The 144179-nt window shown below is 37.2% G+C and overlaps 1 protein-coding gene across 2 annotated transcripts; it reads right to left on the reverse strand.

Annotated features, from left to right (window-relative positions):
* Positions 1–31316: 31316 nt before the first annotated feature.
* LOC131038655 (ankyrin repeat domain-containing protein 2B) lies at positions 31317–97483 on the reverse strand. Of its 2 annotated transcripts, none has more exons than XM_057971150.2 (8): positions 97297–97483; positions 88545–88684; positions 71985–72200; positions 71766–71893; positions 71427–71610; positions 69588–69680; positions 31825–31964; positions 31317–31697 (listed from the first exon to the last, which is right to left on the reverse strand). In XM_057971150.2, the coding sequence occupies exons 1-8, from the start codon at positions 97310–97312 to the stop codon at positions 31598–31600; spliced, it is 1017 nt and encodes a 338-aa protein (XP_057827133.1). In that variant the 5' UTR covers positions 97313–97483; the 3' UTR covers positions 31317–31597. The 2 variants fall into 2 exon arrangements, with proteins under 2 accessions (XP_057827133.1, XP_057827134.1); XM_057971151.2 differs by lacking the exon at positions 97297–97483 and adding an exon at positions 96011–96029.
* Positions 97484–144179: the final 46696 nt, after the last annotated feature.

Genomic DNA, 144179 nt, shown 5'->3' on the forward strand with positions numbered 1-144179 from the left:
AACACTCCAATCATCCCATAGCTCTAGACCCCTGTAAGGTCTCCATGTCATGGCTATCAAATCATCTAGCTATTGTCTCCAAAAATTTGTTTTGCCTAGATGGGACTGAGTAACATATCCTGAATATCTATATACAATAGGTTGACCAGGATCTGTATCATCATTTACAATCGGCCTGCATACTCGGAGGTGCTCCCAAGCCCATACCTGTAAAATCAATACTTCGGCAGCCATGCTCTTCCCCTCCCTATATTCATGCATCTCGCGATACATGCGGGCCAATATACATGAACCCCAGCCTAATCTCTGAGGGGTCTCAATAAGCCTCTCCAGCATCCTACCCCATCCACACAAAAATCCCTACTATCCCCTATTCGGCATAAGAAAACAGCCGATAAACCCTACCAAGACGCAAGTAAGTGGAAAATCCTCACTGTACCTGCTCATCATCACGTACGTCCCAACTAATACAACGTGTCAAAATATCTGGATCCCTAAAAACATATCTGATAGCCTATAATCCAAGAAGATGTGTTGCATCATAATCTACCTTACCTCTAGCAAAAGGGATACGGAGAATCCTGTAAACATCCTCGAGAGTGATGGTCATCTCCCCAACTAGAAAATGGAACGTGTTAAGCTCAGAATGAAATCTCTCAACTAATGCTATGAGCATATCGTGATTCACATGGATATCAGGTAAATCAAGAAGGTGGGTGAATCCACACAAATCAATATGTGCCTGGTCAACATCTGACAACTGCCGCACTAAAGTCATCGTCGGTGGATAGACGCATCTGAAAAGAACATGAGATAATCAAACCTGCAAAAATCAAATAACGAATCATCAGGAAATATTTCAAATAAGCTTATAAGAGAAGTAAAACATCATGCAAATTCAACTACGCCAATTGCAAAATCAAAATTTCAAGTTTGCACCTTAAAAAATGCTCAATATTTTCCAAACAATAAAACACAGAAGGGCAGAAACTTGTACAAGTCAGGAATGGGCCTTGTACGACAAAAGACTCCCATACGATACAGGACTACACTTAGGATGACAAAAGCGGCTCTTTTGAATGTTGTTGTACGATACAAGGGTAGGCATAGAATGACAATACTAGTAGGCTTAAATGACAAAACAAACTTCATCAGTTTTTCATACAAGATAGGATCCTATCTCTCACAATAAAGTGAGAATGGCCAACTTTTAACGTGCTAAAAATTGAAAAATTCAACAAAAAAATTCAAAAATAAAATAAATAAAAGGCTTAAGATCGATCACTTACTGCTGGCTCATAGTCCCGAGGTCGATTATGTCATCTTTGTCGCTCGAATCAATGCTCACGAGTGGGAACCACCATTTTTCTTCACATAAGGCTTTTCAAATTTTCAAACTTGGAGGGTTACAATGATTTGAAAATGACACTTTTACCCCCATATATAGCCAAAACCCTAATTTTTCAACTTGCTCCGATGGACATGAAAATTGTACCCTTAGCTAATTTGCTCGTTCTAATTCCATTTTTGGGATCGAAATCAAAATATGACATTATTTTCCTAGTCAATTTTACAATTTGGACCACTTAGCTCTTTTTCATAAGATGCTCATTCTCACTTTAATTTGCGCCCAATTTCTCATCAATCAACGATGAATCTACAAAAATTCCTCTGAATCAATTTGTGCTCAAATAATTATCATCGCCAAAAATTTCCTAAAATCATGTACCCTTGCTATCTTTTGATTTCGCTCCCGAGGGGGCATACTCATGACCTCATGACCTCACATCTTCAAAGTCGAGAAAATTTTCAAATCTTCATCAAAAGTCGAGCAAAAAATCTTTTTCAACTAAAGAAAATCAAATTAGTATTGCTAAGGGGCATCTCAGCTTCGTCGCTTCACGTCAAGTTGAGATCTCTTGATCATCTAAGTCGAATCAATCGCTAGGGGCATATCAGTTTCATCACTTCAAATCAAGTTGGTATTTGTCTTCATCAAAATTAGTCTCTTAAAGTTAATCAATTTCATCGCTTTTCATCAAGCTGATTATTCATTTAAACTCAATCAAGGGTTTAAAGAGTATCTTCGATCACACGCTCAATCTAACTAGGTGTTCAGTTTCATCGCATTGAATCAAGCTAGACAGTTTATCTTTGCTCATCGTGTCTTGCTCAATCAAGTTCAAGATCTATTTTATCTTCACTCACTGTGTCTAGTTCAATCAAGTTCTAAATCAGTAAGATCCGCTTCTTGATCAATCAAGTTCAAGTTCGATATCTTTTCTCTCTATCGTTCCTATTTCAATCAAGTTCAGGATCGGTATCGCTTTAATCAAACTCTGTTCAGCTTCATCACTTCAAATCAAGCTAAACACCTCACTCTTCATCTAGTTCGTGATCAATCAAGTTTAGAATTGGTATCTCCTAGACATCAACTATTCTTTGAACCAACGCACTGCTCAAACATTAATTCAAAGAGGGGCAAATGTAATACCCTAAAAATGGTCACCTAAACCATGGGCCCCTAATCTCGACAAACATCACCAAGGTCCTAACCAAAGGAAATTAAATCAATCTTGAGCACATTAATTAATTCTTCAATCATCAAATATTGCATGGCAAATCAATCACTCAATATTAATTAAATATTTATTTAATTAATTGAATCATTCCAAGAATATCATTTTCATCAAATATCCTATTTAATTTATTAAATATCCTAGCATATTTAATTAATTAATAAATTTATCATTTAATCATGCAAAAAAGGAATTAGTCACAAAGCAAGAGTTGAATTGAAAATAAAATAAAAGAATTGAATTGAGAGAGAAATCAAACTTGAGATATTATTTCTTCTTCTAAATTTAGAACTTGAAATTAGAAAAGCAATTAATTGAATTATTAATCATTCTTTAAAATTGGAACTCAAAGCTTTTCAGAAAAAGAAGTTCAGTTGTATTAAAAGGCCCTTTTCTTGAATAAATCAAATAATTGCATGAAATTACCTATTTTTATCACAAATGCATGGAATTAATTAATTCTTATTTCTAATGCAACTTGAACTTCCTATCTAAATGCATTTCAATTAAACTATAATTGGAATCTATCTCAAGGTTAACTGAACCTGATTTCTCAATTATTTTCAATTAATCCTAAATTGAGCTTTTTCATTATCTCTCTTGTGAATTCTCTATAAATTCAGCCTTCAACTCTCATTCAAATCACCCCAGAGATATTTGAGAAACACCTTGGTTATTATTATTATTTTGCTTTGGAGTCATTGAATACATTGTGCTTTTTTTATTATTTGCATCCATATTTAGTTTATTCCATTATTGCTTGAATCCATATTGCTTGAATTATTCATCCATCTTCCATCCATATAGTTTAATATCATGCTCATATAGATTAAATCCTTCGTCTTGGTGTAGTCTAGTCACTGGTATTGCTTATAAAAATCTGAGAGCAATCTTATACTCGCATCTTTTAGAAGGCAATTAGTCGCTTTGTTATGGTTTATTATTTATTGATTATTGATTTACTAACCATACATGTAATGACTTAATTGAAGTGTTGTGCCTACAGCTATCAAACTTCTTTTCACTTTTTCACACACACAATAGCTAGTTAACTAGTAATTCAGGGTTATTTCTATAGAGTTTTGGTCTGGAAGCTTTCCGGTGATTGCAGTGCATTGAAGCGTGTCTGGGGTAATTGGGGTGACATAGACACATCATCTTGATATTGTTTTGGTGATCTGCACTTACGTTTTTGCCAGTCAAGTCAACATGTGATTGCACATTACACTTTCAGGCCGACATGATGTATGACCTATTTTGTGGTTACCAGTATATAAGTTTTGTGTGGATGATATTTTTGGTGAAGGATGTGATTGTATGTAAGCGAGAGGTGATCGAGAATCCATTTTGGCACAGTTTCACGTGCGCATTCTTGATCCAGTAGCTAACTGAGACTAAAAGCAAGGCAGAATAGAGTATAATAACAGAGGTGATCCATTCAGTGTATTCAGTACTTAACTGGAACTCATCCAAGCATAGTAGATGTTATTTCAAAGTTTGTTACTTGTAATTCATCACTGTAACAACTTTGTAAGTCAATGAGACTTCCCTGAGGGTTACAGTCTTCTGGGTTATTGTATTTGAGCAGTGAGCTCGAGGTAGTGAGCCTAAATGCAAGTGCATTCCCCATCTATGTAATATTTATGTACTCCTAGCCATGATATATGATTATTGTGGGTTTCATCCCAACCATGGTTTTTCCATTTTTGAGTTTCCACATAAAAATTCTTGTGTTGTGGATTTGTGGTTTATTTATTGCTTGCTTATGTTCTTTACTATTATACATTGCTAACCAATGGATAAAGAATAAGTTTGTGAATTTGATTTTTTGGCTGAACACTGATTCACCCCCCCCCCCTCTCTTAGTGTTCATCGATTCTAACAATTAGTATCAGAGCCTAGTTCCTCCGAGGAAGCTTAACCACTTGAGGAAGATCTAGGAGATTGATTCAATGGATTTTGGTTTTCAAAGACAACTCAGTTTGGCACTTGAGGATCTTGATGCAGCTAGAAATGAGATCTATACCTTGAAGAAAAACCTGAATGTTGTTGATGATTAAATTAATCACTTGAAGGATCAAGAAAACATCTCTAGAGACAAGAGGAAATAACTGATAGACAATCTGAAGGAGAAATAAGATCAGATCATGGAATACCATGATAAAGATGATAAAGTTAACAAGCTTGAAAGAGAGAATGTTGCTTTGAAGAATGAGATGTAATCCATTGTGATGAGGCTGACTAAGGATATTGAGGACCGAAAGAAGAATGAAGAGAATCTGGCACAATCATTGAAGGAAAGAGTTGATGAATGCTTCAAGCTTACCTATGAGAATGATCAGTTGAAGCTTGAGTTGACGCAGTCAATAAATAATGGTCAAGAACTTCAAAGATAGATTGCTACCTTAAGGGATGAACTTGCTACTTCTAATGAGTACAAAGACAAATTCAAGGTGTTGGTGCCCAAAACCACAGATTGGAAAACCAAATACTTGCCTAATCCTTAGTTGATCCAATCAGCCTTGGCCAACGGATAGGGATGGTCGAAGACCAAATCCCTCTGCACTTTAGGCTCCACTAAACCCAGGTGGGTGTACCTTACACTCTCAAGCACAAAAAAGGTTTATTTTAAGTGAATTTAAACTATGGGAGTTAGCAATTATAGGGATGGCAAAAGGTTTTCCTGCAATCATGCTAACAAAAGTGTTTTTTATTGAATATCCTTAAAACTGATAAAGTAAGTGTGAATATAATTGTGTTATGTAAAAGATTACTATTAGGACTTTAAGCCATTATGAAAAAGAGCAATACTGATAGAAATTAGAAGATTTATTTCTTTAAAAAGACCTAATGCATATAAACTTATTTAGCAAGGATTAATAACAGACTAGTGCCTTATCTGACCATTAAAGAATAACTTTGTGGACAAGAATCACTATCAACTCAAGAGACAATTATAAGACCATCACTGTGAAAGTTTCATTATATGTTGCATGAACAATAAAAACCCAATCTTATATTCAATACAACATCATGTGATGGCACATCACAGCAAATCTAAAAGATTTATCCAAGAGGACATATGATTCCATCAAACACAAAATTACACATAACAGTCTGAAGATAAAAGCATGAAATCTTGAATATTAACTTCTGGAATAAGAATGTACACAAAGATACACTTACAAATACTCCAACATATTCAGTTTGCACAAAATAAATTCCTCATTCCTATTAGACTTTTCTAAAACATAATACTTGTATCCCCATCCAGTGGCATAATATTATCCCTCTCCTTGTTCCTAAATAAATCCTCAGCCTCCATGGGTATGTGCAAATATTCTCCTAGGTTCTGGCTCTTCCTACAATGGTGAATATATCCTTTTGGATCATAATTCTTCCGAGCCTGGTGTCCATACAGATTGTACTCATCTACCAGCTTCTTTTCAATCATTTCATATGCCTTGGTAGATACAATGGTGAAATATTCAAAATGTAAAGTGCCAAGCATGAATGTCTGTTTATGTGCACCACCCAAATGCTTTGCATTTAACATACTAAGTTGTCTAACAATCTCTAGATATGCAATTATGTTGGGCACTAATGTAGGCAGCATAAATGGAACACCTTCAAAACCATAAACCCTGAAAAAAGTAAAATTCTAGCACACAAACCAGTCGCCCCAGCTGTGGTTGACCCTAGTGTCTCCAAAAGCATGGGGTCTCAAGAATATCTTAATCTCCTATGAAATAGACCCATCACATTCTATCCCAACCAATTTGTACAAGGGCTTGATGAAGTATTCTTCAAACAACACATAGTGTGATTTGTCGAACCTTGAGTCCCACAGGGATACCCATAATTGAATTGGTTGGTAATGTCCCTCTTTGTTCCTGGAAGTCACTTTTAATTCTCCTGGCCACAAACCTTGCATCTGACCATAAAAAAAAACTATATGCATTAGCAATGATTAAAACTTGAAAGTAGGGTTAGGCTTTGTTTGCAAACTCAAGAATCCTTCATGCAGCTTCTCTGCCAAGTAGGTTGCATAATCAAATGGCATCGGCTCATGCATTTGAATGTCTGCAGCCAACACAATGGGCCTATTCTTGTAACATTAGGAACTTCTTCCCCGCAGACCTGGCCGCATGCCCAATATGTGTACTGCAAGTATTGTCTGAACAGGGTAATCTCAAAAGGAGGACCATCTTTCTCTGTGAGTCATCCCTTCTCCTTTTTGTGAATTGCCAACTTCCACACTGTGTGGGCGGTGTCCATTTGGGTATATTATCCTTCTAAGTCTGTGAAAGATAGAGGCATGTAAGGTTCATATGTCATGCCGAAAACCTCCTGAATAGACCCCACAGATATTCGGATGAATGGATCCCCATTGGGCAATTGGATGTATCTTTTTTCTTTTTTGTATTTCCTAGTGAGCGATTCCAATAATCTGAGATTCGGAAAAACATTTGGGACCACCAGACTGCCCAAATTTGTCGTCCAAGGGTTTGACAATGGCATCTCCTTGTTCCGCCTGAGGTAGTGATATAAAAACAATTCATGGCCCCTTATGGTTGTCCAAATATCTCCAACCCCTTTGTACTTATCTTCCAATTGATCCTTGGGCGGAAAATTGGATTTAGATCTCCTCGACTTAGCACTAGATGACTCCATCTGGTCAATCATATCCTGGTTCAACTTTCACTTCTGCATACCCTCCACAGACTTCACCTTTTTTGATTTAGTTGACTGTGTATCTAAAATCTCTATGACCTTTCTCTTTCCTTGTGAGCCAGAAACCTCCATGATTAAGTGCTTGAATTCTTAATTACCCGCGCTTCTTGTCTGCAACTTCAATGTTAATGGCTGAAGAGACTGTGAAAAATTCCTGGCACAAGAACTCCTTCTTTATGCTAGATATGCAATGGCTAGGGTCTGTAACGATCAAAAAACTCATCAATTTTTCTTCGTGCGGATCAAATCCTCCTGATCGTGAGCATTAAATAATGGTTGTCATATCAGACATTCTAACGGCTAATCGGCGAAACCCCATCCGATAATTCAATTATTTGGCACCATGCGTTCCTTCAATTACCTTTTTGTCTTTTTGATCGGCATAGGTCATTCCAATCAATCCATCTGATTTTGCCCTGGCCACTTCACCTTTTTCCTTAAGGCTTGACTTACCCCAATGAGTCCACCCTTCCTTTTTATTAGTCATCTTTCCTTTATGTCTCATCTGGGTATGTCTCTCCGATGAAACTTTCCTCTATTTATTTATCCACTTACTCCATCAGCCTTCGGGATGAAGTCACTTAATACTTCATCCACTGGTCCTATGACATCTACCTTTCCTGTTGATCGGCATAACTTTTATCGATTGCTTTATCAAGTGACGAAGTAGCATATATCTTTTGCTCCCAATAGTTATAGTCTCCCTGATAGGTCCGCCCTCTATTGGCATTCTACCCATCGGGCATCGGCACAACTTTAAAGATGTTTCTTCGGTAGCGTAAGCTATCCCAATTAGTCTTTTGCACCTTACTCTCCTTATCGGGCTACTTTGGTCTATCGGTGTAGGCTTTCCCAATGTAGTCAACTTTGCTTGTGTCGAGCTCATCTTCCTCATCGGGCATCGGGATAACCCAAAACGCATCTCCACAACAATGTATGTTATCCCAATGAGTCTTACTTCCTTTCTTACTTGGTATCACTTTATCAGAGAGAGTCTCTCCAATAGACTCGCCTTCTCCATTTAGTGAATCGGGTATCTGGGTAACATAAATTGGGACCTCCCGATAACCCGATGTCACTGCTATGAAGACATCACTCCACCGATAACCTCATCGGGCATCAGGATGACATTTTTTCCTCGTTGTCGATAGTGTATGTTACTTTGATGGCTCAGACTTCATCGTTGTAACTTGCCCCGATGGATCTCCACTTAGTCGCACCTTTTCCTGCCGCTCACTCTTTAGGAAACACCATCGGCATGAGTTACTCCGATTAACATACTCCTTCCTCTTTAGGCAATCTCATCGGGATGACTTATGTCGATAAGGAAAATTTTGCAGTTTTTACAAAAGAAGGCCCTCTTTATGGATGCAAATTTTAATAATCATACTGAAGGGTTTCTCCCACACCATTTACCTCTCTAAACATGCTCACAACCCTTCTCTATTTTGATTTTCCAAAAAGGGCTCTTGCAATGAGAATAATTGTGAAGATAAGGATTACCAGAATGCCATCATACTCAACAATTCCCTTGAATATGCCCAAGTGACGCCTTTTTATGAAGACACTGCAACACATCACCTGCACATACAATCCAACAATAAGTGCTCCTATGATGAAACTATATGCAAAAGAATCCATACATAGCACAAAAATATTTTGTAAAAATATGTGCTAACACAAGGATATCTCAGAAACGCTTGATGAGATGCTGAAGAGTCAAAGGCATGGAAAGGACATGCGAGGACTTGGATTTGAGAAAGGTGAATCCTACAGATCTGGACAAGGCAATGAAAAACCTGATCAGAAGAAGAACAAGAATCCTCTAGTAAGACAACCTAATGCTCATAAATTCAATGGTAAAAGCTTCACCTGCAATAAGTTTGGTCATATGGCGATTCAATGCAAAAGTAGGATGAATAATGGAATGAACATCATGAATAATGTTTCGAACTTTACTGATCAGTCTTTCATATGCACTAATTTTGGATACAAGTCAAATATGTGTAGAGCAGTAATGAATAACTTCCAAAACAATATATGTTATGCTTGTGAGATGTTTGGACATATCTCTAATCAGTGCAGGACAAGACCAAATCAGATGAACTTCAGACATATGCAGAATAATGTTGTTTGTCGTGCATGCAACAAAATCGGCCACATTGCAAAGTACTGTAGAAGTAAGAACAGTGCTCTGGTAGACAAGAACAAATTAGATGAAAAGGGAAAAGCGAAAGTAGAAGAGATCAGAGACAAATATGAGAAGATGTGGGTGAGAAAAGATGAATCTAAAGCAAATGGTGGATTTGTGTCTGAATCTGGTGCAGAACCCTCATCTGGTAACTAAGGCTTTTGGCCTTAGGGGGAGGAAAATTAATGCAAATCTTGCAGTACCCCCTGGAAAGATTTGTAGTTGATGGATTACAGATGGCAAGAATTGAATTTCGGTTGATACCTGTGTTAAAATATGTTCGTTCGTGTTTACGAAAATGACGTAAAACTATATATATATATATATATATATAATGAGTTATAGTATATATATACTAATATAATATATCAATCATTAATTATGTTATACATATATATATATATATATCATAATATATATAAAACACTAAATATTAATCGAATGGTATAATCTACAATTCATAAGTTAACTATGTATCACGATACTATCGTGATTGTTATACATAAACAGTCACGGTATTATCGTGACTGTTCATGTATAACAGTCACGATAACTATCGTGACAGTCCTATTACAATTAGTTAATGCCGACAGGTTATAAAACAGCGACTATATTATTATTATGTCGTTTGTTAGGAAATAGTCGGTATTCAAAAGATGTGACTATTGACATTTACATTGATTCAACTTATATATATAGTTGATCTTCGTTGGTCAATCAATCAATCACAATGGCAATTGCATTGATCAGCGAATATCAACTATACATAATATATTTATATATTAGTATCTTCTGATCCAATTTTCTTAACATGGTATCAGAGCTGTAAGGAATATAAAGAAGAAAATATATATATAAAACCTAACATATAGCTGAGAATATTTTAAATTATAAATTAAATTATGGCTCACTGTATGAGAATGGAAGATAGATTAGAAGGTCCTTCAAACTTTGTATCTTGGAGGACAAGACTTACTTCTCTTCTAATGGAACTTGAACTAGAGGAATATATTGAGAAGGATATGAAAATGCCGGAAGAAGAAACTGAGAAAACTACATGGAAAAGGAGAAACAACAAAGCCAGGAAATTGATTATAGATTCAGTGAAAGATTCTATCCTCCCGAGCATATCGAGAATTACCAATGCCTTTGAAATGTTTAAAATCATTCAAGACACATTCGAGATAAACAATGCCAGTAGAATCTTAACATTGAAGAGTCAACTTCTCAACATGAAAATGAACAAAGGGGAAACAATCACCTCCTATTTCCTAAGGATATCTGAAATAAGAGATCAACTTCTCTGTATTGGAAATACTATAGAAGATACTGAACTTACACTTATCGCCCTAAAGGGTTTACCCATCTCTTGGGAAACCTTCATTCAGTGCATAAGTACAAGACCACCTTTACCTAGGTTCGAACAATTAAAGAATGATTGTACTCAAGAAGAATCGAGATTAGCATCCAGAGGAATAGGGTCGAAAAATGAAAATGAAGTACAAGCCCTTCATACTAAAACTTCTCAGAAAAAGAAGAGAAAATTCAACAATTCAAGTAATGGAAAACATCACTTCAAAAGGGATCTCTCCAAAATAAAATGTCATAAATGTGACAAATTTGGACATATTCACAAATACTGTCCAGAAAAACAGAAAATTCAAGCAGCCTTAGCAGAAACTAAAGGAACAGAAAATTCTCTTTTTTATCTAGCCTTAGCAAGTGAATTAAATTCCAATAAAAATACTTGGATAATAGATAGCGGTGCATCAAGACATATCACTGGATTCAGAGATCAGTTCGAAACCCTTTCTGGAAACTCTACAGAAGAAGTAACCATTGGTGACAACTCCACTTATCCGGTAAAAGGAATTGGGACCTGTTTGATACAGATAAGAGATGGAGTCACTCTACAGTTAAAAGAAGTATTATATGTGCCCGGAATAAAGAGAAACCTAATCTCAATATCAGGGTTAGCTGATCAAGGATATAGGGTAACATTTAATGAAGAAAAAGTTCTTCTCTGGACCAAAAACACAAACATCAAAAATGCAATGTACATAGGGTCCAGAGATGGAAGCTTATACAAACTATGTAATGAACAAAAAGTAGCCCTAAATCACAATGTTCAACAGAATAATGAAATTTGGCACAAAAGACTAGGACACATTGGATATAGTGCTCTTCCTACTTTGCATAAAATCACCTCTAGGGTACCCTCTCTAAAATCTAAACACTTGAGCATTTGTAAGGGATGTGCATTAGGAAAGAACATTAAAGGATCTTTTCCAACAAGTGAACACAAGACGAATAGTGTTTTAGAACTCATTCACACTGATATGTGTGGCCCCATGTCCACTCCTTCTTTTTCAGGTGCCCTATATTATCTAATCTTTGTGGATGACTATTCAAGGAAAACATGGATATATTTTTTAAAACTTAAAGAGTCAAGTGAAGTATTAGCCAAATTTCAAGAATTCAAAACATTGGTAGAAAATCAAACCAATAAGAAAATCAAAACTCTTAGGTCAGACAATGGTGGGGAATTCACATCTGACAACTTCAAAAACTATTGTAAATCTGTTGGGATTAAGAGGGAGTATACTGTACCTTATAACCCTCAACAGAATGGAGTAGCAGAAAGGAAGAACAGAACCATCATTGAAGCAGCAAAAGCTATGATGCATGATCATAATATTCATATATCATACTGGGCAGAAGCTGCCAACACTGCAGTTTATATTCAAAACAGATGTCCACATGCAATACTTGAAAATACCACACCAGAAGAAGTATTTACAGGAGTTAAACCTGATCTCAGTCATTTAAGAGTATTTGGATGTCTAGTATATATACATGTACCAAAAGAGAAAAGAACCAAATTAGAACCTTCTGGTAAGAAAGGTATTTTTCTAGGCTACAGTGAAGACTCTAAAGGATATCGAATCTATATCCCTAATCAAAAATCAATAGAAATAAGCAAAGATGTCAAATTTGAAGAAAACTTCTCATCCACTAATAATGAAGACAACAGTTTGTTTGATCTTGAGAAAGATTTATCACTTGAGGAAGAAAGCGAGAATAACAATTCAAATATGAATTCAACACTATCAAATAACGAAAACACAATCCTTGATCCTGAACCTTCTTGTGTAGAAAATGTAAACAACAAAAAGAGACCATTATGGGCTAGGAAAATGCTTGAAGAAAACAATATGGAACCAGCACAAATCTCCAGAGAAAACAAAAGAACTAGAACGCAAAAATGTTACATTGCACTTCTAACTGAACTATCAGAATCAGAACCGGTCAGTGTTGAGAAAGCATTATCAAAACAAGCCTGGAGAGAAGCAATGGTTGAAGAATATCAGTCCATCATGAAAAATGATGTATGGGATATTGTCCCTAGACCTAAACATAAGTCAGTTGTATCATCAAAATGGCTATTCAAAATCAAGTATGCTCCAGATGGCAGTATTGATAAACATAAAGCCCGATTTGTTGCTAGAGGATTTTCACAGAAAGAAGGCATTGACTATGAGGAAACATTCGCTCCAGTAGCTCGTTACACATCTGTCAGAACCATACTTGCAATTGCAGCCTCTAAAGGATGGAAAGTACATCAAATGGATGTCAAAACTGCATTCCTAAATGGTAAGATTGAGGAAGAAGTCTACATTGAACAACCAGAAGGATTTCTCACTCATGACAAAAATAAATTCGTATGCAAGTTAAAGAAAGCACTCTATGGACTCAAACAAGCTCCCAGAGCATGGTATGAAAGAATAGATCAATATTTGAGCAAATTGGGGTACTCCAAAAATATTGCAGATCCTAATATATACTTCAAAATTGAAAAAGGAGACATGATAATCCTTGTTCTTTATGTTGATGACTTACTCATTACAGGAGAAGACAATCTAATAGATAAATGTAAAAAGGACCTAGTAGCTGAATTTGATATGAAGGATATGGGCCTACTACACTACTTTCTAGGTCTTGAAATTATTCAAAACAAAGATCATATTCTCCTCAGTCAAAAGAAATATATTTCTGATATTTTGAACAGATTTGGTATGGTAGATTGTAAACCTCTTGCTACTCCTATGGAGACAAATCTTGAGAAATTAAAGGATGAAGCAGAAAACTCAGAACCTGCAGATGTGACACTCTTCAGACAGATAACTGGATCCCTCATGTATCTGGTGAATACACGTCCTGACATTTGCTATGCCACAAATGTACTAAGTCACTTCATGTGTGAACCAAAACATATTCATCTAGTGGCAGCTAAACACATCTTGAGATATTTAAAAGGAACAAGTGATCTTGGACTAAAATATGACAAGACTGAAATTCAACTTCAAGGTTATTCAGACTCAGATTGGGCAGGAAGTACCACTGATCGGAAGAGTACCACAGGAGTTTGTTTCAGTTTGGGTTCCGTAGTAATATCTTGGTTTAGTCGGAAGCAATCAGCTATAGCTCAGAGTTCGACAGAGGCAGAATACATGGCTGCATCTATGGGAGCTAGAGAAGCAGTATGGTTAAGAAAATTACTTTTTGACTTATTTGGTAAACCTCTATTACCTACCATTATTCATTGTGATAATCAGAGTTGCATCAAGCTCTCTGTAAATCCTGTTTTTCACAATCGGTCAAAGCACATAGAGATTCCATATCACTATGTGAGAGATATGGTAGACAGGAAAATTATTAAACTAGTCTACATCAGCACTGAGGAACAAAATGCTGATATCTTCACTAAATCCCTTGCAAGGGTGAAGATAGAATTCTTCAGGAACAAAATTGGTTTGATCAAAATATGAACTACTAATGTACATTTCATTCATAAATATATATATATATATATAATCTTTGAAATATTTCAAACTTGTGCGAAGATGACGATCTTCTGTTTATCATTTCTATTTCAGGGTGACGATCCTGACAATAGAAACCAGGTCTCAAGATAGACTCCCGAAAGGGGTTGAGCCGGATTGGTCCAGACATCTTGTTACCAAAATCATCACTTGTTTAACAATTATTTAAGATAGACTCCCGAAAGGGGTTGAGCCGGATTGGTCCGGACATCTCAAATATGTATATTGTTATAAGTGATAAATTATCATGATATGACATTTTGAATTGAGTCATATATTTTGATGTGAAAATTCTACAAACTTGGTAAACTCTCTCTCAAGAGGGAGTGTTAAAATATGTTCGTTCGTGTTTACGAAAATGACGTAAAACTATATATATATATATATATTGAGTTATAGTATATATATACTAATATAATATATCAATCATTAATTATGTTATATATATATATATATATATATATATCATAATATATATAAAACACTAAATATTAATCGAATGGTATAATCTACAATTCATAAGTTAACTATGTATCACGATACTATCGTGATTGTTATACATAAACAGTCATGGTATTATCGTGACTGTTCATGTATAACAGTCACGATAACTATCGTGACAGTCCTATTACAATTAGTTAATGCCGACAGGTTATAAAACAGCGACTATATTATTATTATGTCGTTTGTTAGGAAATAGTCGGTATTCAAAAGACGTGACTGTTGACATTTACATCGATTCAACTTATATATATAGTTGATCTTCGTTGGTCAATCAATCAATCACAACGGCAATTGCATTGATCAGCGAATATCAACTATACATAATATATTTATATATTAGTATCTTCTGATCCAATTTTCTTAACAACCTGAAACTCTGGTGGCTGATTTCGGCATTTGGTAGCTAAACAGGGCATCCGGATGGATATCTGATGTGCATTTACGTCAAAGTGAAATTAGGGTTTTGCAAGGATAAAAGGGCAAATACAAGAATCATTTATCACTTTGCGATCAGTGTTTTTGAGTTGTGGAATGAGGCAAACAAAATCTTCGGGTGATCAGAGAGCAAAAAGTGACTCTACAGAAGGGTTAGGGCATCCGACAAGAAGTAAAGGTATTTTTTGAAGTGCATATCTGAGTTTGAATTTTTGAAAATTTGAAATGGAATCCTCTTCTTCTATTGCTACACTTTTATTTGTTGAAGTTAAGGACATGACTCATCCCATATTCAAAAAGAATCCATATAAATCTATGGTGGATGACCCTATCAGTGATTTTTTTAGTAGCTAATATTCGCCAATTGGCTATTTTTTAAAATTTGAAAATCAAAATTTGGCTAATAGTTCAAGTTTTAAGGTGACATAAATCGCCACATTTTTACAAAATTTTAGTTTAGTCTTATTTAAATCGCCAAAGAGTTTATTTTATTAAAGTTTTGAGCTCAAAGATTCGCCAAAATTTTCGATACATTCATTGTTAAAAATTAAATTAATTCGCCAATAATACATTATAATTATTAGTTACTTTAGATTTTTATTAGCAATTTTTAGTTGCCATCATTGATTCAAAATATAATCCAATGACCATCATTGCATTACATGAGGTAAATTGTACCTACAAGTTGTAATGCTCATGGGGGCCGAGTTGCTTTTCAATTGTTGACCTCAATGGAAATCAATGGTATAGAAACAGTTTTGGGCCCCATGAGTATTACAAATTTTAAATACATTTTATCTGTCAAAATACAAAGAGGGATATTAGATTAATTAAAATTAATGGCAGTGTGTGGTGGAAAAAGCGAGACTAGGTTAACATGCCCTAATCCTACCTCTTGACACACATTACGAAATACGAAAGAGCCTAGAGATATCGCACAATTGGCTACTTCTTTTGGTGAAAGAGAGAGCCACGGGATATCTATTAGGATTTCTATTCCCTTGTTGAAATTGTAAGATTAAGTAATGCAAGTTCAAACCCTAATCCCAAAATGCAAGTATGAACCAATAACAAGATTGCAGAATTGAGATTAAACAATGAACAGCTGTAAATACAAGGATGAAATAAGAATGCAGATGTGTACCCGGAGTCAAAATCGGACTGAAAATGTTCGGGACGGGGGCGCGGGCGCCACTATCCTGAAAACTGCACCGGAAACCACTGTTCTGCACTCTGAAACACTGTCTGAAAACTGTCTACAAACTGTCTGTCCAGAGGACCAGGGTGCCCAGCGCCTCTGTCCCAGGGACCAGGGCGCCCAGCGCCCCTGTCCTGGCAGGACCAGGGTGCCCAGCGCCCCTGTCCTAGTCTCCTGCTCTGCAATTTCACACAGAGTGTTGTTCCAACCTTCTCTCTCCGGATCTGTATCCCGCGGCGTCGTTCGAATCCTGAAACCTGCAATAATATCTGAAAAGGGGGAGGGGCGGCTATATAGGGTTTTGCCTTAGTCAAACCCCCACTTCGGTGATTTCCACCTCCACGAATAGCCAAGTTGTTTTGTAAAATGTATTGTGTGTGCAGACCTAGTGTGTGTGCAAGGTCCAAAATGCAAGAAAGCAAACTAGAGCAACCTAGAAAGTAAACCCTAATTGCTTGCAAATGATAATGTAAATGCTCTAAATCAAGATGCAATGTGATCTAAAGCGTGAATAAATGATGTATCAAAGCTTATGCAAAGACATGAAAACAATACGAAATCATACCCAACCCTCAAGGGAGGAGTACAAGCCAATCTTCAGTCGATAATCTCCTATTGTTCTTCAATGTCTTCCAAGCCCTAAGTGGATGAATGAATTTGATAGATGCTTGATAGAATGATGTTGAATGTTGTTGAAGTCCTCAAAGATCTGCTCTTTCGCTGCATATGAAGTTCCTGGAAACCAAAAATCCGATCCCTTCCAATGAGGAAAGAGAGCTTTTATGTATGAAACCCTAGGTCGTAAATTCGTATTTTGGCCGACCTAGAGATTGAATATCCCGCCAATTTCTTGGGGTTAAGCTTTATTTTATGATTGGATCGCGCTCCTAAAATTTCGGGAAAAATGTCCGGGACCATGTGCACCGGGCGCCACGGTCCCGACAACTTTTCACCAAATTTTCAAGGCCATCGGATATGATGATTTTAGAGAGAATCCCAAAGTTACAGGTGATTTCGAGATGTTTTGACCCCGAAACGAAGCCCCCAAGTTCGGAATAGGACTTAATTAGGGTTTTTGATGTATTGAAGGAATAAAATGCGAAGGGCGCGCTTTAGTGAAAGGGCCCAACTTTGTGATGTAGAGAATGATGAAATGGGACCTTAGACCTAATTAATTTGATTAATTAAGTGCTTAAGGAGAAATGCAATGCAGAATGCAAAATGCACTAAGGCGGGTGCTAAACTAGGTGTGAAATTGTACCACCCTAGCGAGTGCGTACAATTTACGACGCTACAGGCAGTAACTAAATAAAGTAGTGTCTACCCTTTAAAATCATTAATGATTTCCACCTTAGGCCTCTAGTTTTCTATAATAATTTATTTTTTTAAATTAAATTATTTGCAATATTAAATAATTCATACTCATATTATTTTTTTATATTTGCCAAGATTTTCTACTAAAAAAAATTATGTAAAAAAATTCGCCAATAAAATTAATATTTTTCTTCTAAAAAATGAAAGATTCACCAATAAAAATTATTATTTTTATCCAAAATAAATAAAAATTCGCCAAGATTTTATATCTTTTTTTTAGGGTGGGTTTCTTAAAGTTATCATTGGACCCCATTGGTGCAATTTCTTTCATTCCACACGGAGTTTTGCACATAGATGATGTAAGGGCATACATTCATTGTGAAATCGAGGAAACTGGCACAAAAGACATTCTGGATCTATACATTGACATCTTTATGGTTGGAAGAGTGGAGGAAATAAGAAAAGAAACCATTCATATATGGAATAAATTTCTCTCTGAGAACCGGCTACCAACGACTTCCCTTTCGGAAGTAGAATCTACCCAGACCACTCAGACACAGGACTTTCTGGCACCTGATGAAGAAAAGTTGGAGGATACACAGGATATTGTAGAGCAACAAGTATTGGATATTGTTAATAGGATGAGAGGGGGGGGATGAATCATAAAAACTCAATACTTAATGTATTCATCATATTCAACCTCTGTAGCCTTTACTGTTATGCAACTATGACTGTAAATCATTCAAACTCATAAATAGATACACTTAAAACATCATAACACATTTAACACCAGATTTAACGTGGAAACCCAAATAGGGAAAAACCACTGTGGGATTTTGGACCCACTAAGAAATATACCCTTCTAGAGTATGCTCGGTTAAAAGCCAATCTTGTTACAGATTACATAAACACGTTGCTAGATGTGACCCAGTTAAGGGATTTCCCTTGGACTTGTTAGAGTCTTGCACTTTGTTAGAAGTGACCTTGTCAAAGGGTTTCAAACACTCATTCAAAATTTTACCTTGCTAGAGGATTTACAAATAAGACTGTTAGGTCCACTCGGTTAAGAGATTTCCTGTCACTTACAACATAAATAACAGTATAAGATATATCTACAACTTCACATCTGAAATGCTAAAGCAGACTCTGTGCTCAAAATAATCTTGTCATAAGACTTATCTTGCTCCTTGCTGGGCTTCCCAATCTGTTCTTCAATTAGATATTCAATCTTCTATGCTCGGTGATCACTACTGTAGTATCACGGTTCTTCTATTTGCCCGCATCTATTGTTCATCAACAATTTTTTATTTATAAACAATTCCTAACCGCTTAATCTCCTTGATCACATTTCCCATGATCAATCTTAGCCATTAGATCTTTAAACTTGACTAGGTTCATTGTATCCTTCGATCTGAAAACGTTTTATCTCACCTTGGAACTTGTATCCCTTCCTTGGAACTTGTGCTAGGTTATGACCGTTCAATCTGCGTTGTAGATCTAACTCCTGTATTTTCATTGTCGTAGATCTCCAACAAACTTCTTGCATGACATACCAATCATTATACATCTCTAACTCATTGGCATCTTTCATTTAATAATGCTTTTATCCATCCAATGCATTTTTTTATTACTCGGTTGTTACTCGATAAATACTGAACCTTACACGGTAGATATTTTGCCTTCTTTAACCAATAGCGATAACCTTAGGGTTTACCGACTAGCATCTTGCTCGGTAACATAGAACAATATCAAACCTTAACTCATCTAATGAATGAAATCTTTTCTCATTCTTAAAATACTCATATATAGGATATCAAAACAATCAAAACAACAAAATCTCATCATTGTCTAACTTGGTAATAGTTGCCCATTGAATAACTTATTACTCCCCTTCATTTTAATTATTTCTGTGTCACTTATCGACATCTTTATACTTATCAAGTCATACTCATTAAGATATGGCAACATCATATTGAATCAGAAAATCAATTGCTTGACATCAATGACAAAATAATATTATTAAGACAGTAATCATCATTTCTCAATTATATCCATAATCTTCAACAAGCTTCTCAATATCCTCATACCAACAAACTTACAGGAATGCCAACAATCTCCCTTTGTGAAATGCTAATAGTTGCAGAGGTTGAATCAGATAAGGCAAAAGTTAAATAAGTTGGAATAGAGGTTGGTGCACCAAGTGGTGATACTGGTGCACATATGGCACCCATAGGAGAAAAAGACAATACCAGACAAGATGAGGAGAAAAGGAAGAGGAGAAGAAAGAGAAATGGGTCAAAGGGAAAGGAAAAGTGATGGAAACACCTATCCTTATGGAAATTGACACCTCCAAAATTCAAAGCCAAGGGACTTTTCCTAAACTCAATATCAGTTTTGATAAGCCATTCAACAAAATGTCTTCGGCTGAGGGAATGATTGCAGTTGTTTCTCTTCAAGATCAAGCTAGTCAGGAGTTGGCTCAGTCTAAGTCAGAAAAAAAGAAGCTTATTGAGAAAACAATTAAAGTCTTAGAGCAGGTAGTTCTAGAATCGCAACTTGATGCTAATATCAGTTCATTTGGTAAACTCTAGCACTTGGTAGATCATATATCAATGACGTTTGATTATTTAACCAAGGCATCAGCCCGACAGGCTATGGATAAATTCAAAGATGCCAGAATACAAACATTTTTGCAAATGATTGAAAGTGATAAGACCTAGCTAGACAAAGAACTAAAATTAATTGATGAGGTCTTACAGGAAGGTGGTAAAATCTATAAGTCTTGTCTAACCTTAACAAATTTTACTCTTGAATTAGACAAGCAGATAGATACTTGCAGAAGTCAATTAGTTCACATCTCGTAGGCATATGATCTCACATTACACTTGACTAGAAATGTTGAAGATCAAATTTTGACTCTTATGGGACAGATTGGTAATCTGGAGAAGGAGAAGCACAAGATGCAGACAAGGGCAGGTGAACTCTGGAACCTAGTTGGTTCCCGGTTAGACACCTTGGTGTGCCATAAGATGGAATGTATTCAGAATATGACTCAGGAGACACCAACTGAGTTGTATGCAATAGAATTCCATGCTTATGTTCTGAACGATTTTGTCTCAATTTTGGAAAAATTGCGGGAAGGTTGGAATACCTATTTTGGATATCTTAAGTCTACACATGCAGATGTACTCAAGTATGTATAGATCTAGTCATCTGGTGTGTATACATGTATAGGGTAATTTTATGATCCACACCCCATCTTTGGCATTGTTATCAAAGGGGGAGAGATAAGATGAAAAATGTAATGTACAGTGTGAATGGAGTGTATAGATTTCAACAAATTTTTGGATTTTTTATCTAAGGGGGAGCCATTCTTGATCCGGTATACAGGTTTCACAAGTTTCAACACTTAGCCATTTTTCACATGTGTTGCCATCAATGCCAAAGGGGGGGATTGTTGGCAATTGCCACTCATCTGGTTATTTCCGATACTTTATCTATGGTTTAGGGTTGTCATTGATGGCAACTCTTCTTGGATATTTGATCTGGTGGTCATAATTCTTATTATCCAGAAGCAAGTGTTAACCAGTAGCCAGTTAACTTGTAATTCAGGGTTATTTTTGTAGAGTTTTGGTCTAGAAGCTTTCTGGTGATTATGGTGCATTGAAGTATGTTTGGGATGATTGAGCCGACATAGACACGTCATCTTTCTATTGTTCTGGTGATCCGCACTTACCTTTTTGGATCTGGTCAAGCCGACATGTGATTACACGTTACATGTTACACTTTCAGGCTGACATGATGTATGACCTATTTTGTGGTTGTCGATATATAAATTTGGTGTGGATGATCTTTTTGCTGAAGGATGCGATTGTATGCGAGCGAGAGGTGATCGAGAATCCATTTTGGCGTAGTTTCATGTGCGCATTCTTGATCTGGTAGTTGACTGAGACCGAGAGCAGGATAGAATAGAGTAGAATAGTAGAGGTAATCCAGTCAGTGCATTCAATACTTAACCAGAACTCATCCAAGCATAGTAGATGCTATTTCAAAGTTCATTACTTGTAATTCATCACTATAACAACTTTGTAAGTAGGTGATACTTCCCTGAGGGTTGTAGCCTTCCGGGTTATTGTATTTGAGCAGTGAGCTCTAGGCAGTGAGCCTGAATGCAAGTGCATTCCCCATATATGTAATATTTATGTACTCATGGCCATAGGATATGAATATTGTGGGTTTTAGCCCCACCGTGGTTTTTCCCTTTCCAGGTTTCCATTTAAAAATTCCAATGTTGTGGATCTGTGGTTTATTTATTGCTTGCTTTTGTTCTTTATTGTTATACAATGTTAACAAGTGGATAAAGAATAAGTTTGTGAATTTGATTTCTGGCAGAACATTGATCCCCCCCCCTCTCAGTGTTCCTTGATTCTAACACTTCTCAGAGTCTCAAATTTCATCAAAATGGAGGAAAGTTGGAGATGCCAACTTGGAACATGTTATCCCTCAGTTTGAGCATTGAAAATTTTTAAGCTTACCCCTGCCAAGGCACTTGATGGACCTGTGGTCTTAAACAAAAATGTTTCCTTGTTGGCCATGGGCTACACTGATCACAATAAATACCATCGATCATTCCATCATATTGTAAAAGAAGATGTCATTTTTCCCTCTTTATTTTCCAAACATCTGAATCATGAAGTGTGTGACACTACTATCAAATCCAGAGACATTAATGCTTCATTTCAATATATCCTCAAGGCTATCGGTGGTTATGGAAAAGTTGGGAAATCGAGAGTTTTCGAAACTCCTGAACTCTCTGACTAAAGATTCTGAAGTTCTTAAAATGCCCGACTACTCAACATCATGCATAGTCGGGTGGTATACATAATTTTTGAGTCTCTACAAGAACCCAATAAGGCAAAGGAATGCTCTATCTGCAAAGACACCTGATCAAATGCTTGAAACTTATGTAGGCCACTGAGTATCTTTAAGAGATACTTAACAAATGTTCAAAGCCCGACAATTATTCAAGTTAAATATTGTTAGCCTCCATGTTGTTTTTCAAAGATACCAGCCCTATTAAAAAAAAACATTTTTGATTTGTCTTATCATTTTCTTTTTCTTTTCTTTTATCGGCCAAACCTTATCGATAAATACTTGATATACTGAAACCTTGTGTTGGGATTTTCATGTTCCAATTTTACCTGATGTCGTGATACTTGAATAAGAGTCAATGTTCATCCAGCTATAACCATTTTATCTCGATGCCCGACATTCCCTTGCAACCCGATGTCGAATTATCGAAGGATTTAAATATTTGTTTGTCACGGTTCCATCTCATCTTATCGCCATGCGACACTCAAATTCAAAGAAACAAATCAAGGAAAGATTTGCAAGTACCATTATTAATGACAGATTAAACAACTGGAAGCACATAAAGGTGGCAGCAAAGGCCATAAAATTTGATATTATCATCTTTTTACAATAAATTTAATGTACCACCCTCAAGAGTTGATCAGAGTAACGCATGCCATTATGCGTTTCTTTTCCCCATATGGTTCTCCCTCATGATGGTCAGCTTCCATTTGATAATTGAAACCTAAATTGGCCAGCAACTGAGAAAGGGAATATTATCCTAGGATTGCGGTCTCTTGCATGAAAACAGCAAACTGAATTTGCCGAATATAGAAAGACTATTGCTTTACTAGAAAAGATTACGGAGCAAGCCAAAAATCACGTCCAGCACCTAGAGGAAGAAATTGTTGCAAGAAGGGGACCTAGTAATTAGTTTTCAAACATGGTGCTTAAAGGAAAAGAGCCTATGATAAAGCCAGATGTTGAACACATGCAGGATGAATTTTCAACAGTTCTCTCAGTGCTTATCGAGGAGGAGACAAAGGCCGAGATGATTGATAATCAAATTGCAGGTCAAAACCCGGCACCTGATGAAGAAGAAGTGTGAAGTTGGTAGCTATTTATAATGCAAGGATTAGTGTTAATAATAGTGTTTTCTGATAATGTTGTTTTTTTAAAACATGTTTAAAAACGGTCATTTTCAAAGACCGTTGCTATGGAAAGAATCGTTTCTTGGAAACAAAAAAGGGGGATTTTAGGTATAAATAGATGATAGAACATATTTGAACAAAAGGGGGGAAAGGAGAGTATAGATTTCTTTTCTGCACAGTTTTATTGTACAAGGATGTTGAGTCTGTGAACTCACATTTTGACATTGAAGGAATAAAGAGGATATTTTTGAGTCTTTGAATTTATTAATATTTTCTTTTAATTGCAATGAACGGTGCTTCTTTGTAATTACTTTCAATGTCATTTTGTTATATCAATTTGTGTATGTATTTAATTCTTAAAAGCTTTGAATTTAGATTAAATCATCTGTTGAAAAGCGTCTAATGTTATTTCTTTCCCTGGATATCATTTGTGAGTGTGGGATAAGTAAACCTTGTGTTGTTTGTCTACATTCACTTCATTCTAAAATCAATCTTTTGCATCTACTTTCATGGTTATGGGTAGGTATTAGTTTTCCTTTTCTTCTTTCTAGTGAAAAGCATACCATGTGTTTTCATTCATTACATACCATTTGAAGATAGCTACACCTTGTAAAATAAGCAGATAGCACTTACAAATACAATTGCAAGTGACTCAGTTGTTGGTTAGATTGTCATTGATATGGACAAGAGTATAAAATTGAAGTGAAAAAATTTATTGACCAATCAAACAATTGGATCTAGTCAATCTCAAGAGGAGAATGTTCAACACTCGAGATCAAATGACATTCATATTAGCAAGCAACATGGTTAAGAATAGAATCTACCAATTTATCGGTTTCCTGCGAGCAATTAAATGCAATGAGTTGATGGTTGAAAGTGTAAGGCATTATGGACCTCAAACTAGGACAATAGTAGCACCTAACAAGGTGGTTCTTGCATTCCTTTTGGAAGAAGCAATTAGAGAGACATTTGGTATTCCTCATTATGATGGGATGTTGAATACAAGGAGGCAAGAATCAATGACATTGTTTGAAAAGGTACTTGGAAGATATATGGGACTGGTTACTTTGGATTGGATGAGTGGACCGACGAGACCACAATCCAAGCTACCAAAGAAGCTCATGAGCACATATTTCAAGGATGAGTATAGTGATACGATGTTCATGCTAAATAGAATCATGGGTAGTCCACAAGAAGAAGTGTTTGAAATATGGATGTTCTACCATGTAGAAGAGATTTCTTTAGGTTTGAAGATGATAAATTGGGCTAAGATGATCAGCGACAACCTAGATGTGCAATTGAAGAACTTAGAAAGGACAAGAATATTCTACATCAGTTCTTATTTGATATACATGTTGGCCAAAAACATAAGATATAATGGGTTTGTATGTAAAGGTGAAGTAAGAAATAAGAGGGATCAACTCAAGGTGTATGATTGTTATCCCCACTTGCAACTACATGAGAAGGAGCATTATAGAAGAGTAAACAGTGCATTATCTATGTATCTCACCTGTCTACTACAAGGAGGAACACACAAGAGATTCTCAAAGGAGGCAACGGTACTAGTAGAGAAGTATGGTTTGTGGTTCATCCCATTTTTTTATTTTACATAATTGAGAATCCAAGGGTGCACATACCATCCATAAAAGCTTCCAAGATACCCAACGGATAAAATTTTGTTACTTGAGGTGGTGAAGCAATTATTCGAGTTCGATTTAATTTAGAAGGAGAAGCATGGACCTGGGGTATCCTTCCCTATCTTAGTTGGCAAGATGTCAAAAATATGTCATACAACCCAAGCAGCAGAGACATCTAATACAGAGTTGCAATTTTACCAACTTGGCATATACAAGCTTAGATCGAACTTTGATCCTCATCATAAGATGCACACAATGGAAGGGAGAAGATACAAGCATAGAGTTGATCTAGAAGATTATTGGGCTAATATCGCAAATGAATTTGCAGTTACAAGAAATTTGTGGTCCAATATGTCAGTTGATTTCATTAGAAGGTTCAATATTTTCCTAGTTCCTGATCAAGTGAAAAATAATGGAGAGTATGTATTGCCTCAATACGAGCAAGAAAAGGATAAGCCTATCTTAGCACCAAGATGGTCATAATCGGAGCTTACAGATATAAACACATTGATGAAAGAAGTGATAGACAATTCAAGATGGTGGATAGATCAACAGATCGACAAGTTGAGAAATCAAGTTATATCCTTACATATGGCAAGATAGATGATGAGGAGACTTCTTTCAACCATGATGAAACAATGGAAAGTAATGAAGTAAGAAATAGTGAAGGAGAAGTTCAAGTTTCCTAAAAAAGAAAGGATACTACTGAGTCCTCAAACAGAGAGAATTTTGGGAAAGGAGATTGCTAGTGCGGAATCCTGACGTAAGAAGTCAAAACAAGTGCTACACAGTCAATGATGAGCACCTCATCATTTAGAGAGCTTGAAATGAATCAAGAGAATGGTTCAAGATTAGAATGAGAAATAGAATTCTAAGATCAAGAGCAACAAATGCCCTCTCAAGATCAAGCATCACCAATTATGGATCATCCTGAAGTAGAAGAAATGGTCGTAGTGGAAGATTTGGGGAATCCTAACCCAAATACAAATGAAGAGCTTGATGAGGTCATCATTTCAACCTTGAGACGAATCAAAGAGGCTAGTCAACTAGAAGACATAATGGAATTATCTACAACACCCGATATAAGAAGATAGTGGAAGAAGTTCAACCCATTGAGGACATAGATGATTTATATACAAGAATTAGCAAAGCTAAGGAGGAAAATAAGCAAACAAGTTTTCTCATATCACAAGAGATAGTTCAGGATCGTGCATTCTACAAGTGGTAGTTCTGATGGTGGATAAGCCGAGAGAGATCACTCCAATGAATTATAAGGTTAGAACACTTGATCTCAAACTGACAACAAAGGAGAAAGAATTCCAAGAGTTATGATTCTTCCAAGGCAATCCAAGATAGACTCAATAGAATGGAAGAGAAGAAAGATCATTTGGAATCAAAAAATATGAGACTAAAGGAGTTTCATACAATGGTTGATGAAACCAGTAAGGCGGGAAGATGATGTGTTTGTCCCACCTATCTCCATTCTGCAGGAATCATTTGATAGTTTTGAAGCCATGAGAAGCACAAATTAAGAAGTAAGGAAGTGGATTGAAAATATTTCAAGGGAAGGGGAGGAGTTTCTACAAGGATTTGTTCAAGTATATGATGAGGTAGTATTGTTTAAGGGAAGAATCCAAAGTGTGGAAAACTAGTGGGAAGATTTTTTGATGGCACAAGATAAGACAATTCCTCACATCAAGGTATTGAAGGGGATTCCTATGCAAACGTTGATACAAGAAAATGTAATTGAAGAAGGAAATATCTATGATTTCAACCGTTGGTATTGTTCGTTGATGATGACTAAAGCAACACTTAGATAAAATGAAAGGAGATTGTTAGAAGATATGAGGATCCATCAAAGGAATACAATCAAAGATCCTTACATCCTTAGAAGAATTGTTAGGCCAGGAAATGAGTGAGGTTGATTGTTTGAATTTAGAGAAATTGAAGGAGAAGGTGAAGGTTGCCTATTTTCAGGGGTTAGAGTCTATCAAAGAAAAACAATTGAATGAAATCCTTTCCTCAATGATTTTCATGAATCATCTCCAAAGATAGCAAGTGAAGTGGGAGAGGATCTTCGAAGCATACATCGAGGAATTGGATGTGATAGAACTACAACGTGATGCCTTGCCAAGTGTCGTCATGGAAGAGCTTGAATTGACCATGACCAACTTCATTGCATAGGGAACCAAGGAAAGAGATAAAGGAAATCCAATTCTAGAAGATAGTTTGTTAGATGATTAGGTGTCATCTAATTTTCTCATTGGCTCTTGCTCCTTGTGGTTTGTGATAGGGAGAATATTCCATTTCATTGCATAGTATTTAATGATTTTTTGTAAACCCTAATTTGGGCTTAAGTGGTTTATTTTTAACCCTTCATTTGTAATAAGAGCTCTATATAATCTAGTTCATTTCATTTGTACCTCATAAGAGACTCTGGAGAATTGTTGCTATAGTGTTGCCAAATTGATATAAGACATTGAAGCTTGGTGATTTTATATGCCATCTTGGAGTATTTTGCATGGTTTTCTATCTTTTCAAGTCAATTTAGGTTTTCTTAAGTTACTTTAGTTGAGTGAAAGTTATTGTGGAGGATTCATTGTGAAACTCGTATGTTCATACCATTTACAATTTGTTGATTATAAATTGTAGTGCGTGCTTAGTCTAAACCTTTAAAAAAAGCTTAAAATCGATAGCTTGTCATTCATTGATATGCATACCTCTTATGGTGTTGATGATTGATAGTAGTAATTTGAATATCATTTGCTTTTCTTGGAAGATCACACAAACTTTATGTAGTTGTTCATTGCATGGGAAACAAAGCATGGTTGAGTTTCAGTAAGTCATTAGTCGTGTCTTCCATTCTAGGATTAGATTAGGATTTTTCAAGTCCCTATTCCTTCTTTCACTCTTTTTATACAAGTCATTAGTAGAAGTAAGCAAAAAAACTTCATTGAAAATCATTTGAAAGTATAATCAAACTCATAAGGCATTTCCCTTGTTTTGAAGTAATCATCGCCTAGAATAATTACATAAGTCCCCTTGAATTCCCAGCAATCACATCAACCATTGAGTCTATCCACACATCAAGACCTAACAGTATGATCCTTGGAATCATCTCAATTGATCACTTAACTCAACATTTGGGAGGATTTTGTTCAAGAAAGGATAGAGTATTCAATACTTTATCTTGTGTTCGAGGTGTCACAAAACACACATCAACAATAACAAAGAGAGAAATGCATGCTTTCGTATATACAAAAGTATGATAGAGGTGGAGACTACAAAATTTCTTGGATATATTCACTTTAGCCATTATTAACATTGAACCTATATGTATTAACACTAGAAATAGTATTATGGTGATACCTATATGCCAATTATGTGCTTGTTTATATGTTCAATTTCTTTCTATTATTTGAATATTTCATGCTACTATAGTTGATAAAACAATATATTAGTGTATGCTAATTTAAGAATCCATTATGATGCTATTCAAAAAGTTATTCACCAATTGTTTATAAATAAAGAATCTACACCCATCCTATTTAAATGATAAATATACAAAAGTAAACACCTTAAAATATGATGGAATCCCAACAATTGCTCAATTTTCTCGTGCAAATAATCAGCGTGCATGCTACATTTATTATTTAGAACTTGTATTTTAGAAGAAAGCCGCATTTAAATAATCGTCGACATTTCTTTTCTACTTTGATGCATATGAATTATATTACCAACAAATCACATTTAGATGATTCTTTCATAATTATCTCCTAATTGCATAAAAACTATAGGTTGGAGACCCAAACATTTAGGTTACAAGGTTGCACTTTTATCAAAGCGAAAAAAATAAAAAATAAAAACTTCTGCAATGCAATGATTATTTAAAATTATATTAATAAAAATGAGTTAAGACTTAAATCGAACAAAAGCTATTGTTAAGGGGATTGTGCAATGGTTAAAACTTGGCATTATTGTTGTTAAACCCAAGGTTCAAATCCCCACAAAGCAATTGAGCTTACAAGCTGTGTCTCTACTAGGCAATTGAGCTCATAAGTTTGGATGATTACGATTAATGCAAGTGATAATGTCTCTTTTTTTTGTAGACTCAATTAAAAATTACCAAGGTAATAATCAACCAAAAAAATATAAAGAACAGATGCTACAACTAAAAAAAATGAGGTAATTATCATATTAACATTTTTGTGAAGTATGATAAGAATTAAACTATAAAATATTAGTGTATTTGTTCATTTTAGAGACAGATTTTACAGCAAACAAAACCCAAAAAAAATAAATGGCATTTAAAAATAAAAGAATATCAAGAATTCCTTTTACAAATTGATGCACTCATAACAATAGACTATCTATAGCAGAAGCTTTGCCTATCCCAAATGTAATCAAATGATCTACATACGATAATACCACAAAACATATAATACCTCACTAAAAACCAACAACGTATCTGTTTTCCCGAGAATTATGATCCAAGCAGCAGGTTATTTGACACTTCGATACCACTCGACGGGCAAAATTCAGAATCTAGCTCAAGTGCCAAAGCTATCTAATACTTTAATGGCGTTAGATGGGCAACCTTTAGAATCTACTTCAAGTGCAAGGTTATCTATTACTTTGCTGGCGTGAGACTAGCATTAGAATCTGATTCGAATGCAAAGTTGGCCAACACTTTACTTGATTTAGAAGAAGCATAAATTTAGAATCTAGTCCATTGTTTCAATGGCAAACCTATAAAACGACAAGGATATAATATGCTTGGTTCAGGAAAAGTTTACGAACGAAAATCACATTTCAAAATGTCATCAAAGAATGACCAATAGGCCTAAAGAGAGAGTGTGTACCAAAAATTCATATAGATAATAGAACCATCAACCAATTAGCTCACAGTTAAAGTTTGAATTTTGAGTTGAAAGTAAAAAAGAAAACTTTACTCAATCTCAAATTGGAATGCATGTACTAACCAGTATATTCAATTCTACATCTTTGTTGATTTTTTACATTTTACATTTATTTTGTCCCCTAAACCTTTTTCATGTTTTTGAACAGTATAAAAATCATGAATGTGAACTGGACAAATCTTGTGTTTTCTCCTAAATAGTAGAAAACTATACAAAGCAAGCCAACTTTTACATCTAAATGTTCCTACAATATATTTTACATCATTTCCTATTCCCAAATAATGGCAAAAGCTAAGGCCACTGAAGTTCAATCCTTGCCATGAATATAATAGCCCAATATATCCATTGACTTGTAATGAATGTTCGAAAGTGTATACCAAAGGACGTCAAACTAAAGTAGTACTTCTTTTCTCTTAACAAATAAGTATTGTGGATTCTGAAATGTGTATTTTAATGTTTTGTATGTGGCCTTAAAATTCTCACATTATTTACAAGAATGGTGAGATAGAAAACAAGTAATACCATACAATATTTGAGATCTTACCTACCATGAAATTCCAACCATTAAACTTGCTTTCATTGAACAAATTTCCAATCAAGAATGGAAACACTTCATACATACCAAACTCTAGCAATCAAAGAACCATAAAAGCACGCACTAACGATTCAACTCAGAAAAGAATGTTCCATTTAAAGACGTTCATAGAGAAGAAACTCGTCATCAGTAAATTGAGTTTCACAGTAGGAACATCTGTGCATGCCTTTGAGCTAGAAAGATTGTTCCTTACCTAAAGAAAGGTTAACTATCACATTCCACCATCCTATTGTACTATAATAAATAGCTCTTCATAAAAGAAATTAAGAATAGAATAAGATTCATAACCACATTCCACTATCTTACACTACAAGAATAAATAGCGTTTAACAAAAGGATAGAGAAAAATATGCATACCAAAGACGTACAATAAATATATATGCCCATGCTCCCCCATATATAGCAACATGACAAATGATATAATATCTAGATGATGACTAAATTCAGTCAACGACAAAGAAATATCTACAAAAAAAATACTTGATTATTTTAAACAAATTATTTTTGTCTTCATGCATGATGATGCAGCTTGCTTCCCATGACCAGAAATTTCCCAAATAATTTTAATAAATCTGGCGTATAGATAATCTTAAGTGGCTCATTGGCTTACAAGAATGCATCCTTCTCCAGCAACTTCAGTACGTCCTTATTATCATTCAATCTGGCAACGTCAATGGATGTCTTTCCATCCAAATTTTGCAGGGTTCTGTAACAAATACCACATGAAAATGTGAATAGATGAATGGAAAAATATGAAATTGACTGCCACGCAGCAAAACTAGTAACATAAACCAAACATCAGAGGCAATTGATCTCAAAGGATCTATACATACACAGAAGCTCCATTTTTCAATAGAAGTTCTACACACTCCTGGCGTCCATAGCCTGCTGCATAATGAAGGGCCGTGTTATGGTTTTTATCAAGTGCATCAACCACCACCCCAGCTTCTAGAAGTACTTCAGCACATTTCACCTGAATAAATGCAAAGTTATAAAGATTAGGTATATGAATCAGACACAACCCCAAAAAACAGAGAAATAAGCAATAACTATAGTCCTCACTATCTGTCATGGCAATTGCACGCAATGGCAAAAATGCTCTAGTAAGCTTGAAATCATGGTATTACAAACCATACCCTTTTGAATATTTAAAATTTCTGCAAAACTGTACACATTCAATCCTTCCATTTTAAGTTAACAGACAAAACAGGTTACCTTCAAGGCAAATGAAATGAGATTTGATGTTTATTGACTAGCTAGCCTTATCCATGGCTAATACTTCATGTAGTACCATATGGATGCACTGAACTAAAAAGTTAAATATATATGCCAAAATACTATTTAAGATTTAACAGTATCGCACCCACAAAGCCAAATGATATTTAATCATTATTTCACTCAAATAGTATGCCATGTGTAGGATGCGCAGAAGCCTATAGAACATTAACAACAAAGTACAACAACATGCATGCTGCTGATACATGCATCACGCTAATGTTGGCCTGCATGCTATGTAATGTAGTTGGATGTCCCAAATGTGTCAGTCCATCTAGCCTTAGTAATCCATTTTCTAGTCTTTCATCATTTGCAAACACATATCATAGACACAATACATATCCCAAAACTCATTCTGCCATCAATCATAATTACATCTTGGAATAAGTTTGGCTAGTTGCTGAACTTGGGAAAGTGTCAACTTGTCTCCTATAACACTTAGCCCCAAGCCAGTAACTATAGACACCTAGCTTGCACAGAGGGCAGAATAGCTACTCTCCTTCATCATGGCTCCAGTAGAGATATAAGTAGACAAGTACAAGTTAAGAGCACATATCCAGCATTTTACTGGACTCAAGCACACTTCTGCATTCCAACAATTGGTGCAGAATATAACTAATCATAATCCCGTGGATCAAGCTGACTCCCTCCTGACACAATTGAAAATCTGTGAGTCATCTGGTTTGTCAAATCAATTCTTCAATGCGTCAGACATCTTCTTGTGATGTTTTATTCCATTCGAGATAAATTGAAGCTCAGAGACAATGTGAACCTTGATGATCACCATCCCATGATTTTCCCTATTGTGGTATTCATGTCTCTTCTCTACAGATGTTAGAAATGCTTTTGTCCCCTAAACAGTCCATTACAAATATTTTCTCATCAAAACTGAATCGGCAGCAGCTGATTCCTCGACTCAAAGTTCATGCCATGCCACCAAAGAGAACCTGGAATTTGCCGCGTCTTCAGTGGAATCAAGAATAGGCTAGATTTCATTGAATCCAGCAACAAATTACTCCACTACAAAGAGTTCTGAAATACCTTTCAAACACTTCCAAAGCAAAGTCATATGGAGGCCATATGACAAATTATGACCTCTTGAAAATTTAATTATCAAAACTGCAATATGACATTTCAGATAGACACTAACTTTGACCTGGCTACTTCAAGCCCTAAATGGCAAAATCTGATCAAATGCAACAGTAGAGACCCTTGATAAGTTTGTAAGGGATCCAAATATCTGATTTAATTTGAAAATCAAGTGTTCCCTATCTAGAGATTTGGAAAGAACCTGTGATCTATCATCAGAAAATGTCCTTGCAGTTTGTGCTACAAACCTCAATTTGCTACTCTTTAGAATGATGACCCATTCAGAATGCATATTGCAGCCACTCCACACACTGGGTACATGCAAAACACAGAAGCCTGAGGATTTTAAAACCTGGGCTCTGGTAATGTGAGTGTAAAGGTCAGGATCTCCTGATTGGCAGAAAAATAACCACACTAATTATATCTTTCACACAAAAGAACACCAAAAGTTTGGTGGGTGCCTCTAAGGCACACTAGAAAACAACATGCTTAATACAATACTCTACAACCTACCACACCATCATCAATCCTAAGGTATATCATGACATTTGGTAACTCAATGGGATTGAGAAGAGTTTTGCAACTACTAACACTTCTAGATCCCACTATGCAGTTAAAAAAATATCTATTCACTGTACAACTACATTGTGATTCCTTTCCTACAAAAATTGTTACACTAAGCTCTTCAACTTCTAAACAACACTCTTCTCCCCTTTCAATGTTTTATAGGTACCCATTGGAATGGGTAACTCTTGGCCCCTCAGGGATGAGTTGACAGGGACAAAGCAGCCCCTGCCATCACTACTGCCCCTGCCCCAATAGAGCAGGGATGTCCTTGAGAACATCTCGCTTTTGGGGGATGTTCAGGGACACCTTGTTGTCCTAGGGACTGCTGGGGGATGTTTAGACATCCCTCAATCATCTTAGACGCATCATGGCATCCCATATGTTGGAAAAACAAAGTGCTTTAAATTTATTCCTACTCTAAACCAAAACCTAAAAGTGTTATGCGTTGACAAACTACAAGATTGCAAAGTTCCAATTTTCAATCCTCAAATATGTCAGTAAAGACATTGGCACTAACGATGTGATGCAGGTTGTGATAGATGCAAGATGTGTGCAAAGCAGTTGGGAAGTTTGCTGAAGCTTCTACAAACATCTCTATTAGACCCTTTGTTTTGTATGTGCACTAAACAATGCACTCAAGGACATCCACAAAATTGGCTGGATCAAACAGGTTGTAGTTGATGCGAGAGGTGTACGTGTTAATCTACAATCACCACAGATCACATGCATAATTTCAATACTTCTCCAAGAAGCAATTTATCAAACCCATTGAGGCCAAATATGCATCCTACACCATCCTATTAGGTAGGATGATTGAGTTGCAAGAGCCCTTACAACTAATGATCATGACATAGTCATTGAATTTGTGGATTAAGTCAAAGACAAATCTGTAGGAACTGAAGATTAGCTCAACACCCAAGAGCACCTGTAAAAACACAAGAAACCTTCCACAAAAGAGTATGCAAGAAATGAGCTTGCTTGATATTAAGATCTATGAAATGAGTGATGAATGGACGACTCATCAATACCCCCCAAGAACTGCATCCATCACAAAGATACAATTGATAGCATAAGTGGGAAAGAGAGAGACTAAGTAGACTTCCCACAATGAATAATCTTCTGCAAAAATGGTAAGTTCCCGAAGACAAAAATGATCCAATGTCTACCAACAACTTGTCTCCCTTTTGAAATAAACAAAACCAAGTACAAATGCAAGAATGTTTTCCATTCCAAATAGGAATTGACATGAAGAAGCATGAAGATGTATGATGATGTCTCTAAGAACTGCTCATTGGTCTCCTTGTCCATGAAGGATGATGATGTCACAATCCAATCAAATACATGCCCAATGAAAGAAGAGGGTAACAAACCAGAGATCTGCGGAAACTGACGTAGAACAAACTCCAAAGACAAATGATTTGGCAACAACAGTGCAATGACTATCATCAAAGAGGAGAGATAACCCTTCAAATGCGTCCTCCAAATCTGAAAGACAATGCTGGTCCTATTGAACAAGAATAAAGTCGCAATCAATGACTCTGCACCAGAAATCATTGAAGATGAAGGAACAACAACCGTCTCTAAAGGAGAAGCAAAAACCTCTGAGGCAACCTCATCCTCATCTTCTGAAGATTCAAAGTACCCCAAAGAATCAAACTCCCAAATAGTATCAGTCATAGGGTATCCTTTTTGAAAAATGAAGAGGCACTAGATAGTTTGAAACAGGATCATCTAGGAATGGCTGAGTATCAAGATCTCCATAAATCTCCCAAATTTTAGTCCAAAGAGTATATGGACATTCAAAATAAAAAATAGACTTCAATATATCCTCATCAACATGCATTGCAATAACTCCTAAGACATGATCTCTCTTGCAATTCCAAGCAAATTTCTTACTAGTTGTACCTAGAAGAGTAACAAGCCATACAAATGTGACAACAAATAAAGCCATTGGAGATGTTTTATCATCCCATCTCTCCATTGTTTATAACTTTATAATTTCCCCTTTTAAGATAATCAAAGAAGGATGAAAAAGATTCTCCAAAATTATAAAGACCGAAACCCAAAACAACATATATAAACTCCCAAATATAATCAATACTGTATATGAAGCTTTCCCAAAACGGGAAAACCTCTCCAAAAGTCTAGATGTGCAAGTAATCAGTCACTATGCCAAATGTGCAAAAAAAATTGAATAAAATATACATGGGGCTGAATTTGGAAAAAGTGCATGTGCACAATAATAGAGCTCCTCAATACCTATCCAACACCACAAAAATCACGAAAATTGGAGATCGTGGCAAAAAATTACGAGCTTAGAGGTCCAAAATGGAAAAATCACTTCAATCTTGTCACGAATCATTTTATTTAATATTGTGCAATTTAAAGATGTAATGTGGTTTTGAAATTCAAAATAGATTACATCTTTCATAATCTAGTATGAGGAACTATAATATGCTTTTTACTTCTGCAAATCACATGAAATTTAATATTCTTTTGGGTTTGTCAATGCTGATAAAATTTTGAGTGCAAGTAATGCAGGATGAGGTGAAGGAGGTCGAAGGCGAGAACACGAATCAGGTAGAATTGCTTTTAACTGAACGACTTCGATAGAAAAGGGAATCTTTCACACACCACATTAGGATTTATAATTTGCATCTTGAAAATGTGGATGATTTAAATGATCTTATTTGAGTATTTGTTCAAATTGAAATGATGAATTTGGAATAAGAGGTAGATTGATTTAAATGTTTATACATGTGTATTGATTGCATGATGTGAGTGGCAATTGAATTGAATTTTAGTTGCATGAGTAATGGTGAAATATTGAGCTTTATGGTTAAAAGAGATAAATGTATAGATGATTCGAAAACGAATATCGACCCTAGGTTTTTATGTCCTCCTTGTTCAAATATGTAAATGTATGAAAAGAGTACTCACGAGTTTAAATTTTGTAAATTGAATAATAGTCCAATATATACATATGAGAAATTTATTCAATTATATACATATATCAATAACCAATTATCGTGAAATTTGACTTCATCAAATTGTTTTGTCTATTCATACGAAATTTGTCTAATAATAATAATTTCATCTATTTGTAAATATTGAATAATGTATTGTATTTATGAAATTAAACTAAGTAATGAAAATTCGATATATATATATATCAAAGAAAGGGTTTATTAAAAAAAAAAAAAAAAAGTTTAATGTTAATATTAAAAGAAGTGTCATTTAATATTATCACTTTATTAAACAAACCATATTACACAATATATTCCTTTATTAAACATGTTAAAAAACATACCATATTGTTATATATATTAAACATATTAATAAAAGGTGGCGGGGTGGTCGACCGTTTGAAACAAATGGAAGAGCCGCCTTAGTCGGTGTGTAAACGGACTCCTCCACCACGGTAGCCGCTTTGGTAGGTTAGTTAATAGTCTTCCTCCACCCACGGTAGTCTTCCTCCACCCACGGTAGCCTTCCTCCACCAAGGTAGCTGCTGTTAAAAGCTTTAAACGCAGATCAAACGGTGGAAGGCAGAGTTAGTTAAGGTAGGTGCAGCTTAAGGAGATACTACCGACCACCACTACCACTATTAAACATAATCAACGTGTAAAACACTCCCTCCATCCACGGTGGTTGCTGTCAAAGCCATTACGCAGCACGATGAAAACTTTAACACTCCCACGACCCCTTGGGATGACTTAGCATGCAACATCACTTCATGGTGGATAAGAAGTCGACAGATTTCATGCGTGGAGATTGAAGTTAGAACCAACTACTGCGTGGAGAATATAGTTGCAACAACATAGTGGAACAATAAATAAAACCCAGAGGATAGCAGCAAACATAGCCACAGATTTGAATAAATAGACGTATGCACACACTCATTTGGTCATTCTTTTCTCACACGAGATTAGAAGAACGAATTTCTTGAAGGGAGAGTTAGAATAGTTTGAGATAGAGGAAGATTAGTTTGATAGAGAAGAAGAATAGTGTGATAGAGAGGAAGAATAATTCGATAGAGAGGAAGGGATAGTTGGATATTATCGTGGGTGGATAAGAAGTCGACAGATTTCATGCGTGGAGATTGAAGTTAGAACCAACTACTGCGTGGAGAATATAGTTGCAACAACATAGTGGAACAATAAATAAAACCCAGAGGATAGCAGCAAACATAGCCACAGATTTGAATAAATAGACGTATGCACACACTCATTTGGTCATTCTTTTCTCACACGAGATTAGAAGAACGAATTTCTTGAAGGGAGAGTTAGAATAGTTTGAGATAGAGGAAGATTAGTTTGATAGAGAAGAAGAATAGTGTGATAGAGAGGAAGAATAATTCGATAGAGAGGAAGGGATAGTTGGATATTATCGTGGAGATTGAGCGATAGAGAGATAGTTGGATAGAGATAAGAATAGTTGGAGAGAAAGAGAGACTTGCGATCAAGGAGTCGAATCATTTGACGAAGAACGACAAGGTCAAAAGCTCACAATCCACTCTAAGTTTCCAAGAGGTTAGAATCTTTTGTTTATGTTTTATTTTATTGGTTAAATTTGGTATCAAATGTGTAGAAAAGGAAGTTTAGATAATAGATATGTACGTCCAAATGGGTATCGATTATTAATATCATATTTGAAATGCTTTATAAACCATTGTGGAATAAAAGAAAAGAATTTAGAGAAAAGAGGTTGTTAATATCGTACTTTGCACAAAAATATTTAGTTTTAATTCTATTTTTAGAATGTGTTTACGTACTTTTGTTTACATATGAGATTAATCTCATACATGTTTAACACCTTCTATTGTATGTACTTTATTTTAGACGAAAGATTGATTTTAAGATTTTTGCTTATAAAGGTTTATCGTTTTTATGAAAGATTGTCTTTGAAAGATATATTAGACAAGAATGATTAGTAAGCAACAAAAATGATATCTCTATTTTTGTTTTAAAAGAAAGATTGTATTCTCAAAAGAATTTGTGTTTGAGGGAATCAAGCTAGGGTTAAGCTTGAGTTGGAAAAATTTACCTTTCAGGACGGGTGCCGAATGTGGATGCTTTAGGGAGAATAGTTGCTTTTTCCAACTATTATTTTGTTGTGCATGGCATATACTCGGCCGAGTTATTGTTTGAATTATCCGTAGAAAAAGATGGAAATTCCTTATTTATACTCTCTACCACATCCTAGTATGATAGCGAATGCTTGTTTCTTAGAATGAACTAGGAAAAATGAAAATGCATATATTATCTAGGCATGCACCAGATTCCCTCTTGCTTTCGAATTCTTTGGTTAAACCAATTCGTGCAAGGTCAGGTATTCTTGATTGACCAAGAGTTCCGGGGAAGCATAAGCTTCAAGGTTGGGCGGAAAAAGCGCCTGATTCTTGTTCTCCTCTGCGTTCGAAAGACAGAAGGAAGCAACTCAGACTTAAGATCGACAGATGCATCTCCTTGTATATTCTTAAGGCTATTTGGAAGCCTAAGCAGAAAATAAGAACTTCTTTATATTGGATATTGTATTATTCATGTGCATTATTATGATATATTCGATGTTTGCTTATATCTTGTATAAAATATGCTTAGAGATTGAAATTTTAAGTTTATTTAAGAATAAAGCATAGTTTAGGGTTAGATCCTAGATTGACATCTTTAAATTGCACAATATTAAATAAAACGATTTGTGATACCAAAATGTAAAGACGTCAATCCAGGATCTAACCCTAAACTAAGCTTTATTCTTAAATAAACTTAAAATTTAAATCTCTAAGCATATTTTATACAAGATATAAGCAAACATCGAATATATCATAATAATGCACATGAATAATACAATATCCAATATAAAGAAGTTCTTATTTTCTACTTAGGCTTCCAAATAGCCTTAAGAATATACAAGGAGATGCATTCATCGATCTTTAGTCTGAGTTGCTTCCTTCTGTCTTTCGAACGCAGACGAGAACAAGAATCAGGCGCTTTTTCTGCCCAACCTTGAAGCTTACACTTCCCCAGAATTCTTGGTCAATCAAGAATACCCGACCTGCACGAATTGGTTCAACCAAAGAATTCGAAAGCAAGAGGGAATCTGGTGCATGCCTAGATAATATATGCATTTTCATTTTTCCTAGTTCATTCTAAGAAACAAGAATTCACTATCATACTAGGATGTGGTAGAGAGTATAAATAAGGAATTTCCATCTTTTCTACGGATAATTCAAACAATAACTTGGCCGAGTATATGCCATGCACAACAAAATAATAGTTGGAAAAAGCAACTATTCTCCCTAAAGCATCCACATTCGGCACCCGTCCCGAAAGGTAAATTTTTCCAACTCAAGCTTAACCCTAGCTTGATTCCCTCAAACACAAATTCTTTTGAGAATACAATCTTTCTTTTAAAACAAAAATAGAGATATCATTTTTGTTGCTTACTAATCATTCTTGTCTAATATATCTTTCGAAGACAATCTTTCATAAAAACGATAAACCTTTATAAGCAAAAATCTTAAAATCAATCTTTCGTCTAAAATAAAGTACATACAATAGAAGGTGTTAAACATGTATGAGATTAATCTCATATGTAAACAAAAGTACGTAAACACATTCTAAAAATAGAATTAAAACTAAATATTTTTGTGCAAAGTACAATATCAACAACCTCTTTTCTCTAAATTCTTTTCTTTTATTCTACAATGGTTTATAAAGCATTTCAATTATGATATTAATAATCGATACCCATTTGGACGTACATATCTATTATCTAAACTTCCTTTTCTACACATTTTATACCAAATTTAACCAATAAAATAAAACATAAACAAAAGATTCTAACCTCTTGGAAACTTAGAGTGGATTGTGAGCTTTTGACCTTGTCGTTCTTCGTCAAATGATTCGACTCCTTGATCGCAAGTCTCTCTTTCTCTCCAACTATTCTTATCTCTATCCAACTATCTCTCTATCGCTCAATCTCCACGATAATATCCAACTATTCTTCCTCTACATCCAACTATCCTTCCTCTCTATCGAATTATTCTTCCTCTCTATCACACTATTCTTCTTCTCTATCAAACTAATCTTCCTCTATCTCAAACTATTCTAACTCTCCCTTCAAGAAATTCGTTCTTCTAATCTCGTGTGAGAAAAGAATGACCAAATGAGTGTGTGCATACGTCTATTTATTCAAATCTATGGCTATGTTTGCTGCTATCCTCTGGGTTTTATTTATTGTTCCACTATGTTGTTGCAACTATATTCTCCACGCAGTAGTTGGTTCTAACTTCAATCTCCACGCATGAAATCTGTCGACTTCTTATCCACCATGAAGTGATGTTGCATGCTAAGTCATCCCAAGGGGTTGTGGGAGTGTTAAAGTTTCCATCGTGCTGCGTAATGGCTTTGACAGCAACCACCGTGGATGGAGGGAGTGTTTTACACGTTGATTATGTTTAATAGTGGTAGTGGTGGTCGGTAGTATCTCCTTAAGCTGCGCCTACCTTAACTAACTCTGCCTCCCACCGTTTGATCTGCCTTTAAAGCTTTTAACAGCAGCTACCTTGGTGGAGGAAGGCTACCGTGGGTGGAGGAAGACTACCGTGGGTGGAGGAAGACTATTAATTAACCTACCAAAGCGGCTACCGTGGTGGAGGAGTCCATTTACACACCGACTAAGGCGGCTCTTCCATTTGTTTCAAACGGTCAACCACCCCACCACCTTTTATTAATATGTTTAATATATATTACAATATGGTATGTTTTTTTAATATGTTTAATAAAGGAATATATTGTGTAATATGGTTTGTTTAATAAAGTGATAATATTAAATGACTCTTCTTTTAATATTAACATTAAACTTTGTTTTTTTTTTAATAAACCCTTTCTTTGATATATATATATCGAATTTTCATTACTTAGTTTAATTTCATAAATACAATACATTATTCAATACCAAAGTCATACTCACTTAGAAATTCAAGCCACCTTCTTTGTCTTGCATTTAGGTTAGGTTGTGTAAAAATATACTTTAATCCTAAATGATCCGTTTTAAGCTCAAAAGGCTTCCCTAAGAGGTAATGCCTCCACATTTGCAATGCATGCACAATAGCGAGTAGTTCTAAATCATGCGAAGCATAATTCATCTCATATTGCTTTAGCTTTCGTGATTCATATGCAACCACCTTTCCTTCTTGCATCAATACTACTCCCACACCTTCACCCGAGGCATCTGTAATTACTACAAAATGTCCGTTGGGATCTGGTATTGTTAATACTGGTGCTATTGTCAATTTCTACTTCAGGAGTTGAAATGATTCCTCGCATTTCTCAGTCCATTCAAATCTTTTCTCCTTTTTCTGAAGTGAGGTAATTGGTGCCGCTATCGTGGCAAAAAATTACGAGCTTAGAGGTCCAAAATGGAAAAATCACTTCAATCTGCAATAAAATGCACCTACAGCAACATCTGGCAAAATGACCTACACCATTGCAAAGTACGTAGAACAAGCTTATTGTTGATATCTTATTTGCTAAACACTGGCACTCTAGCAAAACATTATGCTGCATAGAAAGAAAATTTAAAATGCTCAATTAGAGCTTTCTAGAGAGGCCAAATCTTAGACCCATATGTGCTGGCCACTAGTTTCCAATGTGATCACAGCCACTACAATTTAATAAAAGGTTTTGTTGGTCAGCAAGAGCACTACCCTAGCTACAATGGCAAAGAGGGGTAGCAGGGTGGCGGCTAGCCCCGAGTTCTTAATAAGATCGCTCGAGATGTCAAGGGCGCTAAAGACAAAATTAAACCTAGAAAAATATTTAGATTTTTAATTAAAAATTAGAAAAGTCAACATCACCTTCGTATTGCACAGATGAAAAACCAACGCGATGCTCAAAACATGTACTTTCCTGCACAAACATAGTACTCTACTTATGCCAACTAAGGAGGAATATTTTGCCAAGATGCTCGAAGATTTTGTCGACTGTACCAATGATGCCATCATTATACGGCCATGTATATAGATCTGTACTACCGTTTAGAAAAGGACGACTCGTTGTGACCTAATCACACATCACCTCATTCCAAATGGGGACCCCCTACTTTTTAGGTCCTCCCGGTCTTGGTGTGACCTAATCTTCTGCTTTTCCTTGAATTTTCCTCCACAAGCCAAATTCCCTAACTGCATAGAATCAGTGCCCAAGGCCAGTGGAGAGCGCTAGGTGAGGGGTGTCAAGGAAAAGCAAAAGATTTGAAAATTCCTCCATCATACCAAATTAGCACCCAAGTCAAGTTTGGCACGCCAAATAGAGGGTGTCAAGGAAAGTCAATGCAAGTCAATTTTTCCTGCATGAGGCCAATCCAGCGCCCAAAGCCAGTTCAAAGAGTTGAACAGAGGGAGTAATGGAATTTTGTCTAAGGCATAGAAATCCTCCACATCATTGAATTAGTGCCCAAGAGTGCATAGAAATTCCTTCATGGAGGTGAATCAACGCCCAAGTGTAAGGGGGGGTGCTAAACCAAGGTGAGGAAGAAAATTCCCTAAGGCATGAAATTCCTCCACTACAAGAAATTAGCGCCCAGGATGGATAAGGAGTGCCAAACCAAGGGAGGGAAGGAGTTTCCTTCCAAAAGAAAATTCCTCCACAAGGTCATTCTTGTTGAGACATGGACCAGCTAGGACTCGAACCTAGGACCTTCCATACGCTGTTGGAGTGCTCTACCACTGAGCTACTGGCCCCTCTTGGACCAGTCCATCATCAGTCCGGGTGTGGCTTGTTTCCAACACCAACACCCCCCCTTAAGCCACACCTCTCGTGTGCTTGGGGCTCCTAGCCTGGACCTGACTCTGATACCATGTTAATTTCAGTGATCAAATTTAGATATAACTCAGAAATAACACAAAGCAATCACACAAAAGAGACAAGACACCAAGAATACCCTGGGAAAACCTCCCTCTTGGAGGAAAAACCCAGCATCGAGTCCAGATCAAAACCTTTTTCATTAATTAGCAGATTACACTTATCTGATCAATGACAGATGCACAATCATCTAGCTTGTCCCAATGCCGATGTGCAGATCGAAATCAATCAGCAACTGAATCTAATTCAATGCTATGTTTGTATGAGGATATCGCTTAGATCATAACTCCATTTCGCACAAGGTGGTGAGCCCAGTTTGTGGTAGAGATTCACAATATATGTTGCCCAGCTAAGTTCGCACAGGTTTGTCAACAATGAAGAATACCATTTGCAGTTCGAATGCATGCAAGTTCGCTCAGCAGAATAGAGTGATGAATTCGCTGTGTAGACTCCGAAATAGTAATCTTAATGTATTCGCAATAGTTGAACTACTCGCGACTCAGCTCGACTCGCCAAGCCCCTGAGAAAAAAACTCGACGAAAACTCGGGAAAAACTCGGGAACATAAAAACACGCTTAATTTTTATAAAAAATGTATTTTTTTTGCAAAATTTAATGAGAAGATGCATCCAATGAGTCAATAAATGATAACACAAAAGAAACAACCTAATTCTAGATATATTTAAATGAAAAGTGTCTACAAAATCGCATCCTCGTGAGAAACGCTGATGGCTGGAAGCAAAATAGTAAATAGTTTTTGTAAAACCAAAAGTAAATACAACTTCCTCTTCCCAGCTCTAGCTAAAACTAGTTTCAAACTTTCATCATATTTAAAATTTCATCATACTATTGACGTGTATTTTGTACACAATCAAACACAGAATAAAATACCCAAGGGTACCTTATCCTCTCTTGAATAAAGCCTCTGATTGCTGAAGATGTCACGAAAAAGGATCAATCAGGATGACTCCAAGGTTCTTCGATGTAGGAGCTCTACGTGTGGATAAGCACTAGTGGTCGTTGTAAATGCTATTTCTTCAAGGGGCCTTACGTTTTCGAATTGTAGGAACAGAAACTTCCTAAAACTAACAAGTTCTCAAAAGATCAAAAGATAGGGTTTGCAAGAGATGAATTCTAATCTAATCCTAAGAATGACTCAATGTAGGCTAGACTTGGTAAGATTCTACCAATTTCAGTATTGCCAAGGAATTACAACTCTACTGGAATTGATGCGATCTTCTAAGGTAATTAGTGATTTTCAAATCATCAAGAATTATAGACACTACCATGAAGGTACATATCAATAGTTCAATAATGATTGAAGGTTCAAGCAATCCAAATATCTCCAGTTGACCACACAAGGCGTTCTTACAATCAGTAAGAAGCTAGTGGTTTGGAACGTGAATCTCACCAAAGATCAAGCCCAACACTTAGTCCTTCAAACTAAATACTTTGACCGAGAATGATTCAAGAAAGTAAACAACCATGAAAATAGCCACAAGAATTGCAATAAAACACCATAACTTCAATATTTTATTGATCTCAAAGCCAAAATAGACAACAATTGCTTGAAATTCTTTCTTCAATGCTCAATCTTGCTACAAAATAACTTTCTTCTCTCTAATATCTAATTGCTAATTATCTGACTATCTAATGACAAAATGAAAATGAGTGAGGGTATATATAGCATCCTCAATTACAATGAACGGCCCAGATCAAAAGAAGATCAACGGCTGAGATTCTGACACCTAAACCCTAATTAGGGTTTGTTACAAAAAGTTCCTTTTTTAGTTGAACATTATTAAATGCATAGCCAAATATTTAATTGGCACAAAAATCTAGGAAACATAGACCAATGATAATTAAGGTGCCACATCATCTACAACAACCTCTCTTCTAGAACCTTATTCCCTTTCCAATGCTCTTTCTTAGCATATGCAATGAATCTGGACACAATTCCTTCAATCTCAGCAATAGGAATCTCGGGAAGATTCCTCATTCGTTCCTCCAAGTGGATAACCTGATCAAAGGCCTTGAGAAGAGCCGTATCCCATCCAGGTTCGAGTTCTTTGATCTTCTCAATCAGGAGCATAGTAGTGAACATTAGATCTCGTTGCTCATTTGTGATGACATTCTCATCTTTGCAAAAGATGACCTTGACTCTTTCTTCCAACTCTTGAAGGTCCACATCTGTCTCAACTTCGATCCTCCTGCCAAGAATGGTACATAATACCTCAAACACCTTATCCTGAATTGGATGGATGACGCCCTCAACTTGATTGCATTTGGTGCTGATGTCCTCGAAAAGAACCTCTTTCATCTGGAGTAGAGTGGACCACTGAAGTAAATTATGAGCTCCTCCATCCATTATCTTTTCTTGTGCTAGGATATTCCTTTGTGTTTGTCTGATCACTTGCAGAACAGGAATGATAACATCTCTAGTGTGAGCGAAAGCGGCTATTGTTATCATTAGGTTGTGGACGATCTCAAGGACCTGGATAGCTCAGTGGATTGTCTGCATCATTCTTGTTGCAAATTCAACGGCAACTGTGTGGGATTTGTCAATCCAAGAGCTCATAAGCTGAACCAAGCTCCTGACTCTCTCTGCCTCGCCAACTGATTCAAGGGGAAGTGCTTGCACAGGAGACACTGTCGGATCCTGACGTCCCAAGGGCTGATTGAGATGGCTAAAGTAGCCTCTCCAAGCACCGACCTCTCTCTCAAGCTTTCTATTCTTTTCCCTTTCTTCCTTAAGCTTGTCTTTAAGTACTTCAAATGAATCGGTTGCCTCATCCAGTGCCTACTCAGCCGTGAGTGGACCAAGCTCAAATGTTTCTACATCATACTCTTCTGCAAGGATTTCACCTTCATACTTGTCCACTGTTGGTGTAGCTATCTGCAACTTCCTGGACCATGTCTCATCTCTGATCATCTTGGACATCTTGGTGGCCTTCTTCTTCTCCGTTACTTCCTGAGAATTTCCTACAAGGCTCTCTAAGTCAATTACATTATCTTCATCCTCAATCACAATCACCCTTGTCAGTCTCTCTTTCAACCAATCTGGAATGGCGGATCTCGTCTCTCTAACTTGTATTTCTTTGGGCAATGGTTCGTCTTCTCGGAGAGGAGATGTCACTTCATCATCATTCCTGTCTTCATGTAGCTCATTGACTTGGGGGAATTGACTTGATGAATGCTGAGGTGCCTTCCATTTTTCAGGTTTATCATTCTGTACTATTGACTCCATAGATTCATCCACCTCAGGCATCGTCATCTCTTGTCCTTCAACTTGACTTGTCCTTTTCTCATGTCGAGATGATGTACCTGATGAGCGATCTCGATTGGCCTCTTGCTTCTTCTTGGAGGGTTCCCTTTTCTCAGGTCTTTCTTTCCTCTTCGCGCCTCTAGGATGAGAATTGTCTTCACTTGCGCTTGCTCCTCCTTCTTCTGGTCTTTCCTCCAAAGTAAAAGTCATTGGTACGTTCTGCTCTCTTAACTTTTGATGTTGTACATCCACCCATCTGCGAGTACATGACAAAACTGGAGCCATCAAAGCTCTCAAGTCTGTAATCTCAAGCTCGTTCCAATCTATCTTCACTGCTTTGTCTTCTCTGTCATAGGATGACTGGAGATGTCTGCCACTGTCCTGAGCTTGATCGGCCACTCGGTAGACTTTGCATTTCCTAATGAAATCTAAAGGTAATCTGGAATGCATCTTTCTTTTCACTTCTAAATCACTTGAGAGATTCATCCAAAAGTCTTCTACCTGAAATTCGTGCTTGTACTTCCTACCATATTTCTCTTCTATATACCCATAAGGATCAAAATTCTCCCTTAAGGCAAAGAACGTGAATGAATATGAGGCCAACTCCCTCTCTACATCATCCAAGGCTAGAGCATTAGGACATACCTCAACTGAATTCCCCAATATGATGGGCACGGGAATTCCATTTCTATGCCTGTGTCTGAATGCCTTCGCATAGTCTGCCAACTGCCTAGTCACCTCAAGTAGCACTATCTTGTCCTCGGCAACATGTAGGGAGGTGAAGGACACCCATGAACTCTAATATAAGTAAACTTTTGAAATTGGATGAACCAAGCACCATACATCTTTACAAGCTCTTGTGCATCCAGAGATAGTCGGTTGTGAATCCCGCCTTGCAATATCCTGGTGATGTTCATCGTGAAGGTATCATTGACTAACTTGTAGTCACTTCCAGTTGGATGATGCAAATGAACATAAGAGTCACAAACTCTCACCTCTCTGGGTCCTCTTCCGATCACTCCTCTATGAGGTAGTCCTGCATATTCGAAACTCCTGATCAAGGCATATATGACGTATGAGCTCATGTGAAATGACTTGGTAGGCTTTAGTCTTCTCAACTGCACGTGCAAGCAATGGCTAATAATTCTAGCCCAATGAATCATTCCTTTTCCTTGAACTATCACTTGGATGAAGTAGAACATCCACTTCTCAAAATAGAAGGCTTGAGGGGCCCAAGTAACTCGATTGAGTAAAGTTATCAAATCTTTGTATTCCTCCTGGAAGTCGATCCTATGTGGTGTGTTGGGAATCTTGCTCAGGCGAGGACGACTTTTGAGTAACCAATTCTTATTGATGATGCTCAAGCAAGTGTCTAGATCATCTTCATACATTGACCTGGCTCCTTCTAAGCTTTTGTAAATCATATCTTTATGCTCTGGAAGATAGAGAGCTTCACTCATAGCCTCCTCCGAAAGGTATGCCAAAGTGTTCCCTTCCTTGGATACGATTGATCTTGATTGTGGGTCATAATGGCGGGCACACTCGATCATCAGCTCATGGCACTGGACTGCTGGAGGGAAACCGGCCGCCTTGACGATGCCACTTTCAATTATTCTCTTTGCGATAGGTGATGGCTTGCCAATGTAAGGGACCTCTCGAAACTTCTTCATACAGAAGTTTCCCAAGTTGGTATCTCCAATGTTGCTCCACTTGGACACATTCTTGGTCTCCAATTCTTCATTCCTCTGATCTTCCTTCATGAGAGCTGGACGACTAGTGGATGCTCCTGCCTTTGGGGTCGCCATCTTGACACCTACACAACATTTCATAATGAGTAACATATTTTGAAGCGAGTAACAATGAAGATTAAAAAGGAAGACAAAAGATATTAATTAGGAAACTTCATGATAAATCTTGAGTTATCATTTCCTAATTAACTACATCAAACTTAGGAAATTCAAAACAAAACGCAAAATTCAAAATTTCAACATTGGGACTAGGGTGATCTCGCCATACCTCCACTTGAGAATTAATTCTAAAAAATGATGCAAAAATAAGGAGAATTCGCTAGGCAAAATGTAGATCAAAGTCCTTCCTTTAGCAAAATGCGCCTCCTTTAGTCTTCACAAGCATCAATTCCACCACCTTAAACCTCCAACACTTCGGATAATTCGCTCCAAATAGACTAGCTTTCGCACCTTCTTCTTGATCTCCAAATCGCACTTGAAGTAATGGATGAATGATTGATTAACATTGCTCAAAATACCCCTATTATATAGGGCGCTCATCACTTCACCTCCCCATAGGCCGACTTGGCAAAATAGGCCAAAAAAAAAAATTAAATTAAAAAAAGGAAGAGGCTGACTTGATAAAATGGATTAAAATAATACATCAAGCGCTCCATTTTCAATTTTAATTTCACAAAAATTAATTTTAAATGCCTTAATAATAAAAAATCGATTTTTTGAGGCTCAAAATTAATTTATTAAATGCCCATGCGCCTTTATTAAATGCCAATTTAATTAATTTTTTTCAAATATTTTGAAGTTGGCAATTTTGGCATATAATGCGATTTGGAGGATATTAATGTTGGGATATGGCAAAAAATAATGAATGCCAATGACTTCGCTCTGGTCCCTTGGAGAGGGACAGGAGCACTTTTCTCAATCTAGGCCTTGCATTCCTCATTTTCACGTTCAAAACTTCATCTAGGCATTTTAAAATGGCATTTTTGATTGGAGTCTTGAGTTTAATTCTCTTGATCTTTAGAAGGAACGTGACTTTAAGACCTTTTCGCCCTGGACCCTGGGTGAGGGACAGGAGTACTTTTCACTTTTGTCCTCAATCCTTCATCTTTCATTTGTTGATTCTCGTTGTGGAGTAAGCAATGATCTCTTTCACTTGTTCCATGCATGCTCAACTCGTTTTTTGAAAGGCAAAATGAGTGTTCCAAGGATTTTCACCCTGGTCCCTTGGAGAGGGACAGGAGCGCTTTTTGTATTTTAGGCTAGGATTCTCAAGTTTTGAAGTCAAATCTTTGTTCACCATGCTTTAGAAGATCCTTCCCATCTCGCACAACCTTGCCTTAGCATAATCTCGGAGGGAAATTGTTGATTTTATAAAAATCGCCCTGGTCCTTTAGTGAGGGACAGGAACACTTTGAGTCCATTGCATAAATTCATGATCACATTAATCTTCAAATTACCCTCAAGGCATAGAATATCACATTTCACTCCTTCTTGAGTCCTGGAAACAAAAATAGCATTTCAAAATGTAAGGTAAATGGGCATATTTGGAGATTTCGCTCTGGTCCTCCAGTGAGGGACAGGAGCACTTTTGCCATTTATCATCAAAATTTGCAACTCTTGCATCTCAATTCCACCTCGAAGCATTTTAAACGTCCTTTCAAACTTGCGCCTTGGGCTAGACTTGTCCAAATTTGGAGAGAAAAGCTAGATAACATGTTTTTCGCCCTGGTCCCTTGGTGAGGGACAGGAGCACATTTTGCAAATTCAAGTTTGTCTGTCCTTTGCTAGCCTTCCAAATTATCTTCAATGGGTTAATCATGCCTTATTCCATTCATTTCAATCACAACACTTGCCTTGTCTTTGCAAGAAATTTGCACTTTTTAGAAAATCGCTCTGGACCCTTGGAGAGGGACAGGAGCACCTTTTTTGCCTTCATGGTATATTTCCTTGTCTTTTAAACCTTCAATCGCATCTAAGGCATAAAACATCATTCGTCATTCCCATCCAAGTCAAGTTTTGCCATAAAATATCAAACAAAGAGGAGAAACTTAAAAAAACGCCATGGTCCTTCAATGAGGGACAAGAGCGCCTATTGTCACTTGGGTTGATTTACTCCTTTGTAGACCACTTAAATTATATTCAATGGACAAAACATGCTTCCCTTGACCTCTTCAAATCTTAAAATCACTTTAATCTTGCAAAAATAGTGCAAATTTGAAATTCATGCTCCAGTCCTTTAGTGAGGGACAGGAGCACTTTTTGTCACCATGATCAAATTGCCCCATCTTTCACCTCGAAATTCCTTTTGCTAGGGAAGATTTCATCTTGTTACACGCCATGAATAAGAATTCAAGTCCAAAGAGGGTCTAAAAATGTGTATATAAAGAAAATCGCTCTGGTCCCTTGGTGAGGGACAGGAGCACTTTTGACCTTCTAGGCAAAAACTCCATCATTTCATTGCTTTCAATCAAGTCTGGATGATTTATCATGTTCATTTCGCCATCCACCATGTCTTTGATGTTTCATTTTGACCAAACAAGGCCAGGAATGACTCCAATTAGCTTTTTCGCCCTGGACCCTTGGTGAGGGACAGGAGCGCTTTTTGCCCTTTCTGACCAAAATATACCATTTTTGTGCCTTCAAAATCTTCAAAAGTATCAAGTCACGTTCGATCATCACTCCGGGAGACCCTGCACAAAACAAAATAGAAAAGTCAATGACAAATATACATTAAGTAACATTTTCGCCTTGGTCCCTTGGTGAGGGATAGGAGTGCTTTTTGCCCTTCCTGACCAAAATATTCAAAATTCAAGTCTTCAATCACTTCACAAGGCAGAGTTAGGTCATCTTCAAGGCCAAGAATCAGTTAGCAAGCCCTCGCAAAATAAGAAATTGCACCTAGAATGAAATTCGCCCTGGGCCTCCAGTGAAGGACAGGGGCGATTTCTCTGTGTTTCAAGCATCATCTTACCTCCAAAATTTAATCAAAATTTTACCTAGGCAAGAACACATTCAAAATGCTAACACTTAGACAAAATTTGAATTTTCCCTCAAAAACCCTGACTAGACCTAACCTGAGACCTATCTAACCTTCCTGACAGACTTACCTTATTTTGACAATCTCAATCTTCGGGAGGATGCCTAATAACTTTTAAAATTTGATTGGACTTAGCTTGAATAATGTCCAAAAGAAACCCCTAAGGTTTAGTCCTTTCACCCAGACAGACTACTCACTCACTCAAAAACCCTAAAAGCAGAGAGAAGAACAGGCAAAACAAAAAGTGAAAAGAGGGGGTCCCCATTTTAATGGGGCGATGTGTGAAATGGTCAAAACACATACTCATAGTTTCAAACTTTCAACTCTAAAATGTATAATACCAGGATTTCTTCAATGCTAATTATGTTGTTATATGGACTCTGGAGCCTAATTAGACTCGGAGGTTAAATTTTCCCTACTTCCATCAGCACAGTTTCCCCCTATATTTTTCAACGGGGGTTTGGGGGCAGCGCCCCCAAGTTGGGGTCAAGGGGCATCGCCGAAGGATCCTAAAATTTGACTAAGTCTGGAAAATTGAAGAATCCTCCAAAAACTAGATTTTGCATTATAACTCCTGGAGGTCTGAAACCACTCTCAAACATCCTGACAGTATATATGGAATATAACTTAAAGTATACTTAAATGTTATATTCCATATATGAATCCTGACGGACAGACCAAAAAACTCAGCGATTACTTGAGGGCATAGTGGGCTCTCGGCGTGGCCCTTCCAAGTGAATTTCCCCCTTCTCAGCCCAAAACCATATCGAAAAACAAAAAATGCATGTATTTTTTGCTGTTTTCGGCTGTTATGCTAACGCGGGCGAGTTTTTGGCAAAAACTCGCCAAAAACTCGGCGAGTTTTCCTAGAGAGTAGAAATCATTACTACTCGCCAGGTCCAAAAACTCGGCGAGTTTTTGTCACTCGCCGAGTTTTCAGCGAGTGTGCCATCTACTATTCGCTGTGTAGACTCCAAAGTAGCAATTCGTTGTGTAGACTGAAGCTGAATTTGCATGATAATGGAATGCTTATTCTTTGAATGTGTAGATTGAGTCTTGTTATATACAAGACTCAATCTCTCTTTCATGAGTTGGTTGGGCCTATAAGGCCGACTTATGAATATTATCTTTTATTTTATTTCCTTGCTTTTGGCGCCACCTTTTGATTTACAAATTGGTTATGGGCCCACCACGCTTCCCGAACCGATGATAAGTCACACCCGGACCGACGATGGACTAGTCCAAGAGGGGCCAGTAGCTCAATGGTAGAGCACTCCAGAAGCGTATGGAAGGTCCTAGGTTCGAGTCCTAGCTAGTCCATCTCTCAACATGGTATCAGAGCTTGGTTCGTAAATAGTTGTGATCAGATTTAACAATCTTTCAGTCTAACCTATTGTTCAAAGTTCAGTTTTCATGGCTTCTTATCTTAGTACTAAAGATAGGTTGGAAGGTTCTGTCAACTACTCTTCTTGGAAGGTCAGAATAATGATGGCCTTGAATGACCTTGCTGAATATGTCAATAAGGATGCTGCTGAACCTAGTGGCGAAGAAGAAAAGGAAGCTTGGAAGAAGGACTACCAAGCGTGAAGGATAATAATAGACTCCGTCAAAGATCATATTGTGACAAGCATCTCCAAAATGAAGACTGCAAAAGAAATGTTTAGCACTTTGGAAAAGATGTATGAGATCAACAACACCAGTCATATACTATCATTAAGGCAGCAGCTTAATCACGTCAAATTAGAGAAGGAAGAACTTGTAGCTGCTTACATCATGAGGATCTCTGAGCTAAAGGATCAGCTCTCTACTGTTGGGAAGACTGTTGAAGATAGTGACCTAACTATGATGGCTATAAATGGTCTTCCTCCATCATGGGAACCTTTTGTTCAAGGAATCAGTGCAAGAGTTGAGCTTCCTCAATTTGATCGATTGAGGGGAGATTGCATTCAAGAAGAATCACGCTTGGCTGCTAAAGGAAAAATCAGAAGCCCTCATGACAATGTTCATCATGTCCTCACAGCTAAGGAGGATGGTGGCCATTGGAAGAAGAATAACTTCAAGAGAAACAGAGATTTCAAACCCTCTACTCCTGATTCAAGGAAGAAGCCAAGGGACTTGTCTCACATCTGATGTTTCTGATGTAACAAGTTTGGTCACTTTGCAAAGAACTGTCAATCTCAGCTCGAGCAAGGAGAAGCAAACCTAAATGAAGTCTCAGAACAACGGAATAATGAAGATTTCCTCTGTCTCAGCCTTGTCAAGCAATGTTCAGTCAGATAGTAACACGTGGCTGATTGACAGTGGTGCATCTAGACACATCACAGGCTATCGGGAACATCTCTTAGATTTGGTGGAGAAGGAGTCCAACCTTCATGTGACTATTGGTGACAATGCTCATTATGCAGTAAAAGGTTTTGGCTCTACTTCATTAAAATTAGATTTTGGTATTTCCCTTCATCTTAGTAATGTTTTGTTTGTACCTGGAATAAAAAGGAATCTAATCTCTATATCTGCTCTAGAAGATAAAGGTTATCAGGTTGTATTTTCTGAAGGAAGAGTTCTTGCATGGCCTAAGGAGTCCAACCTCAAATCAGCTCGTGCCATCGGGATTAGATATGAAAGCCTATACAAGCTTTCAACTCTCACCTTCAATTAAGGATATAGTTGATAGATGTTTTATTTTTTTTAAACTATGCTATGGGTCCATTTCGTAAGTAAGAGTAAATCAACAAGTTTTTGTGAATTTATCACTTAGATAGGGATTAAGAGGGAGTTACATATTCCCCATAATCCTTAGTGAATGCATTATATTTAGTAAAGCTTAAACATGTTGTTGTTTTCTAACCATTGATGTTGAAATCTGATTTACATCTAGTGTTGGATTTGAGAGAGTATGGCTAAACATTTGAATTCAAATCAGTTCTAGATTTCTAATTGTTATATGATTATTACAAGGATGTTCTTGATCATGATTCTATGTTTTATGATAGAATAACATGTGTTCCTTGTTTCTTTGGAATATACTTTGGCTAAGAGGGAGTTTTCAGCTCCTATGATGCATTGTGTGCATCTTCCACCCTCTGCAGAGCGCAAGGTGGTAGTTTCTTTGAGGTATAATACATCTCCCACCCTTTGCGGAGTGCAAGGTGGGTCCACCCTCTGCGGAGTGCAAGGTGGGTCCACCCTCTGCAAAGTGCAAGTTGGCAGTTTATTCTTCTTTGTAGAGAAGTTTTGAGGTGTAAGACCTCTTCCACCCTCTGCGGGCAATGCAAGGTGGATCCATCCTCTGCGGGTGTGCATGATGGATATCATGGAAGGAATCCATGACCGTATTCTTTGAATCCATCCTCTACAGATGTGTATGATGGATATCTATGGTTGTATCTCAGATCCATCCTCTGCGGATGTGCATGATGGATATCATGAAAGAAGTTCATGATGTGTATTTATATATATATTTGTGTATTCATTTCTTGCAGGTATGCATAATGAAAGTTTTTGGATCCATCCTCTGTAGAAATGCATGATGGAGCATGGTCATGATGTGACTCAATTATTCATAGAATCCTCTCTAGCTAAGAGGGGGTGTTGAAATATCTAGCTAGTATCGGATTCTACTATGCTAAATTTTAATGTTTCCTTTGGCAATTAAAATTTAAGTAATATGTGAGCGATTAGCTATTGTAATTTTAAATTGGGCCCTAAGTCAATGTTATGTAAAGTGTGGCCCCAATTTGTAAACTAAAAGGTGGCACCAAAAGCAAGGAAATAAAATAAAAGATAATATTTATAAGTTGGCCTTATAGGCCCAGCCAACTCATGAAAGAGAGATTGAGTCTTGTATATAACAAGACTCAATCTACACATTCAAAGAATAAGCATTCCATTATCATGCGAATTCAGCTTCAGTCTACACAGCGAATTGCTACTTTGGAGTCTACACAGCAAATACATTAAGATTACTATTTCGGAGTCTACACAACGAATTCATCACTCTATTCTACTGAGCGAACTTGCATGCATTTGAACTGCAAAAGGTATTCTTCATTGTTGACAAACCTGTGCGAACTTAGCTGGGCAACATATATTGTGAATCTCTACCACAAACCCGGCTCACCACCTTGTGCAAAATGGAGTTATGATCTAAGCAATATCCTCATACAAACATAGCATTAAATTAGATTCAGTTGTTGATTGATTTCGATCTGTACATCGGCATTGGGACAAGCTAGATGACTGTGCATCTGTCATTGATCAGATAAGTGTAATCTGCTAATTAAAGAAAAAGGTTTTGATCTGGACTTGATGTTGGATTTTTCCTCCAAGAGGGAGGTTTTCCTAGGGTATTCTTGGTGTCTTGTCTCTTTTGTGTGATTGCTTTGTGTTGTTTTTAAGTTATATCTAAATTTGATTACTAAAATTAACAATTCCAGTGTCCAAGGTTGAAGATGGAATTCCAAGGCGTGGAAATTTGGAGTCAAGGATAGATTGAAAAATAAAATTCCCCCCGGCAAAAAATTTGAAAAATCCTTCTCAGGCATGAAAATTTGCCCAAATAATGAAGAAATTCCGAGGCGATGACAAAAATGGATAGGGAAGAGAATTTTCTCTCTTGGACCCCAGAACTCAAATTTGAAAAAATTCCTAAAAAATAAGAAATGTGACATATTGATGAAAAAGCTTCCTTGGGACAAGATGAACTCAAAAGCACAAAAAAATTCCTTCCTCAAGAAACAAAATTCTAAAATTTCTTCTCCAATTCTGACATGTGCCCAAGGTTGGAAGTAGGGCGTGAAAAACAAGATTCAAAAAGAAAACTTCAAGAATTCAAAACAGAGAAATTCTGCCCAAGTTGGAATCATGGCACCAAAGCAAGACAAGGAATGAACGAACTTCCAAGAGAATGGAATTCCAAACGAGGAAGAAAGTTCGCCAAGGTGGATAAATTTCAAGGCAAAGGTTAAAATTGGCCAAATGAGAGAATTTTCTCTCCTGAAATTCCAGATGAGCAGGATTCCTACCGGCAAAAAAATCTTCCAAAATGTCTTTTGTGGGCCCAAAATGGAAAGATTCTTGTAAAGGATGAGTTGGCAACATGCAAAGAGAATATTCCATATTAATGAAGCACAACCAAGAAAATTATAAATGACGGTCTGGTCCATTTGCATGGCGAGAATCTATTGAGTACATGAAGGCATAGTGGCGCATTCATTGCTAGAATATTTGACCAAGGTGGCGGCTAATTCATTGCATGGCAGCCATCGTACTTAATGCAGTGGTGGAGCATCTTTTGCATGTAACCGATTTTGGAGGTGATGGTGCATTTATTACACATAGGGGGAATTTGAAAGAAGGCATTTAATGCATAGTGGACGCCATTTTTGGCATAATGTAATTAATGGATAATGGGCATGACAGGTCATTAATGATTATTCCCACCTTGTTGCATCATGTGTGTGGAATTTTTTGGGTCAAACCCTCATTAGGGTTTGCATGTAATCAAGGCTAGAGGCCTATATAAGGGGGTGACCCCTTCATTTGTAAAGCGTAGGAGAGATTGCTTTTGAGATTGTTGTGATAAGTTGTTGAAGTTGTAACTTAATACATTGTTCAGTTTGATGGTGTATGCTTGTTCTGTTTTGCAACTTGCATGGTCTTGCTCTCTTCACTTAGTGTAGATTTGCTTTCAGTACTTAGATGAACGAGATTTGATGAGATTGTTTGCAGTGAAACCCTTGCTCATACCTTTTGTTAGTAACTGATTGTTATTAACTTTGCAAGGTTAGTCTGAGCCTTTATATGTGGAAACTTGTAATGTCCCCATTTTGCGAGCATCAGAGTTTGTAAGAATTAGCCTATCATTTGACCCTCATAGGCTAACAATTACTGATAGAGGGCCTTGTGTGGCAGTTACTTGGTGATTAGAGACATTACTCTTCAGTTGGATTCAGGTTTTGGCCTTTGCACAGGTTTTTTGACTCAAATTGGCACACTTACTATTTATAGTAAGTTACTATTTTGGGAGAGTCAAGGTTCCTATTAATAGAAAGACACCTGAGCAGAGCTTATTGGCAGTGTCGACCTTGATTGGGCCTTTGCAGCTATTTCTAGACTCAGTTCCACATACTTACTATTTATAGTAAGTCACTATTCAGGGTTTCTATTTTTAGACAGGTATCCAATCACATGGAGAATAGGGAGAGTTGACTCCTGGCTCAGACGGCTTAGCAATTAGACAAGTACATCAAGAGATATTAAAGTTTAAGTGACTTAAGTGATTTATTTAATATTTTAATATTATTATAAAGTTCTAAAGTAACTTTATAATAATAAAGTCACTTTAATATAATAAAGTGCATTAAGTGAATAATTTAATGTGGGAATAAATCTTTTATCCCACATTGGCCAGGAAGGTGTTTGAGCTCTCTTAAGGAAAGAATAAAAGGAAAGGCAGGAGTTCATTCTCGGCATCCAGTTGATGAATAGTATTTTGATTGATTTTTATTGTGGAGCCTAGGGCTTTCGCAATTTTCTTCTTTGATCATAGGAAACGAAAACTTCCTATTGATAGCAATTTTGAAGGTGTGAAATAACACCTGAATTATTGTAGTTGTGGGAAAGAATACTTCAGTTCTTTCATTTGTGCAAATTGGTGAAGTTTTCTACAAGGGTTTGAAGTTTATTGTTGAAGAACATTTATAGTTGGTTGTGAATCATCCTTCTTTGGCACATGGAGTTATATCATTCTTGTTGGGAGAGATTATCAACAAATTATTCAAGGTTTTAAGAACAGATTGCAAGTTTGTTCTTGCTGCTACAGTGCGCATGAACAGTGCGCGTGAACAGTGCGCTACAGTGCCATGAACAGTGCCATGAATAGTGCGCTACAGTGCCGTGAACAGTGCACATGAACAGTGCGCTACAGTAGTTGGAGTTCTATAGAAGGGGATTTAGAGAGGTTGAACAGCTATATATATGTGACAAGGGATTTGCATATGAGGAGAATCAAATCAATATATCAAGGCAGCCATTGAAATACCAAGTTTTCTATCTATGGTCACTGTATTAGAAAATCATTACTTCATTGCATCATTTTCTATTATGATTATATCATGAAATATTTGGAGGTTGCATATGTTTAATGGAGATATAATTAGCATATTCCACATTCAACATTGATCAGCCATTTAGCTTTCATGCCAATTGTTTGATTAAATGCCTAATGGCTGTAGGTGTACTTTGGGATGCATGACAAGTGTTTGTCTTAATGTCAACTAGCTGTACTAGTTAATTTCAGTCATTACATATGTGTGGAAAGGTCTAAAACAGCTAGTATATCATTTCTATAACAACTTTGCATTGTTAGAAGCTTTCCATAACTTCATTTGCAGCCTACAAACCCAAAGAAGATAAAGAAAGAATTCACTACAGCGGCTTCAAACATTGTATGCCAAATGTTTGACAATATTCCTTGGTGTTCAAATAAGCAAAAACAGGGTCAGATTAGCCAAGGGATATTACAAAACTTACTTCAAGCATCGAATGGACATTGTTCTATGATGGTATGAAAATCTCCTACACAACATTTGAAGATTGCACCGTCTTTGTGTAGTTCTACGAAGTTGGCGAAGCAAAGTGCGGTTTGGTTTCACCCAAACAATCATTGTCTCCTTTTTCTTAGAATTAGTATAGCTTTTCTAAACCCTTCCCTTTTATTTTCTGCATATTTCAACCCCAAAAATCCTAAAAAAGAGCTTGTCATTGATAAATCATTCATGATCGAATTCCTTGAAAGATATGAATTGTTAAAACTTCTTCATATGTGCGTAAGTCCCCTTGGATTACCAGCAATCACATCAGCTGACTGAGTCACATCCATTGCATATAGGAACCTTGGAGTCGATTGTTTGAACATACTGCAATCTTAGCATACAATCGTATTTTGATCAAGAGAGACTGAAGTAACCGTTAGGCAACTTTATTCTGTGTTAGGCGATGTCATAAAAACCACGTTAACATGATTGTGTTGTGACCTTTTCACACATCACCCCATTGCAAATGGGGACCCCTCTTTCCTACTTTCTGGTCTTGTTAGTTTAGGGTTTTGGCAGTTAGGTGGCAATTTTGAGCTTCAAATGTCCGAGTCTCGTCTTTGGATATGGTCGTGTTTCCAAGTCCCCATGGTGCGAACAATGATAAATCTTTAAGTTTGAAGTCAATAGGATCAAAATGCTAAAAAGGATGTTAGAATGATCCTAGGTGCCAAGTTGTCATGGCATGTTAATTTATCTTTCTAAGTGTTGAATTTCAATTTGCCCTAAAATTTGAGCGAAAAATGACGAAAATGTTGCTAACTAATGTGAATTTTGTGTGAAAATGTTAAAAGTCCCTATAGGAGTCATTTTTCCATTCCTAAGAGGTGAAGCGAGCTCAAAAATGCACAAAGTCTTGATGGACTTCGATTTTCCACCCTTGAAAACTTGGGAAATTTCACAAAGTCCGGATGAAAATAGAATTTCCATTGCATGAATTGATAAAATTGGGTAAGTTTGGACTTACAAAGTATGAAAATTAGCTAATTCCTAATGAGGAACGTTTTTCCATTGAGCAGCTAAGTAAAAATTGGCGAAGTCCCAATGGAGGACGTTTTTCCACCTCATTTTGAGCATCAAATTACCAATTCAATGTTAAGGACAAGTAAAGTCCTAATGGAGGTCGATTTTCCACTACAAGACTTACTTTACAAGCAAATGAAGGTGTTATTGTGGAAAGTCCCGATGACTGAAGAATCTCCACTCGAGACAAAACAATGGAAATTAAGTGTCCCGATGGAGGTCGCTTTTTCCACTGGGCTTAAAAGGTGAAAATGTACAAGGAAAGTGAAAGTCCTTATGACCCACGATTTTCCACTTGGGGGAAAAGTGACCAAAACAAGGAAGGTGAATCAAGCAAAAATCACGAGTCCTAATGAGGATCGATTTTCCACATTGAGGAGTAAAGGATCAAATGATGCAAAAACAACATAGATAAGGTGTCCTGATGGAGGTCAATTTTCCACTTGAGGCTGAATTACAAAGATTTGACCAAGATTTAGTGTCCCAATGGACATTGATTTTCCACCAAGGGGCATGAGATCAAAGTTAAGTGAGGATTTTAATGACGAAGAAGTCCTGATGGAGATCGATTCTCCACCATTTCATTTGGTGGACAAAACAAAGGAAGTTGTGGCTGAATCTCAATGCCCCTATACATATCGTTTATCCTCAACTTGCTGATTTAATATTCTATTTGTCCCACATTAGCTGTGTGGTGAAAACAAGAGGTGAAACATTGGATAAACACATACCAGAAAGCAATACAATAATCATCAAGTTGCTGATTCGATGTCAAGTGAGCTGATAGAGAAGGAGATCAAAATCGTCTAAGTCAGCAAGAAGAGAGGAAAGAGTGCGACATTTGCCTAAGGCATCAATGGTGCCACCATTGAAGACGTTTTGCAACACATAGCTGAAGACACCATTGCCAGCTGAAGACGCCATCATCTCAAGGGGAAAATCGCATCATTCCCAGCCAATACAAATGCAGATTGCATCAGCTATATAAATCGCACAAGAAAAGGAATGACATTCAACTGATAAGACATGATTTTCAGACTTTCACACTCAAAAATCAGACTTAGATAGCGAATTTGGTTGCAACATCACTCCTAATTCTGAGTTGAAGGATATTTTCAGACTTACAAATTGTAATCAGACCTTTTATAAGTCTGAAAATCAGGTTTCCTTAAGGAAAAATTTCCAGATTTGGATTGAATCCTTTGTATTTTCTAGAATCAGCATTGCATAGTTTCAATTCTCTAATTTTAGAAAGCTAATGAGTATGAAAATCAATTGAAATCAGAACCAAAGTTAGTTCTGGATAATTTCTTGTTCAAATTTGTTGACTTCTAGCTTCATACAGGTGCCATTTCGAAAGCAGGGATAGCTGCAAGGAAGATCCAGTTGAAGAAAGTACTTGAGGGATACTACCCGGAGTCACAGATATCTTCCAAATAGAAGAAGGTTGGAGACACCAACATGGAGTGCTTGGATAGGAAGAAGATGAAACGAAGGATGTACGGAACGAAGAACCAACTACCCTCTCCCTTGGCAGTCAACATAATGAAGAGTGGAATCTACCATGCAGCTGGATTCCCATCAACAATACAATGCAATGAGCTCATAGTTGAGTATGCCAGGCACTGCGACCCACAGTCAAGAACAATCCGAACACCTAAGGGGTTGGTGGTTGCATATCTCACCGAAGATGCAGTAAGAGAAGCGTTTGGGTTTCCCAATCACCAAGGGATGCAAACAAGAACTAAAGAGGACACCCAAGCTATGTTCGAAAAAGGACCAAATGCATGTATGACTCTTCGTTAATAATGAATGGGTCCTTGAAACAAGGCATCACCATTCCAAGCTGCCGAAGAAACTCCTAAGTTCAGATTTCAAACAAGAGTTTAGTGATATGATCTTCCTACTCAATAGGATCATGGGAGAACCGCAAGGAGCTTTGTTTGAGACATGGATGTTTTATTTCATTGAGGAAATATAAGCTGGAATAGTACTGATAAATTGGGCAAAGATCATAAGTGATAAATTGAATATCCAGTTGAGGAACTTGGAGAGGACGAAATCGTTCAACATGACTTCCTACTTGGTATGCATGCTAGCAAGACACATCAAATACAAAGGACTAATATGCAAGGGTGAAGTTGGGAACATACAGGGACAACATAAGGTGTATGAATGCTATCCACAACTTCACCTACATGAGAAAGAACAGTATAGAAGGGTGAATGACATGTTCACCATGTACCTCACACGGTTGCTACAAGGTGGAGTACATAAGAGGTTGTCCAAGGAGGCAATGTCATTAGTAGAAAAATATGGATCGTGGTTTATTCAATTCCCCACCTTCACATACATAAGGATCCAAGGGTTTACCTCCAAACCTTACAAGCTTCCCAAGTATCCAACTGACAAGATGGTGTTGCTTGAAGTAGTGAGGCAGCTATAGGAATTTGATTGCATACAGAAAGAGAAGAATAGGCAGGGTATAACTTTTCCTATCACACTTGGGAAAATGATGGAGATATGCCCCACCATGACAGCAGCATATACAGTTAATGAAGAATTGGAATTTTTCCATTTTGGAATTTACAAGGCAAGGAACCATTTTGATCCATTCCAAAGGATTTTAACAGCCAAAGGAGAGAAATTTACACACAAGGTTGACATCGAGGACTATTGAGCAAATCTTACAAATGAGTTCGGAGTTAGGAGAAAGATGTGATCTCGAATGTCAGTGGACTTCACGAGGAAGTGTAACTTCCTCTCAATTCCTGATCAAGTAAATGATGATAGGAATCATATTCATTCTCAATATGTGAAGGAGAAAGACAAGCCAGTTCCATCACCTGATTGGTCACAGCCCGAAGTAGTAGACTTGATGAGGGAAGTGAATGATTGCTCTAGAGAATGGGTAGACAAACAAATCAACAAGCTAAGAAGGCAGAGTACTACTTTGACCTATGAGAAAATGAAAAGCGAGGAGTCTTCTCTTAACGATGATGAAAGAACTATAAGTGATGTAAGAACAAACAATGATGAAGAGGGTCAAGATCCTAAGAGAAGAAAGGATATAGTCAGAGGAACACAAGAAAAGGGTAAGAAGATTGCCAGTCAAGAATCCAAACACAAGAAGCACAAGTCCAGTACTCCTCAGTCTACCATGAGTTCCTCATCTGTTAAGGGGAATGACGTACCAGAAGAAGACAATGAATCCGAACAAGGTTCTAACACGGAGATCCTACCAGATAATGATCAGGATGAGCATGCATCAGCTCAATCAACGCCACATGAAGACGAAGAACAACAACCAGGATCTCCAACCATTCAAATTGAGGTCCATTTAGGAGATGATGTGGAAGACCTCAGTAAGAGGAAAGCAAATGAAGAGGTAATTTTCGCCTTGAGAGGAATTGATGACGATCATCAGCTCGAGGATGGAATGGAATTTTCTACAATCCCTAATTGGTTGATGAACAGTATGGAAAAGAAGAAAGTTGGAAAAATGCGGCCCATTGAAGATGTAGATGACTTCTTAGCCTAGATTGGTAAGGATAAAGAAAAGAAGAAAGCAAAGAAGTTCTCTAAAATTACTATAGACGATTCAGGATACCGCATTTTGCAAGTGGTTGTCCCAGCAGTTGACAAGCCTAGAGATGAGATCACTCCCATGGACTATCAGGTGACAACAATTGATCTTGGACCATCCACAAAGCAACAAGAGTTTCAGAAGCTAAATGATTCCGCCAAGGCCATTGAGGCACAGTTAAACAAAGTTGAAGAGAAGAAGGAAATGATAGCAATAGCGAACAAGAAACTCAAGGAATACATTGAGGGGTTGTTGAATCCCCTAAGGCGTGAGGATCCTACATTTGTTTCGCCCATCGTTGTTGCCCAAGGGTCACTTAATGGTCACAACACAATGAGGAGTACATATTAGGAGGTTGGAAAATGGATAGAGGACATTTCAAAGCAAACAGAGGACTTCCTAGTCCAATTTGTCTATGCCTACGATAAGACAACGTTACTCATGAGCAAAAAACAATGCTTGGAGGGAGTATGGGAAGAGTTTCAATAGGTCCAAGACAAGACTATCCCTCGCCTCAAGGTGTTGAAGCAGATTCCTACACCGACATTGATCCAAGAGGGAGTAATTCAGGAGGGAAATGTGTATGATTTCCATGGATGATATTGTTCTTTGGCAATGAGGAAATCAGTGTTTGCATGGAAATGGAAGGATCAATCTTAAAGATACAATCAAAGATCCTCACTTCAATTGAGAAATTATTGGGACAAGATGTCAACACTTCTAGCAGCTTGAATTTGAAAGGATTGAAAGAGAAAATGAAGTTTGTTTATTTTCAAGAGCTAGAGTCTATCATGCAGAATCAGCTAGACAATTTGGTCTCCCTTATGATCTTCATCAGTAACTTGCAAAAGCATACACCAAATTGGGAGAACATCTTCAATACTTGCTTAGATGCCTAGGATGTGATGGAATTGCAAAAAGATGGTTTGCCAAGTGTCACAATGGAAGAGCTCAATTCAATCATGTCCAGATTTCTTGAATATGCAGCCAAAGAAAGGGATAGAGGAAGGAATCTTCTAGAGGATAGCTCGCTTGATGACTAGGCGACATCTCATTGGACTTCATACCTCGAGCTTTGTGATATGGATACGATTTCATTTTTTGCTAGAAATTCTAATTAGGGTTGTGTTGGCATGATCTTGGCCCTTGATTCTAAATGAATCCTGGCCATTCATTTCATTTGAGACTATATAAACCCCTTCTCTCATTTGTAAAGAGAGATTTTGAGAAATGTCACTTAGATGCTGCCCAAATTGAATTGAATCATTGAACTTGGGTGATTTTTATGAAATCTTGGAGTATTGTGTGGTTCTTTAATCCTCAATTTAGTTTAGAATCTTGCTTTAAGTATTTTAGTTCAATGAAGAAACTGTTGAATGGATCTATATGAAATTCGTTTGTCCATACCACTAGCTATTTGCTGATTGTAAATTTGCCTTGTGTGGTCAACTGGAATTTAATCTAAGCTTAACTTCGATTTTTACGTGCTCATTGATATGCATCAAATGAATGGTGTTAGTATTGTGGGTATAAATTTGAATATCTATTGATTACCTTAGAAGATTGCACTAAGCTTTGTAGAGTTGTTCCTTGCATGACATAACTAAGCCTAGTAGAATTTCATAGAGTCATTCACTATCTCTCACATTCTAGGATTAGAATAGAATTCCTAACCCCTTTCCTTTTGCATTTTATTTCAAAATCTTTGTTAGAGATAGGAACAAGTGCTCATCTTGCTAAATCATAAGTCATTTCAAAAACATGCCAAATATACTTCCACTCATGAAGATTTGAGGTCTCATTAGAACAGTTGTGTAAGTCCCTTTGCGCATACAACAATCACATCAACCATTGAGTTACCCACACATCAAGACCTGACAATAGGAACCTTGGAGTCGTCTTGGTTGATCATACATTTAGCAGCTGAGGTGATTTTGATCAAGAGAGGGTAAAATACTTTGGTATTTTATTCTATGTTAGAGGTGTCTAAAAAATACATCAACAAACTGGAACACAGAAATCTTTGTAGGCTTGAGGCATAAGTCTTAAATTTTGATGATTTGACAATCAATATGAGGGTTTTGGGGCCTCTCGGACACAATGGCAAGGTTTGTTTTGGCCCAAAGTGCTTCGAAAATTCAGCTACCTCCTGGATCTAGCAACCTCCTTCCCACTTCAAACCCCTATAGATCTAGCCTCACAAGCCCAACGTGGGTTTAAAAAAAAAAGACAAAACCGACTTTCAACTCTTTGAACTCAAGTGGTGAGCTTAGATTTGCTCCAACATGCTCCAATATGAACTTGAAATCAAAACCCACAAAGAGAAAACCCCTACATTTGGTGTTTCTTTTCAAGCTTTTATGATTCTCCAAGTCACCATATGATGCAAGAGAAGAGCATATCAACTTTACTAAAAACCACCAAGATCTATCATCTAGCAATAGCTCTACCCTCAAATCTGAAAAGGCTTTTGCAAGGCCATTGCTTTGATACCATGTAGGAGTTGAAGATTAGCTCAACACCCAAGACCACTTGCAAATACACAAGAAACCTTCAACAAAAGAGTGTGCAAGATATGAGCTTGCTTGATACTAAGATCTATGAGATATGTTACAAAGTGTACAATAGCCTTGCTTATATAGGCAAGGTGAGTGATAGGACTAAACAAGATATTGACATTTGTCTTACTCTTAATCCTATGTTATGAGACAACTAGCTTAAAACAAATATTAAATGACCTAAGACACAAGAAGTAAATGAGATATGTGACCCCATTTAATAACTACTAGAAATAGCACCTAGGACCTAAGTTAACTTGTGAATAGGTCCACACTAAGGAATTAGCTAGGAGATAACCTTATTCATGCAAACAAGATCAAGGGTTAAAAGTGAAGGAAGTGGTAAAGAGTGAAACCTTTTGGCTAGATAAGAAATACATTCCTAGTCTAAGGAAAATATATGAGCGCATCAATAACATGCTTGGCCAAGTGAACATCATCCTTTGACAAAGAGATCCACTTGCAGTTCTACTATGAGCACATTCAACCCATCTTTAAGCATAAATGGGAGAAGCTCAACCCTTCTTTGCACACAACTACCTATGCACTTAAACCAAAGTGGTATCTGCAAATACCTAGTAGACTTCTCCCATAGATGATGTGAAAGTGAAGAGAGGCTTTGTTAAAGCCACTAAGATGCACAATACGCATGTTTATTTTACACTAGTGTACTAGATTTTATTAACTTATAGGATATATGAGTTAGGCAAAGATAGATGGAGAGACTTTGCTGTGGGAGAATCCAAAGAGTTGGTGGCAATTATATGGGTCTCTATCATTGATACACACACTAGCCATTCAACTCTTATTACAAATTTGTAGGTTCTTTGCTACTAAGAGAAATTGGTCTACATACAATTTCATTTGCTCTAAGAGAAAGGTGGAGGTTATGGTTGTACATTGTGCTTTGCATCTCATGTATTGCAAGACGATTGAGTACAAAGAAAGTCCAACATGGTGGGATGTACAGCCTAAGAAGATAATGCAAATTGATGAAAATTAGGTTGCACATACAATGGTGGTTTGGGTCTAGTTGCAAGAGGTAACCAAGTCTAGTAGTTTCACCAATGAGGGGTATGTCATGACATTTGCATTGGATAATCAGTTAGAAGTAGAACTTAGAATAGACATTATATTTTGACTGTCAATGTTACTTTGTAGTATTGTACTTTGTATTTTTTATTTGATAAATAATATAAATATTATACTATAAGTGCTTGTCATTGATCATTGGATGAATTGATTGCCAAATTGTCAAATTTTGTATAAATTTCAGCTTCTTTTGTTCATGTTGTTTGCCTAAATGAAGTATTGTAACTTATTTAATTAATTTTTACATACTAATTTAAGTAGCCATCCCAGAATTTGGAAAAAAGAATTGTCAATCCCACAATCAAAATTAAAAAAATTGCTGACACCAAAATCTGTCCCCCTATCCCCAAAACTTGGATAAAGACTGCTCTAAACCTATCAGTTATATTAAGACATTTCAACTTCCTCCATTATTTTATTACTATAAAATTAACACCCTTCATTTCTACCATGATGTCAACACCTTCCATTATGCCATGATATCAACTCCATCCTTTTCTGCTGAACTTGTCTGCCTCTTCTATTTCTACCGGGAACATACACTTCAGCCCATTTAAGGCCTATTTAAGGGACCATTTTTAGCCTTAGCTGGATTATTTATGCTTGACTCTTCCAAATTGTTCCAAACAGACTTTTTTGACAATCATCCAGCCCTGCCAATATCTATTTCCTATTTTTGCCACTAGATTTATTTTACATCTCTAACTATATCATCCAGTCACTTCATTTCTAAGTATAGTTTGCTTCTTTTATGTACTTTCAGTTTTCTCAAATGTCCTGCAACTTCACCTACAAATTTTCTCACATGTTAGATTCAACTTTATATATGGCATTTCCTCAAAGTTTGTATTCAACTTTATAATATATATGCAATAGATATGTATTCAAGCAGGTCGATTATGACAAATCTATTGATTGAAAATATTTAAAACATAACAACACTAATGTTTTGATATCATATAACAAATAAGGCTTTAGATTTATAATTTTATAAAAGAAATCTCACTATATATGTATGATGTGAACCATCTTTATACAGGGGAATAAACACACAAGGTATTTTATGTCTTTGCAAATTTGAACTTCAATTTGTAAATTGTAAATGCCCTCAAGAACTATTGCAAAGCCTTCCCAGAGATGAGGACTTGCCTTCACGTGTAGGTTTTCTCAGCCTCTAAAGATTTGATCCAAAATATTATAAACATGGATTTGTGTCTATCAAAATATTGAAAAGATTAAAGACGTGAAGCATTTTCTTTTTAGTTTGAAAAATATAAGGTCCTAACCTGATCAGTGGAAAACAAATCCCAAACAAATTAGCTAAGTGACAGAAGAATGGGTAAGTGAACCAAAAAATAAAACTGTGGGCTCTGGAATTATAAGTATTAGAAAAAGCTGCTGAGATGAGACTGTGGATCATGTGAATCTGCAAAGACAACCAAGCAAGTTATAAATCTATAGATTTGATAATGAGGGAAACCTTTGACATGATATGCTTAAAAGCCCTTCTCATGCCGGTATTAATTAGCAAACCTTTTATACCATATAAAGTCATAAAACAGAAACTCTGCATCAAGAGATATATTTTCATCACAGTCTGTTCATTAAATAAAACAGCATGAATGACGGGGATTCACAATGTAATTCAAGCCGTAACTTGAATAATGCAAGACAATAACATCCCTGGTATATTAGTATATAAACTACATACTAGAAATTGTATCTTAGCTATTGTAATGATTTCATAATTCATTTACTATACACACCTCTTTGATTTTCAATGAAGGGGAACTATAAATGAACAGTGTCATTGATGTAAGAAGTTATCAACTATGTGAAGCATTTTTAAGCACAAATAGCTTTGTTGCTTAAGTGATCGTTTGTTTCTTTTAGAGTCCTTACCTCTCCATAACCACAAGCAAAGTGCAAAGGAGTCCGACCTTCAGAATCTTTCTCATTTTTATCTGCACCATTTTCAAGGAGGTTCTTCAGTCCCTGCATTCACACAAAAAATTATTTCAAAATACTAGATTGGCAGTATGCATGACATCTTTTCTTTAAGCACTCTTTAGTCTATGCACGGTAAGTGGAAGTACAAACAATAGTTTAAAATGTCAAGAAACTGAAGAAAAAATCTTCTTATGGAATACAGAATTAACCCTCAAAAACTGAATGTTAGAGTAAGAAAATGATAGATTAATCACGTGCACCAACTAGAAATAAATATGAGCACACCCAAAAGAATGTGACTGAGGGAAGATTTGTAGAGGTGGAAAGATTTGCACAGTGGCACAAACTAATGCAAAGATAACACAAGCTAAAAAGAGGGTGGGTGAGCAAATGAATTCTCAAATGATGCATCGCATGGCCATTCCTAGGGATGTGGTAAAGTTGATGCATGCAGGATGCTTGAGGCACATGCTTCACTACATGGGACACACATCAGAATCAACACAAACATCTTGGCACATGTCTGCGAGTATTGCTTGGCTATAAACAAAAAGGCCCAATACCAAGGAAATATGCCACCATTTAGAGTTAACATTGCCTTAGATATCTCATAAATGCAGTGCAAGAAGACAGTTGTAAGAAGGGGCTTTGAGGGGCTTTGACGGGCTTTGAGAGGTGCAACGCAACCTTCCCCCCAGTCTGTTCATCGTAACCTTGATGGGTGCTCTCTGATTGGTGCATTAGGGTAAGCATATTTGTGGCAGGGTCATACTTGATCATCTGAGGCACAGGTGGAGATGCTGACGAGGATTTGAGTCCATTCACCATGCACAATGTGTGTGATGTGACTAATGGAAACCCAGCACTAGAATAGCAAAAAGCATTACAAAATGAGGACATGTGCAATCATTTAAATGAGCAAACAGTTTGAAAGGCCATTATATAAATTGCAATATTTTCAATGAGAAGGATTCAAGGAAGAAATTCAAAAATTAGTGATTAAAGTTACATAAAAATCAGAATGTAGACATCCCAGATCTAGAGGTGAACCAAGAACTTGGCCTTTTAAATTGAAATAAAATTACCATTGAATTACATTATTACAAAAAATCAGAATTTAGATGCCCCAAGATATAGAGATTAAGCACGAACCCAGCCTTTTGGATTGCAAAAAAGTTATATTGAATTACAAAACTCAGATCAAGAGAACACCTTGAGCAGACATATTAAGCATAGAAAAAACGCAAAAACATCAAATATTGTGAAAAGAAGAGAGAGCACTTTGAGAAATATAATGCAAATCCAAGAAACAATAAGTTCCTGTCATGTTTAGGGAGTGATCTCAGATGCTATGACTTTTCTCAGGCATGGTAATTCACAGAAGTTTGGTTGTCATACATCAGATCGACTTATGTATTGAATGAACTGAAAAGAATAAGAAGCTCCATAACAAAATAAAATTTAGGCTTTCCCCTGTATACTCAAAATCATATGGATCCATGTTAGATGATTGTTGGACATTGTTACAGATAAAATCAAGGAATAACAAATTATGCTATTTCAGTTTTTATTGATCTGAAAACACCTATTTTGTAGTATATTTCAGAAAATCACAAAGATAACCAAATGTTTCGATGACATTTTCTGCTTCAAGAATCTATCTGGTAGCTTTTGTAAGCTTATTATTCACAATTAACCATAAAATATGGACCAAAAAATAAGGCATTCCAGGTAAACTTTAAGAAAAAAATTAATTGTTCCACATGCACATGAAAGCTTTTACCACAATACCTCCACATCACCAACACTTGCAGTTCGATGAACAGTAAGCTCATCCTCATCCTCATTCTCATAGTCATTATCCTCTTCACCCTGATCTGCACCTGGTGATTCATTTGATGCACCAGCATCAAAAGAAGATCCAACTCCCATGGCTTCACCTAATTTGGCCAGAATAGCTGGATCATTCCAGTACCTGTAAAGTAGAAAAATTGTGATCAAGCTATAACAGAAAACTAAAATTCTTCAACAAAAAGACATCAAACCTTAAAATTTTGCATTTTTCAGCCTCATCAATACTTTGCAACAATCAAACAATGCAAACTATAGCTCAATAGAAATGTTTCCTACTTCATCATTGCAGCTGGACCCCCAGACTCAATCTCATCAAGAATAGGCTTCAAAGTTGGATCTTGTTTAACTTGTGCCATATGTGCCTCTATCTGATCCTTTCGTAACATGCCAGACATGACTGGGTCCTGCAATTAGTTTGCCAAATAGCACTTAAGATCAAATTGAAGGAATTGCAAATTTGTCAACCATTTTGACAATAGCGCTTTACAAAATTACCTGCATCAGAGTATTACCAAGTTTCTCGGCCATGGACATAAACTGAGGATTTTGCATAACCTGTTGCATTGCTGAAAAATACTGCTCAGCAGCCAGCTGTGGGATTCCTTCTTGCCCTGAACTCGAACCCTGCACACTGTGTTGCAATTGCTCTGACATTTGATTGAACGATGGGTCCTTGGCTATCTGTTCTGCCAATTCCTTTATACTTGGATCCTAGAAGTGACAAAAATGCAGAGGTGTGTATAAAAATAAACATTAAGAAAGAACAAGACAAATCAAAGGGGCAAGAGATAGGCACATCATAATGGCAAGTACAATACAGAAAATGCACTGATTAAAATTTTCTGAAACAATGGTACAACTCTCAAATGAATAACAGAAATAACTGATGAAATTGAAGTATATGCAATACAGGAAAACTAATTGTTTCTGGCGTGTGTGTATAATAGTGCTGTGTGTAGATATAAAATTAAGGAGGGCAATAAGGACTAAAATCAGAAGGGAAAGAATGGTCATGAAATAACAGGTCAGAGAAACAACAGTACCATCAGACCAAGGGTGGTAATAGGAGCCAACTCAATTGGTAACAGAAAACAGGTCCCATCTATATTTAACCACCTTTTGGTGAGGCCCTAAAAATTGACCTACCAGCAACAAGCATTGACTCCAAAATTTCTGAGCATCAATCCAAAGCCCTAATTGGAAATTTCTGGAAATTCTGGACAGCATGAGGGAACTTGGAGCAGTGGGTAGCAGGAAACCGGGGTGATCTACAAGTTTGTTCTTTTTACCTAAAGGTTTCTTCATGGCGACACAGAAACAAAGGAATAGATTTTCTCCAGAGGCCCATGGCTCTTGAATGGTTCCAGGTTTTTGCCTCCAGCATTGTCTGCCAACTTCAATCCGCTGACAGCTAATTTGAAGCTTACTCCAGTATGACTGAGATTACACAACCTGCCAGCGAAATATTGGGATATTTTGATCCTCACAAGGATTGAAATCTCTCTAGGAGAATTTTGAATGGCAGATGAGAATGCTCTGAATGGGAATTTGGGAATTTTCACCCTAATTTGTGTCAAAGTGGATGTTCCTATCCCTATCCTATCTTTCATCCTTCTAAATTCAAATCATGGAGTTTGATGGCAAATATTCAAATTGAAGGTCCAAATGCTTCCATTGTCAAAAGCCTGGTCATATCAAAAAATTCTGCCCAGATCAGAGATAAACAATATGGAAAGATAAATGGCAGGAGGGCAGGGATCATCCAGTCCCTATCAAGGAATCTATTCTGGAACAAAATGTTGAAGCCCCTTCCCACTCAAATCTCATTTTGGATCAGCCAACAACCAAAAAAATTGGGTTAAATTAGGCCTCAAAGACTTAATTCTAGCGAAGGGCCTCCTTAGGAATGAAAATGAGATGAATTTGGAGAAAGACTTTTTGAACATAATTGCGAAAGGTATACTAAAAAGGTTGGTGAGGAGCTGATGGATGAAGTTGAGGAGGTATGAGAGGAGGACAGAGATTTGGCCAATTCAGAGCCTCTCACCATTTCACGGTCTGACTCCCATGTTCTCAATGCAAACTATGGAACAAAGAGAAGAGGAAAGTAGTCAAGCCAAGTTAAAGTTAGGGAGGAAATTAACTCAGGATGTCAACCCACACTTTACAATGTACACTATGAGAATGAGGAAGGCAAAATCCCCTCCTTGGGGCTACCAAAGATTGTCTCATGGAATATTATAATCATCAATGCCCCTAAATGCTCCTAATCCCCCTCTTGGCACTGTTGTTTTTGCTTTAGCAGATTAAAGTCTCTTTTAATGTTTGTGGTATTTTAGTGTTGTGGGATATTGATACCGAGGATGTTTTTCCTATGCCCTTAACCAAATAGCTGTATTGAGACATCTGTAGCTGACTTATGTAATCATTTAATTAGTCTTAATTATGTAGTCAAGTTGACCTATGTGATATAATTTATTAATTAGGTATCCAAGTTGGCCTACATGATATCAAGGCATAAGTAAGGTAAATACAGGAGGTAGTGAGTGCTATTCGATCATCATATTGCGAATTGTGCTATTTGATCATCATATTACTGAAGCAGAGCAGCAGAGAAGTCGTGGATGCTTTGAAGTCAGAGTTTACAGCTTCAGGGTTCACATGGGAATCATACTTGGAGGATTCAACCCAATTTTCAGCTTCGGTTGAAGTGCTCAGAAGTCAGGAGTATAAATATATGACTGAATCCTTATCAATCATTCGTCCAGGATGTGGCTGAAAGCTTGCTTGATCAATGTAGTCATCATCCTCTCACAATTGCTGCAATTGGAAAAGCACTGAGGAAAGAGCATCGATCAGAGAAATGGGAAAAGGCTGTAAGTTTGAAACAATCTTTGCACTTTCTGTATTAATATCTGAAACAGTTTACTGAATATTCCCTGTTATAATTCTCCTTAAAAGAATGAGATTATCTGTTGAAAAGGGTTGTGTTAAACTCTTAAGTTTTAAGAGATGAAGACTGCTCCAAATAGCACAATAAGTTTAACGATTTATTAGCACAGTGAACAGCAGCAACCATGAATAAAGAGATATCTGTTTCAGTTAGAATGATGCAACTATCTATTTCATAAGTGTTCAGTTGAATTGTCAACAGCTTTCGAATCGGCACATATTGTTCACTTTAAATCTGCAATAAACATTCCATATATGCAAGCAACTATTTGAAAAAAATACCTACTCTTTGATTTGGGAAAGGGTGCAAAACTTTGGTTAAAATTAGAAGGGTATCTTACATAGGGGATGTCCCCCCTGATCCCCCATACACTTCAAGGGACGGGTATGGCAGTCTGAGGGGTGGGGATGTGTCCCCGTGTAACATAAGAAATGTCAAAAGGACCGTGTCCTAAAAAGAGATCATGATCATACCAGTCAACTACTATTAAGGAGCCAACTACCCAAAATTCGGCCCTATAAGCACCCCTACATACAAAAATGTGAGATCAACAAGATGTTTCAAATATGTTAGAGGCAAGTGTAGTCAGGCATAGCCAAAGTGCCTACACCTCTACTATGGTGATTGTTGGATTATTGTCATTGATGTCAAAGGCAAGTCATGTCAAATTTGATGGAGGTTAGCTTGTGCCAAATATTAATATTATCGAGAGGTTATCGAGCAAGGAGATAAATTGCATATTTAATGTTGAGTTCAAAAGTGCAAAATAAATATAAGAAAAATGGGATGACCCCCCTCATGGAGCCGCCCTAAATTTATGGGGGTTTAAATGTTAAAAAAAAATAATATAATTTACTTGAGCCATCCCCCCTTATTCTTGGCACCCACCTTGGAAGACTTTTTAAATAAATAAAAAATTCCTGGGCCATCCTCATTGGGATGCGCGCCTATTTTGGGCAAGGAATTTAAATTAAATAAAAAATCTTTTTAGCTGCATAAGGCCGACCTCTTTTGGAGGGTTATATCTTTTGATGAAGAGGTGCATTGCTAGATATAAATAGAAGATGCTGAGAGGTTTTTTCAAACAGGCATTCATTGAATATCATTCCTACAAAAGAGCAGAAATAAAAATGTATTCAAGCAGATCTGTGAGAGATATTATTGCAGATTTTTGAGCAGAAGTTGTTAAAGATAACAAGCAGACTTAGAGAAGCATTTTTAAAGAAGATTTATAAAGTTTATGGGGCAGATCTAAGAGATATATTAAGCATATGTTAAGGCAGACTATGATGAAATATTGAGCCGATTTGTAAATAAGGTCAAATAATTATCATATTACTCTTTTGGAGATTGGTGCCTCATATTCAAGGAGATTGGTGTCTCTTGCTAAGTCGGTGCTCAGTTGTGGGGATTGGTGTCTCCTATGGGTTGGTGCCTACGAAGATTGTAAGAAGTTTCCAATATAAACAATATTTGTCATGGTTTTCTCCTGCAAGGGTTTCCATGCAAATCGTGTGTTCATCTTGTGTTCCTAATTGCTAGATCTTGCATATGTTTACTGAAGTAGATGATTAAGTTTTGAAGCATTGCTATTGTGATTAATTAAGTTTTTGAAAAGTAAAAGCTTGTTGCTATATTGATTCACCCCCCCTCTCAATAGAACCGAGTGCTCTTCAGTGATGGTATGTAAGAAGGATGACACTCAGCGCATATGTCCATACTATAGAGAGCTCAACAAGTACACCACCAAAGATAAATTTTCTATTCCAATCACTGATGATTTACTAAATGAATTAAATGGACCAGTATTTTTAAAAACTTGATCATAGATCAATTTATCACCAAATTCAAATTAAGTAAGAAGATATTCCCTAGATAGCATTTGGGACTCATGAGGGTCATTATGAGTTTCTAGTGATGCCATTTGGTCGTACTAATGGTCCTTCAACATTTCAAAGTTTGATGAATCCATCTTTAAGCCATTTTGAGATAAGCTTGTATTAATGTTCTTTAATAATATATCAATTTATAGCAAGACATGGGAAGAGCATTTGCATTATTTAGATCAAGCATTACAAGTTCTCAAACAACACTAGCTTTTATACTAAACCTTCCAAGTGTACTTTTGGTCTAAATGAGGTGGAATACTTAAGTCGCATAGTGTCTCATGAAGAATTAAAATTTGATCCTAACAAAATCAAGGGTTGAGTGGTTTCCTAGGAATAACTTGATACTATAGAAGATTTGTGAAGAACTATTTCTACACAATAGAACCCCTAATAGATTTTTCAAAGTAGGATCTTTTCAATTTAATGAATTAGGTAATACAACATTTAAGAGACTGGAGGAAGCTACATGTACAATTCTAGTTCTAGCAACTCCAAACTTCACCAAGGGTTTTATAGAAGCACTTCTCATGCAAGAAGGTAGGCCTATTGCTTTTGAAAGTTGTCAATTAATGGGTAAGAATCAACTTAGACCAATTTATGAGAAGGAAATGCTAGTTATTCTTCATGCAATGAAATAGTGGAGGCCATATTTGTTAGGTAGACACTTCAAAGTTAATATAGATCATGATAACCTAAAATATTTTCTAGAACGGTGACTATCCTCTAAAGAGCAACAAAAATGGGTCACTAAGATGTTGGGTTATGACTTTGAGATCGTAAATAAGAAAGGGAAGGAGAATATAGAGGTTGACGCATTATCCAAGAATTTAATACGAGGGGTGAGGCATTACAAAGCAAATTGAGTTGAAGAAGCCAAAGCAAAGTGGTAGAATGATGTTGCTACAAATAACTCGTTCAACAATAGCAAAATGAACCCAATAGTTTAGATAAATTTTGTTGGAAGAGAGACTCTTTATGGTATAAAAAGAGGTTGTAGAATCTTAATATCCCCTTTTGGGATATACCTGATTTTTGTCCCAAAAAAACAATTTCAACAAATGCAATATATCTACAAATAGAATTTCTATAATTAAATTACATAATTGTAATGCCAATTGGATTTTACACACGACATATTTTATTTACCACGCGATGGTAGCTGCGACTTGGGCCCGTGTTTCTCTATGTCGAGAGTTAGTTTTTGCAGGTGGGGATTTTGTTCTGGGTCTAGTGTTTTTACCTACAAAGGGAGTTTCTTCTCTCCTGTGTTGTGTGAAGCCCATGCGAAGGAAGTGAGTTTTCACGATGATATTCTCTGCTTGCGAAATTTCTTTTAGCACCCAAGTTTTGTTCTTACCCACGGCTAGGGTTTGGGAAAACTTTTTCCTGCTCTTGGGTCCTTCGTTTCATCTACATGTTCGTGGATATTTTTGTTGTTGAAATTATACCTAGCTCGGATTATGTTTCAAATTTAAATGTTGCATAAATGCAATTCAAATTCGGTGTATAACTTGTGCGATTAAATTACTATTGGGTTGGGCCCAAAATCACACAATGTAACTTGTGATTAAGTTAAATGTAAGGGAGACTCATAATGTAACTTGTAATTGAGTCCAGCCCCAAATGAAACGTGTGGCATGCAATTATTTATATAACTTGTAATCAAATTATTGGGTTGGGCCCAATTGGAAAATGTAACTTGATTTGGGCGCCAAACTTGTCAAAAGGAAAATAATATGAAGAAGTCGGCCTAATGAGGCTAGGCCAACCTATGTAAGAGGATTGAGTCTTGTGTATAACAAGACTCAATCATGGCAATCAGATATATACATTCAATCAATCATTCCTAGCAATAAAATATTCTGCCCTAGCGAATATCCTCTCTGCTCTTCTTCAGCAAATTGGTCTTCACAAATCAACGAATTGCTTCATAACAGCTGGGCGAATTTGTATGCCAGACCAAGCTGTAGATCTCCTTCACATATGTCCTAAATATTGTGCATGTCAAGCTCCATTCCAGTTCGGATCTGTGCATCTTCAAGTAGCAGACTTATTGGCAGATTTGTTGGGTGATATCAAGTTGTGACAATCATCTACCTTACAGTCGAAACCCTGCCTGTGCATCTTCAGATTAGGGTCTACACATAAAGGAATTCATATTGACAAAGCACTGCCCTAGATTGGGAGTCTTATCAGATAAGTGAACTGATCCTTATTGTAATTGTAATTTTCTCATACTAAAGGGTTTTTGATATGGATCTTTGATGCTGGGTTTTTCCTCCAAGAGGGAGGTTTTCCCAGGGTATATTGTGTTTTGTGTCTCTTGTGTGTTTACATTTAAGTTAATTTCTGAGTTTACTTAAATCTGATCACTAAAACTAACATGGTATCAAAGCCAGGTTCCTTCTATAAGGCCTAACAGCTTGAAGGAAGAACAAGTACTTCTTTTGCAGATTAGGGCTGAAGAAGTCTACGGTGAATCAGAAAGTTCAACAGCAATGTCTGCTTGACAAATTGAAGGCATCGATGGGACGATAGCAAGAATAAGATTTCGGATGTTCTCATTCCTATATTCTCAATTGTAGGGTCCACTTGGTTTGGAAATTTGCATATGATTGCCTTATCGTTATTGGTGTCTTAACTAGTGCACAAGGTTCTCTTGCTTGTTAACTACTCCATCTGAGGGTGCTTTCATATGTCGATTTGTGCACTTGTTTTCAGATCTTAGTATTCCTTTTATTCCTTTAAGGGTTGCATAACTATCTTCCTAGGGTTTCTAACAATCACCCTAGTTCGAGCTTTGTTCTTGTGTTAAGAATTTGTTTTGATCCAGTTCGAATTATTGAAGTTAGTATTTGGTTATGCCCTAATCTCTATTTTGAGCATGTTTATCTCTCAACCTATTTGATGTGGTTTGCTATGAATATGTAATGATCCGAATTGATGCATTGATCTAAATTCATCCTTGGCACTTAAGATTTCAGCATGTGTATTCAAATATAAAACTAGGAGTATTATGATGGATATAACAGCAAGCACAAATAGGAAGATTGAAAGATGAATAAATTTATAGGAGATTCAAAAATATGGAACTTTAGTTGAAGACATATAATGTCCTCTAATCATTGGTGTGGTAGGCATGTAAAGGTAAGATGCATTAGTCATCCTATTTAGTATTTATGCCCAATGATGACCTTACTATCTTCTTCTGATGATACTTGCTGCATAGTTCTGATGCATCATATTCTATCTAAATCTTGAAATGCTTAATAGTCTTGCTGCTCTGGCATTACATACTATCTTGGTGTGTCTCCTAACATCATACAGACTATATTCTATGTTCTATAATAAGGTTGGCATGTACGACTGGCACTGTGTAACACTTGGTTCTCTTCATCTCTTCATAAAAGCTCTCATTTATTATAACCTTGCTCTGCTCTTCTTGTGTAGAGGATTGCCTTTAGCTCTAATGCATTTTCCGTCATGGCTTTTACTATCCTCACATAATATTCATTGTGATATTATCTCTTCAATTTGAGCATACTGGCTATTACATTTTTTGAAGTAAGTATTCTCTTGATGATGAAACCTAAGATGAATAAGGTATCTAACTTATTGAAGTTGTCTTTTGATCATACGCTTGTCTTCAACTACAATGTGTATCCTTTTGAGTGGTTGATACTCATATTTGATTTTACGCATTGGCTGGAAAGACAATTTGGCTTATATACATTGCTTATGGATTTTGTAAAATGTTATATTGTCAAGATTTTCTGAAGTCATACACTTGCCTTAGTTTTCTGATATGATCAGGCACGGCTAACTCTCTATTATTCAACTATGGAAAACAATTTTACATTTAATGAATGTTGTGTAGCTTTACACTATGATTGAAGTTGATCATAGACTTGCAATATCCTTTTGAGCAATCTTGTCATATGTTGTCAATGGTGGAAGTCTAGTCAATAAAGAGATAAGTTATTTTACATGTTAATTCATTCTATTTAATCATGTTGATGTTTCTCTTCAAGATATTCTTGAATTACCATGCCTTCAAGCTTAAGAGGGAGCTTGGTTTCTTCACTTGAAGGTATGCCATGATCATAATGATTGTGCTATGGGTCCATTTCGTAAAAGTGAAGTAAGGAGAAGATTGGCATTTCTCATCTTTGATTTATGGTAACTTATGTTGGTTGCCTTCCTTGATTGATTCTTATATTATGCAATCTTCATGAGACTTGATTACCACAATTTTATATTAAGAATCAAGAGGGAGTTCCATATGGAAGTTTTTGAGAAAATATGAAGCTAGATGTGTAGCTCATAGTTATAAGGAAACATTTGCTCTTGCTGCTAGATATACTAATATTAGAACCATTATAGCTAATGTTACAGGGTGGAAGTTGGATATAAAGACTATTTTCTTAATGTTGTCTATATTGAATAACTAGAAGGTTATGAGATTCAAGATAGAGAATCTCATGTGTGCAGATTAAAGAAAAGCTCTTTACGGCCTCAAGCAAGCTTCTTGAGCTTGGTATGAGAAGATTGACAAGTATTTGATTAGTTTAGGATCTTGCAAGAATGATGTTGATTCTAACCTTTACTTTAAAAGTATTTTTGGTGAAATGCCTAATTCTGGATAATTTATTTCTAACTGGTGAAAATAGTCTCATCTCTACATTAAGAAAGAATTAGCTTCAAAGTTTGAAATGAAGGACTTAGGCTTAATGCATTACTTTATGTTGAAATAATAGCTAGTTTGGATCAAATATAAGTATTACTTGTATTGGGCTAGACCCAAATGCATTATGTAACTCGTAACCATTAAGGATGTCGATATTTGTAGCTAAGTCAGATCTCCTCTAGGGCTGACCTAGCACACTTAACATGTGTATGGCCCCATCGGCCTTAGCCATGTTTGCTATTACATTTTGTTACATAAATTCTTGTTTAGGTCTGGCCCTATTTGGGCGGTGTATGTAACTTGCAAATATGAAAATTGGGCAAGACCCATAATGTAACTTGTAATAGGTCAAGTCCTATATTGACTGTAACTTGTATTGAGGTAACTTGTAGCGTGTAGGGCTGACCCTATATTGGGCGCCTAATCTAATATGTAACTTGCACATATGAAAACTGGGCAAGAACCATAATGCAACTTCTAATAGGTCAAGTCCTATATTGAATGTAACTTGTATTGAGGTAACTTGTAGCGTGTAGGGCTGACCCTATATTGGGCGCCTAATCTAAAGCATTATATTGCTCCTTGTTGTAAGCCGACCTATGATGAATTGGGAGGCTAAGTCTCATATATATACAAAGTGTGAATCATTGTATCAACACACATTTCAGCGATAAACCATCTTCCTTCACTTAGCGAACTATCACTTGCAGTGATCAGTGAGCCATAACTCAAGAGCAGCGAACTTCTTTCAGGATAGCGAATCACCCTTAAGGACAGCAAAGATACCTTTAAGGACAATGAAGGCATCCTCAAGGACAGCGAAGTATCCCTAAAGCCTACAACTGCATCTGCTAGGGCAGCGAATCATTCTGAAGCAAAAAATCTCCTTTCATGACAGTGAATTCAGTTCTTCATCTTCTGTGACAGTGCACTTACCCATTGGTCTGCTTATTCATATCTTGTCTAGCGGATTTCCTTATTTGCTCGGCGAAACAAGTATGTTGCATTGTGCCCTGGTTCAATGTACATTCTGAGTGCTTCATGTGTGAAGCAGATTCTAAGGACATCTACTGATTATTGCATAATAAGATTTGAGATTTATAGCTGGGTTTTTCACCTCCAAGAGGGAGGTTTTCCCAGGGTATCTATGTGTTTTGTGTTTGTTCTTCATTGCATTCTGATTTCTGTTGTTTATTGTTTAATCTGATTGCTAAAATTAACACTTTCCAGGGTTAGAAGTATGGCAAGATCTAATGAAATTATTCTAAGTCAAGGAAGTATACTGAATAGATTTGGGATGATGGATTGCGAACCTATGTCTACTCCTATGGAAACTAACTTGAAGAAATTGAATTCATTTTTGCAGATCCATCAAAGTACAGACAGTTGACTGGATCCTTGATGCATTTGTTATCAGCCAGTTTATGAACAAACCAAAGCATGTTCATCTTGCTGCAACCAAGCATATTCTGAGGTATATGCCAGGAACAGTTGGCTACAGGCTGAAGTATCCAATCAACACTGTCATCACCCTAGAAGGCTACTCAAATTCTGATTGGGCAGGAAGTGTTAGAACACTTCAGGTTTTTGCTCCAACTTGAGTTCTTCTCTAATCTCTTGGGCCAGCAGGAATCAGTCCTCAGTTGCATTGAGCACTGCTGAAGCTGAGTACATTGTGAAGCAGTGTGGCTTCACAAAGAACCCTCAGTCATTAATTGTAACAATCAGGTTTGTATTGAGATGTTTGTTAATCATGTGTTTCATGACAGGCCAAAACATGTGAAAACTCATTATCACTATGTTCATGATATGATACAGAAAGGTGCCATTCAGCCGAATATGTCAGCACCGATGAGCAGATTGCAGTTGTTCTCGCCAAGCCTCGTGTTCAAGTGAAGTTTGTGTGCTTCAGAAAGAGATTTGGAATTGTGGAGAACACAGCCTTGGCTGAGAGGGAGTCTCAGTCCTAGTGATGCATTAAGTTGCATCTTCCACCCTCTGCGAACAATGCAAGGTGGAGTCACCCTCTGCGGGCAATGCAAGGTGACATTGGATCCTTCTCTGGGAGAAGGTTGAGGTGAAAGACCTCCTTCACCCTCTGCGGGCAATGCAAGGTGGAACCACCCTCTGCGAGCAATGCAAGGTGGAGTCACCCTCTGCAGGCAATGCAAGGTGACATTAGATCCTTATCTAGGAGAAGCTTGAGGTGAAAGACCTCCTCCACCCTTTGCAGGCAATGCAAGGTGGAACCACCCTCTACGAAAAGCAAGGTGGTAGGTTATTCTTCTTAGTAGAGAAGTTTTGAGGTGTAAGACCTCCTCTCACCCTCTGCGGGCAATGCAAAGTGGATCCATCCTCTGCAGGCAATGCAAGATGGATATCATAAAAGAAGTTCAAGATGTATATTTGCATATTCTTCTTGCAGGTGTGCACTCATCCTCTGCAGGCAATGTAAGATGAATTTCATGGAAAAGTCCATGATGCATGATTACACTACAACTTGGATAGTTGGTTGAATCCTCCCTAGCTAAGAGGGAGTGTTGAAATTATAGCTAGCTCGGATTATGTTTCAAATTTAAATGTTGCATAAATGCAATTCAAATTTGGTGTATAACTTGTGTGATTAAATTACTATTGGGCTGGGCCCAAAATCACACAATGTAACTTGTGATTAAGTTAAATGTAAGGGAGACTCATAATGTAACTTGTAATTGAGTCCAGACCCAAATGAAACATGTGGCATGCAATTAATTATATAACTTGTAATCAAATTATTGGGTTGGGCCCAATTGGAAAATGTAACTTGATTTGGGTGCCAAACTTGTCAAAAGGAAAATAATATGAAGAAGTCGGCCTAATAAGGCTTGGTCGACCTATGTAAGAGGATTGAGTCTTGTATATAACAAGACTCAATCATGGCAATCAGATATATACATTCAATCAACCATTCCTAGCAATAAAATATTCTGCCCTGGCGAATATCTTCTCTGCTCTTCTTCAGCAAATTGGTCTTCACAAATCAACGAATTGCTTCATAACAGTTGGGCGAATTTGTATGCCAAACCAGGTTGTAGATCTCCTTCACATATGTGCTAAATATTGTGCATGTCAAGCTCCATTCTAGTTTGGATCTGTGCATCTTCAAGTAGCAGACTTATTGGCAGATTTGTTGGGTGATATCAAGTTGTAACAATCATCTATCTTACAGCCGAAACCCTGCCTGTACATCTTCAGATTAGGGTCTGCACATAAAGGAATTCATATTGACAAAGCACTGCCCTAGATTGGGAGTCTTATTAGATAAGTGATCCCTATTGTAATTGTAATTTGCTCATACTAAAGAGTTTTTGATCTGGATCTTTGATGCTGGGTTTTTCCTCCAAGAGGGAGGTTTTCCCAGGGTATTATTCCGTTTGGTTTCTAAATTTTTACCTTAAAAAGTATTATGTAAGGGTTTATAATTTTCTCCTCAAAAATTATTGCAAGGGTTTTTCAATTTTTTGCCTCAAAAATTGTGTTGAGTTTTACCTGATTTTATCCCCAAAAATCATGGGTGTCCCTGTTTTTAGGGTTTTACTGTTTTTCCTCAAAAAGGAAGTTTTGTACGCTGATTCGTGTCTTGGATTTTGTGCTAGCTACTTGCTAATGTTTCAATGTCTGGGTTTTGATCGATTTTTCTCCTCAAAAATTATGTTTGGTTTTGATCAATTTTTCTCCTCAAAAATCATGTCTGGTTTTGTGTCATGTCCCCTCCTTAATCGTTATATATAGCATAAATCAAACAATTATTATTGTTAGTTAATATAACATTTATCCACGAATAATTATTTGAAATTATTAAATATTTATCTATTCATTATTTAAATATTATTATTTAATATTTATTAAAATTTATTACTAGTCATACTCTCAATATTTATTAATTAATATTACTCATATTAATGTCCATTAATATTTATTTCATATTTATACAGCACCGCCGATAGTTACGATTGCAAGAACTCTCTTGTTAAACGATCCGTATAATCTCCAATAAAGTACGGATACCATTAACAGATCCTATCGATGGTATCATACTTGCGATGAGTTTCACACCATGCTAAGAGTTAAGTGGCAAGAGAAGTTAACTATTGGTTGAGCAATCATTACATGCACGCTATTGTCCATATAGAAGGAAATTAGAAATAATGAGTAAGTGGTCAGCAAATAAGAATATGAAACGATTTGTTATAGATATTAATCCTTCTTATAACAAGTGCAATTATAATTTTAAGAAAATGTTTTTAAAAGAAATCACAACCATTCGATGGATGCTAAAGAAACATGACTTTTGTTAAAGGACACTAAGTTCATTGCTTTGAAAAGGGGAAAAGGGAGGGGGCTAAATATTTAGCAGTCAAAGTGGGAGATCAGAATCGGAACTATGATTAAGTTACAGGCAGCAACTTCCTTGTTCTTAGTGATATGCATGGGATGTGCTTAATACGTATGCCTAATATATGAAGCCTGATAATGTCTGTATGCAGAAGTTAATAGTAATATTAATATAGACTGCAATACGTATGAGTCTTATTTCATTTTATATATAATGGCAGACCAGATCTGACACATGTCAGATCTGTCTGCCTTTACAACCACTAGTATACTAGCAATTAACGCTATTAGGCAACCAGCAAGGATAGAAAAACTCAGTGATACGTACGAATGGAAAGATTTTTTATTTTATATAACAGCAAATAATCTATATATTAAATCCTATATGAACTTAATTAAATTAGTGGCATTAATATGGTATAAAGCTGAAGAAGCAATCTATATATAATTATTCAAAAAGCTTTAGAATGACTACACATAATATTACTGTAGATAATATATATATATATATATATATATATATATATATATATATATATATCAGTTAATGAATCAAAGGTAATCAAATTCAGTTTGCACAAATTGTTGATAGTATAAGGAATATAATTATAGTTAGATGCTCAGTAAGGGGAGTAATATTATCAAAGAAGTTCGAATTACACCATTGGCAGTCAACTACTGTTACTGCAGATCAGTAATTGGTGTCAGCATCCTATGAGAGTAAATCCCCCTTCCCTCATTAGGATTAGGAAATAAGCTAAGATAGAACTTAATGTAATTAAGGTTAAATGTGTTATAATACTAATTCATGTAATAATTTAAGAAAATATGAATCGAAGCATAAGAATGTATAATAAATTAATAATACATGTTAATTATTAGTAATTGGCAGCCCTCCTAATAGGGGACATTACATTTTGATCAGTTTTCCTCCTCAAAAATCATGTTTGATTTCTTGCAGTTGTTCTAGATCGCACCTAGAGTTGCTAGGGCAACGGTCTACACAAGGGTATGTCAATTCGGGATTGGCGATTTGCTCCTCAAAATCGTGTTTTCAGTTTGAGAAGCTGTTCTTAGTGTCTCTGGCTACAGAGAGATAGTTTTTTGTTTTCCCAACATCATGTTGGAAGGTTTCTAGTTATCTTGATCATTAAAATGTTGCAGATCCAGGGAGGGTCTCAGTAGCAGCAGAGTGTTCTAAAGAGAAGGGGCAGCCTTCTTTGTGTTTGTGATAAAAAGACTTACAGATTGTCTTCTATAGGGTTGTTAGGACGATGACCATTAAGGGAGGGTATTAAATATCGTAAAGTTTCTTTAATGGTCATCTTAGTTGCTTTAGGTAGTTTCCTTTTCTGTCTTTAGTTCACGATTGTTTCATTTAGAAACATTGCCTTTGTAAATCTGTTTAAGGAGACTCCATCTCCATTGTTTAATAGGACATCGATTTACCATAACATGAATTGTTGCCCTAATAAAATTTTATTGCCCAAGTTTTATTATTTATATGTTTTCACTGCAGGGGCATGACAAAACACCAACAATGAGCCACATCTAAAGCTCGTGGAGCTTGCTGACGTCAAAGTGGGTGAAGAATATGAACTTGTGGTAACCACATGCATAGGTAAAATATACAAGACAAAATGATGTTTAAGAAGAAAAACACAAGTGTGGCACATGTTAATAATGGCATTACACGGTAAAATCAATCCCAGTTCAGGGCTACTTCCGGATTCAGTTTGGAGTCCCAATTTAATCATCTTCAGTATATGAGCACGTATACAAGGCATGCTGAAATTTACTTTTATATTATATGCATATTGAGATTTTTACTTTGCTGATATTGCTCAACCTACACCACCATGTGAATACATCACATATTAGTTATTACATATTGTAATTCCAAGGCATTTGCTGATTTTGACTTTATAGCTAAGATACCGGGTTTGTGGGTTTTGGGGCCCAAATGCGAACCGGGTCCGCGTTGGATTCTCACAGGGTTCACCATTTTCCCTGTGGGTTCCCAGGGTGAACCCACAGAGAAAACGGTGAACCCAGTGAGAACCCGGGCGAACCCAGGCGCGGACCTGGGCGAACCCACGGGCTGGGCGGGTAAAGTCACTAAAAAGTGACTTTTTTAGATTAAAGAACTACTTTTTTTTTGCCTTTTTTTTGGATGCAACTGTTGATGATCTAGTAAGAATCACTTTAAATGATGATGACAAGATACCTACAGCTGATGGAGCTAGTGGGAGTGGCACTTGTTTGGGTTCAAATGATTTTGAATTTGAACTTGGAGCAAATGATGATGATCTTGATCTAGATCCTTTTGATGATTGATGAACATTGAACTTTGAAGATAGAAGACAATTATTATTTTTGATTGTCAATTTTGTAATTGTAATGATTTTCATTCGAATCATGAACCTGGACATATATGAATCTATGAAACATTGATATATATTATAAGGCATATGAGTATATTACATGATATGATATTATTGAAATTCTGAACTATCAATTGAAATGGCATTTGGCATTGATCAATGGCATACAATTAAATGTATTTAGATTTGTAGTTTTGTATATTTCTTTAAATTTTGCATATATGTGTATATAATATATATATACGGACAAACCCAACCACGAACCCAAAAGGCAAAAAAACATTTCCCCAAACCCACGAACCGGGTTCGCGTCTCCAAACCCAATCCCGAACCCGAACCAGTAACTTAGCTTTATAGTTTTAAGAAATAATATAAAATGGACAACTGAAAGTACATACAAGATATATATATATATATATATATACATGTACGGACGAACCCAACCACGAACCCAAAAGGCAAAAAAAAATTTCCCCGAACCCACAAACCGCGTTCGCGTCTCCGAACCCAATCCCAAACCCGAACCGGTAACTTAGCTTTATAGTTTTAAGAAATAATATAAAATGGACAACTGAAAGTACATACAAGTTAGTCCATTGTGCAATAAAAAATTCATAATGCCTAAAAAAGGTTTGAGCATACAGCCACCTCAACTCAAAGTAGGCAGTTTACTGTTCCAACTTCTTAAAAATCGAGATTTTCTATTGCGAAGATGAGGAAACTTCAAAAACAAAATTTTGTGAATATTATAATAGGAATTTAACATACATTGAGGAGGCTTGACATTGCAGAGAAATCAAACGGATTTGGAATTCCCGTGTTTGCATCTGATGCACCCCTCCTTTGTCCACTGTTTTGTGATTCAGATTTCTCAATCTTAGTTTCCTTGGTTTCTGTTGACTTCTTATCTGAAACACTCAAAAATAAAAAAGTAAATTCGCCAACTGAATCATGCCATATACAAGACTTAAAAGCTCAGATTCATAGAAGAAAGTTTTTCTCTTGGAGAAGACACAAACATTAAGTATATACACCGCAATGCCAACTAAAAAATAGCTTTGCTTATAAAATTTAACCCAACAAACATCACTAGTTATTAGTTTGAATACTTCAATGAAAAGAAGTTGAAAACAACATTACCAAAATTATACACCTGAGAGCGTAGCTTTGGAGAAACAAATTTATGCATAGCATTAGCGTAGTTAGGAAACTGATCAGTCTCAAGCAGTGGAATTACTTGTACATAAGTCTCAAATGATGTCTATAAGTTGTCTGGTCGATGGGTCAACTTACAACCACTTAAGTATTTTGGAAACCAATTACCATGATTTGGATAGGCATGTCAAAGGTCCCAGTATCAGACATGGAAGGCTTTGCTGAACCTTATTCATCATGAAGGTGCAGTCATAGTTACCTTGGGATTGTTTCTTGAATAGTAGTTATTAGACATAAGACAGTGGAGGGATGGGAGGAAGAAACGGGAAGAGTGAAGACAGGGTGCAAGGAGCTGTATCAGACATAATATGCACACATCATGTATGTTTACGCACAATGTTTTTATGATTGTAATTATGTATAATTTATTAATTAATTGTGTGTAACTAAATACTGTACTTACACAATGTAAGTTACAACCAATGTAACTTCATCCCTCATCCATAATGCAGCCCAGTAAGCCTAATTGTTATGTAGATGCAACTGTTTTCACCCTGGTGACATTATACCCAGGAGATCTAGGACTGTTATCTTAGCTAAATGAATTATCTATTTCATGATGAAGTTCCGCATATGCAATGGATCTATTTCTGGTTGGGATGGTCCGATCCAACAGTCCCGCATGCCAGACATTTTGTTTATATGCTCTCGACAAATAATATAATATAATCTTTTCTTCTTGTTGAGGAAAAGAAAACTTACTGATGGTAGAGAAAAAACTTATAGAATAAAGTCTAGAATGTAAAGTTACTTCTTCTATATGTGAAAGAAGACAAATAGAAAATGTTGGGAAGTGACTTTATATAAGTTATTTAGCCTTGTGTAGAATACCTTTTCATAGATGTTCATGGATTTCGTTTGTAAAAGACTTCAGTTCTTATCAAAATGCAGTGTTTATACTGCACTATGAATTTCTTAGTCTGGAGTAGATCTCAAAGTGTTCCAGATAAGGGTTTTTATCTTATTTGCTATTTGAAATTACATTTTAATAAAAATGAATGTTCTATTTTGAGGGTTTTCTATATATTTGAATTCAATGTTTTCTTCTTCTGTACCAATTAGCATATACATCCTTATTGATTTAGATTTCAAATTTTCAGTTCCCATATCAGATTTTGAGATTCCAACTGTTAAAATTTTCAGTTAGCAAATTTTCTGGTTTGGAATATAAAGGTGATATTGTGTATAATTCCTTCCTGTTGCAGCCTTGAGATGTGGATCTCAGCATCATTCCTCAACTATGTATCAAGGGATGCATAGGTCATGCTTGTGCTTCCTGCTTTGGATGTTGATTGATGTTTCAGCTTCACCATTTTCATTATGGCTTATATTCTTGCTCTGTTGGTGTGCTGAACCACCTGCATGTTTTGAGATGCGGTTCCTCGACATGATGATCATCAGTGTTATGTATGCATATGTAATGCTTATATGCTTGGTGCACCATAGTGTTTCAGTTCATAGGGATGTGTATTATTATTTATGCAGTGATTAAATGTGATCATGCTTATATGATGTTTCGATGCATTGCATTACATGTTTATGATGCTGTACCCTGTTGAGTTGATCATGTTGAAGCTATGCTTCAGCTATGTATATTGAGTAGGTATGCTTGACAATTGTGTTGAGTGGTTACAATGACATGGTTATTTCTCCACCTGGCTACATAAGTCTGAGTTATTCCCCAATGGTGGTTATTTTGGCAATGCAACATTGGGCCTTTTACTTGGTATACCCAATCATACTCGATTAAAGTACAGGATGTGTCATGAATTACTTGTGTTAATCCAGATCTGAATTGGAGGCAATTTTGAGTTCCATCTATGTTGTGAGTTACCGGTAAATGCTTGTTTAATTTAATGATTTGATTTCCTCATTTTTCGTAAATGAAAATTTAAGATTTAAATACTTGCCTTATGTGGTCTAGCAAACTAATTTCTGTGCTTTGCAAAAGAGGAAAATAAAAATAAAATCTAGATTTAATATTTTCAAAAAATCCCTTGGGTTGGGAATGCATGTTTATATTTGATTTAATTGTTGGGTAAAATATTTCACAAATGAATTATTATTGCACGCCTTATTTTTGCTCAAAATTGCATTTTAGAAAAGAATGGAAAAAAATGAACAAAAGAAAATTAGAAAATTGAAAAATAGAAATGGCAAAGGTTAAAAGGAAAAATAGAAAGTATTTTTATTCGTTCATTCATTTTTGGAAGGAAAAATGCTCTACAAAACCCTCTCAAAAAATTGAATTCTTGGTGGATTGTCCTCAAATTTGAATTGTAAAAGATTGGATTGGACTAGGTTGGAAAGGCAAGAAGATTGCTTGGTGTGTGTGTGCTCTCAGCTCCTTTGATTTAGGGGAATTTCCATGATTCCCTCATTTTAGTGTGTTTGTAATTAAGGTAAGTTTTCTTTCTCCTCTTTGTTTCTTGAGCTCTTTTGCTTATTGGATGCCATGCTTACCTTAAGGGAGAATAGGACTTCCCTTTTAGAATGAAATTTGAATCATTTAATGCAGTTATAAAATTATTTAAAATTTGGAAAAAATGCCATTTTGTGCCCTCACCATGCCAAAATTTTAGAAATGCTTGAAATTTGAATTTTATCACTTGAATTAGGTATTGTTCATATTTGAACCAAGAGGACACTTTTCATTTCTAGAAATTTTGAAATTTAAAATTTGAGAAAATTTTACTACCATTAATGGAGTCTTCATAAAATTTCTAGTTTTTGCATGTTATATATTTTGGAAAATTTTGAATTTTAAAAGTATTTTTAAATGTTTTGGAATGGGAGAAAAGATGATTCCCCCATGGATTTTCGTAAGGATTGTGTCGAGATCATGTTACCAATTTTGTGAGGCAATATTTATGCATATTTTTCAGTGCCATACTCTTTTACGTTGAATCGTGATGAACCTAGGATGAAGGTACTAGAGAGTTGTAGTCGAGTGGCTCCTAATGTTTTTTGGGGCACAAAGGGGCCCAAGGATATCTCATGTGGGACATTTCTTAATAAATGATAACTAATGACATTGGGGAAATAAAATTAACTAAGATAAGGATTCCTATGGCATATTCAAAACACTAGTACAGACTCGGTATGAGCATAGAAGGCATACTAATCTAGGAGCGTTGAGACTTACAAGTTGGGTTCCTCACAAAGCGAATTGATCATACCCAACTTTGCTTAGCCATCCCTTTGAGCTTTGTGATGACACTCCTTGCCTCCACTCAAGCATATTATCATTATGCCTTGGTGTATGTGCCTATGAGTGTTTTTTGTTGTGGCATTGGTGATTGTGCCTAAAGATGATTTCATGTTTGCTCCATTGGTGATTGTACCCAATGTGAGTGCCTTGTTTATTGCATTGGTATTTGTGCCCAATGAGGGCTTGTGTTTGATCCATCATGTGATGTTGATTAACTCTGCTTTGCATGTATGATATGTATGGTGTGCATAAGATTCTTCTCCCAATGTGTTCAATGTGAGTGTGTGCTTATGGCCCATGTGACTATCTCCTGGCATGATGGCAATGGACCTAAGGGTACCACGTGGTTGGGTGGCATGGAAACCACCATTTGGGTTCCAAGTTCTTTGGATGAGATCCAAGATCAAGAGCAGTTGGTAAAGAAGCGTTTTCATTTCATTTATTCCATTATTGTAATAATATTTAAGTGCATGTTGAAGAGCATTTGAGTCCCTATATTATTTTTGTAATGATATCATTGGACCTCCCTCGTGGATGGATTGTAAATGGACCGCATAAGTGATGTAGATGTTGTTGGTGTTGGAAATAAGCCACACCCGGACCGACGATGGACTGGTCCAAGAGGGGCCAGTAGCTCAGTGGTAGAGCACTCCAGCAGCGTATGGAAGGTCCTAGGTTCGAGTCCTAGCTGGTTCATGTCTCAACATGGTATCAGAGCCAGGTCCAGTCTAGGAGCCCCAAGCACACGAGAGGTGTGGCTTAAGGGGGGGTGTTGGTGTTGGAAATAAGCCACACCCGGACCGACGATGGACTGGTCCAAGAGGGACCAGTAGCTCAGTGGTAGAGCACTCCAGCAGCGTATGGAAGGTCCTAGGTTCGAGTCCTAGCTGGTCCATGTCTCAACAGATGCTATAATTTATTTTGCATGATTCGATGTTGGAGTTGAACATGGCATGTTATTGGTATGCTTTCTCATTTTATTGCAATGTTGGTTAAAATGAACATAGAAAAAAATTGGTTTTGTGATTAAAATGTATCTTGTGTAGTTTAGAAACTATGCAATTGATGATTGAAAACTCTAGGAATCTTCTGGTGTTTTGTGTGCTAGTGTATCATAGAGAACCACCTCGTCGAGGAGCTGTTTAGGGTCCTCTGAGTAGTCCTAGCAGGGTTGGGAAGTATAGAACACCTTTCCCTTCACCCCTTATGTTATTTTAAATTTTAACAACATTATAAGTCTTGTTTAAAGGATTTCCTAAATATATAGTTGTTGTTCTTCTGGTTTTCCCAATAATCTAAGTCTCTTTCAAATTTTAGCTTTCACATTTTAAATTCAAAGTACCAACTTTACGATTTTAATCATGCATTTTGATTATGCTAGCAGATCTCTAGTCGAGAACATAACATATTGAGTATTGCTTAGAGAAGTTTCAGGTAAAACAAAACATTACCTAAGCTTCTCACATTGAAAGAGAATCTGGATTATAATGAAAAATTAAACTTATCTGACACAACCTCATAATTAGTTTTTCATTTTCAAAATTAATATTCTAAAAGACTTGCCTGGCTCATTTTACCTCATTTTCACTACCCAAAATAGCTTCCTTGTACATGTCTAAATGTACGGATGCTGCAAATTTCCACAGGTACCCAATATGCTTATAGGGACAAATGGAAATGCAAAGATGATCAGCACAAACTTTCATAGGAAGTATTTAAACAGAAGATAAATATTATTTTTTCATATTGTGACTACTTGTCCTATGATTTTAACCAAAACCTAAGTATGAAGCCATACAATACTACAATCTTGCCTTTCTAACTTAAACCTCGAAGGCATGTGATTAGTATATGGAACAAAACGGAAGAAGTGAGCAAATATAAAAGAATGAATTATCTCATGGAAGTTTAGAATCTCAGCAGATGTACTAGTTCCCATCATCCTGTGATTTATGTTTCCTACAAACAGGGCAGCAATAGATTACTGGGTGCAACACTCTGAAATGTGTTTTATATTTTCATAACTGAATCAAAAACCATAATACATTCTACTTTGTGGGGAATTAAGGCAAGAATCATTTCTTGATGTCATAAAGCTAGGAGAACTAGGGATTCTCAAGGAAACCCTATCCAGGTGTGGTAATTCCATATCTGGATTCATTTTTGGATTGCCTGTGAAAAGACATGAGGAATCCATTTTTAGTTTGGTACAAAAAATGGTATAATTAGGCCTCAAATTTGCCTTTGAACATTTCCTAGGTTTAGCAAGAGGATACCCAGAAGTTGATCACATGGCAGACCTATTGCAGGCCTTAGGGCAGGCTAAATGGGTGATCATCTAGGAAAACCAATAGTGACTACCACACACAGACAGTAATTTGGTCCAGGTTTTTATTAAAACCCTGCACACGCCCTAGTGAGTTGTGTACACAAATGTAGCCCACTTGGTTGCACAATTAACTTGAAGGTGCTCTACCAAGGGAGGTAAGGGGAGGTGAACTTCCACCTGAATTCCACTTGGATTTCAATTATATGATTTCAACAATGGTTTCAATGTCAGTTGTCTGTAGTTCAAGTGATGTTTGTGGTTTGGCATATGGTTTCACTTGAGAATTGGCAGTTAGTAATTTTTTTTCCTATCTATACAATTTATCCAGTCAACATTTTCAACAAATTAGTGAAGTTGATGTGGCAATGCCAGATCAAAAGAACAATTTAGACAACAGACAGGAGATTTCACATTTAATGGATCAAGAATGACAAGAAATGAACTTAGGTGATTTCCTGCCAAGTTTCATGATTTTGAATTTTGTGTAGATATTTAAATCCGTGTCGAGAGAAATTTGCAATAAGGCATCTGAAATTCAAACGGTCATATCTTCATCATATCAATCAGATTGTGTCTATTTTCAAATCTCTTTGCAGTAACGTGATTTCCATTAGAATGTAGAGGCCTCTTTAGTTGTACAGATTCAGCCAAAGATGGATATGATTTTCATTGGATTTTTGTTACGGCTTAAAGTATTTGGCTCCCCATAATTGATGGGCCTTCTACTGCATTTGATGGATGGCAGGCCTAATGTGTCAGTACCATCCCATGGAGCCTTAACATTATTGTGTTGATTTCATCTTTGCTTTCAAGAGTTGATTCAAATAGGATCGACTTTAGTTTCTCCATGATGGTTGTGGTATGGGATTGCTGATTTGGTGATGATTTTCAGGTTTGTAAGGCTCAACTAGAAATCTGTGGCAGATCCTTGATGCTTAGCATCAACTCTTACACTATAGGTGATTTTTTTAATATCATAAGTGTATTTTTCTTAATGGTGGCAATCTTCTGTAGAACAACAAAGTCCAGGCATGGGACTCATGCCTGAACTACATAATTCTGCAAGCCAAGCACAAAGATGTATGAGGGCTACCTCAGATCTGATCTAGTCCAATCAGATTCTTGGCAAGTTTTATAACCATGATATATTTTATATACCATATAGATAGCATGACAACAATACAGATTTACTCACATGGGTACTAAAGCTTCTGTAAATATTCCCAAAAAATGAATAGAGAGACATCATGAGTGATTTTTTTTAAGTTGGTGAGACCCGTAGCTTAAACACAAGCCTATGCTTATTTGAACACCTGAGCTCAAAGATCCTCATAAGAAAATTCCCCAGCAGGGAATATAAACTGGTCAATGGAGCTAGGCAGTCTTGCTTACGTCAAGATTAGGACCTGATTGAAAGGGAAAATGACCCATCCCAGCTATCAGTAAAATGAAAATCTCAAATGTATTATCTCTGCATACCTGGCAAGAGGTTTTTCTCTGCCTGTTCGACTTTTTTCTACAAATGAAGGCAAGCATTAGATAGAGTTTGTGGCGCCAGAGAACAAGAAGCTGACTGTTGTTCAAATCCTCTGTAAAACTCTCCTGACTAAATACAAACTCATGAATCAGATGAAAGTGTTACCTGTAGTCTTGCATATAAAATATGGCATTCCCAATCCTATGGTAAATTTGTCAACTAAACTCAACAGATTACACAGTCTTTTCTGCCCTAGCATTACATGCATCCCATAAAGAAACAAATTTGTCCCAAGTGAACGGAATCAGAAAGGATTCGTGACTGTTGGCCCAAAAAACCACAGACCAATATATTACGAGGGAAAAAAGCACAAATTAACAATGGCAAAGAGCTCTCCTGAGCCTTTCCAGATCTGACCCACGACAAACAAACATGAAGCCCCCACGTTTATATGTATTCCATTGGATTCCGAACAACTGTTAAACCCATCATCATTTGCTCAGATCGATGAAAACTCCTATAATCATTTGGATTATCTATGGTACACGCTTTTTGCCACTTAATGCAATTAAGCTCATTTCAGTTAATAGACAGTTAAGCCATCAACAAACCCATGCCCCGCCAGTAGCCCAAAAAATGCCTAATATAAATTTTAAAATGGGTAATATAAACGAAAAAAAAAAATCAGTTTATCCAATTGAGCTTGTTTTTATTAATAACCAATTGAGTTAAAAGCAGAACTTGCCCTAGTTGTAGACTCTGAAATGGCTAAAATCATTTAAGCAATAAAATGTATTTTTTCTCCATTTAATCCAACCAAGCATGTCTTCGTTAATACCAATATAAGAGAGAAAAAGGCCACTGGCCCTGTTATATATCCTAGAAGGCCTAATCTAGAAATATTATCAACAGTATGCATATTTCCTTGAATTAAGCTTGTCTCTGCTAAAACCCAATAAGTCTATTAACAGGCTATTACCCAAGCTAAAACCCGAACGGACTGATACAAAAAAGTTATCAGTGGGCATATAATTTGTAATCCATTTAAGCGAATTAAGCTTGTTTTTGTTAAAACCCGATTATGCAATAGCAGGCGCTTCTCCTACTCAGACACCCTAAAATGAGCAATTGAAAACAAAAATCAATAATTCAAATATTGTTTTGCCATTGCATGCAATTAAGCTTGTTTCTGTTCATATCCAGATGAGCTATTAGCCGTATACAGCCTAGAATGCTTTTTAAAAATTTAACAAATTAAAAGAAAAAGCAACTAAAAGACATTTCGTACCTCCTGAGGAGGCCATAATGATTGCCAAGAAAAACAAGCTGCCACCAACCCTCTGAGAATATTTGTTTTCAGGATGTTTATATTGTTTAAAAAAAATACAAATTGAAAATACTCTGCCCTCTACAATAACATCATCATTTGGCCACGTTATGGTTTTATCGGCTCCTCAAAATCTGTTTTAGTTTCAGTTGATGTTTAAATCATTTAAATCTCCTATGATGGGTAGAGGTCCACATGGCACCTTATCAAAATGCAAGTGCTTCAATTTCATTGGTTGCTGCCATTTTCTTCCAAGGTCTCTATGCTGTTTAAGTTCGGGACCAGACTGTATTGCACGTGTCCATGTTAAATGGTATATACTTTGAAACAAAAGAAAAATGCTTGCTTCCCTCTTAAAATATCTAAGCAAATAATCAATATCAGTAATTGTCTAATATAAATGTACATAAAAAATTTAAACAAATTGATGTAATAATGTAATAATAAATGACTTGTCAATCTATAGAAAAATTATTATAAATCTAGTTTTTATAAGTATTTAAGTATTTATACAAATTTACTTGATGTTTGTAATCTTTATCCACATAAAAATTTGGTTGTGTAGTTGAGTCATTCTCTCCTAGATCAAACTCCTAGGATGTTGAGTCAATGACTTTTAAAAATGATTAAGAATAGTAGACATGTTTTAAAACAATATCTAGCTATGACCTAATATGTAACTAGCATACTTATATTTTAAAAATTTATGTAAATTATGCCGAGAGATATCAATTTAAAGATGATTGTTGAAGATTAACGTAATCTAATTAAATGTAGCTTGGATGGCTAGCAATATTTTGAGTTCCATCATGGTAGTGGTAGAGGTGAGTTGTTGGAATTTTTAGTTATGGCTAGCATTTCAAGATGGAGGTGAAGAGGATAAACATAATACATTTTGAGCTTCAAAATTAGGAATGAAACATTTGTTCTTAGTTGTTGAACGTTTTAGCTATTGTTAGGATTTTTAAGATGGAGGTGGAGAGGATCAATGGAACACACATTGAACTTTAAAATTATAAATGAAATATTTGCTTGATCATGATAGGATTGTGGATCATGTCATTTTCTCGAATTTCATCCTTATAATGTTAGAGTTGGTTGTTTGGTGGCTTGGAGCTCTTCGACAACACCTTAGTTTTTTGGATGTGTTTACTTGCATGTTGTAAATTTATATTGTTTTGATATGATAGATACAAATTTGTAATATTCTATCATTTCTACTTTATAGTGAATCTTTGGTTGCAATATTTGAGTGATTTGGATGTGTTAATAGATTTATATTTGCATTGATACCTTTTACATTTAAGAAAAATTTACGTTTTCTCAAAGGTTGTCTAGATGAAGAAATTCAAATTTGCATGCATGCTTTGAGCATGTAGAAAGGCTTGTTTATTAGTCTTTGGTCCTTGACTTGCAGTTGCCTTGGAGTTATATTTTTTCTAGTGTTTTGAATTTGAGGATGTTTTGGATTTAATATTTTTTTCATGAAAATAATTTGCATAGCGCCTTAGTATTTTTGTTGCCAGTGGAGGTTTGGATCAGCATGTTTTAATGGATTCAAGTTGAACTATTTTGAGATCTGTGAGTTTTATAGCTTACTTTAATTTCAATAGGAGCATTAGCCACGTGCTTTCTTGTGACCTTGATGGAGGTGACATGCATGTAGTATATGGTTATGGATACATCAAATGTAAAGAAATATTTAATCTCCATTTGATTGCAATTTGTAGTGAGATGCCAACATTTCTTACAACTTCTATAGGATTTATAGTTGCATCGGGAATTCAATAATTCTTCTTTCAGGGATAAATCATGTTTGTTGGATCTATTGTATTATGATGCCTAATTGACTAATATTACACATGTGTTTATTGAGTGTCACATATTTGATCTAGATGATATTATAGAAGACGTGGTTTTCATCTTTGATGAAACTACAACAACAACTGAATCACCATCATTTTTGGCAACTTTTTTGTCTCGTATTATATGTGCCTTAATGTGTCACCTAAAACAATCATTACATAAATACATTCAAGTTTCTCAACTTATGAGATTGTTATAGTAATATATTTAATAATATTCATAAAAACTTAAACCATGAATTATTCATTTCTAGCTATTTCTTCCTTCATGGTTTTGGTGATTAAATGAACTATTGAACATGACTGGTTGATTGGCTTTGTTAGTAGTGTGGTTCTTGAATTATGAGTTAATTTGAGTATTCTCTAACAATATAAACAATAAGTAATGGTAGTGTTGTTGGACAATTAAACAATCAAAACACATTGGAGTCATGAAGTACTCTCTCTTATTTCACTTTAAGTTGAAATATGTATTTAATGAAAAGCAATTGTCTCCAAACTTGGCAACATCTTGTTCTTCATGCTTCAATATGTTTAATACCTTTGTTGTAACACCCATAAGTTCTTCTAAGGTTCTACAAATTGAACACCAATGAAAAAATTGGAATAAATATTTCATTGAAATAACAATTATATATCAAACTCATCTACAACTTATGTAACGGATCCACAACACATATAATCATTTTTTGGTAGACTAATATCAAACCTAGATACGTCAAGTCCTATTAACAAATGTTTCCACCTTATTGATGCAACCATAACTGGTAAAAACCCTCAAAAGAGTCAACTGGCTTATGCAGCAAGAGAGACACAACTAAAGCAAGAAGAAAACATAACAAGTTCACATAAACAAATCATATTAAAGCCTTAGAACTTTCGATAATCATCTAGCAATCATCATATTATCATCAAAAAACATCTGGTAGTTAACCAGTTACATGTCGACTTCAATCCAGATACAATCCAACCGGGACTCTAAGAATCAACTGGATCACATCATGCGAATCTCCATCCTTACTTTAAGTTCTACTTCCTTTGCCCTACAAATGAATACATAATAACATATTTATACCCACTGGAACACATTTGGGTCAGCCTCATAAGATTACATTCACCAATGTAGGAAAATGAAATGTGTAATTAGGTCAGCCCTAAGAATTATATAAATCTTTCCGAAAAATAACAACCAAGTGATGCAGTTCAACAGGAAGGTCGGCCACACGCCAAAGAACATCGGACAAAACCCAAGATAGATCCACACACCAAGAATCACGCTAATAATGAAGGAAAACAAACCGATAAGCACAAGAACTGTCCCAGAACCTAGAAACAGTCAACCGGAAGTGATAACTGACTGGAAAAGAATCCAAATGAATTGAAAATCTAGAATCAAGCACATTAAACCATCTAGAAACCAAAAATAACATCTCCCATGAAGAACAAGCAACTATCATTACTAACTGGTAAGAACACATAAAGACTGCACATAGAACTAAACAAGAACAAAACTGAAAGGAAATATTTTTGGTTGATACAAGATTGCTCATCGACCAGGGATGCTCCTGCATCAGACAACCCGGGTAGAAAAAGATGTTCCATGAGAGGCAACTCATGAACATCTAAAAGGATTCAGAATGAAGATCCCATTCTCATTTCTGATCCAAACATCTTCCTTATCTGCCAACCACTGCTTTAGCTCTTCCAGTGCCTCAACCGGCTTCTCTAACCTCTAACTCCCTTTGTTTCTCTTTCTTTGCTTCAAATCTGCACATTGTCTTTGTTTCTGCAACTCTGATTTAGTTCTGCCACAAGACTTCATTTGGTTTGTCACCATCAACTCTCTATCAACCCATCAGTTTCATCCATCAACTCCTTCTACAAACTCATGTCACCCTCCAGTTTAAACTCCGCAATTGGTTCTATCAAATCTTTCTAAAAACCTTCGGAATGACCTTTGTAACCGGTTCTATCAAACCTTCTGGTATAACCTCTTCCACCGATTTCTCAGTATTGCAACTTCTCTCAAGACTCAGATTCTTCACCTCCTTCTCTTTCTCCTTCCAAGAAATCAATGTGAACTTTTGTCCACCCTTTTCAATAGTAACTAGGTTTCTTCTACAGTCATAATTAGCTCCTGTATCATACTGCCAAGGTTTTCCCAACAAGACATGACAAACACTCATAGATACAACATCACATAAAACCTCATCTCTAAAAGACCCAATGTTGAAATTCACCAAACAGTGCTCCTTTATCTCTATCTTCTGATCATCTTGTAACCAACTCACCTCATAAGGACAAGGATGCTTAAGCCTCTTCAACCCAAGCTTCACAACCATCTCCTCAGATACTAAATTATCAGTACTTCCACTATCTACAATGACCTTGCAACACTTACCACTTGATTTGCACACAGTCCAGAAAAGACTCTTCCTCTGAGTAGATTCGGTATCCTTTCTTCTGAACATAAGGGATTCTCCTTGCTCTGGTGCACAGTTAGATCCGATATCCTCACCTTTCGGTTCCTCACTTGCCACACAACTTCTTGTCATTCCTTGCTTACATTCATAGAATCTATGTCTCGTTTCTCCGAACTTGAAACATTTGCCAGGAAATTCTCTATCGGTACTACTGCTACCTTTCCTCGGTGTCTTATGTTTCGGTTCTTTACTCCACTTAGGTTTTGACTCATCTTCTTCAATCGGTTTCTTCATACTGTCATTCATCTTGAATTTCTCCTTTCCCTTATTCGGTTGTCTTCTTCTCACCTTCTCCTCAGCCTCCAAAGCATACTGATAAGCTTCTTCAACTGTGGAAACCTTCAACATACTCATCTCATCTTGAATGTTAAAATACAGTCCATTGATGTACCTCGCCACCTTTTCTCTGTCCATCTCTCTATGTCCAGATCTAATCACCACCTTGTAAAATTCCTCAGTATATTGCTTCACAGTCATGTTTCTCTGTTTCAGGTTCTACAACTTCTTAAACAATTCCAATTCATAGTCTCCCGGTATGAACTTGGCCTTCAATATTACAACCATTTGTCTCCATCGGGTGATCTTCAATTCACCATTCTCCACTTTGTCTTTCTGCAATTCTTTCCACCACAAGGCAGCATGCCCTTTCAACTTGGTATGTGTTGATCGGACTCTCTACGGGTCCTTGACATCCTCAAACTCAAAGTAATCCTCCAACTCTTTGATCCAATCGATCAGATCCTTGGAGTTCAGTGTTCCAAAAAAGTTGGAAACCTCAACTTTATAAACTTTACTCACTTGTGCCACTACTCTCAAGAATCTTTCCTCTCTTTCATCTTCTGGTCCTTCAGCTTCCTCAAGCTCTTCACCTACTTCTTCATATTCATTCTCAGAATCAGGGTTTCTCCACAAACCAACCAAAGCATTTCGGATTTCATTCCTTACTTCATTCTTGAAGTTTTCCATCATCTTCTCTACCCTCTGGGGGTTTGTCCTCCTCGACGGCATCTCTTCTTCCACTTCGGTGAACTGCCTCAACTCGGCGATCTGACTACCGGTTTCAATTGCCTCCCCTCGACAATCTATTAAACACATGTGTAGCCTGCCTCCAATCGGCGATCTATCCATCCCAAGGAATGCCTCAATGCTCGCAAATGATTCTTCCACCAGCCAGTCCATAACTAGCTCTGATACCACTTGATGCAGCCATAACTGGTAAAAACCCTCAAAAGAGTCAACCGGCTTATGCATCAAGAGAGACACAACTAAAGCAGCAAGAAAACATAACAAATTCACATAAACAGATCATATTAAAGCCTTAGAACTTCCGAAAATCATCCAACAATCATCATATTATCATCAAAGAACATCCGATAGTTAACCGGCTACATGTCGGCTTCAAGCCTGATACAATCCAACCGGGACTCTAAGAATCAACCGGATCACAACATGCAAATCTCCATCCTTACTCTAAGTTCTACTTCTTCTGCCCTACAAATGATTACATAATAACATATTTATACCTACCGAAACACATCAGGGTCGGCCTCATAAGATTACATTCACCAATGCAGGAAAATGAAACATGTAATTAGGTCAACCCTAAGAAGTAAATAAATCTTTCTAGAAAATAACAATCAAGTGATGCGGTTCAATAGAAAGGTCATCCACACGCCAAAGAACATCGAACAAGACCCAAGATAGATCCACACGCCAAGAATTGCATCAGTAATGAAGGAAAACCAAACGGTAAGCACAAGAACTGTCCCAAAACACAGAAACAGTCAACTGGAAGCGATAACTTATTGGAAAAGAACCCAAATGAACTGAAAATATGGAATCAAGCACATGAAACCATCTGGAAACCGAAAATAAGATTTGCCACGAAGAACAAGCAACTACCGGTACCAACCGACAAGAACATAGAAAGACTGCACAAAGAACTAAACAAGAACAAAACCGAAAGGAAATATTTTTGGTTGATGCAAGATTGCTCATTAACCAGGGATGCTCTTACATCACTCATGCAAAAATTTGTTTCACCGCTACCAAATTCCAAGCCTAGAGTTGTCAAGCATTTCTTCATCACACCTACACTATGAATTCTTAAAAGTGCAATACTATGTTTGCATTGCATTTCAATGTCTTAAAAACCGATCCTTAACTGACCTACAATAATCTCATTTAACAAAACCTCCATGGCAAATAATCTATCTAAACTCTAAATTTTGCACAAATTGATATGTTTTTATGATCAAAATTTATATAACTACACTATGCAATAAAATTATAGTCACTTAATCATCAAGGATGAAAGTTTGGTAAGAGGAGCACTTAAACAAAGACGAATCAACATAATTGTCATGGACTCAAACAATGCAAATTAGCATAAACCAATGTGTTTTGGAAGTTTTAATGAGAGCAACTGCAAAGATTTCTACCTCTCAATAAAGAAAAATTGACACAAATCTCATTATTGATAAGAAAGTGTTCAGCATTTTGAAGAGTTCCCCCAAACTCTTCAACAAATAAAATTTAAAAATCTCCCCATCAACCTATCCTTGAGTGACAAACACAACAGATAAGTTGAGAAACCATTTATTAATGTGAAATCAAAATACATACCTTATGCATTGCTGAGATGTGACATGCCTCTATTGAAATATAAAATTTTGACCTCTACTAAGATATTGGGAAAAGCAAAAAAAGAGATAACAATAATGGAAAATTAAAAGTATGCAAATATGCTAAAACTCAAAAATGAATCTTCTAGTATATTAGTGCAAGGAGGCTCCAAAGCACAAAAAAATACTAAATTCCAATTCAAAATGGACTAAAATGAATTGAATCAATTTTAAAGCTTAAAATTATTATGTTTATCCATACATTTGTGGGATGTTAAAACATTGTTTCTATTAAAAATTACTTCTAGAATAAGTGATTTTTTGATGAAATTTTTTGATTTGATCTAGAATTCTTAGATTATAGTTCATCTTAGATTATAGTTCAACTCTAATATTAGTTATAAATTTAACAGTGGGAAAGAATAACATATCAGATCTTCAAATGGATCAATCTGCAGAGAATTCTCATATTGACTTCTAAAACATTTCAATCAAAATCAAACTATATATATCAACTGTAAAATCAAATTAGAAAAACAAATGCAACCCATTGTATCATAGATTTTATTTTAATAAGAAAGACTATTCCCCATTCTAAATCCCTACCAACAATCTAAAAAACTGGCTTTAACTTACCTATGATTGAAAGACTTGGCAGATGAAAATATGAGATACTAGGATGATTAGGAGAGATACCCAATAATTGATATCTCAACGGCATTTAACAACCCGCCAATGGCATTTGACTGGTTTTTAGTGTAGTGCATGTTGGTATCATGAAGGTTCTTGCTCCTTTCGGTGTCTTGTACTTTGGTATGAATTCCTAAATACATGGAAAATGCAAGCCAAATTAGAGCCAAATGAAATTTAGCTCTTTCCTCGAAACCTCCACCCACGTGCTATACTAATACATATGACTATATGCAGCATAGAGGAAATGTGCAATCAAATGAAACAATGACATTCTATGCAATCAAATGAAACAAGTTTTGTTACCTCCTCTAAAAGACCATCATGGTGCATGCAAATGAAATTGCAAAGTAGTGCTCAAAACACAACGTTGAACCATAATAAATCTCCATAAAAATCATACTAATTGAAAATAGGGAGTAAGAAAAATCATCAACATTAAAAATAGAAACTTTGTATTTAGTAGGATGGCAACTTTGTATTTAGTAAGATGACATTTGATTTTCTTCATTGTAGAGTTTAAAAATTTAATTTAAAATAAGTAAATGGCTAATATTATTTATATATTAAAAAAATAAAAATTATGAGTTTTAAATTTCTAAAAAAAAATTTATTTTCTTTGATTATTGCTTTTATTATTTTATTTAATTTTTATTTTAAAATACTTTTTTATTTTAAAATAAATAAATTTTTTAATTTTTATTTTATTTTTTTTAATTTTCTTATATTATTGTTCTAATTATTTTATTTTATTTTTCTTTTAAAATAGTTTTTAATTTTAGAATAAATTAAATATTTTTGTTATTTTAAAAAATATTTTTTCAAAATTAAATTAATATTTAATTATTGTTTTCATATAATAGATATTCAATGATATTTTTTTTTTTGAATAAAGGGGTAAAAACTTTATTAAAGAACAGAATCAAGAATTACAAGAGAGAACTAGAGTCTCAAAGCCCCATGAGGGAACCACAAGCTCAACCCAAGAGAGAACCAGAGTCTCAAGGCCCCAGAGGGGAACCACAAGCCCAACCCAAGATCAGTCGGCTTTGTAACTATCCATATCCTCAACAAATATCTTATGCAGGTCCTGATAGTAATCTGGGGAGAGTTGCTCCCAAACTTTAACTTTTCAATCATCATCATGTTTCGAGGCCCACTTAGCCAAACAATCAGCTGCTCTATTCCATTCACAAGGAATGTGGATGAAAGACACCTTCTCCATCATAGAACTAATTTCAAGAATCTGGTGAACAATCCCTGCCAACTGCCAATGAACCTCACTCACCTTCTGCTCAATCAACAAGTTAACAATAATTTGCGAATCCGATTCACAGATAACCTTTCGCCACCCCAACTCCGAGGCCCGCTCCATAGAATACAAAATTGCTAATCCCTTCATAAAGTTATTAGACTACCGCCCTTTATGCACCAAGAAGAAGAAAACCATCTCTCCCCTATTATCCCTACCAACACCGCCAATCCCAACAAGGCCCAGACTACCCCTAGAGGAGCCATCGATGTTAATCTTGATGGACTCATCCTGAGGGGGCATCCACCTTCCCATCCTTTGAACCTTCTTCATAGCACGTCTACCTCTCCTGACACACGTCGAGGTGGGTGACATCTCCTGCAAACCCAACCTACTCACAATATCAGCCTCTCCTTTATTCAGAGGAAAATTCATCGCACATTTAGCTTCCACTATCTCCCGAATCATACCAATGATTCTATTCCACACTTGTTGAACTAACAATCTAACCTCCCTAAAGATCCTCCTATTCCTCTCCCGCCAGATCTGCCTCAGTATGAAAATGGGCCCAATATGCCAAACAATCTGGAGAAAAGAGGACAAGATAGGAGGACTGCTCCAAAACTCCACCAAAGAATCTACATGAACACAAGGATGCTTCCACACCCCCCACCAGTAATGCCAAATTAGCAGCGAGAAAGGGCATCTGAAGAACAGGTGTGAGGAATCCTCTTCCCCATTACCACACAAAACACAGATGGAAGGCCCAAGGAAACCCCTTTTACGAATATTGTCCCAAGTTAGACATCTATTCAAATCCAAAGTCCAAGTGAAATAGTTACACTTTGGCCAAGAAAAGTTATTTCGCACATGTTTCCACCAAAGCACCTCCCTCCCCTCTAATCTTCGGGACAACAGCTCCTGGTAACCACTAGAACAATGAAAATGCCCTTAGTATTCGGGGACCAAGCAAGTCTATTTCCACCCTTAAGGGAGCTACAATGTCTACTTACCAAAATGCCATATAACTCAGCGCACTCTTCATCCATACCAGCAATTGACCATTCATTAGGAGCCTTCCACTTCTCCAACTCCAAACGCCCACACCTATAAACAACCTTAAAGTCACTCACCATAGACCATCCTGCCTCCAGGAACCTCTGGCAAAGGTTCCCAAGGTTGGGAAACTGATCAAGGATGGGGGGATGCCCATCCCAAGAGTTGAGCCAGAAAAGCACCGCTTCCCCCCTCTTACATATCCAAAAAAGTCCTTCCTTTATAAGAGAAGCCCCTTTCTTGAGAGTACTCCAAATCAAAGAACCTTTTCCCTCAAGCGGATATCTTGGGATTTCCTCCTTCGGGATCCTCTCCATGTATTTGCAGGCCAAAATCCTAGCCTAGCCTCGATCTTGTTCAACACACCACCTCCAGTACAATTTAGTTGGCAAAGCCTCTCCAAACAAAATAGACTACCTTAAGCTGAGCCCACCTGACTGCTTCAGGATACACACCAAGTCCCAATTGACAAGACATCATTTGTAGGAGGACAAGTTGTCTGCCCATAAGAACTGCCTTGCTAGAGAATCCAAACCCTTCAGGAATCACTTAGGGGTCACTTGGAGCATACATCAATAAATCGGAAGAGCCTAAACCACCGACTGGATCAGTTGAACCCTCCCAGCAAAGGATAACCATCTGTGTGTCCAATATTCAAACTTCATGCAAAATTTGTCCAAGATACCTTGCCACAAATCCCTGGGAGGGTTACCATTAGAGATAGGTATACCCAGGTAAGTTAAGGGAAGAGAAGAGACCTAGAACCTCAGGATATGAGCAATCCTCCTCTGAATATTTCCAAGTGTGTTGAAGAAGATAATAGAAGATTTCCTGAACCGACAAGATAAACATCCAAGACTTTGCGTATATTCGAGGCTTCTCTAATCCGAGCCAGTCCCATCAGGGTGGTGTCATCAACAAACTGCAAATGGGATTGAGGATGCAAGTCATTTCCCCAATTCCAACCTTGAATAATAACCAGACCCACATTTTGCTTAATCAACCTCCTTAGACCCTCAGCCAGAAGAATGAATAAGTATGGGGAGAGGGGGTCCCCCTGGCGAAGACCCCTAGAAGCACCAAACAACTCTGTATGATCTCCATTGATTAGCACAGAGAAGGAGGTAGACGTAACACAACTCATTACTGGTGCAGGGCACCTAACACTCCAAGTATGAAATCTTTATTTTCTTTTAATTTTGTGTGTTATCTTTGTGATGTAATAATGGACCAACCATTAAGGACTCAATAGAGCCATGGTTGAGTTGTCCAAGTATTGGTTTGAGTCAATTGTGTTCAGGATGCTGACAGCTTGAGAAGTGAGATGCTTAGGTATTTCATAGGTAAAGTACTCTAGATGAATGTATTCATGTATTAGGGGTCAATTGAGTTGTGTTTAGGTCTTCTAGGGTGTTTGAGGACCTTCAGGAGTCTTAAAATGCATTAGAATGCAAAATTGCATCTTGGAGCCAAAAGTTGTAAAAAGTTGTTAGGCAACATTTTGCAATTTCTTGCAAAAGTTGCATTTTTGGTTATAGGCATTAAAAGTTGGTTGAACCGACTAAAACAAGAGAATAAAAGCCAAAGTTTCACTTCATTGTATGGGTTTGAGGATTGGAAATGCAAGAACAAGTTTTGGATTTGTGAAGCAACCTTGTTTCCACCCGTTTTTGACAGTTTTACTCTTGTTTTCATTGCTTGTACGGTCCAATATGGACTAGATGGTGTAATTCCTTGCAATTTTGAGTATTCATTGTATTAGTCTTCTTTAAGGTTGATTTGCAGGTTTGATTGTCCTAAGTTGTAGAGATTTCTTCCATTCTTTGCACCTAGGAGCAAAACCCTTGCAAGTAGGATTTAAGAGCAAGAAAATGGCTCTAACCTAGGCATTCTTTGGTGGAGCTTGTTGAAATAATTAAGAATGCTTGGTTAGGGTCTTTACATAGGTTTATAATAGGTTGTGTGGTGTTTCAGGTCCAGGAGGAGGAGAAACAATGAAGCCCTAGGCTCACCGCTGGGAGTAGGTGAGTTAGGACAACAAGAAAGGTGTGATTTACGAGCAGATGGGGATTGGTGCAGGACCAAGTGACACATGAATGGAAATCCCTCAGAGTTCCCTTCAATATATCCCAAATTGTTTGGAGTAGGAGATTTGACTGGTGAATAGTTTTAGACCCATCTTGCCAAGTCACCAGTGAGGCCTAAACCCTTCAAAATAGTGCAACATTGGAAACCCCACTTGTACGAATAACCCAGATGCACTTTTCCAATATTGTCTATAAATTTGAAAAGGGCACTCAAATCCATGATTTATTTCTAGGCTTGTTTGGGACTTTTGCAAATTAAGACCCTAAAACCGCCTAGGGAGGGATAATGCAATTAGGCCTAATTTGGTGTCGGTAGAGACCTGGAAGGGTTAGGAAGCCAAGGTGATGGATTTGGTGAGACTTAAACCTCAAAATACATTTAAGACACCTTGTAGATGCATTGGGAAACCATAGGAAGTGGTATTGTGTTAAGATCCTTGCAGGAGTGGTTGGAGCCCAGTAGAAGAGTGTGTGAGTAACTAAGGTGGCAACCTCAAGTGGTGGAGTTGATTGTCCAGAAACCATTGGCTATACCTAGGAGGCAAGTCAAGAAGGTTCGAACCTTGGAGGTCTCATTATTATAACCCCTGTCAAGTGCCATGGGAAGGACTTAAGTAGTTGAAGAGTTGAGTAGGACAAGCCACTCAATAAGGTCTATCAAACCAAGCTCAAAGACTCTCTGCATCAGAGTGGTATCAGAGCCAAGTTTTGAAAGATTTGGTGTATGTTAGATTGTGAATAATTAGAAGCAAGTTCAATGCCTCCAAAGGCAATGAATCCAGAAGCCATCTGACAGTTGGTGGCAGAGATGATAGAAGGATTGGAGGATGCAAAAGGAAGTAGAGGAACCAAAGAGGTTAAGAAGGAGAAGGGGAAGGTTAACACAGAATGGGGTGATGAGACTGATGAAGAAGTGGAATATGGAGAGGAACCAGCCGTAGTAGCCATGCCTCAAGACCAAAAACTATTCTTGGATGTAGTCAAATCCATTTCTAAAGACAACTTGGATGGATTACCCACCTATGGAGGAAACCTCAATGGAGAAGAGTTGCTAGATTGGATAGAGGCTCTCAATAATCACTTTGATTACAAAGAGGTAGCAGAAGAGAAAAGAGTTAATGTGGCCAAATCAAGAAAGAGAGGATCAACATTGGTTTGGTGGAATATGATGCAAGAAGAAAGGATGCAAGAAGGCAAAAAGAAGATAAATTTTTGGGAGTTAAGGCACAATTCCTTCCAGGAGATTATGAAGTTCAAATCCATAAGAGATTGCAAAATCTGAAACAAAGGGAGTTAGATGTCAATGCATACACTGAGGAATTCCACAAACTCAGTTTGAGGGCTAGGAAGCATGAGAATGAAGTGGAGAAGCTGGCCAGATACATGGATGGCCTTAGATAGAATATTCAAGATGAGATAAGTATCCTCACACCAGACATTGTCCATAAGTGTTTTTAGTTGGCCCTAAGGGCAGAAGAGAAGATCAAAAGGAGGAGTGAACAAAATCAGAAACATGGGGGAGGTAATAATTTCAGAGGTAGAGGAAACTTTGGTAGAGGGCAGCAATCACCAAGAAATGAAGAGAAGAAAGGCCAAGAAGGTAGTGGGGACTCTCATAGAGGAGCATTTGGAGGATCCTATAGAGGAAGGACAAATTTTAGGGGCAGGTTTGGAAACTCGAGAAGAGGAAACACAGTCTTCACCGGTAGGTGTTATCATTGCAATCAAGTTGGGTATACCACAAGTAAGTGCCCGGGGAAAGCCTCAAGCTCCACAAGCTCATACATGGGGGAAAGAAGAACTCAATTGTTGCAAAAGGAGGACACTTAGAGTGTAACTTCTTCTATCAGCAAGGCAGGGCCAGTGACAGATGAAGAAAACTTGATGATGAGAAGAACAATGCTCAAGATACCCCAAGATCAAGAGCCACCACAAAGGAAAATTTTGTTTAGGACCACTTGTAGGTCACATGGGAAGATTTGTAAAGTGATTGTAGATCCAGGTTCCACTGAGAATATTGTCTCAGTTGAAATGGTGGACAAACTCAAACTGAAAAGATTGCCTCATCTCACTCCTTACAAGGTATCATGACTCAACTGGGGTCAACATGTATTGGTTGATGAACAAGCATGGGTGGATTTTGAAATTGGTGAGTACAAGGACAAATTTCTATGTGACATATTGCCTATGGATGCTTGTTATTTGTTGTTGGGTTGTCCATGGGAATATGATGAGAGAGCTACTCATGATGGAGAAATGAAAAACTATCTTATCACCAAGAATGGGAAGAAGTATCAAATGGATCCACTACCTGATCCAAAGGAAGAAAAGAAAACAAGCTCTAGTGTGATGTTGATGAGAGATAAAGAGCTTCTCAAAGTGTTGAAACAAGAAGGTCATCAAGGCCATGCTATAGTGTTGAAGCCTAGAGATGAAGCTAAGGCAGATCCAATGAGTGAAGTGCCTCAAGAGGTGCAAGGTCTACTCAAACAATATGCAAAACTGATAGGGGATGGCATGCTTGATTCTTTGCCTCCAATGAGAGATGTGAATCATCAAAAAGATTTAATACCAGGGGCCAACCTGCCAAACAAAGCTGCCTATAAAATGACACCTAGTCAAAATGAAGAGATCGCCAAACAAGTGCAATAACTCTTGGACAAAGGGTTTATCAAGAAGAGTTTGAGTCCATGTGTTGTTCCTAGTGTGTTAGTGCCTAAAAAGGGAGGCAAATGGAGAATGTGCACGGACTCCAGAGCAATCAACAAGATTACTATAAGGTACCGGTTTCCCATGCCAAGGATTGCGGACCTATTAGATAATCTAGGAGGTGCAAGCTACTTCACAAAGGTGGACTTGAAGTCTGGTTATCATCAAATCAAAATCAGACCTGGAGATGAATGAAAGACAACCTTTAGAACCAATGCAGGGCTATATGAGTGGTTGGTGATGCCATTTGGCCTCACCAATGCACCTAGTACCTTCCAAAGGCTCATGAATGAAGTCTTAGTTGAGTTTATTGGTAGATTTTTTATTGTGTATCTTGATGACATTTTAATCTATAGCAGGTTCAAGGAGGAACACCTCAAGCATTTGGAGATGGTTTTGAAGAAGTTGAAGGAGGCTCAACTCAAGATTAACCTTGAAAAATGTGAGTTTTTGAAAACAGAGCTAGTATACCTTGGTTTTGTTATTTCTCATGGATGTTTAAAAATGGATCCAAGTAAGGTAGAAGAAATACTTAATTGGCCTATCCATAGGGGCATAAGTGAAGTTAGAAGCTTTCGTGGAATGACATCTTTTTATAGGAAATTTGTGAGAAACTTTAGCCATGTTTGTGCTCCTATTCTCAATACCATTAAAGGAGGGATTAAGTGTCACTTTAAGTGGACAGAGGAAGCCAATAAGGGGTTTGAAATGTTGAAAACAAAGATAGCAGAGCTGCCAACCCTTAGATTGCCTGATTTCAATCTGTTGTTTACAGTAGAATGTGATGCAAGCCAAAGGGCAATAGGGGCAGTTTTAAGCCAAGAGGGACATCCTATAGCTTTCTTCTCAAAAAAGTTAAATGAAGCTAAGAAAAGGTACTCCACATATGACTTGGAGTTGTATGCAATGGTTCAAGCATTGAAAAAATGGCATCACTACCTGCTGCCCAAAGAATTTGTAGTCTACACTAACAACCGTGCAGTTTCCTCAATGGGCAAGAGAAGTTGAACCAAAGACACCTAAAGTGGGTTGAGTACTTACAATCCTATACATTCACTATCAAACACAAGAAAGGGATAGCCAACAAAGTAGCTGATGCACTAAGTAGGAGAATCATGACTATGCAGGAGATACAATTGCAAAGTGTGGGTTTGAGTGAGTTAAAAGACCTCTACAAGGATGATAAGGATTTTGCAGAGATATATAATGTTTGTACTGATTTTTCTAACACCTCACATGTATCTTATTCATAATACATGATACAAGAGGGTTTTTTGTTCAAAGGTCATCTTCTTTGCATACCTCAATGTTCTATGAGGCAAAATATTATCCAAGAGAAGTGTCAAGGAGGTCATTTTGGCATTGATAAGACTTTGGAGCAGGTTGGTAGGTTTTATTATTGGCCTAAGTTGCAATCAGAAGTGAGAAGGTTTGTAGAGCAATGTACCATCTATCAAAGAGAAAAAGGAACCTCAAGTAATGTAGGTCTATATCAACCCTTGGTCATACCTCAGAGGCCTTGGGAATGTTTGAGCATGGATTTTGTGTTAGGCTTACCAAGGACACCAAGAGGATTTGATACTGTATGTGGTGGTAGATAGGTTCAACAAAATGACAAATTTCATACGTTGCAAGAGCACCAATGATGCCACCTATATTGTAGGCCTCTTCTTCAAGGAGATAGTTAGAATTCATGGTCTTCCAATCATCATTGTTAGTGATAGAGATGTGAAGTTTTTCAGCCACTTTTGGAGGACACTTTGGAGGAAGTTGGGAACCAAGTTATCTTTCTCATCTACCTATCATCCTCAATCAGATGGATAGACAGAGGTAGTCAACCGGTCATTGGGTATTTTGCTAAGGTGTCTTACAAAACAACATGGGCAGACTTGGGATCTAGTACTTGGACATGCCGAATATGCATATAATGACTCAATGAACCATAGCATAGGTAAAATTCCTTTTGAGATAGTGTATGGATTCCATCCTAGGGGAATATTAGAGCTCAGAGATCTTTGTTTAACAACACCCAAGAGTGCATAAGGGGAGAACTTTGTAGAAGGTATTAAAGAGGTGCATGATAAGGTAAGGCAGTCCTTACAACAAAAATCTGAGCAGTATAAGGTTCAAGATGATAAAACAAGGAGGAAGGTACAATTTAAAGTAGGATTCTTGGTGTTGGCATGCCTTAGGAAGGAGATTCTTCCAAAAGGGCATCCTATCAAGCTCATGATGAAGAAAATGGGACCTCTCAAGGTGGTGCACAAGTATGGGTAGAATGCATATGAGGTTGAACTTCCTCCTACCTTGGGGATATCTCTTATTTTTAATGTATGTGATCTCTATCCATACAAGGGAGATTCACTAGCAAATATAATAGACATGCCATCATCGCTTCATGAAGATTGGATAAAGGATTTGCCACCTAGTCAATCGATTGAGTTAGAGAGTATCTTGGATACCAAGATAGTAAAAAAGACAAGGAAAGGAGTCTACAAGCACTATCTTGTCAAGTGGAAAGGGTTACATGATTCAGATTCCATGTGGATGTTAGAGGCAGATATAATTCAACATGGAGTGGAGATTTCAGACCTTATAACCCAAGGGACTTGAGTTCTTTGTCTCAGGGGAGTATGGTGCAGGGAACCTAACACTCCAAGAATGAAATATTTGTTTTCTTTTAAGTTTGTGTGTTATCTTTGTGATTTAATAATGGACCAACCATTGAGGACTCAGTAGAGCCATGGTTGAGTTGTCCAAGTTTTGGTTTGAGTCAATTGTGTTTAGGATGTTGACAGCCTGAGAAATGAGATGCTTAGGTAGTTCACAGGTAAAGTACTCTAGATGAATGTATTCATGTATTAGGGCTCAATTGAGATGTGTTTAGGTCTTCTAGGGTGTTTGAGGACATTCAAGAGTCTTACAATGCATTAGAATGTAAAATTGCATCTTGGAGCCAAAAGTTGTAAAAAGTTGTTGAGCAACATTTTGCAATTTCTTGCAAAAGTTGCATTTTTGGTTATAGGCGTGTTGCCCCCATATTTGGCATACCTAAAATTTAAACTTCAAATCGATCTCAATGTCGAGTAAATGTCCAATGAGTGTTTATGCGTAAATAATGAGTACATTGCCCAAGGTCATTACTAGTCAAAATACCAAAAAATGGAAGAATTTTGAAAATTATCACAAACTGAGGGAAATATCTTGACAATCAGGATCTAAACGCCATTTTATATCGTGTGGCCAACTTTCACCTAAACCCAGTTTACACTTTATCATATTTTAAACTTTCAATTTCCAGTGTCTGTTGTCCCCAAATGATTAAAATATCTCATTTAAGGTTTTGTCATGAGGCGTAAATAATTGTGTGGATCTATTTCCCTACCATTGATGCGTGTTTCAAATTTTAGGATCTAACTCCTTACCGTTTGAAAGTTATGCCATTTTTCTCCAACCAAAGCAATTAATTTAAAATATTTAAATTATTTCTCAGCAATATATTTAAAATATTTAAATTATTTCTCAGCAATATATTTAAAATATTTAAATTATTTCTCAAATAATAATTTAATATTTTAAATTATTTTAATATGTCTGGTCGTTTGTGCTTAAAAAGTTGTTCAAAAGTGTTGGTTGCACTCTTCCTTGTTTCCTCTTAGTGGCCAATGGTTTCCAAGATGTACTCAATGTTCGTTGAAGCGGAAGGTTAGAAATGCTCAGTTTTTTAGCATTCTTAACCTCATTTTTCAACCTTTCGTCAAGAAGGTTAGAAATGCTCACTTTTTGAGCATTTCTAACCCATATTTCTAACCTATCACCAAAAGGTTAAGAATGCTCAAAAATTGAGCATTTCTAACCTCATTTCTTAACCTTGCGGGCCCCACTTTGTCAAGAAGGTTAGAAATGCTCAGTTTTTGAGCATTCTTAACCTCTTATAGATTTTATCAAAGAAAGAATAAAAAAAACGGAGAAAAGTAAAGGAAGACTGCAAACAAGGTTATGAGCATTCAAAATGAATTGAAGAAGAGAAGGAGTTTGTCAGATGTTAAAGTTGTTGTTATACTGGAAGACATAATTGCAGATTAAGGCAATATTCACGTGCCATGAAATGTAAATATGTGTGCAAAATATGAAAGGCATAGACAAGCTACAAACCATTTGACATAGTGCCTCACAGAGATGCCATCTTATGGCTGTCAAAATTGCAGTACATGCACACAATGGAGTTATTAAAAATGTTTTCACAACTACCAACAGTATATCAATCTTAGGCAAGCAGAATTTGATTGCACAATATTGCACTTCAACGTTACAAATATGGAACATTGACAATGCATGTGGATTGTTTGACCAAATTATTTGGCAGATTTGGAAGGCAGCTGTTGATCTTTTGGCCAATGAAGTAGTGACATTAATACAAACACAAAGATATGAGGTTGGGCCGTTTACATCAGATCTTGGAGAGGCTGCTAATGTACCAATTTTGTCATTGTCTGACTCAAGTCCTGCGCTCTCCAACCAGAGATTCCCATATTTTGTTCGCATGGCACACAACGATTGCAATCAAATGAAAGCCATAGCAGCCCTGGTTAAACATTATGGCTAGAGAAGAGTTGCATTTCTTCACTCAAACGATGATTTTGGTTCTGGAGGCATGTCCTCATTGCATGATGCCCTTCGAGATCTCAACTCTGAAATCATATACACATCAATGATTCCTTTAACTGCATAAGAACAAACAATAAGGGAAGAGCTTCGTAAACTCAAGACAATACAATCAAGTGTGTTTATTGTCCACACTCCTTGTGATCTGAGCATGAATCTATTCATGGAGGCGCAAGAGTTGGGAATGATGGAGACCAATTACATGTGGATAGCGACCGAAGAGTTTACCAGTCTGTGGGATTATGTGCTAAATTCTTCTACAATGTCATCTCTGCAAGGTCATGATTTCACGCAACTTTGGTTCCATTCTCTTCAATTGCAGTGTTTTGGGACTGATGAAGACTGATAATGCCTCTCATGGTTACATGGCTTCCAAGAATGCTCTGTTGGGGTTTGATGAAGAGTGGTGCAGTGGAGTTGGAAAAGGAAGGAATACGTGTGAATGTTGTGTCATCCTTTGGGATTGTGACAAAGATGATTGAGGAGTGGCTAATGTGTGGGGTGATTTGCAATGACAAGTATTTTTCCCAAGATGCTTGTTGAGATATGAAAGGTGACAATAAAAATGAAGGAAAGAGAATTGGTCATACCTAATGCAAGCTTTCCCATTATTATTCAAGAAGGCATTATGTTCATAGAAAGGAAAGTTGCTTAGCAAACGCAGTCAGAAAGCACGATTCACAAGTTAAGAGAATACATAATGGTCATTCCGACAAAATCAATAACTTGGTTTTAAGTTATCTTTTGGAAATTATGAATTTTGTCATACTTTAGCCAAAGGTTAGGAAATTGACTTTTTCCACGCATAAGTGTGTAAGTTATTAACTCTTTGAAATTCACGCAGAAAAGAGTTAGTTATTAACCCAGGATTAAAGTTAGTTACTAATTAGTTATTCTGGGAAGCTTATAAATACAAGGCTATTTGTAATGTAAAGAGAGGACTTTTTACAAAAGGGAAAACTCTGTTGGAATTCCAGGAGAAACTTGTAATGACATTTTGATTTGCACTATGTATAGAAAGGATTTTGGACTTGTATATTTCCAAAAGGATAATGAGAATACATCTTAGTTCATGTGTTCTAAATGTATTCGTGTGTTATCATTTCTGATTTCTCGTATGTGAAATTGGTAGTCTTTTAATGCATATGTGATTTGTACAATTGATGTGATGATGCACAAGCAACCTTTGGTATCTCAGTTTGAATGTGTTGAAGTATCTTATCTCTCCGTATGTTGAGATTCGGCATTCTTCTTTATCGTCATCTCATGGCTAAGCATATTACCTTATAAACTCCCCTTGTAATTTGTTGCTAATGTTGGGAAATCTCAGTTGATGGTCATATGTCTATTGTTGGGGTTTCTATCTTCTTTCCTCTTTAGTTTTACGTTTTCTCCTTTATGTACTTTCAGGTTAAAAATACACAAAAATCCTAAATACCCCTATCATACGAGGGAGTTGCCCCTCTCAAACGTAGAGGAAGATCATGTTGCACATAACGATCTCTCCAACTATTGGAACGTTTGTCACTACTCAACGGGCAAACAGGGTCAGTTTCAGATAAACGACCGCAGTGACAAATCTGTTTACCAACAAGGCGTTAAAAGTTGGTTGAACCAATTGAAAAAAGAGCATAAAATCCAAAATTTCACTTCATTGTAAGGGTTGGAGTATTGTAAATGCAAGAGCAAGTTTTGGATTTGTGAAGCAACCTTGTTTCCACCCGTTTTTGACAGTTTTACTCTTGTTTTCATTGCTTGTATGGTCCAGTACAGACTAGATGGTGTAATTCCTTGAAATTATGAGTATTCATTGTATTAGTCTTCTTTAAGGTTTATTTGCAGGTTTGATTGTCCTAAGTTGTAGAGATTTCTTTCATTCTTTGCAACTAGGAGCAAAACCCTTGCAAGTAGGGTTTAAGAGCAAGAAAATGGCTCTAACCTAGGCATTCTTTGATGGAACCTATTGAAATAATTAAGAATGCTTGGTTAGGGTCTTTACATAGGTTAGTAATAGGTTGTGTGGTGTTGCAGGTCCAGGAGGAGGAGAAACAATGAAGCCCTAGGCTCATAGCTGGGAGGAGGTGAGTTAGGACAGCAAGAAAGGTGTGATTTACGAGCACATGGGGATTGGTGCAGGACCAAGTGAAACATGAATGGAAATCCCTCAGAGTTCCCTTGAATATTCCCAAATTGTTTGGAGCAGGAGATTTGACTAGTGAATAGTTTTAGACCCATCATGCCAAGTCATCGATGAGGCCTAAACCCAAAATAGTGCAGCATTGGAAACCCCACTTGTACGGATAACCCAGATGCACTTTTCCACTATTGTCTGTAAATTTGAAAAGGGCACTCAAATCCATGATTTATTTCTAGTCTTGTTTGGGACTTTTGCAAATTAAGACCCTAAAACTGCCTAGGGAGGGCTACTGCAATTAGGCCTAATTTGGTGTCGGTAGAGACCTAGAAGGGTTAGGAAGCCAAGACGATGGATTTGGTGAGACTTAAACCTCAAAATACATTTAAGACACCTTGTAGATGCATTGGGAAATCATAGGAAATGGTTGTGTGTTAAGATCCTTGTAGGAGTGGTTGAAGCCCAATAGAAGAATGTGTGAGTAACTGAGGTGGCAACCTCAAGTGGTGGAGTTGATTGTCCAGAAACCATTGGCTATACCTAGGAGGCAAGACAAGAAGGTTCAGACCTTGGAGGTCTCATTATCATAAGCCCTACCAAGTGTCATGGGAAGGACTTGAGTTGTTGAAGGGTTGAGTATGACAAGTCACTCAAGAAGGTGTATCGAACCAAGCTCCAAGACTCTCTGCATCAATTACCCATTTAATCCAGTCATCAGAAAAGCCAAAGGCCCTAAGGATATTCTAGATAAAGGACCAACAGACTTTATCATAAGCCTTATCCATATCCATCTTAATAAACATAGCTTTTTCCTTGGAAGACGTCATAAAATGAATGGCCTCAGTAGCAATGACCACACCATCCAGGATTTGGTGACCTTCCACAAACCCACTCTTCTCTTCTAAGATGACATCCCCAAGCCAAATCTTCAACCTCTCCACTATCAACTTAGAAATGATCTTATAGATCACATTACAGAGAGAGATAGGGCAGAATTGGCCTAACCAATCAGCTCCCTCACACTTGGGGATTAGTGCAATGAAAGTCGCATTAGAATCCTGAAGAATCTTCTTATTCCTTTGAGATTCTTGGACCACCTCCAATAAGTCATCCCAGAAATCTTGAAAGAACTCAACTGGGAAACCATCTGGACCAGGGGATTTTCCTTCCCTCATGACAAACACAATCCTCTCAAGTTCTTCCAGCAAAATAGGACCCATAAGCTGCTCTTTCATCTCCCTAGTAACTAGAGAAGGAATATAAGCAAGAACCTGATTCTCCTCTTCCGAATCCTCCTGAGTATCCTCGCTAAAGAGGGACCGAAAATAATATAAAGCCTCCCTAGAGATCTCTTCCAAGGATAAACACTACTCACCTCTATCATTGACCAGCACAAGAATAGAATTACCATGTCTTCTTTCTTTCACTGAATTGAAAAAGAACACAATATTCATGTCCCCCGCTTGAAGCCAATCAATACGAGCTCTTTGTTTCCAATAGATTTCCTCCCTAAGCTCCCATTCCTCTAAATCCTTGACAACCATGTGTTCCTCCCTAAGCAAGGCTTCAGACAAACCATGCTCTCTTATAACCCTGGTAATGCCATTCAATGCTATTTGAGCAACTTCCTTAGCATAAAAAATATTCCCTAAACAACGACAGTTCCACCGTTTAAGCTAAGCCTTAACAAATTGCAGTTGCTTGGCAAAAGTGTACATAGCAGTGCCAAAAGCTGGCCTCCGTTTCTTCCACCACCCCACAACATGATCCTGATATTGAATGATAATTTATTATTTAATATTTTAAAGATTATTTTTTTGCAAGATATCGGTCTCCATATCATTAACATGTTTTTTAATATTGATAAAATAATATAACATAGTTTGTAAATATTGATAAAATATTTACAATTTTAAAATTTAAAATTAATAAACTATACAAAAAATTCCAAAAAAAAAAAAAAACTTTCCAATTAACTTACATATGTAAAACACAATGAAAAATGGAAATTATAAAAAATATTTCAAAAATAAATGGAATAAATAAAAAAAAAGTTTTTTTTGCAAGGATGTCTTTATCCACATCATTAACTTTTTTTTACTATTGATAAAATTGTAAGAATTTGTTGAAAATAGCCAAGATCAAGAGCCGTTGAATAACACAAAAGAGAGACTAAATATTTGATAAGAATAAACTATATTCTAATCAAGAGCAAAATACTAATCAAGTGGATCATTCAAAATTACATACAATGTAGATGAGTTTGCTTATAAAGGAAAGGCTAAGAGACAAGAGAACACACAATGATGACATGTGGCTCAATGATATGCAAGGGTAGGTAGGAGAAATAATAAAATATTCCACAAGAGGTGGATCACCCACCAAAGGTGGAATGTAACAACAATATCACACCATAAAAGGTGGAAATTCTCCTAAATACACACTCTCAATGTATGCACATCTCCCTAAGTGTCTCATATGCAAACTACAATGTTATGCATGTACCTAAGTGAACTTAAGTAAAGTGTAATTATATCCAACATGAATAAATAATTACACAACACCCCCTCTTAAGTGCAACTTAGGGGAATCCATTTAAGTCTACAATGCAAGTGTTGGAATAGTGCCTCGAATTCACTTGGCATGTTCGGGTTGATCGGAGTAGCCTACACTGATGGAGTAGCGGAGTGATACCTTCTTGGTTGTTGATCATTTTCTGATCAGTGTGATTTAGGTCGATGTCTTCCTCTCTATCGGGTATCGAAGAAGTTGTTTCCCTATTATACCAATGTCCGATGGATCCGCCTTCAGAGCCATTGAGGGATCAAAAGTTCATGTTATTCCTTATGTTGAAACTCGATGAGGTTGCCTTCGGTGATCGGGTTGCATATCGGCAATCGGGTTGACATTCTAGATGTCATGCCGATGTCTGATGAGTTCGCTCCTTTGTCTTGGAAAGTGCTTTGGGTATCAAGATTAGATGTTTGGAGCTATGTTGATCTCTAATGCAACCTCCTTATGGTTGATCGGCTATTGGGTGAGCTTGGCTAGTGTTACACCGATGACCCGATGAAGTCACCCTCGATGATCGGGATGTCATCGGGTATTGGATAAGTTTGTTGAATGTTATGCCGATTACCTAGTGGATCCGCTTTGGTCAACTTCGGTGTTATCGGGGGTCGAGGTAGCCAGTTCAGGTATGTTTTCAATGACCTGATGAAACCGATTAAGTGCTATCGGTGATCGGGATGACATTTTTTGGGTTATTCCGATGCGCTGATGAGGTTGTCTACTAGTGATCGGAGATCGGGGTAACATTTTAGTGTTGGTTTAGATGAGCCGATGGGAAAGCATTTGACTACAGATGGTCACCCAAACTGAAGTCCAAAAGGCAAGTAGGCGGACACTAAGGATGAGACTATTGGAGTACTTGTATACACACTGATCTAACTTTCAGATGCATGTGGGATAAATGGTTTTCCATGAATACAAACCGACAGGGACAGCTAGACTTTCCAACTGACTCGTGCAAGTGTAATGGTCGACCTATTTGGTATTTGAAGCAAAATGCAAACCAATGTAAGGTTGACGAACTGTAATAGAAATTGAGTGTTATGTGATTGTAATTGAACCGAGTTCTACTTTATCTAGAATGATTGTTTGACAGCGTGAAGGAAGTCTGCAGACTGAACTTTATTGTATTTGACATACTGTTAATAAAGTTATTTTCTGTTGGTGTTGGGTTTTTCTCCCAAAAGGGTTTTCCCACGTTAACTCTGTGTGTACTGTCTCTGTGTTGTTTTAATTGTCTATGCTCATGCTTGTATCATATTCTATAAAAGTTGAAAATTTGTAAACACTATCCTGTTTTCCCCTACAAATTGACATTAAGGAAGCGTATTTTTGCACTTGCTTTTCTTTACAAGTGGTATCAGAGCCTGGCCAAGTTGTGTTATCCTTGTTGGGTGGGGTTGGTTTTTGTGTCAATTCTGTTTCAGTGGGAGATCTTGTAGAGTGTCTACTTGTTTATTTTTCAGGTTGAGATGGTAAGCACTTATGGGCGCATAGACATGGAGAAGTTCAATGGGTTGAGTAATGAGTTATGGAAACTCAAGATGGAGGATTTACTAGTTGATCGAGATCTCTGGATTGCTATGTCTGGGCATAAACCTACAGGCATGAGGCAAGAGGATTGGGACTTAGCCGAGCGAAAGGCAAGGGGACTAATCAGATTGTGTCTTATTGATTATGTTATGTTGAACGTTCATGAGGAGAAGACTGTGAGTGACTTGTGAAAGAAGTTGGGTGACATTTATCAAGGCAAGTCCCTAGTGAATAAACTTTTCTTAAGGAAGAAGTTATACTCTTTGAAGATGGATGTAGGAACATCTTTGGCAAACCATTTGAATGCATTCAACATGGTTCTTACATAATTAACTTCAGTTGGTGTGACCATTCAGGAAGAAGAATATTGCATGTTGTTGTTGTGTTCATTGCCTGACTCATGGGATCACATAGTGATGGCTATTGGTAGTACTGCGATCCATTTTAAGATGGATATTGTGGTCAATACTATTTTGTCAGAAGAAATGAGAAAGAAGTTTTCTGAGTCGACAAAAGATACACTCTCTATTCGAGGCAGATCAAAGGACAAAGACAAGAAGAAAGGGAAGAATTCCAAGTCCAAGTCTCAAGAGAGGACTAAATCTCCTGGAAAGAAATACAAGGTGAAGTGTTGGAATTGTGGACAGAAAGGGCATATCTGAAAGGATTGAAAGGAGGAGGAGAAGAAGAAGAAGTATTCTGACACTGAATCTTCTCAAAGTGATGCAGATGCATTTGTTGCAGCCCTGACAGTGCCTACCTCAAATGACATTTGGTTAGTATATTTTGGCGCATCTTTTCACATGACCTCCCATAAGGAATGGTTCTCAAAGTATGAGCCATATGCTGGTGGAAAGGTGTATCTAGCTAGTGATTCTACATTGGAGATTGTAGGGAGGGGCAGAATTAAGATTCAATTCCCAAATGGTAGAGTGAAGGGGATGGAGTTCTTCATATACCAGGTCTGGCAAGAAATCTACTCTTTGTAAGTAAGCTTAATGATGTTGGGGTATAATTTACATTTGTATCTGGTGGTTGCAAGATGACTAAGGGGTCCATTTTATTGGCAAAGGGTGATCGCATTGGTACCTTGTATAAGTTAAATGTTGAACCTATATGTTGTAATTTAACTAATGAAAAGTCTGATAAGACAACTATAATGATGCATAGTGCTAATTCCATGGAAGCTAAACTTCCTGTTGAGAAAAGAATGCTCTGGCATAATAGGTTAGGCCACATAGGTGAAAAGGGTTTAAAGACTCTGAAAAATAAAAATCTTGTTGAAGGTCTTGTTGACTGTAACTTTGAGTTTGATTTCTGTGAACACTGCATATATGGAAAGAAAAACCGTGTTTAGTTTTATTCTAGTTCTCATAAATCTTCTAGTATTCTGGATTATGTTCACTCTAATGTGTTTGGTCCAGTGGATGTTCTTTCTATGTCTAAGTCAAGATATTATGTATCGTTTGTGCATGATTATTCTAGAAGGGCTTATGTATACTTTCTTAAAATTAAATCAGAAGTATTCAGTCAGTTTAAGGAGTTTAAGAACCTTGTTGAAAATCAAACTAGGAGAAGGATTAAATGTTTAAGAATAGATAATGGTGGTGAATACTGTAGTGCAGATTTTGACAAGTATTGCATTGATCATGGGATCAAGAGACATAAGATTGTACCTTACACTCCATAATAGAATGGAGTTGTAGAAAGGTTGAATCGGTCTTTAATGGAGAAGGCAAGAAGCATGTAGAGTGGAGATGGACTGGAACAAAAGTTCTGGGCTGAAGAAGTAGCTACAACATGTTACCTACTGAATCGTTCTCCTACTTCATCATTGGTTGACAAAACACCTATGGAAGCATGGTTTGGTAAGAAACCTTCTTTGAGATACCTTCGTGTGTTTGATTCAGAGGCATATGCTCATGTGCCTGATGTAAATAGCTCAAAGTTGGATAACAAAGTTGTGAAATGTATTTTCATTGGCTATGGGGTTGGAGTGAAAGGATACAAGCTTTGGAATCCAATGACTGGTAAGGTTGTGTACAATAGAAGTGTTATCTTTCATGAGTAGAAGCCTATGTCACTTGATCAGAGCAAAGGAAAGAAAAGAGAAGCTGAGGTTGAAATTCCTCCAGCTAAAGAAGAATCTCTAGAGGTACCTGAAGATGAGGAGAGTTCAAGCAGTTCAAGCAGTTCTGAAGAAGAACAAGTGTTAAGAAGATCTAATTGAGAAAGGTGGCAACCGGATAAGTATACACCTGATAAGTACAATTATTCTATGTTGAATGTTAAATGTGCTTATGCTTTACTTACAGATACAGATGAGCCTAGGGCTATAAAAGAAGCTATTGAGATGCATGATTCAGATTCTTGGTTGGAAGCCATGAATGATGAAATGAAGTCAATATATAAAAATGGAACTTGGAATCTGATTTCTTTGCCTAAAGGCAGAAAGTTTGTGGGTTGTAAATGGGTATTCAAGAAGAAGTATGGTCTAGATGGCAGCATTGACAAGTACAAGGAAATATTGGTTGCAAAGGGATATTCACTAAAAGAAGGTATAGACTATGGAGAGATCTTCTCTCCTATTGCTAAGTTGTCATCTATCAAATTCCTCCTGTCACTTGCAACTGCATATGATTGGGAGGTCGAACAAATGTATGTGAAGATAACTTTTCTTCATGGTGACCTTGAAGAAGAAATCTATATGTCCCAACCAGAGCATTTTGTGAAAAAGGGTAAAGAACATTTGGTATGCAAGCTTAAGAAGTCTCTTTATGTATTAAAACAGTCTCTCGGAATGTGGTATCAAAACTATGATACATTTTTTTTGTCCTTGGGTTTTGTGAGATCAAAAGCTAACCATTGTGTGTATTACAAGACTGAAGGTGATAGTATTCTTATCATAACCTTATATGTAGATGACATGTTGTTCATAGGAAATGCAAAAGGCATGATCTCTGATTTGAAAGCTCAATTATCTTTAAAATTTGAAATGAAGGATTTAGGGGTAGCAAAGTACATTTTGGGAATGGAGATCAAAAGGGACAGGTCCAAAAGGAAACTCTAGCTTAGCCATAAAAAGTATAACACTAATGTTCTTGATAGATTTTATATGTATGATTGTAAATCATAGGTTATTCCTATCTTGGAGGGAGCTAAAATTTTTATGCTTGACAGTCTGAAATCTGCAGAGGAGATTGCTGAAATGAAAAGCATGCCTTATGCTAGTGTAATTGGCAGCTTGATGTATGCAATGGTTTGTACTAGACTAGACATTTCCCAACCAGTGGGAGTACTTAGCAGGTTTATGTCAAATCCAGAAAGGTCGCATTGGGATGTTGTAAAGAGGGTGTTTAGATACCTAAAGGGAACTTCAGATTTCTCTTTGTGTTATCATGGTCATTCTGATGATTTAAAGAGAACCCTTAGTGTATGTGGTTTTGTGGATTCTAATTGAGCAGGGGACATTGATAGCTGAGGATCCACCAGTGGATATGTTTTTGTCATGAATGGTGGAGCAGTCAGTTGGATGAGCAAGTGGCAACCTATGGTCACCTTGTCCACTAGAGAGGCAGAGTACATGGCAGCTACACATGCGTGCAAAGAAGCTATATGGCTCATGCAGTTGAGTTCAAATGTTGGTTTTGATGCAGGGCAGATTGAAATATAGTGTGATAATAAAGGTGCTATATGTCTTGCAAAAAATCCTACTTTCCATGCCAGAACGAAGCATATTGATGTGCACTACCACTTTGTTTGTGACATGGTGGAAGATAGAAAATTTTATCTTAACAAGGTAGACACTCTAGAGAATGTTGCAGATGCCTTGACGAAGCTAGTGAGCACTCACAAGTTCAAGTGGTGTTCAAATTCTATGGGTCTTCATACCCATGGGTCTCAATGATAACCTAAAAGTGTTGGCTCAATGAATTCCTTGTCAAGTGGGAGTTTGTTGGAATAGTGCCTCAAATTCACTTGGCATGTTTGGGTTGATTGGAGTAGCCTACATCGATGGATTAGCAGAGTGATACCTTCTTCGTTGTTGATCATTTTCTAATCGGTGTGATTTAGGTCGATGTCTTCCTCTCTATCAAGTATCGGAGAAGTTGTTTCCTTGTTATACTGATGTCCAATGGATCTGTCTTCGGAGCCATCGGGGGATTAGAAGTTCAAGTTATTCCTTATGTCAAAACTTGATGAGGTCACCTTCGACAATCGGGTCACATATTGGCAATTGGGTTGACATTTTGGATGTCATGTTGATGTCTGATGAGTTCACTCCTCTATCTTGGAAAGTGCTTCAGGTATCGGGATTAGAAGTTTGGAGCTATGTCAATCTCCAATGGAACCTCCTTTTGGTTGATCAGCTATCGGTTGAGCTTGGCTAGTGTTACACCGATGACCCGATGAAGTCGCCCTCGACGATCGGGATGTCATCAGGTATCGGAGAAGTTTGCTAAATGCTATGTCGATTACCCAATGGATCCACTTTGGTCGACTTTGGTGTTATCGAGGGTTGGGGTAGCCAGTTCGGGTATGTTTTCGATGACCCGATGAAACCAACTAAGTGCTATTGGTGATCGAGATGACATTTTTTGGGTTATTTTGATGGGCCAATGAGGTCATCTACTAGTGATCGAAGATCAGGGTAACATTTTAGTGTTGGTTCCGATGAGCCGTTGGGAAAGCATCCGACTGCGGATGGTCGCCCGGACCAAAGTCCAAAAGGCAAGTAGGCGAACACTACAAATGAGACTGTTGGAGTACTTATATACGCACCGATCTGACTTTCGAATGCATGTGGGATAAATGGTTTTCCATGAAATCAAACCGACAGGGACAATATGACTTCCCAACAAACTCGCGCAGGTGTAACGGTCAACCTGTTTGGTATTTGAACCAAAATGCAAACCAATGTAAGGTTGACAAACTGTAATAGCCATTGAGTGTTCTATGATTGTAATTGACCCGAGTTCTACTTTATCTGGAACAATTGTTTGATAGAGTGAAGAAAGTCTACAGACTGGACTTTATTGTATCTGACATACTATTAATAAAGTTATTTTCTATTGGTGGTGGGTTTTTCTCTTGAAAGGGTTTTCCCACGTTAACTATGTGTGTACTATCTCTGTGTTGTTTTAATTGTTTATGCTCATGCTTGTATCGTATTCTGTAAAAGTTGAAAATTTGTAAACACTATCATGTTTTCCCCTGCAAATTGACATTAGGGAAGCGTATTTCCGCACTTTCTCTTCTTTAGAGCAAGATGGGTCCCGATTACAAGGCCATGTTAGGTACCCATGTACAAATGCAAATGCAATCTCTCATAAAGCGGGGAAAAAGAGAAAAACCCAATGGGAACCTCCCCCCCCCCCCGACAAAAAAAAGAGAGATGAAAACTATACAAAGAAATCTCAAAAAAGTATGTGAAGGAGAAAACCCCATGTGAGGAAAAAGCCCCCCCCATATGAGAGAAGAAGGGAGACCAAGTATCCCCCCCCCTCAATGTAGAATCTGCACCAATGGTAGAAGCATGAAACTAAATGAAGAAACTTCTCCATGAACGTTGAACAAGGTTCCTCCCCTTGAGAAGAAAAAAAACCAAAGGTGAATCCATAAAGTCTCCCCAATCATGAAGGGAAGAGGTAGGAAAAAACATCATGATGAATGGAATCTTTGAAACTTGATCAAGTGTCCTCATGTCGATGCTAGAAGTTACCCCCTCCAAATCAGGTGTACTGATCCACACTACTGAAAAAGGCACTCCAACATCTAGTGAAGATGAATGTAGAACAAGATCCAAAGACTCACATGTCTCCTCTAAGGATAAAGAGACCACCTCCAAATATTGTACATACTTGTATCCACAATCATCTCAACCTCGAAAAAATGATCATGAAGAGAATGAACAAGAGGGTCATAGTGTTCCCTCATAACAATCGAAGAATGATCATTTTCATTAAAGATAAGATAAATATCATCAATGATGTCTCCCAAATCTGGAATGTAGGACTCGACAAATAAACCTATAGTGTTTGTCAAGTAGTCATCCCAATGAACCAAAGCTAGAAGACAAGATATACCCTGTTGTATTGAATCACAAGAAGGCAAAATTGTCACACTTTCTGCATCATCAAATACAATAGGTGATGTGATATCAATATGAGGAGATAGTATGCAAGGCTCAAGAACGGGGCCACATGTGAGAATCCCCAAGTTCAAGTACTCAAAGTTCTACTTGAAATTTAAATCATCATAAGAAGTGCGATCATCATGAGAAGAATCATCCTCGTTGAAATAGGAACAAAATCTACAAAGGAATATAATTGAGATGCATGATCCACCACCCCTCTAGCAACAATAGTTCTAGTCTCCAAGTCTCTAATGATAATTGAATCAAGTGTGAACTCCATAGTTTTTCTTGTTGCCCCATATGATTTGATAGATGGAAAGAAGATTGTTTGTCAAATGGGATACACACAACACATCATTGAAGGATGTATCCCCAAACATCCATGTATGTATGATTTCCCATCAAAATCTATGGCATGGTACAAGGCTCAAATGAGGAGAACATAAACTGTGAAGATGCCATATGATGAGAAGCTCCTAAATCTAGAAGCCATCTCCCTGAATCATGACTTGTATTAGAACAAAGAGCTTGTCCCTGTGTAGGGGAAAAAGCGAGACTAGGTTAACATGTCCTAATCCTACCTTTTGACACACATTACGAAATACGAAAGAGCCTAGAGGTATCACACGATTGGCTACTTCTTTTTGTGAAAGAGAGAGCCACGGGCTACCTATTAGGGTTTCTATTCCTTTGTTGTAATTGAAAGATAAAATGATGCAAGTTCAATTCCTAACCTCAAAGCGCAAGTATGAACTAATAACAAAATTGCAGAATGGAAGTTAAACAATGGAAAGCTGCAAGCACAAGGACAAGACAAGAATGCAGATGCGTACCCAAAGTTAAAATCTGAGTGAAAATGTTTGGGACGGGGGCGCGAGCAACACTGTCCTGATTCTGTTCCTGAAACTGCACTTGAAACTGCTATTTTGCAACCTGGAAAACTGTCGGAAATGCTGTCTGACAGAGGGACCAGGGCGCCCAGCACCCCTGTCCCAGGGACCAGGGCACCTAGCGCCCCTGTCCTGGCAGGACCAGGGCGCCCCATGCCCCTGTCTTGGTCTTTTGCTCTGAAATTTGGTGTATGGTTCGGTCTCTGTCTGCTTCTTCCGGATCTGCAACTTGTAGCATCGTCTGAATCCCGAAATCTGCACTTATATCTGAAAAGGTGTTTTGGGCGGCTATATAGGGTTTTGCCTTAGTCAAACCCCCGCTTTGGTGGTTTCCACCTCCATGAATAGCCAAGTTGTATTGTAAAAGTAATGTGTGTGCAGACCTTGTGTGTGTGCAAGATCCTAAAATGCAAGTAAGCAAACTAGAGCAACCTAGAAAGTAAACCCTAATTGCTTGTAAATGATAATGTAAATGCTCCAAATCAAGATGTAAAGAGATCTAAAGCATGAATACAAGTGATATAATGAGGCTTATGCAAAGACATGAAAACAACATGAAATCATACCCAACCCCAAGGGAGGGGTACAAGCCAATCTTCAGTCGGTGATCCCTTATTGCTCTTCAATGCCTTCAAAGCCCTAAATGGATGAATGAAATTAATGAATGCGTGATAGATGGATGTTGAATGTTGTTGAAGTCTTCAAAGATCTGCTCTTTCGCTGCATAGAAGGTCCTTGAAACCAAAATCCGGATCCTTTCAAATGAAGAAAGAGAGCTCTTATATATGAAACCCTAGGTCTTAATTTCAACTCTAGGCCGACTTAGAGATTGAATCTCCCGCCAATTTCTTAGGGTTAATCTTTATTTTATGATTGGATCGCGCTCCTAAAATTTTGAGAAAAATGTCCGGGACCGTGTGCACTCCGGGCGCCATGGTCCCGACAACTTTTCACCAAATTTTCAAGGCCGTCGGATATGATGATTTTAGAGAGAATCCCAAAGTTACAGGTGATTTCGAGATGTTTTGACCCCCGAAATCAAGCCCCCAACTTCAAAATAGGACCCAATTAGGGTTTTTGATTAAATGATGTATTGGAGGAATAAAATGAAAGGGGCACACTTTAATGAAAGGGCCCAACTTTATGATGTGGAGGACGATGAAATAGGACCTTAGACCTAATTAATTTGATTAATTAAGTGCTAAAGGGGAAATGCAAAATGCGCCAAGGCGGGTGCTAAACTAGGTGTGAAATTGTACTGCATACAATTTACGACGCTACATTTAGCCCCCACTTTAGTGGTCATATGAGTACTACGTGCATATGCAAGCTAAAGTACAGGAAAGTAAACATTATTTGAAAAAGGATATATCCATAAGTCCGTCGAACGAAGCCCCCAGCGGTATCTGTAGTACACAGTTAGGAACCGCACCCTACAAAACACACGTTAGATCACAAAATCACCTAATGCTTACTAAGGAAAGTGATGAAATTTGCGAGTAGCTATATGCCCCCCTGTTTCGGCTTGCTTATTAGGGAGGTGAAACAGGGTAGCATGTTTACTTACGACAAATTGTGTGAGCGATTATTGATGAGAGATGTTCACTAAAAAGGCTTCATCAGAGCACATTTTGGAACATCAAGGGAGTAAGGGATCGAAAATATGATTCCTACGCAACAAACGGTTTGAAAATTGCATCTCCCAAACTCAAGTTATGATGAAATGAGTGATTAGGGAAAATTAGGGTTTTGAAAGTAAAGGTAAAGGAATGAAAGTATATACCTCGAAAGTGACTATTGCATTTGTCACTTTGTTGATTTCAGAGTATTGTTCATTGCAGCAGAGCCCACATAGCCATCATCATGCCTTCACGACAACCAGAGCGTCCCACGAGGATTGAGATCATGCGACAGGCCATGATCGACGACGAGCCACTGGACGAGGTGAGTTGACTAAACTTTGACTTTGACTTTCTGCATTTCTATTGACTCTGATTTTATGTGATCGAATGCGAGCCCTGGAATCTGACCCTGGGTCCCACCCAGGGTGCCATGGTCCCATCAGGGCGCCATGGTCCCTAAAGGGCGCCATGGTCCCTGAAGGGTGCCATGGTCCTCTCAGGGCGCCATGGTCCACTCAAGGCGCCATGGTCCTAATCAGGACTTGGTGAGGGTTAGCTTTCGATGTTCGACAGTTTTTGCTTTTGGCATAGATGATTGTTATGATTGATTACTGATTACACTGATGTTTTCTGCATTGCAGGGTCTCCCATACATGAGAGAGCATACAGCAGGGCAGATTCTTCGCAGTTTGCGAGATCAGATTCCCTGACTGACTTAGGCAGAGAGAGATACATTATCTATGGTAGGTTTATGGTATATGATTCTTATGCCGGCCATTCGATTTCATCCTGTGATGTTGATGGCACTTATGGAGCGATGGGATCCTGACACATGTACATTCCAGCTTCCAGTAGGGGAGATGACAGTGACACTTGAGGATGTGTACCGCATTCTTTGCCTACCGATCAGAGGAGCTACCGTGACATACACGACTGATCGGTCAGCAGAGGACCATCAGAGGGAGCAGGTATACTATATAGGGAGAGTCATGCCGAGCGAGACGAGAGGTTGCATCATGGTCAGCTGGCTCTTACATCCTACAAGAGAGGTGCCCCTCATGAGACGTCTTATGATTGCCATCATTGCACTAGCTATCTGCCCTAACGGGCGAGGTACGCACATGCATGGGGGTCTCACATGGTGCATCAAGGCTATGGAGAGACATAGGAGAGTCTATGCCTGGGGTCAGAGTATGCTTGCACATCTCTATCACGACCTCGAGGAGTATGTTTTTGGATAGGGTTGTAGTTTGATGACATGCACACTTCTGCAGGTGTGGATATTTGAGCACTTTACATGCACCAGGCCTGTCGGCTATCCGATGAGTGTGACTAGCGAGTGACCTAGGGTATTTGCTTATCCACTTACCAGCGAGTGGAGATTTGGGGATCTATTGTATTGGAGAGTGACATTTGATAGATTGACAGCTGAGGTGACTATATGGAGACCATATCTGCGGATGCACAGATGGAATGGGATGGAGAGACAACTAGCATGCTTATAGAGGAACCGCCTACTGAGAGGACGATATCCACATATCATAGTCCCATTCTACTTCGACTGAGTACGGAGGCAGTTTGGGCTAGAGCAGTGTGTTCCAGCCGATGTACCCATCTACACTCGACACTCACGAGTCCTTCCCAAACCCAGAGCAGCAGCGAGACCTACGATAGACGATATCGGGATCACAGATATAGAGGGATCCAATCAGGATGTGGTCACTGATTATGCCGTAGATCCCGGAGCACAGCGCAGGTATCTTTCATGGTTTGTGAGGACATACATGGGGCCTATCTTTCCACCAGATCACCCGATAGGCCATCCAGGTCCATGGAGACATGGAGACTGAGATGAGGATCAGGGATCTAGATCAGAGGAGCCAAAGGAGGGAGAGGGTCATGAGGAGGCAGGAGGTCCTGATCCACCCATAGGAGATCAGCCTAGTGCCAAGGAGGAGGAGGAAGGAGAGGAGGATGACACAGATAGAGATGATGATGAGGAGAACGAGGATGAGGATGAGGACGAGGATGACGAGGAGGAGGAGGAGGTAGAGATGATGAGGAGGAGTCAGATGCAGTTCCTCACCATTCAGGAGATGATACCATAACCTTAGATCCACCTCTCATTCCCTAGAAGGGGGAACATGAGGTGATACGGAGACCTCTACCCATTGTGCACAGATCATTCGAGCGTGGGGAGCCTAGTAGTTCCCAGTCACAGATGCTGCCATATCATGATCCCTACTGGCGTGAGGGAGATCCAGGTATAGTAGGTTTATATTGATTGATTAATGTTTTGATGATATAAAATAGAACTAATACAAAATCTATTCTACTGCTACAGCTAGTGTGCAGGAGTGGCGTTCCCTGATCCAGCAGGCAGTGACAAATATTTCTATGACAACACAGATCCCTAGTTCCTCACAGGTTGCTTATAGACCTCAAGGGAACGTGGGTCGGCATGATGACTTGTTTTCCCCATTTCAAGTATAGGTGGAAATATGGAGGGAGAGAGAGTGAGCTCTATCAGAGGACCTTCAACGGGCACAGCGTGATCTAGCAGCAGCTCAGGCTGAGGCTACCTCGTATCACGTGATCCTTATGGATAGGGATTGTAGGAGTTCCTCTCGGAGTCATTCACGATCTATATCCCGCTATAAACCCATGGGTCCACCTTCACGGCCGGAGCAGGAGGGAGCGTCTAGTCGTCACTCTCCAGCCACTAGCCCTAGGGATAGGAGATGAACTTATGATGTAGGGTAGGTCACATTTTGGATGTATAGTGACCTACTTTTGTAGATATATATACATGCTTCTTTGTCTCAAAACATGTTATCTTTAATGTCTAAAACAATGTGTATTTTGATTAAAGTTAATACATTTGGTAGATGTACATGTATGTTCTGAATTTAATTTCCATGTGATTGATTTCTCAATGCTCCATGATTAAATTGATACATGTGTGACTTAATTAAAATAAAATATTTAATCAAGTACTACATTGATGATAAAGAAGAAATATGTGTTAAGCCTAAGAATTATATAATGTGATTTAACATGATACAATTCTACTTAACACATAAAGACATTGTATAATATGCTAGCATAATGAAAATGTAAATCTTTTGTAATTTACATAGATGAATTCAAGACAAACCATAAATAAAAGAAACACGCTTGTCAGGAATGAAGCAATATAGATTAAACAAAACATCATTTGATTCTATTTGCTCTAACAAAGATATACTAACATATTATCCAATTTTGAAGAAGTGCAAAGAAGATACATGAAATAAAAGATAAGAAATGAGGAATTAAGCATAGTATCTACGCAAGTGCATAGCATTTATAGGTTCTTTAAGAGGCGTACTGTCTACACCCACTATTTTATAAGCACCTGATCCATAATCTTCAATAATGATATACGGTCCAAGCCAACTAGGACTAAATTTTCCCTTTTCTTCAGGTAAGGCATTCACATTGCGTTGATTCTCATAGAGAACTAAGTCGCCTACTGAGAAAGAATGTTGAATAACCTTATCATTATAGCTCCGTTGTAGAGTTTTGTGATACGCTTGAATATGCTCAAGAGCATTTATACGCTATTCATCAAGCATCTCAAGCTATTGAAGTCTTTGTTATCTATAAGAGTCATCATCTACTATACCTTTGAGAGAAACTCTAAGTGATGGAATCTCTAACTCTAAAGGCATAATAGCATCAGCACCATAAACAAGATTATAAGGGGTGGTTCCTGTAGCAATTCATACACTCGTTCGGTAGGCCCAAAGAGCGTAAATCAACTGAGTACTCCAATCCTTACCATGCTTATTCACGGATTTGTGAAGAATTTGTTCAATTATTTTATTGGATGATTCAGCTTGACCATTTGATTGAGGATAGTATGGTGTAGAAAATCAATGTTTGATATGATACTTCTCGAGGAATTTCTTCACGTCCTTATTCTTAAATGATGTCCCATTATCGGAGATTATAGTGGAAGGTATCCCAAATCGAGAAATAATGTTTTCAAGAAGAAATCAACAAATCACTTCAGCAGTAGTAGAGTGAAGGGGAACAACTTCTACCCACTTTGTAAAGTAATTTGTTGCGGTTATAATGAAGGTATGTCCTTGAGATGAAGGAGGAGAGATTTTGCTGATAAGATCCAGCCCCCATGCAGAGAAAGGCCAAGAAGCTACATGAGAACGAAGTTCTTGGGCGGGAGCATGAATCAGATTATTGTGTTGTTGACATTGATGACATTTATTAACAAATGAAAAGGAATCCTGCTGCATAGTTTGCCAATAATATCCCATACGAAGCAACCTTTGAACCAAGGATTTGCCTCCAAAATGCCCCCCACAAGCACCTAAATGTGCTTCTTCAAGGGCAATAGGGATTTCCGATTTGTTAAGACAATGAAGGAGAAGACCGTTATAACCCCTTCGGTAAAGAACATTAGAAAGAATGATATATCTAGCGGACAACTTGCGAATTCTAGCCCTGGTGTTCCTATTAGCGGAATCAGGAAAGGTAGCATCGGTCAAGTATCTTACGATATGTGAACACCATTCATCTGAGTCTATAAAGTCGCAACATGTCACCAGGATAGAATCATCTACAATAGCTGGAGAAATAAGGTTGTGAATAACAAATTTAAGATCAACCACAGGGTCCTCTAAAGATACCAGAGAAGCCACATAGGCCATTGCGTCCACATGTCGATTATCTTTTTGAGGAACAGGTTCCATGGTATAGGAATCAAATTTTTGTAACAAGGAGATAGCAAGGTCTTTATATTGTGATAATTTTTCTTGTTTTGCTTGATACAGTCCTGTTACTTGTCTTATAATCAATTGAGAATCTCCATAAATATGTATGTTCTTTACATTCAAAGCCAAGGTTGCCTTTATTCCTTCTATAAGAGCCTCATACTCAGCAATGTTATTGGTACATAGGAAATTGAGACGATAAGATAAGGGAATGGACTTCTTTGTAGGAGAAATCAGAACAACACCTGCCCCCGATCCCGTACAACACTTAGAGCCATCAAAGTATAACTCCCAAGTTTCATCTTTCTCTGTACAAAGAATGAAGTCATCAGGAAAAGACTCAGGGTTAGGGAAGGAGAAAGGTGAAGGGGCCTCAACTAAGTGATCGGTCAATGCTTGCCCTTTAATTGCTCTTTGTGAAACAAATTTAAGGTCAAATTCAGTTAACATCATAACCCACTTAGCTAGGCACCCTGATAAATCAGTTTTAGAGAAAAGGTGCTTCAAAGGATCAAACTTTACCATGACGTGGACTTCTGAATTTAAAAGATAATGTCTCAATTTCTGAGTCGCAAACACCAAGGCCAAGCATTGTCTTTCTATCGCAGAATATCGTGTCTCATAATCGAGTAAGGTACGACTTATATAATAAACCGGACACTCCTTACCATCTTTATCGTGTTGTGCCAATAATGCTGCGAGAGCATGAGAGGAAGTAGCTGTATAAAGAAGAAAGGGTTTAGAAGGTTCGGCAGGTTGAAGGATAGGAGGATTAGCCAAATATACTTTTAAATCTTCAAATGCTTGCTGACAATCTTCATTCCATTGAAAGGTGATATTCTTTTTGAGAAGTTGAGTAAAAGGAAAAGTATGATCCGCAAGTTGAGATACAAACCTACGAATAGCTTGAATCTTTCCTTGTAAGCTTTTGAGTTGAGACACATTTTTAGGAGGTGGCATGTTGACAATCGCATCTATTTTCTTAGTGTCCACCTCAATCCCACAATGCGAAACTATGAATCCTAATAGTTTTCCACTATCCACACCAAAAACACATTTTCGAGGATTCAAGCGCATGTGATATTTATGAATCCTTTCAAAGATTTGGCGAAGGATCTTAATATGATCTATACGAAGAATGGATTTGGCTAAAATATCATCAACATAATCTTCTAAAATCTTATGCATGTAATCATGAAAGATAAGGGTCATCGCTCGTTGATAAGTTGCGTCGGCGTTTTTAAGTCCGAAAGGCATCATTACCCAACAAAACGTACCCCAAGGAGTGGTGAAAGCAGTTTTGAATTGATCTTGAGGATTAATGAAAATTTGATTGTATCCTAAAAAACCATCCATGAAGGATAACAAAGCATGTCCTGCTGTAGAATCAACTATCATGTCAATGTTTGGGAGGGGAAAATCATCTTTCAAAGAAGCTTTATTTAAATCTCGAAAGTCAGTACACATTCTTATTTTATTATCTGATTTAGCCACAGCGAGAATATTTGAAATCCACGGGGAATAATCAATAGGGCAGATAAATCCAGCCTCTAATAATTTTTCAATCTCAGCCTTAACAAGCAAAGCTACCTTAGGATTCATTTTTCGAATCTTTTGTTTCACCGGCTTAGCATCGGGAACTAAGACAATATTATGAGTAACGATCTCAGGGTCTATGCCAGGCATGTCAGAATATGTCCAAGCAAAGACCTCAGGGAATTCATGCAATAAATCTGCATATTGTTTTTGTTCTTCTTCACCCAAACATTTTCCAATTTTAATAACTTTTTCTCATTGCAAGGATCCATCTTAACATCAATGGTGTCACTCATAAGAAGATTACTTTGTTGAGGAGTATCCTTTAACTGAGGGAATTCTTTCACAATCTCATCGTTATCAGTCACTTTTCCAAAATAGGCTTCAGTGTTCAAACAATAAGGAAATCCCCTATTGTGATGATAACGAGGAAGAGTATCATATGCCCCTAAAAACTCAGCTAAAGCATCATCGATAGGAAAGACATCCAAAGCACAGGCACATGAAGGATCCCCTTCAATATACTTAGGGTGTCTCATTGGTAGAGATATAGAAATGACATTAACACTAATACATGGTCTCTTAGAAGCTTTAGTGCGCTTGCAAGGATTATAACCAAGTCCAAAGGCCATATCATAAAGATTATTCTCGAGAGGAACCTTTATTCCTTGTTCATGAGCGCCACAACCATTTCCATGATACCCATGCTTAGCTAGAATATGAAAACCACGACCATAACGATCAGCTATTTCAGAAAGAGAAGGTGGTTTTTCATAAGACAAAGAATCAAATCCTTCAGAATTGTGAGGAGAAGAAGTTTGAGAAGTGGCCACGAAATTATTGCTCATAGGCTCAGGTAAGATTGATTGATTTTTATCTTCTTCCTTCTTTTCAACTTTAAGCTCTCTAGAAGGAACCTTATATTCACCTACAAAGGTGGGATTAAAATCAAGAGATCCCCAATCGTCTTCTGCGAGAACCTTCTTAGGATCAAAATCCTTCTCATGTGTAGATTCAAGTCGAGAAGAATCTTCTTTAGGAGCTTCAGACACATCCAAAGAATTTTGATCATCAGAGAGCGAGGATTCATTGATAGGTATCTTGTTTAAAGAGTCATCACCAGACGAGGAAGTTTTAGAAGAACTCCCTTTGGAAGTAGATGTTTGCAAACAAGCTTGGAAATTAGTATCACCTATCAAGGTATATGTCTTATTGTTATAAATAAATTTAACTTGTCTATGCAACATAGAGGGGACAGCTTGCATACTGTGAATCCAAGGTCTCCCTAATAGCAAGTTGTATGTTAGATTTCCCGACATAACATGGATAGGAGTAGGCAAAGTAACAGGCCCCACTATGAGGGGTAAGGTGATAATACCCAATGAAGACTTAGCCACATTGTCAAAGCCTCGAGAGTCGGGCTCAATAAGGGATGTATCCACATTCATCTTATGCAATAGATTAATGCTACACACATTAAGGCCAGAGCCATTATCTACTAGTGTTCATCTTATAGCAGTATCATTTATGATAACCACAATCATCAAGGGATCATATTGATGTTGAATTTCACTAGTAGGAAACTCATCTTGAGTAAACACAATTTGAGCTTTAGGATTCATCACAGAGTTAACCAAAGATACTATATTACTAGATGCATTCGGTGGAGGAATATTCAAATCTTTCAAGGCATCTTGTAACATTTCGTGATGAATGGAAGAAGTTTGAATCAAATCCCAAAGGGATATCTTAGCAGGGGTAGCTTTAAGTTGTTCTATGAGATCATATTCCTTACCAAGAACTTGTGAAATACATGGATCTTGCGGAAGAATTGGTTGAGGATTAGGAAGAGAAACTGGAGTAACGGGAGGAGGATTAGGCTGCCTATTATTTCTAGTATGATAAGTATGGGCAACTGCATGATAACTCTCTCTAGTTAATTGCTTGGCGTAACTATAAGGACTCATAGGTTTTCTTCCTTGCACAGTGATGATAGGTTTATTTGGAGTAAGAAAGGAATCATAACCACACCCTCCTTGGATAGTCAAGAGAGGTGATTTAGGAACTTGAAAGGTGGGAGAAGGATAAGCACCTTGGACTTCAAAGAGGGGCTTATTATGCTCCTTTAGGTTTATCATGTTAACTAATTTAGAAGTTTTGTTCTTGTTTAAAGATTTCGATAAAGCCACAAAGTCATCAAGAGCATCATCCAACAAAGCATGATCATATCGATTAAAAGGTTTATCTTTTGATTCAAAAGGAGACATCTCCTCATAGAGGGGATTATTGAAAACAACCATGTTAATAGATTCAGTGGAAGAGTTGATAGGAATGTACCCTTGAGAGGAACCATTCGACTTATCTTTCTCATCACAATGAAATGGCATAGTAACAAGGTTTATGAGTCTTTGGTAAAATGAAGGTTTGGCATCTTTAGGATTCAAAAACTCATCTAAAGCTTCATCTAATTCATCTTGGCTATACTCATAATCGACATAATTGCATACATCATCATAAACATGAACATCTTGTAAATAAAAATATGACATTTTAAAAAAGTTGCATAAAAATTAAACACACAATGCACACTCTTTTTTTTCGTTTTTTTTTTCTTTTCTTTTTTTGAAAAATGGACTTAAATGAAACACACTAAATATAGATCTAGATCTAACAAATGCAATGCAAGAGAAAGCAATAATGAGTTTCACGTCGGGTTCACTAAAATGTGTAGGGGAAAAAGCGAGACTAGGTTAACATGTCCTAATCCTACCTTTTGACACACATTACGGAATACGAAAGAGCCTAGAGGTATCACACAATTGGCTACTTCTTTTTGTGAAAGAGAGAGCCACGGGCTACCTATTAGGGTTTCTATTCCTTTGTTGTAATTGAAAGATAAAATGATGCAATTTCAATTCCTAACCTCAAAGCGCAAGTATGAACTAATAACAAAATTGCAGAATGGAAGTTAAACAATGGAAAGCTACAAGCACAAGGACAAGACAAGAATGCAGATGCGTACCCGGAGTTAAAATCTGAGTGAAAATGTTCGGGACGGGGGCGCGGGCGCCACTGTCCTGATTCTGTTCCTGAAATTGCACCTGAAACTACTATTTTGCAACCTGGAAAACTGTCAGAAATGCTATCTGACAGAGGGACCAGGGCGCCCAGCACCCCTGTCCCAGGGACCAGGGCGCCTAGCGCCCCTGTCCTGGCAGGACCAGGGCACCCGAAATCTGCACTTATATCTGAAAAGGTGTTTTGGGCAGCTATATAGGGTTTTGCCTTAGTCAAACCCCCGCTTTGGTGGTTTCCACCTCCACGAATAGCCAAGTTGTATTGTAAAAGTAATGTGTGTGCAGACCTTGTGTGTGTGCAAGATCCTAAAATGCAAGTAAGCAAACTAGAGCAACCTAGAAAGTAAACCCTAATTGCTTGTAAATGATAATGTAAATGCTCCAAATCAAGATGTAAAGAGATATAAAGCATGAATACAAGTGATATAATGAGGCTTATGGAAAGACATGAAAACAACATGAAATCATACCCAACCCCAAGGGAGGGGTACAAACCAATCTTCAGTCGGTGATCCCTTATTGCTCTTCAATGCCTTCAAAGCCCTAAATGGATGAATGAAATTAATGAATGCGTGATAGATGGATGTTGAATGTTGTTGAAGTCTTCAAAGATCTTCTCTTTCGCTGCATAGAAGGTCCTTGAAACCAAAATCCAGATCCTTTCAAATGAAGAAAGAGAGCTCTTATATATGAAACCCTAGGTCTTAATTTCAACTCTAGGCCGACTTAGAGATTGAATCTCCTGCCAATTTCTTGGGGTTAAGCTTTATTTTATGATTGGATCGCGCTCCTAAAATTTCGGGAAAAATGTCCGGGACCGTGTGCACTCCAGGCGCCATGGTCCCGACAACTTTTCACCAAATTTTCAAGGCCATCGGATATGTTGATTTTAGAGAGAATCCCAAAGTTACAGGTGATTTCGAGATGTTTTGACCCCCGAAATCAAGCCCCCAACTTCAAAATAGGACCCAATTAGGGTTTTTGATTAAATGATGTATTGGAGGAATAAAATGAAAGGGGCACACTTTAATGAAAGGGCCCAACTTTATGATGTGGAGAATGATGAAATAGGACCTTAGACCTAATTAATTTGATTAATTAAGTGCTAAAGGGGAAATGCAATGCAAAATGCAAAATGCGCCAAGGCGGGTGCTAAACTAGGTGTGAAATTGTACTGCGTATAATTTACGATGCTACAGTCCCTTACCTTTTGACTATGAGGAAGGGGAAGGATATGAATCCTTCTTCTTAGAAGTGGACAGTAAATCATTGTTGTTCTTCTTGAGGACGTTGGTTGATTCATCAATTTGCTTAGTGTGGCAACAATGCTCATCATGACCACTCTTCTTGCAATAAGAACAAAACTTCTCTTTATATGATTTTCCCTTAGGTGAGGAATTAGAATCCTTTTTTTGTGGAGAGGAAGATTGTGCTCCATCTTGTATTGTCTTAGGCTTGAACTACTTTGGCTTCTTGTTGGAATTTTTTCCTTGATTCTCTTGATTACCTTTATTAGCCACCAAAGCTTGTGACTTTGAAGCTTTGAGAATCCCCATGCTCAACAACTTAGATTTCTCTAACATCAACATTTTTGTGAACGCATCAAATGTGGGCATAGTGAAAAAAACACCCACTATCAAGTGATGAGTTTGGAAGCTAGAAATGAATGTTGCATACTCTGATGGAAGCTTTCCCAAAAGGTTTTAGACCAACTATGCATCCTTCTTATCAATGCCACAATCCTTCAGCTTGAAAATTGACTAAGTTGATAGCCTCTAATGTCAACATGGTGAGATCATTATCAAGTTGATTGCCTCTAATCTTATCAATTTGACCATACAATTTTCCCAAGACATCCCATGCTTCCTTAACTATTTTACACTTGTCAATATGAAAGATGAGATCCATTGATATGTACTTCCTCAATGTCCCTATTTCCATAATATTTTTAGTGAGCCATTAAATGTGAGCATTAGGATCAACTGGTGCAGTTATAGTTCAATGAATATAGTGAGTTAATCCTTTTCTCATTAGCTTACTCCATGCATCAATTATCCAAGAAACATAGTTATGTAGAGTTAAAAGTGGAAATTTAGGAGAACCCATTGCAACAAAATGAAAGAGCACTAAAAAAATAGAATCACACACGACACCCCCCACCCAAATTACTCAATCAAGAACCCCCCCCCCAAAAAAAAAAAAAATAAAAAAAAAAAATGATGATTTGACACTTTATACTTAGTGCGTGTACAATGGACCACTTGCAAAGAAAGGCAAAGTGGACTTCTGATTTCAACTTTACAACTGCCTTAAATAGGCTATAAAAGACCCCAACAAATACTGCAAGTAATCTAAACTGATATCTAAGGAAAATACAAGTACCAAATTGGCCAAAAATGACCAAATAATGAAAGTATAATTTTTACTCAAAATCACTACAAACTGATGGCAGATTATGAAAGTCGACAAAAAGTTATGCACTTAAAGAAAATGGTACCTAAAAAAGAGGTTGTATGACCCCAAACGAAGTCTCTAAAGTTCCAAAATTGAGGATTGGACAGGTACAGTCATGAGAAACTAAAAATTGTGAAAAATATATCCACCTAAATCAGAAAATTCCACCACCATTGCAAAGATCATAAAAAAATAGCCCAAATAAAAAAAAAATTCACCAAAAAAGGAGCAAAAGTGAGCAAGTTATGGGCCTCCAAAGTTCACCCTCAAAACTAAAATCTCAGTGAGAAGGGGCTAATTTTTTTTTAAAAAAGGGTGTTGATGGAGGCTGATGTCAGCACTCTACAAGCCTAAATTTGATGGTCGTATGACCGTAAAAAAAACATCACTCCCTTGCAAGCTATAGAGATGATGTCATCATTTATATGGAAAGTGACATCAGTAGTATGGATCCACCGAGAAGACTGTACGGAATTGCTGACGTGGTTCACTGACTGGATAGTCCATACAGATGACGTAGTAGTATGGATGCACATGTGGCAAGGCTGCATGGGTAGTTCGTATGATGTTATGGTCGCCAATTGTACATACAGATCTATTGACTGTGAGATGACTCTATGTCCGTATGGATGACTGGGCTCTATGTGGTCTAATGATCATGTGAAACGTGTCTAAAAGTTGGCAA

The sequence above is a fragment of the Cryptomeria japonica genome, chromosome 9 (assembly GCF_030272615.1).
Source record: "Cryptomeria japonica chromosome 9, Sugi_1.0, whole genome shotgun sequence".
NCBI lineage: Eukaryota > Viridiplantae > Streptophyta > Pinopsida > Cupressales > Cupressaceae > Cryptomeria > Cryptomeria japonica.

What these genes read in the sequence shown, in the direction of transcription:
- LOC131038655 (XM_057971150.2), bottom strand. An exon ending in CAAGTGTTGGTGATGTGGAG is followed by an intron (nt 69,681 to 71,426) that starts GTATTGTGGTAA and finishes GTGTGAATGCAG; the next exon opens with GGACTGAAGAACCTCCTTGA. An exon ending in TTGAAAAATGGAGCTTCTGT is followed by an intron (nt 31,698 to 31,824) that starts GTATGTATAGAT and finishes TATTTGTTACAG; the next exon opens with AACCCTGCAAAATTTGGATG.